Source organism: Hemitrygon akajei, chromosome 4 (assembly GCF_048418815.1).
Source record: "Hemitrygon akajei chromosome 4, sHemAka1.3, whole genome shotgun sequence".
NCBI lineage: Eukaryota > Metazoa > Chordata > Chondrichthyes > Myliobatiformes > Dasyatidae > Hemitrygon > Hemitrygon akajei.
This window is the reverse complement of record NC_133127.1, coordinates 92,300,776-92,444,954: the sequence shown is the minus strand read 5'-3', so window position 1 is coordinate 92,444,954 and position 144,179 is coordinate 92,300,776. Positions and strand designations below refer to the sequence as shown.

The 144,179-nt window shown below is 43.4% G+C and overlaps 1 protein-coding gene across 1 annotated transcript; it reads left to right on the top strand.

Annotated features, from left to right (window-relative positions):
• The first annotated feature begins 33,561 nt into the window (after positions 1-33,561).
• enpep (glutamyl aminopeptidase) lies at positions 33,562-117,927 on the top strand. Its single transcript, XM_073043055.1, has 20 exons — positions 33,562-34,400; positions 71,438-71,579; positions 75,531-75,662; positions 77,453-77,573; positions 80,950-81,104; positions 82,146-82,259; positions 85,021-85,155; positions 88,149-88,214; positions 91,263-91,328; positions 91,417-91,568; positions 96,557-96,639; positions 99,245-99,372; positions 100,573-100,628; positions 103,895-104,045; positions 104,138-104,211; positions 104,303-104,404; positions 104,947-105,117; positions 105,482-105,622; positions 108,170-108,251; positions 117,413-117,927. The coding sequence occupies exons 1-20, from the start codon at positions 33,703-33,705 to the stop codon at positions 117,554-117,556; spliced, it is 2,913 nt and encodes a 970-aa protein (XP_072899156.1). The 5' UTR covers positions 33,562-33,702; the 3' UTR covers positions 117,557-117,927.
• Positions 117,928-144,179: the final 26,252 nt, after the last annotated feature.

Sequence of the window (144,179 nt, the reverse complement as noted above, 5' to 3'; positions counted from 1 at the left end):
TTTCCTCTATCATCTGCTTATCCTTCCTCACAAACTCCGCGCAAGCTGCCTCTACTTGTGCTCCAACCACCCGTCCTCCGCCTCTTCACTTCGGTTCCCACCTCCTTGCAAATTTAGTTTAAACCCTCCCCAACAGCATTAGCAAACCTCCCTCCCAGGATATTGGTTCCCCTTCAATTCAGGTGCAACCAATTCCCACTTGTACAGGTCATCCCTTCCCCAGAAAAGGTTCCAATGATCCAAGAACTTGAAACCCTACTCTATGCACCACCCCTTCAGCCACTCATTCATCTGTGCTACCTTCCTGTTCTGGCCTTCACTAGCTCGTGGCACTGGGAGTAATCTGAAGATGACCACCTTGGAGGTCCTGCTCTTCAGCCTCCTTCCTAACTCCCTCCCCTGCCTGTGATATTGGTGCCACCATGTTCCAAGACTTCTGGCTGCTCACCCTCCTCTTCTGTAACCGCTCAGAGACATCTTGGACCCTAACACCCAGGAGGCAACATACTATCCTGGTGTCTCCTCTGCTGCCTCAGAATCTCCTATCTGTCCCCCAACTATCAAGTTTCCTATGACTGTTGTTTTGCCTGACTTCCCCCTACCCTTCCGAGGATCAGAGTCGACCACAGTGCTATTGGTCTGGGTGCTGCTGCCTTGCCCAGATAGGTCATTCCCCTCAGCAGTATCCAAAGGGGTTCGCCTGTTGCTGAGGGGAATGGCCACAGGGGGACCCTCACTGACTTCCTTCTCCATTTACCTCTCCCGGTGTTCACCCATCTCCTCCCCGAATTCTGCACTCCGGGTGCAACCACCTGTTCAAATGTCTTATCTATCAATCGCTCTGCCTCCTGGATGATCCCAAGTTCATCCAACTCCAGCTCCAGCTCCTCAATGGGGTCTTTCAGGGGCTGGAGTTGGCTGCACTTCCCACAAGTGTAGTCATCAGGTTCCATGAATTCCCATATCCTGCAGGAGGAGCATTCCACTGCCATATCTCCATCCTGCCTGCACCAAGACCAAATCTGGAAAACCTGTATCTTTGGCTCAGCCTTTTCTCATCGAAGCCTCTTAAAGTACTGTTACGTACCCCGTATCTGGGTCACTTACCAGCAAAGATAGAGAGTGATAGATAGTGATCTTGCGATTCTCACAAAGGAGGGGGCTACCCCGCACCCTTCGGCCCCTCAGAGCTGTGGCACATTCGTAACAGTACAAACATAGAAGCAAAGCCTGACGCCCCTGCTCTCACTGCTGGCCTACTCCCAACAATGGCTGCCCCGCTTAATTCGCAGTGCTCTGCTCCTGCCACTGATTGGGCCTCTGGAAGGTCTGAATACCTTTTATACTACCCTCGCCGACCTGCGAGTAACCTCTTCAAAGTGCTCTGCTCCCGACACTGATTGGGCCTCCAGAAGCTTTGCCAGAAGCTCCTCTTTCCAGGTCATGTGGTTTAAATACAAGCACTTACATCTCTCTGATAACAGTGCACTCACTGGCTGAGAAAATCCATCAGGCTGTTGGTAGCCATGCATAATCAGAGGCTGGCTATGTAATTTCTTTTCTCTCTAATAAACTAATTTGTTTTCTTTCTTTTCCAGTTCTGACAAGGAGCTTTAGACTGAAATATTAACCCTGCTTCTTGTGTCAGGGATGCAACAAGATCTAAAGATGGTTTCCAACAGTTTCTGTTTTTATTCCAGATTTCAATAGGCAAAGATTTAGAGAGGCACACAGATGACCAAAAATTGGAGGGCTACACGGAAAGGAAGGGTAGCTTGATCTTGGAGTAGGTTGAAGGGTCGGCACAATGTTGTGGGCTGAATGGCCTGCACTGCACTGTACTGCTCTGTGATTCAGTCTCTGCATTTTGTCACCATTTATACGTTGTGAACATCACCGTGCTCCTTGAGGATTTGTTTCTGCCCTCTGGAACTTGAAATTACCACTGAACACACAATGCAACAATCTTCCTGGTAGGAATCCTGGCCCTACATGAACTTAACCCTTGCCAAAGACCTCGCCAGCCAACAGAATCTAGTTGCAGCCTGTTTCAGCATTATGGATTTATATAGCATGGAACGAGGCCCTTTGATCCGTCAAGTGTGAACTGACCATTAAGCACCCATTTATACCAACCCTTTTCACTAGTCTCAACCAATTCTCCTTACATTCACATCAGCCCCTGTCCCTCAGAGCCTATTACTTACCCACACACAGTGGCCAATTCACCTCCTGATCTGCAGGTCTTTGGGATGGCCTTACTGAGGGCGCACGATACTTTCAGGGAATTAGCTTGTGCAAACAAGCCAAGCATTGGATCAGAGAGATGGACCCAGTGCAGGATTGGAAACATGGAACATTTCATCTTCATTTCAGTGAGGGCCACAAAGAGAGTTAAACTTTTACAAAATACCCCTCAAAATAACCCCCACTATCCACCTCAGCTGTGAAAACTAGGTGAGCCACTGCAATGTGGCATCCAAGGCTGAGACAGCGCTGAAGCCTCGTTGCCAACTCCAGGGCTCAGAAGGGCCAGCAAGAACCTATCCCGGCGAGTATGGATGGTTGGGTGACTACAGGTAATGGTCCGTTTCTGGGGAGTCATGGCAACTCTGTCATAACCCTTTGCACATAAATGCACCACAGCAGGAATGGGCGGATGTGAATGGAGTGTATTCCAGGACCTGCTGCTGTGTAACACCTAGATTCACACAGATGACTCCTCAACACACGCCGACACATTCAGTAACAATCTACCAGTCGAGAGCATTCATGACCAGGGAGCACTCCACTTTAAGTGTTAGGAGACAAGGAATACTGCAGTCAAACGTGGCTCATTTTATCAATGATGAGGTACAGACGTGACACAAAGAAAGCTGCTTACAGGAAGAGCCGCTGGAACATTGAGGATGTGCTTATGTTGGTATGGAGCTGCCCTTCGTACTCAGACTCTGAGAACGATAGCTGTGTGCTGCATCCTGCACGCTAGCTTTTCCATTTCCGGTCCAGTGGCGTGGATTTTATCTGGATCTTCAACGCTGCTTACACATGTTCTCACTGTGACCATGTGGCATTCCCTAGACTGCCCTGCTTTCCTCCCAGATTTCTAAAGGTAAATTGACTTAGTGAAGGTGATCGGCCGGAAATATGGGGAAAGTGATTGGCTGGGATGCAAACTGACAAACTGGAATTAATGTAGGTGGGGTAGTTAATAACCCAAGTTCAAGTTCAAGTCATTTGTTTGTTTATTAATGGAAATACAACACGGACTGGGTCCTTCCAGCCCTTTGAGCCACACCTCCCAGTAATCCCGATTTACAGCGCCTATAAAAAGAAGCTACCCCTCTTGGAAGTTTTCATATTTTATTGTTTTACAACAGTAAATCACAGCAGATTTAATTTGGCTTTTTTGATACTAATCAACAGAAAAAGTCTCTCTCGTATCAAAATGAAAACAGATCTCTACAAATTGATCTAACTTAATTACAAAAATTAAACATGAAGTAATTGATTGCATCTGGCACCTGTTTCACTGTTCCTGATATTCTGTGTTACCTGTGGGTGCTTAGTCAGTGGCACCAGCATAGAATCGGCCCGACCCCAGGGCTGCAATGCCTCGGAACAGGAAGACGCACTCATCTTCTAGGCTGCGTCCTTGAGGTATCAAAAAATAGCCAGTGAGCCCCAGAAGCAGGTCCCACCACCACAAAGAAACAAAGTTTGAGTATAGCTCGAGGTCAGGGTCTTCGACAGAACCCCATTCAACCTGAGACATTAAAGGTAGAAGTTAAGCTGTTTCCACAAATAAGCTTGAGGAGGTTGCTGTCGAGCACCCTCGGAGCCCTGCCTCGAGGAACCTCTCAGTAGTCCTCACAATCCTGACATGAGGTCGGATGCCTTGCACTTCCCTTACCAGGCAGTCTGAACACTCCTGTAAAAGCTGGTTAGAATGTGGTGGGGGTGCCTCACTCACCTCAGGAAGTGGAGATGTTGCTGTGCTTTTTTAAATAAAGAGGTAGTGTTGGAGAAGCAGGTGAGATCATCTGTTATGCACACTCCCAGAAACTTAGCACTGCTAACTTTCCATGGAGAAACAGTTTACGTGCACTGAGGAGGGGTCAGCCTGCACCTTCCTAAAGTCCACAATCATCTCTTTAGTCCTGTCCACACTGAGACTCCAGTTGCTGTGCTCACACCATTCTGTCAGCCACTCTACTTCCTCTCCGTACGCCACCTCATCGTCATTACTGATGAAGCCAGCCACTGTTGTGTCATCAGCGAACTCGATGATTTGGCTTAAGCTGGATCTGGTTGTACAATCAGAAGGATTGAATACGAGGAAGCTGAGAGGTAGTATTTAGATTGGGGATTCAGAGGGTAGAATTGGACTAGAAATTGGGAGATCTGAGAAAAGTATGGAGATTGGGAAAGTTGGAGAGGGACTAGAGTTTGGGAGGACTGAGGAAACTGCAACACTGTCTGCACCTCACAAGGTGCAGCTATGCTTCCCAACTTTCAGTGGAATAACCTACCGACAATGCTACCGGGATCGTGGGTGGAGAGTCATTTGGGAAAGAACATGCCATGCCACATGTTCTAGTACTTTATTCTGCTCAATAGGAACAGTGGGCAAGATATTATAGTCACTTCAGAAAGTCAATTGTATCTTTTGATTGAATATTTCATGGGAGTTTAAGGTCTCTAGTAAATCCACTACTTATTGTATGTTACCAATTTCTCTGACCAGTTGAGAGTTAATCACATTGGTGGGTCCAGAATTACATGCCAGGGAAAGGCAGCACATTATGGTCTTATTGCCTTTCTTGAAGACATGAGTCAACTAAATAAGACTTTATTGGCGATAGGTGGTTGGAACATAGAGCAGTACAGTGCAGGGATCGGTCCTCTGTCTCACAATGTTGTGCTAAACCAATTAAATTAGCAATCAAATGCCCAATCCTTCCACCTACACAATGCCCAGATCCTTCCAGTTTCCTCACAGTTATACACCCATCTAAATGTTTTTTAAAAGTCTCTCATGTACCCGCCTCTACCGTCACCCCAGGCATCGCATTCTGGGCACCTGCTACTCTCTGTCCAAAACCTAACCCTCACATCTCCTTTCAACTTATTGCCTCACGTTAAATGCACGCCCTCTGGTATTAGACATTTCAACCCTGGGAGGGAAAAGGACACTCTGTCTACTCTATCTGCAGGTATGCATCTCATAATCTTATAAAACTCTATCAGATCTTCCCTCAGCCTCTGCTCGTCCGGAGAAAACAACCCAGGTTTGTCCAACCTTTCATTGTATCATGTCCTCTAATCCAGGCAAGGTGGTTGCATAGTTACTGATACCTAGGTGGCATTTCTTGTAGATCTACATTTAAATTATTTTAGATGTGATATTGGGTTATAAACTGATGAATCATTATCAATGATTCTTTTATCTATTCCTTTGCCAGGCCGCGGAAGTCACTGTGGTCAGGCATTTATTGCCCTTAAGTGTGAGGCGCCTTCATGTCCAATACCATTGACTCTATTACTAAGCCAGTTCAGAGAGCAGTTAGGGGTCAATCACACAGCTGAGGGTCTGGAATGACTGATAAGTTTGCTGTCATAAGATCTCGTTCCCTGGCAGTAATAAAACAATAGCCGGTTGAGTTGAGTTGTTTTCTGATGGTGGTCATTTTCTTGCAAACTCTTCGTCACCAAGAGAGGAGACTATCATTGGTGTGTGGTTGGTTGATCCACAATCAACAGTGCACTGACAATGTTGCCTCACATGGTGACAAAACATTTGCAAGAAAATTGCCAAGATGGGAGAACAACTCTCAACCCAGCTGTCGACCACCCGAGCTACACATCTTCCAAACTGATAGGTCTTTGAGACAATCCAGCAGCTTCGGGACTGGAAGTACTTAATTAATTGGAATGAAGTTCTACAAATGCTTTGATGGCACTTGAACTCAAAACACTGGATTGTCAGTCCAGGTTTCTGTTTGACTGTTCTAGTAGTTCAGCACTACCCTATCAAATATCCCCAAGTCACTCACCGGACTTCAACATTAGTTCTGTTTGTTTATGAGACGCTGCTCCACAATTATCCACAGTGGTAATGTCCTTGCAAGCATTTTGAACAACATTGTTAATCTCAGAAGGGAGAGAGAAAGAAGAGGGATGGAGGGGCAGAGAGGAAGGGAGACAGTAGAAAATAGACAGAAGGGTGGAATTAGCAAAGTACAGAGAGAAAGAAACCACATTAGCAGTGGAAAGAGAGAGAGAGAGATAAAAACACAAAATGCTGGCAGAACTCAGCAGGATAGACACCATCTACCGGAGGAGGTAGAAACCCTCCTGATGAAGGGTTTCGGTCCGAAACGTCGTCACTACCTCCTCCCATAGATGCTGTCTGGCCTGCTGAGTTCTGCCGGCATTTTGTGTTTTTATTTATTTCCAGCATCTGCAGATTCACTCGTGCTGCATTTGCTTGAGAGAGAGAAAGAATGTAGCAGGGAAAGGAATTGGAATATTAATATTACGTGTCACTGAAGTACAGGTACTCTCCCAATATACTTCTATCTTGTTTTTTTCCCCTATAGTCACAGTCTATTTTCTGAAGGGTTAAAAACAATGCTTAATGATTTGAAACTCTTTGCATACAAGCTTGGCTCAAAGCAGATTGACACGTATGATTTAGTGCTAAATGAAAAAAATCAGAGACAAGGAACATTTTCACACACATACACCGTAGTTGTTTTAGGAAATACTCAAAATAAAAACAGATCCAATAGTAACTTTAAAAAGAGTTGGCATTCCAGCTTTCAGATCCATTGATAATGGGAGATACATTTCCAAGTCAGGTTGGTAGAGTGATGTGGAAAGAACAAGAGATTAATTGTTCGATGGCACAGTAGACAGTATCTTCTCACTTACTGTTGGTCCATGTCATTTCTTTAGTTTTACATACTGATAACCCAGTCCTCCAGCTAGTAACTGAGCAACTTCCCTGAAATAGTGAGCAGATTCTCTCTAGTCCATTTACCGTAGATCTTCAAGACAGCCAAGTAGCTTTAGTGAGAGAGAAACTCTGTATCGCTTTTTATTCAATTCAATTCAAATTTAATTGTCATTTAATCATATATGAATACAGCCAAACGAGACAGCGTTACTATGGGGTCGAGGTGCAAAGACACATTACCAACTGTCACACACAGTAAGCGCACACAAGATCACAATCTTGTGTTGGAGTCCCAAGGCCCACGTTCACCCTTCCTGCAATTTCATAAATTAAAGTCAATAAACCCACGTAGAATATCAGTAAAAATACAATGATGTAGAATATGCAGGTACTTATAGTCCAGAATCCCACCCCCCCACCCACCGATATCATCTGCCAACTGGTCCTGATGCCTTTTAAGCGACATTGTGGCTTTGAGGCCCAGTCCACGTCCCGATGCCCGACTCCCGCTCGGTGAATCCATGGCTTTGAGGCCCAGTCCACATCCCGATGCCCGACTCCCACTCGGTGAATCCATGGCTTTGAGGCCCAGTCCACGTCCCGATGCCCGACTCCCGCTCAGTGAATCCGTGGCTTTGAGGCCCAGTCCACGTCCCGATGCCCGACTCCTGCCCGGTCCTCACATGTACAAGCACATATGAAATATTAGGAAAAACACAAGCAGACAAATGTATACGCATGTAGTCCAGACCCCTTGGTCCATTTTAGAACTTCCGTCGCCACTACTGCACTACACTGCCCCCGATCAAGTGTGATGTCTCAGACGCCTCGCTTGCAGCAGCTGAAAAGCACGTGACCCCGCAGCTTGAGGCCTGAGTCCACTGAGTTCCACTAAAACATCCACATTCAGCCATGACAGAGCTTACCTTCTGCCAAGCAAAACCCTGGGAGGGCAGCTCCGGCTCTGTTTGGTCACCTCGCCGCGCCGTCCTGGTGAAGCACATCAGCTTCATACCCTCACTCTGAGCAGCTGCAAATAGGCGACACTGTGGTTTCAGGCCTAGTCCTCACTACGACCGGGGTGTAGCCACTCGCCTCTGCTCCTATCCGATAAATCGGCAAATCGAACTTGCGGTGTACCAGATTAACAATGTCCAAAGGGGTTTGCGATAACAAGAAAAGTGACCGTGATGGCCACTGGCTTTTTGACCTAGAGTCCTTTGCATTCTTAATGTACAGCAGGATCTTACGGTCATTAGACATACGTTTACGTAGAACAGCGGGACCTTTTGTTCACCCTGTAGAAGCCGCTGCGACCAGTCGCGCCGCCATCTCGCCGGAATTTTTGAAGAAGGCAATCATTGTTTGATTCTTGTTGGGTAATTCTTTAGTTGTTTGATCCCTGTTAAAAGTCTTTGCACCTTAAGGCTTTACTATCAAACCTTAAACCAAGCTAATTACTGGAACAAATCCTGGTTATTATTCAGCTGCATTGTTTAAAGTTTAATCTTTCTACAGTGTTTAACAGATCTTCTGCTATACAGCTGAAATCAATTCACTTTTGTTCTGGTTAACTTAACGTACCTGAGACATTGGCCTTTTTCTCTTAGATCTGTACTCGAGGCTTGCAAGCTTTGTTGTGAGAGCAATGCTGAAAATGTGATAGCATGCCTTATACCTTATAATGAGACATAGGAATGTGCCCACCTACAGTTTGCAATTCCATTGGAAACTTTCCAAAGCAATCAACTAGAATAGAGCATTCTCCTCCCATTCGAGACCCACAAAAACTGCAAACTGGGGCTCATGATCTATAACTGATGGTTCCTAGACTTTTATTTTTTGTGCCCTTCTTCAAAGGGATTTGGATCTTTTTCAGTCCATTCCCATTGTAAATATACTGTAAACAATGAATAAAAATTGTCCATCTTTATAAAATTGCATCACCCTGTTCCTGCAGTTTCATTTCTAACTTCGGCTACACCTTGAAAACTTCAAACATTTCAATGGTCTGCTTCGATTTTAGAGCTTGCTCTCTTAAACAGAACTGTATTTTAACACAGTCTGTAACCTCATGACTCTGTACACCCCTTGCTCAGTCTTTCCAATCAGGGCAGTCTGCTTTCTTACATTCAAACGCCTCCTCAATCCGGTCTTCCCAAGGAACTGTCAGTTCTATCATGACCACTTGCTCTGAGGTTTCTGACAGATCAACCATGTCAGGCTTTGGGGATGATGATCCAATGAAGTAGGGAACTTTAATTGCCTACTTAGATCGACTTTCAGTTGTCAGTCAGACGATGTGGCAAGCAAGCCTGCTGGTGATCTGGGCTGAGGCTGTAGTTGGTCTCCAGCTTTGACAAAGGCTATGGGCTTTATGGGTTGACAGATTTTGGCCAAGGAGATTTGTTCTGCCACTGCCTTCAGCACCTGGTCATGGCACCAGCAGAAACAGCCTTCTCCCAGGGCTTTTGAGCAGTTACTGAGGATATGGTCTAGGATCCCTCTGCCCGGGAAGAGAGGACATGATGGTGTCTCACTTTTCCCCCCCAAGCAAAAAGGTTCACTGGATGTCATACAGAGCTTGGATCATGAACTTGATGTGCTGGGGAACTTCCTGCCAGATGTTGGACCAGGAGTTCTTTCTCTTCAGTACACCTTCCCACCTTGTCCAAGCTCCCTGCTGCCCCATTCCTGCCATTACAGTGGTAAAAAATGTGTCAACCTGGGGAAGCTGCAAACTGCAAAAGCAGATGCATGCTAAACAAAATCAGAATCAGACTTAGATTTATTATCACAGACGTAAATTATGTGAAATCTGCATTTTGCAAAAAATTATAATGCAAAGATATAAAATTACAATAAATTACAAAATAAATAAATAAAGGGTACTTAAAAAAAAGGTTATGAAGTAGTGTTCATTGGTTCATAGACCATTCAGAAATCTGATGGCAGAGGGGAAGAAGCTGATCCTAAACCATTGAGAGTGGGTCTTCAGGCTCCTGTATCTTTTCCTGATAATAATAACAAGAAGGCACGTGTCCCGAACGGTGAGGGTCCTTAGCGATGGTATGCCTCTTGAAGGTGTCGTCGATGGTGAGGATGTTTATGTTTGCAATGGAGCTAGCTGAATCTATGACCCTCTGCAGCCTTTTGGCCATCCTATGCATTGGAGCCTCCATCCCAGGCTGTGAGGCCACCAGACATGTCTCCACCGTAGCTCTGTAGAAATGTTCCAACAGCAAACTCGTCATGCGATAGACAGTGACATCACAAGCAACTGATCAGATCAAAGATCTATGTACTTCCCTGCTGCTTCTAGTTCTGAATAGTGCAGGACAAGTTAACAGCACTATTGAGGATGAGGCTCCAAGAATAACCCCATTCTCAGTGTTGGCTGTGCTCGAAACAAAACTGAAGTGCTTGCAACCATCTTCAACTAGAACAGCCAAGCAGATGCCTCATTTGGTCACAGTAACACTTCTATGAGGAGGCAAACGCAGGAAGGGATTAGCAAGCAAATAGCAGGGCTGATAACTCATTACTGGCCTTGGCGGTGAGAGATTTCATAATTTCACACGTGTGATTAAGGTCAGTGCAAACGGCAACAAAGCATAACAAAGACTCCTACACTCATGCACTGCTCTGTGCAGCACACTTAGCTAACAATGATCTTCAGTAAATACTCTCCTATCTACAATTACACAACTTAAGTTATATTTCCATTCATACCTGGACTCCAGTAGAGATAACCACACTCAAACACATCACCCCAAAGGGGCATGTAAATACTAGCCACAGCAACTGTTGTAGAATGTTTAAATCTTATCCACTTTGAACAGAGGATGTTGATTACCTCTATCTGGTACCTTATCACTGACCTCCCCTATATCTTACTCTCCTCTCCTCCCTTTCTCTGTATCTAAAAGCACGCTTAGATGAAAGCTCGTGAACCTGAGCTGACAATGAACTTCTCTCTTCTTTGGTGCCATGCAAGATGATAAGTGACTAAAACATTTGTTGTTTTTAAGACTTAAAACAGCATGTAAAACATTTTGCCCTGATTTGAATTTGTATTTATTTAAGTCTTACAACCATCCCACAATGTGAGGGAGTTTTCTTATGGCATCAAATTTTCTTAAGGCATAAACAAGGCCATTCAGTCTATTGAGTCTATTCTGGCACACAGAGAAATCCCGTTGTTATATTACACAGACCACAGAATGTAGAGGACAGGCCAGAGAACTTAAGACAGAGACCATAGACCACCCTCTGCAGAGTTTATGCCAGAGACCATGGACCACAGGCTGTAGAGTTTAGTCCAGAGACAATAGACCATAGAGCTTAGGCCAGGGACCACAGACCACACACCATACAGTATAGACCATAGAGCTTAGGCCAGTGACCACAGACCACACACCATACAGTATAGACCATAGAGCTTAGGCCAGAGATCACAGACCACACACCATACAGTATAGACCATAGAGCTTAGGCCAGAGACCACAGACCACACACCATACATTATAGACCATAGAGCTTAGGCCAGGGACCACAGACCACACACCATACAGTATAGACCATAGAGCTTAGGCCAGAGATCATAGACTACACACCATACAGTATAGACTATAGAGCTTAGGCCAGAGATCACAGACCACACACCATACAGTATAGACCATAGAGCTTAGGCCAGTGACCACAGACCACACACCATACAGTATAGACCATAGAGCTTAGGCCAGTGACCACAGACCACATACCATACAGTATAGACCATAGAGCTTAGGCCAGAGACCACAGACCACACACCATACAAGTATAGACCATAGAGCTTAGGCCAGAGACCACAGACCACACACCATACAGTATAGACCATAGAGCTTAGGCCAGTGACCACAGACCACATACCATACAGTATAGACCATAGAGCTTAGGCCAGAGACCACAGACCACACACCATACAGTATAGACCATAGAGCTTAGGCCAGTGACCACAGACCACACACCATACAGTATAGACCATAGAGCTTAGGCTAGAGATCACAGACCACACACCATACAGTATAGACCATAGAGCTTAGGCCAGTGACCACAGACCACACACCATACAGTATAGACCATAGAGCTTAGGCCAGGGACCACAGACCACACACCATACAGTATAGACCATAGAGCTTAGGCCAGAGATCATAGACTACAGACCATACAGTATAGACCATAGAGCTTAGGCCAGTGACCACAGACCACACACCATACAGTATAGACCATAGAGCTTAGGCCAGTGACCACAGACCACACACCATACAGTATAGACCATAGAGCTTAGGCCAGAGACCACAGACCACACACCATACAGTTTAGACCATAGAGTTTAGGCCAGAGATCATAGACTACAGACCGTAATGCCGAGGTCAGAGACCATAGAACACAGACCATAGAGGTTAGGTCAGAGACCACAGACATCAGAAAAGTCCCATTGTTTTATTAATTTTACCTGTAGGCAATTCTCCCCTTACACTAATCAACCCTGATTCTACCACCCACCTCCATAACAAATAAATTATGGAGGCTAATTAATCTACCAAACCCTACTTGTTCAGTATGTGGGAGGAATCCAGAGCATTTGAAGGAAGTGCAAATGATCATAGAAAACAAGTACAAACTCCACTTGAGCCAGACACTTTGGTCAGGATTGAACTTGAAGCAGCAGCTCTACTACAGTGCCAACATTGTTTCACTATAGGAACTTGTGTTCATTCCAATATCTCAGGTTGCTCCAAGCCCCAGTCTCTCTTCCTGTCTTTGCTTGCTGACCAACTCCCATTTCAGTAATAGCTCAGAGATCTGCATCCTTATTTCCAAGTCTCTCCAAGCACCTTCTAGATTGTTGTGCTTATTCAATTATGATATCTTCTTGCACATTGTTGATTACAATTGATGCATTATCTGCTATTGTGCATTCAGTTGCATTGGTCCTAAGCTCTTGATCCTCAGGAACTCTCTAAAACATTATACCTCCCTCACTTTTCCTTCCGGACTTTCCTTTTACTCTTAGGTCAAATTTTTATCATTGAAAATAAGAACAGAAAATGATAGGAAATTGCAGGAATCTGAGAAATTGCTCTCAGGAGGTCAGGCAGCATTTGTGAAGAGAGAAATGAAGTTAGTCAATTCTTTTATTGATTTAGTGAGACCTTTCTGTCTCTTATAGCCATGCTGTCCAGTTAGCCCTAGCCAAATCACGGGGCAATTTACAATGTCCAATTAACCTTCTAACCGGTATGTCTGTGGACAGTCGGCAGAAACCCATGTGATCACGAGGAGAACGTACAAACTCCTTACAGGCAGCGGTGGGAATTGAACCCAGGTCACTGGTACTGTAAAGTATTGTACTAACCATTATGCTCCAATGCCATACTGGGAGAGTGTAAAAATATGTTTCAGGGAGGGGGAGGGTGCAGAGAATAAAGGGAATGTCTTATATGGGGTGGCATAGGTTAGAGGCAACCATTGTCCAGGTGGCATAAATGCATAATAGATGAATGTGAGTAGTTAGATAAAACCATAGCAGAAGCACAAAGATGCAGGACACAGTGGCTGGTGGGTTAGCAAAAGAATGTGCAGGAAATACCCAGCAGATCAGACAGCATCAGTGGAGAGAGACCAATTACACTATTATTGCAAATGGATGATCTTTATCAGGACTGGCCCAAGATCATCTGAAACTTTATTTTAATTATTTATTGAGATACAGAGTGGAGAGGGCCTTTCTGGCCCTTTGAGTTGTGCAGCCCAGCAATCTCCCAATTTAGTCCCAGCCTCATCAGGGGAAAATTTACAAGGACCAATTAACCTACTAACTGGTACGTCTTGGGAGGAATCCCACGCTGTCAAGGGGAGATCATACAAACTCCTTACAGGCAGCAGCATTAAATGAAGCCGAGTTGCTGGTACTGTAAAGCGTTGAGCTACCCATGAGTTTGTAGAGGGTTGTTGAATTCTACATTGAACACAAGAACAGCAGTGTTTCCAAAGGATAATGAGGTGATCTTCCTTACACTTGAATTGGAACAGTATAGGAGATGAAAGACAGGAAGATCAGAGTAGGAGTGAGATGAAGAACTGCACAGTGACATTCTCCACTGTGATGTAGGAGGACATCACATCATGAACACAGAATAAAATACACTTGATTCGAAGAAGTGAGCTGTTGCTTCACATGAAACGACCGAGACTCTGGATGGTGAGAGGGGACAAGGCAAAAGGTTAGGTGTTGTACTTCCTGTCATTGCATGAGAAAGCGCTCTCACCATTGGTCTGACTTCTGGGCCCTATAATCCAAACTTTATTTAGTTTTTATTTTATAATATTCCCAATTGCTTCAAGAAGTTTCATTATAGTAATGCACTTTAGATAAGATATTGTTTACATATCACAATCGTTCCTTTTGGATGTTTGAAATTTCAGCCACTGTAAAATGAAACAACATCTGATAAACTCCTACAAGATTCAACTGGCACCTGAATTTTCCAGGTAATTTCCCTCAATTAATATTATTTCCTTATTTCAAGTCATGTCCAGTTTATGGGGTTCCAGACTGCTGACTATTAAAATGTATCTCGTGTTTATATTTAAACATTGGTTTCTGCTTTTAACAAAAATGATGATAAAGATAATTTCCTGAAACCATAATGCTTTACAAAATAATTTCTATGGCCTAGCATAGATAAAAAACATATTGAAAAAGAAGTTTTATTTGTATTGTAGATAACAGCTAAAAGCTTTGCTGCTTGCATGCAAATAAGTTTATTGGGTTTCTGTTTAGTTATAGTTACAGACATCATTGTTTTCATTGGCAATTAAGCTGCAAGAAGGATTCTGCACATTGCACTCTGTAACATGCAAAGCAATCACGGTCAATATCAATCCAATTTAAAAAGTTATGGTTAATGCCTTAAACTACATACATATAGTATTTACAATTACTAGCATTGAATATCCAGTGTTAGCTCATAAACGAAAGCAGAATGAAGCTAACACCAGCTGGTCAACCATTTACTATCCAAATACTGATGAACACACCAGGCCAGCATGGATTTCAAAACATTATCATCCAATGCAACATGTTCTTGCACTAAGTGGCACCGAGCCGGCATGAGACTTTTCCACTCAATATATCTCACTGCTCTCAGGTTGTAATAAATCAGTTGCTGCTTCATTTGGCTTTAAAGCCATTCGTTAAGTATTTTTTTTATTATGGGTGGGATTTAAAGAATCAAGGGGTGGCACTGCACAGCACGTGCCAACAGAGTCTTTCTGCATACTAACCTGGGCACGTGTGCCTTAGGTTCGCCACCCCAGTAAACAAGAATGCTTAGGGCAGGGTTTCTTAGCTGGGAGTCCGTGAACCTGGAAGAGAAAATAATTCACATCTTCATTTTCACTAACCTCTAACTGAAATTAGGCATTTCCTTGAGTGATGAATGTAGGCAACAAACCACAGTAGCATTAGCAGTACCAGTGACTTTGTCATCAGCAATATTCACACTGACAGGTCTTTAAAAAATAGAATTTAATTTTAATTTGCCTATATCTTAAATGTATAGTCTTGTTATTTAATGCATTAATAAAGAAACACATATATTACTGTATCACATTTTTAATGATATTTTGATAACTGTATTTCAATATAATTAGTTTATTTTGTAATCTTATGTATTTTATTGTATATATTTAAATACATTATTCTGAAAAAGGGTCCATAGTCTTCAATGGACTGCCAAAGTTGTCCATGGTGTAAAAAAGGTTAAGAATCCCTGGCGTAGGGTTACCTTTTTTGTTTACCTCCCTTTCTGAAAAATAGGATTACATTTGTGGTTTTCATTCAGCTGGTATCTTCCCTTAACTCAGTGAGCTTTGGAAACTTCAACCATAGGTCCCATCATCTCTGTAGTTGCTTTCTTTTATAACTCAATGGGACCTAGCAATTTGCCTGTCTTTAGTCCCATTAGTTTAACCTAACCCCCTCATGAAAATGATTGTTACCAGTTCTTCCATCCTGCATGAAACTAGCTCAGACTGATTTAATGTATATGCCTTTTCCTTGTAATCCCCCGATCTGAATTCCCTAGTCTGGCTCTCTAGCTACCTTCTTCTTTTCCTATATATTCATAGAAGTCCGAACAGTCTGTTTTAATATTAATAATCAGTATTCTCTCATAGTCAAACTTATTCCCCTTATTAATCTTTGAGGCTCTCATTGCTGGCTCTTGAGAAATCCCAGTCCACTGGGCTACCACTTTTCCATGCCACTTCATATACTCTCATCTTTGATTTAATATTTTTCTAGTCCTCCTTTGTTAATCACATATTTCCTCTGGGAGATTTCAAATTTGAATATATTTCTGCTGAGTACTATGAACTAGCTGCTTGAATATCGGCCACTACTTAACCATTGATCTATCCGTTAGCCAATTTACCCAGTCCTCGCCAGAGAACTCTAGTCTCATACTGTAGTAATTACCCTTATTTAAGTTGAGGACATTGGTTAAAGACCTAAGTGTTTGTCTTCACACTTTACTCAGAATTCTACCACATCATGATCAATACTTCCTGGGGGATCATTAACTGAAGCATTGTTTTATTAATCTTAACTCATCACACATCGCCAGTTTGAAAGTAGCCAGTTCCCAGACAGGTCCTTTAATATACTTGTCTATAAATAATCCCTGACACACCCTACAAATTCACCTACCATGGTACCTCTGTTAGTTAGATTAACCCCATCAAGAGGCAAATGAGAGTGACCCATAATTCAATATATGAATATTGCACCCGAAGTGGGATCCTTGCAGGCTCTCCTGTGAAAGATCAAAGTGTATTGTCTCATGGGCAATTTTGTTTCTCAGCTCACCATCTAATTCTCGTACTTCAATTATAAACTTTCTTATCTCGCTATAATATTATTATTTTCTTGTTATGATTTATTTCAGTTGTTGCACTTTTCTCAGTAATTCTAAATATGGATTTGTGATAAACTCTCTGCATTCATAGCACTGACACAGAATTGGAATCAAGGTGAAATTAAAATCAAAACCCACTTCTTTCTGGACACCAGACCCAACCAGTTCCCCTCCACCACCACTCTCCTCCGTCTGGCAGAACTGGTCCTCGCTCTCAATAATTTCTCATTTGGATCCTCCCACTTCCTTCAAGCAAAAGGTGTAGCCATGGGCACTCGCATGGGTCCCAGCTATGCCTGCATTTTTGTCGGCTACGTGGAACAGTCTATGTTCCAAGCATCACTCCCCAACTTTTCCTACGCCACGTTGACGACTGCATTGGTGCTGCTTCCTGCACCCATGCCGAGCTCATCAACTTCATCAGCTTCCAGTCTGCCCTCAAATACACCTGGTCCAATTCCACCAACTCCCTCCACTTTCTCGATTTCTCTGTGTCTATCGCTGGAGGCAATTTATCTACTGGATGCCATTTATAAACCCACTGATTCTTACAGCTACCTGGACTACACACACAAAATGCTGGTGGAACGCAGCAGGCCAGGCAGCATCTATAAGGAGAAGCAGAGACAGAGCTCTCTGCCTCTGCTTCTCCCTATAGATGCTGCCTGGCCTGCTGTGTTCCACCAGCACTTCGTGTGTGTTGTTTGAATTTCCAGCATCTGCAGATTTCCTCGTGTTTGCTACCTGGATTATACCTCTTCCCACTCTGTCACACGTAAAATTGCCATCCCCTTCTCTCAATTCCTCCGTCTCCATCACATCTGCTCTCAGGATAAGGCTTTTCATTCCAGAACAAAGTAGATAACCATATAACAATTACAGCATGGAAACAGGCCATCTCGGCCCTTCTAGTCCGTGCCGAACATTTACTCTCACCTAGTCCCACCGACCTGCACTCAGCTCATAACCGTCCATTCCTTTCCTGTCCATATATCTATCCAATTTTACTTTAAATGACAATACTGAACCTGCCTTTACCACTTCTACTGGAGGCTCGTCCCACACAGCTACCACTCTCTGAGTAAAGAAGTTCCTCCTCGTGTTACCCTTAAACTTTTGCCCCCTAACTCTCAACTCATGTCCTCTTGTTTGAATCTCCCCCACACTCAATGGAAAAAACCTATCCACACCAACTCTATCTATCCCCCTCATATTTTTAAATACCACTATCAAGTCCCCCCCCCCAACCTTCTATGCTTCGAAGAATAAAGACCTAACTTATTCAAGCTTTCTCTGTAACTTAGGTGCTGAAACCCAGGTAGATGCCCTCCTTCAAAGAAAGGGGCTTTTCTTACGCCACGATTGATGCTGTCCTCATCTGCATCACTTCCATTTTACGCATGTCTGCCCTCACCCCATCCACCCGCCACCCCACCAGGGTTAGGGTTCCTCTTGACCTCACCAAACAGTGCACCAGACTCCACATCCAGCACATAATTCTCTGTAACTTCCACCATCTCCAACGGGATTCCATCGCCAAGCAAATCTTTCCCTCCCTCCGCACTTTCCGCAGGGATCGCTCCCTACGCGACTTCCTTGTCCATTTGTCACTCCCCACTGATCTCCCTCCTGGCACTTACCCTTGCAAGTGGAACAAGTGCTATACCTACCCCTGCACCTCCTCCCTCACTACCATTCAGGACTCCAAACTGTCCTTCCAGGCGAGGCAACACTTCACCTGTGAGTCTCTAGGGATCATCTGCTGTATCCAGTGCTCCCGGTGTGACCTCGTGTATATTGGTGAGACCCGATGTAGATTGGGAGACCGCTTCACCAAGCACCCACACTCCGTTCACCAGAAAAAGTGGGATCTCCCAGTGGCCACCCATTTCAATTCTACTTCCCATTCCAACATGTCAATCCATGGCTTCCTCGACCACTGCGATGAGGCTACGCTCAGATTGGAGAAGCAACACCTCATTTTCCATTTCATTTTAAAATCTTTTTATTAATTACTATTGAAGATTAACAAAAAAATACATTAAGTCACTATATCATTATTGTTACGAATGTGCCACAGCTCTGAGGGGCTGAAGGGTGCGGGGTAGCCCCCTCCTTTGTGAGAATCGCAAGATCACTATTAAGTCAGTTCAGGGGATACAGGAAATGAGAGAAAGACATGCAGAATCCACAAAGAGTTAGAATGTGTCCTGGTCTCCGAAAGGCGGAACCATTGATACCGGCTATTGTCTCTTGGAGACGGACTTGTGTATTGCATCCTGCACGATGCATCAGAGCCCCCCCAGGCAATGAATCGAGGGGGGAGATTGGTGGAGGGATTGCATCATCCCAACCTGATCGACATCTGCGACCCTGTGAGTCAGGATAAAAAGAGGGTCTGGGGGAACAGCCCCTCAGACGCACCAGAAGAAACGCTAGCGATCCCGTAATAGCAAAAGCCGGTGGAAGGCCATGTACGTCCGCTTCCATTTGCCCGGAATCGGTGGCCTTTGCCACGGAAAAATGGTTTTTAGCTAACAACGGGGAACTCAACTCCCAACGACTCTCGAAGGATTGACATCATAAAAGGAATCGGCAAGTTTTTCTCTAAATCTCTCTCTCCCCAACGGCTGCAGCCTGTATGAACTGAACGAACTATATATTTCCATCGGACAATTCATTATCCCCTAGACAGCGATAGAGCTTATTTCTTATTGATTATTATTATACCCGCACCTTTAGATTTAGTATTGACGACATATAGTATCTGTATATTTGCATTGATATTATTTTTGTGTCTTTTTACTAATAAATACTGTTTAAAAATAGTATCATCAGACTTCAACGGACCTCTCTATCTTTGCTGGTAAGTAATCCAGTTACGGGGTACATAACGTTATATACAATAAGGAATTAAATTAGCAAATAACTGATTAACAAAGCTAAGCAATATATCAATAATAATAAGAGAAAATAAAGTGTTAATGCTTTTTTGAAAGAAAAAGAAGGAAAAAAAGAACCCCTACTAACTGAAAAAAGACCAAAAAAAAAACCCATTGGGAGCACAATCCTGGAGCTATACATCATACAAAGCTTCCAAAAATAAACATCAATCTGCCAACTCAAATCCATTTAAAGAAAAATCAGAAGGAAACCATATTAATTAACTCAAATCAGATGATAGTAGCGGGTGAATGAACCCCACCTTCTCTCAAAATCAAATCGAGGCTCGAAAGTTCGACTTCTGATTTTCTCCAAACTAAGGCATAACATCACCTGAGAGAACCATTGTATCAAAGTAGGAGCAGAAGCATCTTTCCATTTCAACAAAATAGCCCTTCTGGCCAATAATGTAACAAATGCAATTACATGTTGGTCTGATGGAGAAATACCATGAATATATTGAGGGATTATACCAAATAAAACTGTCAATTTATTAGGTTGTAAATTAATTTTTAAAACTTTAGAAATTGTAGAGAAAATAGACTTCCAAAAATGTTTCAGTATAGAACACGACCAAAACATATATGTCAATGTGGCTGTCTGGGTTTTACATCTGTCACACTATCAACATTAGAAAACATTTTAGACAGTCTCTCCTTTGTCAAATAGTAACAATTTTAAATTGAATTAAACAGTGATTGGCACAGATCGAAGAAGAGTTAACCAACTTCAAATCCGCAACCAATCTTCTGTTATCAGGGTGACACCTCATTTTCCGTCTGGGTAGCCCGAACCTGATGGCATGAACACAGATTTCTCAAACTTCCGGTAATTGCCCCACCCCACTTCAACATTCCCATTCACATTTCCCTCTCTCACCTTATCTCCTTACTTTCCTATCATCTCCCTCTGGTGCTCCTCCCCCTTCCCTTTCTTCCATAGCCTTCTGTCCTCTCCTATCAGATTCACCCTTCTTCATCCTTTCACCAATCGACTTCCCAGCTCTTCTCTTCACTCCTCCCCCCTCCTGGTTTCACCTATCACCTACCACCTCGTACTTCTTCCTCCACCCCCCCCCCCCCACCACCTTCTTACTCTGACTTCTCCTCTTCTTTTACAGTCCTGAAGAAGGGTTTAGGTGCAAAATGTTAACTGTTCACTCCTTTCCATGGATGCTGCTTGGCCTGCTGAGTTCCTCCAGCATTTTGTGTGTGTTGCTTGGATTTCCAGCATCTGCAGAGTTTCTCTTGCTCAAATGGCTCAATCCCATTCTAACACTTTCATACTCAGGACTTAAAATTGGAAATAACACTGACTGGCAATAGACTGTCTTAAGCTGGTGGAGGTCAGAGTAACGATAAATTTAGCCTCAGCAAGTAGTGCATCCCCACAAAGCCATTCAGAGTCTTCCCGAACCAGAAATCCTAGGTGAACCAATGATACACAATCTGACAAATCAGAGGCATTCAAGCCTGCTGACCAAGAAAGCTGCAAGCGATCCGGGTATGATTTCTGGGAAACCTTCTCACGGACAAAGTGGCAGTTCCAGGCTAAGCTTGAATCACAGAAGGATGCTTGACAGTTGTGGCAGGGCTTGAATGCTATCACCTCTTACAAAGTAAAATCAAGCGACAGAGGTGACAACCGTGCTTTGGTTCCAGATGAGCTCAATGCTTTCTGTGCTCACTTTGAGCATCAAAACATGGAAAAACCATCACAAACTTCAGCATCCTGTAACTTGTGGTCAACGTGCAAGCAGCCTTCAGGAGGGGAAAGGTACGAAAAGCATCCAGTTCAGACAGGACAATTGGCCAAGTGCTAACGACCTGTGCTGATCAGCTGGCAGGAGTGTTCACTGAGGTATTTAACCTCCTGCTTCAAGCAGGCTTCAATTATACTTGTGCCCAAGAAGAACGTGATAAGCTGCCTCAATGTATACCATCCAGTAGCATCAACATGCATTGTGATGAAGTGTTCTCAGAAGCCGGTGATGAAATATATCATCTCCTGCCTGAGAAGCAACATGAATCTGCTCCAATTTGTCTACTAGAGTCACAGGTCCACAGCAGATGTCATTTCATGGCTTTTGACTCAACTTAGGAACATCAGACTGCTGTTTATCAACTACAGCTCAGCATTCAGTACCATCACCATCTGAAAACTAATCAATAAGCTTCAAGACCTGGGTCTCAATACCCCCTTGGGCAATTGGATCCTGGATTTCTTCACTTACAGACCCCAGTCAGTTCTGATTGACAACAACATCTCCTCCACGATCTCTATCAGCTCAGGTGGACCACAAGGCTATGTGCTTAGCCCTCTGCTCTACTTACTTTGCACTTATGACTGTGCGGCTAAGCACAACTTCAATGCTATATTTTAGTTTGCTGATGACACCACTGTCATAGGCCAATCGAAGATGGTGATGCAGCAGCATATAGGAGGTAGATTGCAAAACTGTCTGAGTGGTGCCAAAACAACAACCTATTACTCACTGTCAGCAAGACCAAGGAGCTGATTATTGACTTTAGGAGAAGGAAACCAGAGGTCCACGAGCCAGTCCTCGTCGGAGGATCAGAGGTGGAGAGGGTCAGCTAGTTTAAATTCCTTGGTACTATTATTTTGGAGGACATGTCCTGAGCCCAGCACGTAAGAGCAACATGAAGAAAGCACAGCAGCGTCTCTACTTACTTTGGAGCTTGCAAAAATTCGTCATGACATCTAAAACCATGCCAAACCTCTACAGATGCATAGTAGAGACCATATTGACTGGCTGCATCACAGCCTGCTATGGAAACACCAATGCCCTTGAATGGAAAATCTTACTAAAGTAATGGATACTGTCCAGTCCATTACAGCTAAAGCCCTGCCCACCATTGAGCACATCTACACAAAGTGATGTCACAAGAAAGCATCCACCATCAGGGACCCACCAGCCAGGACATGCTCTTTTCTCACTGCTGCCATCAAGAAGGTGGTACAGGAGCCTCAGGTCTCACACCACCAGATTCAGGAAAAGTTGTTACCCCTCAGTCATCAGGCTCTTCACCTCATGTTCTCGATATTTATTTATTATTTATATTTCTTTCTTTTTACGTTAGCACAGTTTGTTACCTTTTGCACATTGGCTGAATGCCCCAGCGGATTCTATTTTGGTTATTATCCTATCTGGAGTATGCCTGCAAGTAAATAGAGCTCAGAGTTGTGCATGGTGACATACACGTACTTGGATAATAAAGTGACTTTTTGAACTTTGAACATTGATCCTTAGAGAATTTTCTGGACTAAATTTCAGATGAATCAGACTTTATCCATTTAAACTCCAATGAATCATGCAAGCAAAATTGGGACTTTTTTTCTACGTCAGACAGAGATAATTTCAGTGCAGGGAACCCTCCTTAGATAAGACCTATTGATGAAATCTTTTGCTCTAGGGCAATGGAAAATCTGAATCTACAGAACTCTGGTTCCAGCAGCAATTGAACATAGTATTAAGAACTACAAAGAACGAAATAATTCTGGATTATCATCACCAGGATATAGAAAAGTAATAGTACATAGCGTTGAACGGAACATCTTTGAAATAAAACTAGAGAATTGATCGTATAGAAACAGGAATTGATAATTAGTTAAGTGTAAAACAGACAGTAACAGTGAGTGACAGCAGATAGATGGCTCTGATCAGGAGTGTGGGACAGTGGATCAGAAAATCTACCTGAGAGAGTGAGAGCCAGATAAACTACAAAGTGTTATTGTGGATTCTCCAGTTTATTGTATAACTGCAGATTCCAGATCTCATATCTCCAATAGGGAGAATTCATTTCCGGCAGACAGGCCTTGTGCAGTCATGACAAGAAATTCCCTGGTAATAAGATACTAGTCCATTTCTAATCAGAATCAGGTTTAATATCACCAGCATATGTCGTGAAATTTGTTGTCTTTGTGGCAGCAGTACAATGCAATATGTAATAACAGAAAAAACTGAATTACATCAAAAATATATTGTAGCGGTGTGCTACACACAGTTTCATTCAAACTTCGCAGCGCTGGCATTTAATCCTTAGCGCCCGTCCTCTCCGGGAAATGACGTCAGGGGTGCATTACCAAAGTCTCCCCCCGCACACTGGCTATTTGTGAGCCGGTTCGCCTGCGCAGAAAGTGGGTCGCCACATAACACCCCCCCCCCCCCCAATGTCCACAGTCTGGATTAGCCTCTGTTTGGGAGGTCTGCCTCTGTGCTGCGGAGCCTGAACCTCGACCAGTTGCGCCAAGTCCACATGGGCTGGTTTGAGTCAGTCCACTGTGAAAACCTCCTCTTTCCCCCCAATGTCCAGAACGTACGTGGACCCGTTGTTGTTGATCACCTTGAACGGCCTCTCGTACAGCCGCTGTAGCAGTGCCCGATGTCCGCCCCTTTGTACAAACACAAACTTACAGTTCTGCAAGTCTTTGGGTACATGGGTCGGGGTCTGTCCGTGCTGTGAAGTCAGTACAGGGGCCAGGTTGCCGAGCCTTTCGCGTAGTCTGTCCAGGACTGCTGCGGGTTCTTCCTCTTGCCCGTTGGGGCTGGTATGAACTCTCCTGGGACAGCCAGGGGTGTGCCGTACATCAACTTGGCCGACGAGGCATGCAGATCCTCTTTGGGTGCTGTGCGAATTCCAAGCAGGACCCAGGGAAGCTCGTCCACCCAGTTAGGTTCTCTCAGGCGGGCCATGAGAGCCGACTCCAAGTGATGGTGGAAGCGTTCCACTAGTCCATTTGACTGTGGGTGGTAGGCAGTTGTGAGGTGTAGCTGCGTTCCCAACAGGCTGGTGTTACGAACCCCGTAACTGGGTATCTTACCAGCAAAGATAGAAGTGTCTGTTGGAGTCTGGTGATACTATTTTCAACAGTATTTATTAGTAAAAATATACAAAAATAATATCAATGCAAATATACAAATAATATACGTCAGCAATACTAAACCTAAAAGTGCGGGTATAATAATAATCAATAAGAAACAAGCTCTATCGTTGTCTAGGGGATAATGAATTGTCAGATGGAAATATAAAGTTCAGTTCAGTTCATGCAGGCTGCGGTAGTTGTTGGTCGCTGTGTTTCAATTGTTGGAGAGAGAGAGAAAACGTGTAAGCAGTAACAGCTATTGTCTTGCCAACCTTCCTTTATGATTTTGATCCATCGATGCGTTGTTGTTGCGGCCAATCACGTATGACCCCGCCGTCCTTTAGCTAGACCGTTCTTCCGTGGTGGACTCGTCACCCAGGCAAGGGTGGACGGACACACACACAAGCCCCCACCGGCCTCGCTATAAAACACTGTGAGTTAAAATTTACTGACCCTTCGTTTGGTCTCCGATCTCCCACCCTGTCTCATGGGGGTTCTGATGCTCGCTAGCATTTCTCCTGGTGCATCTGAGGGGTGTTACCCCAGACCTCACTTTTATCCCCACTCACGGGGTCTCAGGTGTCAATCAGGTTGGGATGATGTAACCCATCAAACCAGCCCACTCTGGTTGCCCCCTGAGGGGTTTCAATGAATAGAACGGTACCAAGTAAACAATCCTTCTCCAAAAGACAATAGCAGTAAATCAATGGCTTTTGTCAGTAGGAGACATTCCACCTTAGCTGTCTCTCTCTCTCATTCTCTTTCATGAGCTGTTATCAATAACAACTGCCCTGGCAGATTTCCTTTTGTCTCTCTTACTTCCTTGGTAGCAGCATCGAAATAGTAGTGATTTGCGATTCTACAAAGGGGGGGGGCAGGGGCCACTCTGCACCCTTCTGCCCATCAGAGTTGTTCATCCTTTGTAACTCTGGCCACAGCCGACCACAGGCTGGAGGTGAACTGGGCGCCTCTGTCGGAGGTAATGTGGGCCAGTACCCCGAAGCGTGCTACCCAGTTGCGATCAATGCTCGGAATTGGCAGATGTGTTGGCTCGTGAACCGGTCTACCATAGTTAGGAGGTACCGCGTTCCTCGGGACACTGGTAGGGGGCCCATGATATCCTCATGAATGTGGTCGAACCTCCGGCGGGTGGGTTCGAACTGCTGCGGCGGGGCTTTAGTGTGCCGCTGCACCTTGGCTGTTTAGCACTGCGCGCACATTCTGGCCCATTCACTGACCTGCTTGCGAAGTCCATGCCACGCGAACTTGCTGGAGACCAGCCGGACGGTTGTCCTGATAGATGGGTGTGCCAAATCGTGTATGGAGTTGAAAACTCGCCGCCTCCAGGCTGCCGGGACGATGGGGCGAGGTTGGCCGGTAGCCATGTCGCACAGGAGGGTCCTCTCACCTGGGCCTACGAGAGAGTCCTGCAGCTGCAAACCCAAGACTGTGGTCCTGTAGCTGGGCATCTCGTCGTCTGCCTGCTGTGCCTCCGCCAGTGCTGCATAGTCCACCCCCAGGGAGAGGGCCCAGATAGCTGGTCTGGAGAGTGCATCCGCCACAACGTTGTCCTTTCCTGAGACATGCTGGATGTCCATCGTGTACTCGGAGATGTAGGACAGATGTCGCTGCTGGCGAGCCGACCAGGGATTGGACACCTTTGTGAATGCGAAGGTCAACGGTTTGTGGTCCGTGAATGCGGTGAACGGCCTGCCTTCTAAGAAGTACCTGAAATGCCGGATTGCCAGATACAGTGCCAACAGCTCCCGGTCGAAAGCACTGTACTTGAGTTCGGGTGGTTGTAGGTGCTTGCTGAAGAACGCCAGGGGTTGCCAGCGCCCCTCGATGAGCTGCTCCAGCACCCCACTGACTGCTATGTTGGATGCATCCACTGTGAGGGCGGTTGGACCGTCCGTTCTGGGGTGCACCAGCATCGCGGCATCTGCCAAGGCTTCCTTGGCTTTAACAAAAGCGGCCGCAGCCTCCTCGTCTCAAGTAATGTCCTTGCCTTTACCCGACATCAGGGTGTACAAAGGGCGCATGATACGGGCTGCTGAGGGGAGGAAACGGTGGTAGAAGTTCACCATACCAACAAACTCCTGCAGGTCTTTGACTGTGTTGGGCCGGGTAAAGTGGCGGATCGCGTCTACCTTGGTGGGCAGAGGTGTTGCCCCGTCTTTGGTAATCCTGTGGCCCAGGAACTCGATGGTATCGAGATCGAACTGGCATTTGGCCGGGTTGATCGTGAGGCCAAAATCACTCAGGCGGGAGTAGAGCTGGCGGAGGTGGGACAGATGCTCCTGGTGACTACTGCTGGCTATAAGGATGTCGTCCAAATAGATGAACGCAAAGTCCAGGTCGCGTCCCACCGCATCCATTAGCCGCTGGAACATCTGTGCGGCATTCTTCAGGCCGAACGGCATTCGGAGGAACTCGAACAGGCCAAACGGGGTGATGAGTGCTCTTTTGGGGATGTCTTCAGGGTGCACTAGGATTTGATAATATCCCTGGACGAGGTCTACTTTGGAAAATATTCTTGCCTCGTGCAGGTTTGCTGCAAAGTCCTGTATGTGCGGCACGGGGTAGCAGTCTGGAGTTGTAGCCTCGTTCAGTCTGCGGTAGTCACCGCATGGTATCCAACCCCCAGCTGCTTTGGGCACCATGTGCAGGGGGGAGGCCCATGGGCTGTCGGACCTCCGTACGATCCCCAAATCCTCCATCCTCTTGAACTCCTCCTTCGCCAGGCGGAGCTTTTCCGGGGGGAGCCTTCGGGCGCGGGCGTGGAGGGGTGGTCCCTGGGTCGGGATGTGGTGCTGAACCCTGTGTCTGGGCATGGCTGCCGTGAACTGCGGTGCCAGAATCGATGGAAAGTCCACCAGGATTCTGGTGAATTCGTTGTCCGACAGGGTGATGGAGTCCAGGTGTGGGGCCGGCAACTTGGCTTCACCCAGGGAGAACGTCTGGAAAGTCTCGGCATGTACCAGTCTTTTCCCTTGCAAGTCGACCAGCAGGCTGTGAGCTCGCAAGAAGTCCGCCCCCAGGAGTGGTTGGGCCACCGCGGCCAGTGTGAAGTCCCACGTGAACAGGCTGGTGCCGAACTGCAGCTACACTGTGTGGTGCTGTAGGTCCGTATCGTGCTGCCGTTTGCGGCCCTCAGGGTGGGTCCTGGCTTCCTGTTGTGGGTGTCGTACCCCGTCGGGGGCAAGACGCTGATTTCCGCTCCGGTGTCAACCAAAAAGCGGCGTCCCGACTGTTTGTCCCAGACGTACAAGAGGCTGTCCTGGTGGCCAGCCGCCATAGTCATTAGCGGCAGCTGGCCCTGGCCCTTGCAGGGCGGGTGACAATGGCGGGCTTTTGTGCCCCACCGCTGGTGGTAGAAACACCACTGTTCACTGGCCTCCTCACTCCTGCCTCTGTGTTGTGTGCGCCCCCTGCCGGGCCTGGTCTGGTCTGCTGTTGGGCACGTGGCCTGGTAACCTGACCGACGGACACCACGCTCTCCCTCTTGGCTTTCCACAGCACGTCTGCCCGGGCCGCCACCTTCCAGGGGTGGCTGAAATATGAGTCGGCCAGCAGCAGATGTATGTCCTCAGGCAGTTACTCTAGGAACGCTTGCTCGAACATGAGGTAGGGCTTGTGTCTGTCAGCCAGGGCCAGCATCTCGTTCATCAATGCTGACGGCAGTCTGTCTCCCAAACCGTCCAGGTGAAGCAGGCGGGCACCCCGCTCATGCCATGAGAGGCCAAAGGTCCCAATGAGCAGCGCTTTGAATGCTACATATTTGCCTTCTTCCGGGGGCAACTGTATGAAATCCGCAACCTGGGTGGCCGTCTGCTGGTCAAGGGCGCTCACCACGTGGTAGTAACGCGTGGAATCAGAAGATAACTGCCGAATCTGGAACTGAGCTTCTGCTTGGCTAAACCACACGCGTGGTCGCAGCATCCAGAAAGTCGGCAGTTTTAGCGAAACTGCGTGAACAGATGAAGAGTCGGTCATCTTTGGTCCAAATCCCGTTTGGACCGTCGGGGTCACCAACGTATAGCAGAAAAAATTGAATTTGTGAGAGCCCAATATATTACGGTAAAAGTTACAAGTGATTTAAAGAATAAACAAGTAAACAAGGAAAAGCAGTATTGTTGACATTCTAAAAAGTGTAACTGTAACTCTAAGTGTATGCATGTAGATAGATAGATAGATAGATAGATACTTTATTCATCCCCATGGGGAAATTCAACTTTTTTTTCCAATGTCCCATACACTTGTTGTAGCAAAACTAATTACATACAATACTTGACTCAGTAAAAAAAACATATGATATGCATCTAAATCACTATCTCAAAAAGCATTAATAATAGCTTTTAAAAAGTTCTTAAGTCCTGGCGGTAGAATTGTAAAGCCTAATGGCATTGGGGAGTATTGACCTCTTCATCCTGTCTGAGGAGCATTGCATCGATAGTAACCTGTCGCTGAAACTGCTTCTCTGTCTCTGGATGGTGCTATGTAGAGGATGTTCAGAGTTATCCATAATTGACCGTAGCCTACTCAGCGCCCTTCGCTCAGCTACCGATGTTAAACTCTCCAGTACTTTGCCCACGACAGAGCCCGCCTTCCTTACCAGCTTATTAAGACGTGAGGCGTCCCTCTTCTTAATGCTTCCTCCCCAACACGCCACCACAAAGAAGAGGGCGCTCTCCACAACTGACCTATAGAACATCTTCAGCATCTCACTACAGACATTGAATGACGCCAACCTTCTTAGGAAGTACAGTCGACTCTGTGCCTTCCTGCACAAGGCATCTGTGTTGGCAGTCCAGTCTAGCTTCTCGTCTAACTGTACTCCTAGATACTTGTAGGTCTTAACCTGCTCCACACATTCTCCATTAATGATCACTGGCTCCATATGAGGCCTAGATCTCCTAAAGTCCACCACCATCTCCTTGGTCTTGGTGATATTGAGACGCAGGTAGTTTGAGTTGCACCATATCACAAAGTCCTGTATCAGTTTCCTATACTCCTCCTCCTGTCCATTCCTAACACACCCCACTATGGCCGTATCATCAGCGAACTTCTGCACATGGCAGGACTCCGAGTTATATTGGAAGTCTGATGTGTACAGGGTGAACAGGACCAGAGAGAGTACGGTTCCCTGTGGCGCTCCTGTGCTGCTGACCACTGTGTCAGACCTACAGTCTCCCAGCCGCACATACTGAGGTCTATCTGTCAAGTAGTCCACTATCCAATCCACCATGTGAGAGTCTACTCCCATCTCCGTTAGTTTGTGCCTTAAGATCTTGGGCTGGATGGTGTTAAAGGCACTAGAGAAGTCAAGGAATGTAATCCTCACAGCACAACTGACCCCATCTAGGTGAGAGAGTGATTTGTGCAGCAAATACGTGATAGCATCCTCCACTCCCACCTTCTCCTTATACGCAAACTGAAGAGGATCCTGGGCGTGCCTGGTTTGTGGCCTCAGATTCTGTATTATCAGCCGCTCCATGGTCTTCATCACGTGCGACGTCAAGGCAACAGGTCTGAAGTCATTCAACTCCTTTGGTTGTGGTTTCTTCGGTACCGGGACAATACAGGATGTTTTCCACTGTCTGGGTACTCTTCTCTGCTCCAGGCTCATGTTGAAGATGCGCTGTAGTGGTTCTCCCAGCTCAGTCGCACAGGCCCTCAGTAATCGTGGGGAAACTCCATCCGGTCCAGCCGCCTTGCTGGTACAGATCTTCCTCAGTTGACCTTCCACCTGTGCAGCATACAAAAAATCAATACTTAATTCAAGAGTTACAATGTAGGTACAATAAAACTATTAGTCTGGATTTGCAATTTCCTGCTGCTATTTTATGAATGCTCCAGCACAATTTTAATTATTTTTCACATTGTTGGTGCACAGTAACTCCGCTGAGTTTTAGGGAAACCTGCCAAACAAAATTGGGCAAGTTTCGAAATAGTGTGGCCATCAAAACCAGGAAATTTTTAACAAAGAAGGTATACAGGGCTCCTGGTAATTGGGTGGGGAGCATGAGAACCCAAGACATGGTGAGTGGGTGGAGACAGGTAACTTCGGCTCCACCAAGTAATTGAGAATACAGCAAAGTGAGGCCCCAGCAAGTGTATGAGGAACACGGTAAACATCGCCAGGTGAGCCAGATCCCAAAACATCGGGATTTCTAAATGGCCAAAGAGCGAATTTTAAAGTTTGACCGAACCTACAAATGAAAAAGTATGGGGATTTACTGAAAGTTATTTACTGGAACTAATACACAAAGTTCTTTACTTCTGTCTTGAAGAAATACTTATCTGTCAAGCAACCCTGCATGCCTCCTGCTATAGCATTCCTCATCCCGATCATGTGCACTACCATAGGTTAGATGAATCATTTCATGTGATTGTTTCATTGTCCTAACAATCATATAAAGTGATTTCAACTATCTCCTGGTTATGCACATGTTTAAGATGTGGAATGTTTCTCAGGCTGCTTCTTTGTGAAATGTATCACTGGACTAACTAGGAAAGAAGCAGGTAGAATTAGTTCTGGTAAGTAAGTACTAAAAGTGAAAAATGAGGAATTGTCACCACAACATCATTAGTTGAAAAGAATTGACAGCCTAAAGTATGGATGCATGCTTGCAAAAGGGAACGTTCGGTAAGTACAATACACAGGTCAACAGAAAAATGATCTAATGAAGTACAACAGTATCACTCCAAAGAGCCTTTAAGGTGATAAAGATGGAACAGTTTTCATTAATATTAGAAAGGCAGTAGGTTATTGGACATAACGGCACATTTTAAGACCAAAAGACATCAGCTCTGCATCTTGATCATGCCTAATTTTTCTTCCCTCTGCATCTAACACAGCAGCAGAAACAGGCCATTCAGCCCATCAAGTCTGCCCTGTCATGGCTGATTTATTTTCTATCTCGACCCCATTCTCCTCCCTTCTCTCCGTAACCTTTGATGCTCTTCGAAGAACCAACCTATCAACCTTTGCTTTCAATATACCCAATTACTAAGCCCCTACGGCTATCTGTGATGATTAATTCCACTGATTTCCCACCTCCTGACTGCAGAAATCCCCCCCCAGCTCTGTTCTGAATGGACAGCCTTCAGTTCTGAGGCTGTGCCCTTTGATCCGACTCTCATGCTATTGGAAACATCCTCTCTCTGTCCACACTAGGTATTTCAATATTCAGTAGGTTTAATTGGCATCTCCCCCCCATGATTCTTCTACTGAGTACAGACCCAGAGCCATCAACTGCTCCTCATACATTAACCCTTTCATTCCTGGGATCATTCTTGTAAACCTCTTCTGCATCTCTCCAATGCTAGGTCAGCACATACTTTCTTTGAAATAGGGCGCACTACTCACAATCCATCAAATGCAGCCTGACCAAAAGCTCAGCATATTCTAGTCCTTTGGAAATGAATGCTAGTATTACACTTTCTTTCCTTCATACCAACTCAACCTGCAGGTTTTGTTTTTATTGATATACAGCGTGGAGTAGGCCCTTGTGGCCCTTCAAGTCGCACTGCCTAGCAACCCCCAATTAACCCTAGCTTAATCATAGGACAATTTACATTGACCAATTAACCGATCAACTGGTATATCGTTGGACAATGGGAGAAAACCGACATGGTCACCGGGAGAATGGACAAACTCCTTACAGGCAGTAATGTGAGTTAACCTTTAGAGAATCCTACACTAGGACTTCCAAGTCTCTTCGCACCCGTGCTTTCTCAATTCGTGCCCCATTTAAAACAAATGATGATGATGATGACGTCGACTCAGGCCTAAGAGGCCAACGTCGGGCATTTTCGTGCCTAACAAGGAGCAGAACGAAAGACTGTGTGACGCACCACTCCTCACACGGACAAAGATCTACTTCTGTATTCCTTCTACCAAAGTGCATGGCCAAAAACCTCCCTACAATGCATTGTGTCTGCTACTTTTTCGCCCATTCTCCTAATCTGTCCAAATCATTAGGCATAGGAGTAGAGTGAGGCCATTTGGCCCATCGAGACTGTTCCACCAGCTCATCATATCTGATCCATTTCCCTCTCAACCCCATTCTCCCATTTTCTCCTGGTAACTTTTCAAGCCCTGACTGATCATGAATCTGTCAATCTCTGCCTTAAATACACGCAATGACCTGGGCTCCACAGCCACCTGTGGCAATGAATTCCACAGATTCACCACCCTCCGCCTAAAGAAATTCCTCCTCATCTTCATAAAGCAGAACAACGGAACTATTGGAAACTGGATCAAATAAAGTATGTTGTTCGGTGGCGTGAATGCAAGGCTTAACCCGAGAATCAAGCAATGAACCCCATCCCTTTGAAAAATAAGATTGACTATTATTAGAATCTATTAAAATTATCGTCAGACGATCCATTTTTACTTCGGGCTCTTACCCCAGGAGGTGCCAAGTTCCTATTTAGATATTCTAAATGAAGCAATTCAAATCACTCTGCTGGACGCCCCCCGGGGCTATGTTGCTAGAAAGAACGCACGGAAGGTGAAAAAAACACCGCAATGTTCCGCCACGAGCGAGTTAAAAAAAACCATAAAATTAGCAGAATAATTTGCACTGATAGTGAAACTAAAGTAAAATCGTTATAAGAAATCGCAGTGAACTCCCCGGTTGATGAAGGTGAAGAGAGACTGCGAAAAGTTAAGCTTGCACTTTGCATCTCTGGAGCCGAGGCTGTATGACGGCTGGGTGTTGGCTGGCCACCGACCTCTGCCTGCGAGAGGAACTCCTCAGTAATTAACGCAGCGCTCATATTTAAGCCGCGCGGGACGTCCCAAGCCAGGCAGTAAGAGCTGGGACGTTGTTCCTTCTGCTGGCTAAACTTTCGTTCCCGCACAGCGCAAACTGCGGTGCGAGGGACTGGTTGGCATAACACACTTTGCCGCCGTGCCAACTGGTAAAAGACAGCGAGCAAATGCAGCCCATGGATTACGACAAGGGGGAGCGGAAAGAAAAGTTTTTTCGATGCAAGTACATCGCCATCGTCCTGTGTGGGCTGCTAGTCGCCGTGGGCCTGGCTGTGGGTCTGGGAGTGGGGCTGAGCAATCGCAAACAGTCGCAAGCCTGCGACGAGAGCTTGAAGACGACCACCGCCAGCCCGACCGGCGGCAGCCAGCCCCCGGCCCCGACCGGCAGCAGCCAGCCCCCGGCTCCGACCGGTAGCAGCCAGCCGCCGATCCCCAGCTTCTGCCCCCCCATCACGGACTCGAGCGGGCCGTGGAGCAACTTTCGGCTGCCTGACTACATCAACCCAGAGCACTACCAGTTGCACCTCACGCCGTTTATGGAGGAAGGCTACTACACCGGTGTGGTGGAGATCTACATCCGCACCAACCGATCCTCCAAGTACATTTGGCTGCACACTAAGGAGAGCTACCTGACTCAGCAGCCCACCCTCGGGCTGAAGGCAGGCTTGGGGAAACCCAGCCCGCTCACCCTGAGCCGCTGCTTCCAGTACAAAACCCACCAGTACTTGGTGCTGGAAGCCGAGAAGGCACTGCCCGCCACTTCTGCGGATCAGCAGTATGTGCTAACGCTGCACTTCAACAACAGCCTCCTGGGCTCGCTGGTCGGCTTCTACAAAACCACCTACGTGGATAACGGTGTTACCAAGTGAGTTACGCTCTCTTTTTTTCATCATGTCGTGTTAAAGTTTTGCATGGAAACATGTATTCGGGGGAGAGGCTTCCAGCCTTGACATTTCTATCAGGTTATTCTTGTAAATTGTCTATTCTCGGCGATTTGAACTGGCAGGTGGATGGTGCTCTCTGTAAACGAGAGCTTCAAGTGAGGGGATCTCCCCATTGAACGACAACGCCACAGTATCCCTCCTGGAAATCCGTGAACGCGGCGTCGCACAGTTTTCCTCTGAACGACCGTGATGCAGGAGACTTGTCCAGTTGAGCGAACCCGAACGCCTGGATTATTTTGTGGTACTCAATCCTTCGCCACGTGACCAGCGACACTTGCAGAATAAATCGGGACCGGCAGAGGATTAAGCGCCATGAGTGTGCCCTGATGAAGGGTCTCGGTCCGAAACGTCCACGGGTGTGTGTGTGTGTGTGTGTGTGTGTGTGTGTGTGTGTGTGTGTGTGTGTGTGTGTGTGTGTGTGTGTGTGTGTGTGTGTGTGTGTGTGTGTGTGTGTGTGTGTGTGTGTGTGTGTGTGTGTGTGTGTAAGAGCCAGCACTTGCTGAACCAACACTTGCCCGTGGGCATTCTAGACCAAGGAAGCAACATGTTTTAGTTAGAGACAAAGCGTACCACAGCCTGCAGAGCAGTTCAGAGCTCCGCAGTATATCACAGTAGCGGCGATGTTGGTGGGCCACCTAACCAAAGAAAGGAGGAGAAAATGCAGGAATGACCCCAAGTGCTTGAAGGTAGGCTGAAGCTACTAGTCGATTTGCTGCTCTGACATGAAGGAACGCCTAGAAAGACATCCTTTGGTCTGCCTGAAACAGCACAGTAAGAGAAAACTCCTGATTGGATGTGAAGACCATGAATGCACAAGTGTTTTCTCGGTTTCTTTCTTTGTATAATTTTTATTGTAAATAACATTTATTTTTTAAATAAAAGAGCTCTGACAAAATGTACTGGATAAAAAGCAAAGTGAGATTTGCATTTATATAGTACCTTACAAATGTCCCAAAGCACTTCACAACCAATTTAACCATTTGTGTTCCACTGGAACTGTGGTCACATGAACAGCAATAACCGATCTTTGTTGGGTAATGGATATATGCTGTCTAGGACACAAGTCTCCTCGTTTTCCTGTGGAGACCTTTGTTCAAACCTGAGAATGCAGACATGTCTTCGGCTTAGCGTCCAAACATGCACCTGTTGGTATTGTACTGGTGAGTCAGCTGGGATCCTGTAACAAGAAATACAACATGGATCGAGGCTAAGGCTGGCTTCACCAAGTTATTCCGCTGCAGCAATGAAATTACATCCACCTGTCAAAGAAAATACTTACCATTTATAATCTTATGAAACCCTCATTAGACTATGTTTGTCATTAAGTGGATAATCACCAACTCATTTCCATAATATTAACTAGGTAATTCCTGATAGAGTAGGACCGGGCTTTGTGTGGTAATAAATCTGGTGGGCTGGCTGGTGGTGTAGTGGCATTAGCACTGGACTTGGGGGCAGATGGTCCTGAGTTCAAACCCAGCTGGGTCCCAACCTGGGTAGCAGCGGTATCTGCGCGGAAGAAAAGCCTGCAATCTACTTCTGTATCTCACCATGAAAACCCTATGGGCCTTTTGTTCATGAGGTCACAAAGAGTCGGACTCAACTGAACAGCAGCAACAATCTGATTAATAGATTAAAATTAAACTCACTTGTTTTCTTCCTTTCCCAATTCTGATGAAAAGTCTTCAATCTGAAACATTAATTTTATTTCACTTTTCACAACTGTTGTCTGACCTACTGAGTACTTAACAAGAGTTTCTGGTTTTAGCCCTGTGTTGTTGCACACACTTTTCTTAATTTACACCTTGGGAGCAGACGTGTATTCCGTATGGGGCAAATTGCCTTGCCAGTAGGTCTGATCTTCTGGTAGAATATTGTACATGTTTAAGTGCTGGGACTGAAGTGTATGTGAAAATCCTCCTGTTGTCCAGCAAAAGCTTACTAGACTCCAAATTGTGATTTCATTCTTCTGCCTTTTTGGAGTTTTTTTTCTTAAGAATGGACCAAAGTCACCTACCGTCTCTGCCAATAGAAAGAATAGACACGTTGAAATTCAGTGGCATTAGAAAAGCCCAGTGACACGGTAGTGTAGTGGTTAGTACAGGTGACCAGGGTTCAATTCCTGCCACTGTCTGTAGGGAGTTTGTAGATTGTCCCTATGACTGTGTGAGTTTCCTTTGGTTGCCTCCCGCAGCCCAAAGGTATATCGGGTAGATGAATTGTCCTGTGATTAGGTGAGCATTAAATTGGCAGATTGTTAGGCGGTGTGGCTTGAATGGCCTACTCTGCACTGAAACGCTAAATAAATACATTTTTACATTTAAAGTGTCAGCTGACAACTCATGTTTAACTGATTTGAAATGAAATATAAATACAGTAGATATGGGTGTAATTCTAATATATGAATTCTTTATCCACATAATGTTTATTGGAAAGGTCACTTAGTCCAAGATTGAATCTTCAGTTTGGATTATTGCGACTGAGTTTTTTAATTGTTTTCATGTTAAAAGAGCAAGAAGAAATTACTGGCTTACTAAAGGAGTATTCTCTCCATTTATGAGTAGTAAACTCATTAACTTTTAATGTGCACTATTTAAGGGAGGCAAATACATGTACTGAGACTTGGGTACTTGTATTAAGTAGTATGTGGAGCATATATTTATGTTCTGGCCCCTGAGTCATAACATTATTTAACTATCACTTTGTTTATCACACAAATGGCTTTGGATCCACTTGGGATTAAACATAAAACGTGGCAAAAATTAAGATAAAACCTAGAAAAGCATGGGATAATTAAGAAGGCATTATCATGAATCGTGATGTTTAATACATTTTAGTAGGTCTTTGATACATAGAGTTTTGTATAGAATTTCAAGAGGTAAATGATTATTATGTTCATATGTACCAGCATACAGGAAGAAGCTGCGATTTGCATGCCATCCAAACTGACCATTCCATAAGTACATGAAGGTAGTACGTGGAGAAACAATACCAGCATGCTGTATATAATGTGGAGTTACAGAGAAAGTGCAGTGCAGGTAGATGAATAATATGCAAAGGCCATGATGAGGTAGAAAGAGGTGCTAAATAACATGGTTATAAAACTGACACCAGTCGTGTGGATGTCAGGCTGGAAAAACAGTGAATGAAATGGGTGATACAATTTGAACCTTAAATGCAGTCCTGACTTGCCTCACTTGTGTTTACTGGTGTGAAAATGATTTATTTCTTTACCCTAGGGTTTGTACTGCATTTTTTAAGAGGTGAAACACTGTTAATAACTTAAAAATATCCCAGTACAATTAGGAAGCAGATTTACATGTAATAGATGCCAGATGTACTTGCCAAGATTTGGGAAGTTGGCAGCAACGGGAGGGACAAGTGAAGCTTGATGTGGATAATGCCACATTACACTCACTTGCAACAAAAGGTGCTGCAAGTCACCTGCTGTACCTGAAGTCCCACCTGCGCTTGGTGTCAGCCTCGCTGCTTGTGTCCGCAGACACAAGATCCAGCAGCCTCGCTCGGGTGGCTTCTCATCCGGCAGCCAGCCAGCTGGTCAATTTGGTCAGTTGCTAGAGAGAACAAGGAAAAAACAGCTGATTAAAGCTCGATCAAAGCTCATTTTCTCAGCTTTGCCAGATTTCTCTATTGCATTCTGTTCTATAAATTCTCATTAGTTGTTTCGCTGAAGAAAACAATGTTAACAGCCATAAGATCAACCCTGGCCATTTTGCTTTTCTCAAATGATCTGAGTAACCGGTCTGGAATTGACTATAAAGACTTATTTAAAAACAATTTTAGAAAAAAACATTGACGAGTACTGCAAGTAACTGTGTGCCTTCGGAAGGCTGCCAAAGAAATGGAACAAATTTATTTATCATAAATAATTCATTATAATTTGGAAGGACTCAAACTAAACTGCAAGAATGGCAGTAGCTCCGAGACAGATGCTGGCAGATGTTTATATAAACTGATATGAATTGTTGTGTCTTTCCAATGTCTTTGCTCTATCAATAGATAAACCTCTTCCATTTGATTTGCTCTCTTTATCAAGCAAGTATTGGCCACATTGTATCTGTTATCACAAAGGATTTAATAGATAGGATAAGACTTAAAATAAGACTTGAGTAAGATCCTCATGGAGAAGAAACATCTGCCACTGTATTAAAGGGATAAATATGGGAGTAGGCCTGTTAGTAAGTGAGGAATCTAACAAGACCACAAACATTGTCGTGTCAAGATGAATCTGGGGATCCATTAAAATATGTGTGTTTGGGGGGCAGATCTGTAGAGGAGAGGACATCAGTGACCGTCTGCCCACCGATGATCTAATGCTTGATTATGTAGTTATCAATCCTCAAAGGGAGGAGGAGATGACAGAATTGATGTTCAGCATCTGCAAGATAAAGATCTGTTCACCAGATGAAAGGAAACTACCCTTGTCAGCCTACTGAGTAACAAAATATAGGACTTGACCTTGGAGAACAAAACTGGGGGGAGGGGGGACATTGACACTAGCATAGGGGAAGGACGGAGCTGTTGGATGGGCTCCACCTGAGTCAAGCTGGGACCAGGGTCCTGGCGAATTGTGTTAGGTAAATAGTGTGCATTGGGTTCAATAGCTTGGAATGGTATGGATAAAGTAAGAGGGAAGGACTGTGCCAAAGAGGGTTACTGATGTCTCCAGAATAAAGATTAAGATAAAAAGTTTATCTTTAGAAAGGAATAAGACCACTTCAGGCAGCTTAGAGACAAAATTCAAAAGAAGGGTGTTGAATACAAGACGAAGGTGTTGTATTGAAATGCATTCATTATACAAAATAAGGCAGATAATCTTGAAGTGCAGTTAGAAGTTGGTAGGTATGCCATTGTGGGCACCACAGAGTCATGGTTGAAAGGAGATCACAGCTGGGAGCTCGACATCCAAGGATGTACATTGTATTGAAAGGACAGGCAGGTAGACAGAGGGGATGGGGTAGCTTTGTTGTTTTCATTTTTTAACCAATCATTAGAAAAATGGTTCATAGGTTCTGAAGATGTAGATTCCTTGAGAGTGGGGGCAAGAAACTGCAGTGGTAAGGACACCCAGGTGGGAGTCATATCTAGGCTGTCAGATAGACAGGATGTGGAGCACAAATTACAATAGGAGATAGAGAAAGCATGTATAAACGCCAATGTAACATTAGTCAAGGGAGATTTAATTGAGAAGGTGAGATTAGGAACATTAGGTTGGTGCTGGATCCCAAGAGGGGAAATTTGTAGAATGCTTACAAGATGGCTTTTTAGAGCAGCTTGTGGTTGAGTGCACTAGGAGAAAAGGCAAGTCTGGATTGGCTGTTGTGTAATAAATTAGATGTAATTAGGGAGCTTAAGGTAAAGGGATGCTTGGAAGGTAATGATCATAATATGGTAGAGTCCACCCTAAAAGTTTGAGAGGGAGAAAATAAAATTGAATGCATTGGTATTACCCTGTAGTAAAAGGAACTACAGAGGCATGAGAGAGGAACTGGCCAAAGTTGACTGAAAAGGGACACTAGCAGAGGTGATGTCAGGGCAGTAATGGCTGGAGTTGGTTAGTAATTCAGAAGATACAGGATCGGTTCATCTCGAAGAAACATTCTAAAAGGATGTTGAGGCAACTGTGGCTAACAAGGCAAGTCAAAGGTGGCATAAAAACGAGGGGCATACAGTATAGCAAGAAAACAACTAGAGGGAAGCTAGAGGATTGGGAAACTTTCAAAACCATCAGAATGCAACTAAAATTCAATGAGTAGAGAAAAAGTGAAGTATAAAGGTAAGCTAGCCAAGAGGATATCAAGAGTTGTTTTCAGATATGTAAGGAGTAAAAAGGAAGCAAAAGTGGATGTTAGGCCACTGTAAATTACTCTGGAGAGGTATAACTGGGAGATGAAGCAGCAGATGAACTAAATAATTATTTTGCACCAAACTTCATTGTAGAAAACTCCAGCAGCATGCTAGTAATTCAAGAGTGTCAAGTAACATTTGGGATTGGGCAGGGGGTGTTAAGCAGGTGCTACACCTTGCCCATGGGTGACGTGCAGGATAGTGGAGGGAAGGAGCACCTCCTACCTCCTTTGGTAGGATCATATCTGCAGCCCATCACCCGCTGAAAGAGGTAGCTGAAGGGACTGTGGCGGCACTAGTAATGACCTTTCAGGAATCACTAGATTCTGAAATGGTTCTGGAGGACTGGAAAATCACAAATGTCACTCCAGTTTTTAAGAAGGGAAGGAGGCAAACAGAAGAAATTATTGGCCGGTTAGCATGACTTCAGTGATTGGAAAGATGTTAGTCCATTGTTAAGGATGAGGTTTCAGGGTATTTGGAGGCACATGATAAAATAGGCTAAAGTCAGGATGTTTCTTTGAGGGGAAATCTTGCCTGACAATCTGTTGGAATTCTTTGAGGAAATAACAAACCGGTTAGACTAAGGAGAATCAGTGAATATTGTTCACTTGGATTTTCTGAAGGCTTTTGACAAGGTACAACACATGTGGCTCATTAACAACGTAATGGCCTGTGGTATTCCAGGAAACATTCTAGCATGGACAGAACATTGACTGACTGACAGGAAGCAAAGTGTTCAGTGAATGGAGCCTTTACTTGTTTGCTCGTGACTGGTTTTCCACAGAGATCCATGGTGGAGCTACAAATTTTCATGTTACGTTTTAATGATCTGGACAACAGAACTGATGGCATTGTGACCAAGCTGGCAGATCATACAAAGATAGGTGGAGGGGCAGGTAATATTGAGGAAGCTGTGAATTTTGCCTTTTATAGAAGGCATATATAGAAGTTTTGTTGAAGTTTTAGATGACATGCAGAATCTGTACAAACTTCTGAGCAGAGACATTGTCATGCCTTCTTGTGCCTTGTTGTAACCTACTGAATATTGGAAGGCCTAGCTAGACTGGATGTGGAGAGGACATTTCCAGTAGTGGGAGAATTTAGCACTGGAGGGCGCAGCCACAGAATAAAAGGGCATCACTCAAAGTTTGGATGAAACTGTACTGCAAACCAGGACAGATCTGAGGTAGTTTTGGAAATTCTGAAGGTTGCTGATGTAGCTTTGCTTGTCATTGAGGGGGAGGCCTCTGGTTCATTTGGAAGGAATGTAAAGAAACAGTGAATGTCTTGAATAAATGAATATCTCCATTCTTGTAACTGGGAGGTTGCCAAAGGGAGGTTGCCAAATGGTGGGTGCAGGGTGGAAAAATTGCAGAGTTTGGTTAGTTGCAGAGATTGGTGTGGAGAAGGAGTTCACTTGGACATGCTTGGAAGCGAGTGGGTCTGGGGGAAGGTGATGTTATTTTGCTTTGCCTGATTTTTGCTTGCATTGGCAGTTCACAATCAAGGGTTTGTGCCCCCTGTAGTTGTCTGTTAAACCAAATGTCAGTGTTCCTTGGGCAACACTACTATTTTTCCAATATATTTGTAGATAGCACACACTCAGATTTCAGATGGGAATTATTCCATTTGGCAATTGGTGCTGAGATTCATTTGTTCTTTCTAGTTTTTGTGACTGATTAGAGGTGGTTGATTGTAGTTTCCCTATTCACTTTAAACAAAAATACATTTTCTAACGAGGGGAAGTAGATGTGGCCATTAGAAACTGCATTTGACAAGATGGGGGATCTTATTGAAACGTATAAAATTCTAAAGGGATTGGACAGGCTAGATGCAGGAAGATTGTTTCCGATGTTGGGGAAGTCCAGAACGAGGGGTCACAGTTTAAGGATAAAGGGGAAGCCTTTTAGGACCGAGATGAGGAAAAACTTCTTCACACAGAGAGTGGTGAATCTGTGGAATTCTCTGCCACAGGAAACAGTTGAGGCCGGTTCATTGGCTATATTTAAGAGGAAGTTAGATATGGCCCTTGTGGCTAAAGGGATCAGGGGGTATGGAGAGAAAGCAGGTACAGGGTTCTGAATTGGATGATCAGCCATGATCATACTGAATGGCAGTGCAGGCTCAAAGGGCCAAATGGCCTACTCCTGCACCTATTTTCTGTGTTTCTAAGATCATGTTTTGTGTTCTTCCTATATGATCACCTTTTTTCTTGGTTCTATTAAAATCAGCCATGGCCTTGAGTGTGTGGTGATCCACAATCCTTTGCAATAAAGATTCACAGCCTACTGGGGAAATAAAAAAAAATCTCCTGAATTCGGTTTTGCATGTTGATTCCTTAATCCTGAGATCACACCCTTCATTTTCCTTCTCAGTCTAGGGGAATGATCTTATTAAGTTCTTCTGTTTCAGGTAAGATTGCATCTCCCTTTTAAAAAATGTAAGGACTCTGTTGTATTGTTATTTATTTCTATTTAGTTATATCTGCATTTGCACAGTTTGTTTACAGTTAACAATTCCGTGAGTTTGCAGCTTGGTTGCTATTCTATAGACTTGCTATAGAAAAAGAATCTCAGGGTTGTATGTGGTGCCATGTATGTACTTTGATCATAAAATTTACTTTGAACTTTAAACTTCAAACTTCACATTGTACTCCATTCAATATTTCCTCTAGTTCCAGGAATGAATCTTGTAAACTTTGGTCACACTTGCATCAGTTTTCCCTCTTTTAATAAGTACAAAACTGTAAATGTTTCTCTCGCTGTTCCCAATTGCTGCAAGACTTTCATATATTAGTACTTTATCCACCTTGCACTGAGAAACATGCTGTGTTTCTCATTGCTTGGTATATTTGTGTAATAACTTTGCACAACTCATAACTGAGGGCAACTAAGTCTTGCTGAACTCCAGCATTCGTCCTGTCAAAGTGGACACTCACATTTACCTACGTCATTTCTGTGCGCCAGTCACCATGTCCAGCCATTTAATTGTGTGCAAACTCTACGTTCTTTTTGGCATACATCATTGGCAAATCTGGGTAAATTACATTCACATATGCCACATGACAGTGCTTGCCCATGTGCAAGTGAGCCTCTGCTTTCTGTTTTCTGTCCATTAGCCAACAACTCTACCTGTGCAAATATATCACTGTCAACTCCAAGGGACTCTTTATTTAAATAGACTTTTGTGTCATTTCTTAAATGATTTTGAACATTTAAATATACCACATCTACTTATTCCCTGATTCCACCCCTCCTAGATTCTCAATGTACCAATGCATCAAACATAATTTCTTCATAAAATAATCTGCTTCATAATGATGTTTTTATCAGTGTCCTTTTATAATCCCCATAATATTGGATTCTGGCATTTTTTCAGACAATTTTGGTTGGAGATTAAAAAGGCAGTGTTTTGCGGCAGTTTTTCCAGAGTTGGACTGCACCTAATTAGTGAACAGGATTCATTAGAAAGGGCAGCTGTGGATGCAAAGTGATTGGGCATATTTAAGGCAGAGGCTGATAGTCTTAATTAGCCAGAGTACGAAGGGATACAGGGAGAAGGCAGGAAATTGGGGCTGAATGGGAAATAGATCAGCTGGAGTTGATTCAATGGGCTGAATGGCCTAATTCTGCTCCTATGTCTTGTGGTCTTAATTGATATCATACCAGCTGATTAGTAGTTCTCTTTTCTCTATTGCTCCTCACCTGAAAATAGTGTTTACTTGTGTTGCTTTATTAGTCTGCTTTCTTCTAGAAATGAAGGAAATTTTGTGTATTTCAACCAATCCATCACCCCTCTCTGCAGCCATTTCTTTTAGAACTCTATGATGTAGGCCATTAGATACATTGACTTCTCCAGTCCATGAATGAAATTCTTTGACATTACTCCTACCTATTTATCCCTGGGCTGCCTGCTGTGCCTGGGTTTTTGTTTTCCACAGATATGAAGTACTTGTTTAACGTCTCTGTCAATTCTTTATACCCTCCCACTCTGTCCTGCTTTAGCCTTTTAAGGATCTGTGATTACCTTCATTACACACTCACTTTTTTAGTTGATATTTTATTGAATCTGTAAATAGCTTTTGTTTTACTAATTTACAGCATCTTAAGTTTATTTTTATATGGGAATTTTGTGAATTGCTCTGTGTTACTGAGGTAGAAGTGGAACTGAAATGTACTGCTCCAGAGTTAGCAAGTCAAACGACGTTAATGGAATGTGGTGATTAGCTCCCAGGAGAAGCTGTTGAAATAGTAATGGTGTTTAATCTGGGGCTGAATCCAAATAGCCACAGGAAAAAGAAAGAAAGATTATTAGGAGTAGACAATTACAACATTGTAGAATGGCGACTTTTGTAAAACAAACTCTGATCTTGATTTAATACAAGTATTGTTGGGCGAATAAAAATGTCAGCATTCTATTTATATCTTAAACAATTCTAAAGCATCTTTTAGTTACATTTCCAGAGATTTAATGCTTGTACATTAAATTTACAGCATTCATAAGAACTTTCTTTGTGAATAATAATTTGCAGAATACTAAATATACTTATTGTATTTTAGCATCTGATACAACAATGTGAAGTTTAAAATAAGTGTAAGGTGAAGTAGAAATAGCTGTAGTTAAGCACATCACCATTATTGACAGGTAAAATCAATAATGTACCCGGGAGCCTTGAGGTCTCTCGGAGTTCCCACATCTCACACAAAGAACATTTCTATTAACTCTGAATCTCTTCTCAACACTCTAGCTTTGTACAAATAGGCAAAGAAAGAGGGGCGGGGGGAGACTTTATGGAAACTTACTTGGAGCCTCTGCCTGTTCTTGCTGAAGGCTGTTGAGCAGAAGCCTGGCCACTGTAACCCAGGCCCATTCACACAATAGCTGCTCCTGCAGTGGTGACTCCGCTGATATCTCCCACACAGTCGAGATCAAGAGATTCAGTTGTTTAGACCAAACATCAGAACGGGGAAGAAATGTAATCTAATGGTATTATTGTTGGTGCCAGACAGGGTGGTTTGAGTATCTCAGAAAATGCTCGTCTCCTGGGATTTTTCATGCACAACAGTCTCTAGAGTTTACAGACAACAATGTTAAAGACTTTTTTGAAAAAACAGTTGTTGGCAGTTCTGTGGGTGAAAACTTCTTGTTATTGAGAGAGGTCGGAGGAGAATGGCCAGACCGGTTTAAGCTGACAGAAAGACACCGGTAACTTAAATAACCATGTGCTATAACAGTGGTGTGCAGAAGAGCAACTCTGAATGCACAACATGTTCAACCTTGAAGTGGACGGGCTCCAGCAGCAGAAGATCAGTACTGTACCTAATAGTGGCCATAGAGTGGACGCTGTAAACTATGCTTGCAACATTGAACAAATGGAAATCTAGAAGCAAATCTGTACAGACCTCTGCAGAAAATTTACTTCTCAGAATGGGAACAGTGTTCAACAATTATTTAGCTGTTGAAACCTAATGATAGCACAATGTCTAGCTTCCAGTACTGCTGTGATAGAAGCATCCAATATGTGAGGCATCTATTCAGAGGTATCCCAGACATTTGTTATGAACTCAGTTGCTATGTTGATGGTTCTAGGATGTCAATAGTGAAGGCAATATCCAGCAGATTTATAGGATTGTTGGGGCACTGCTCCCAGAGAGAGGCCATAATTGTTTATTGAATCTTGGCAACTGGGTACTGCCAGCAAGACCAAAATATACTGTCAATTCCTAGTTGCCTTTGCGAAGGTGATAGTGAGCTGCTGCCTTCTTGAACAACTATAGACCTTCTAGAGAAGGTGCTCCTACAGTGTTGAGAAAGCTCCAGAATGTGATCTCTGTCCTGGGGACTAGTGATATACCTCCATTTATGTATTCATTAAGTACCTCCACTACCTGCTCCAGCTCCATGCACATGCTTCCACTATCACTCCTGATTGGTCCTATTCTCACATGGCTCATCCTCTTGCTTTTCACATACTTGTAGAATGCCTTGAGGTTTTTCTTAATCCTGCTCACCAAGGCCTTCTCGTGGCCCCTTCGAGCTCTCCTCATTTCATTCCTGAGCTCCTTCCTGGCACCCTTGTCATTTTCTAGACCTCTAACAGTACCTAGTTTCTTGAACCTTTCATAAACTTTTCTTTCCTTCTTAACTAGATTTTTCTACATCCTTTGTACACCATGGTTCTTTTACCCTACCATCCTTTCTGTTCCTCAACAGAACATACCTATGCAGAACACCATGCAGATGTTCCCTGAAGATTAGCTACATTTCTGCCATGAGTTTCCCTGAGAACATCTGCTCCCAATTTATGTTCCCAAGTTCCTACCTAATAGCATCATATTTCCCCCTACCCCAATTAAATGTTTTCCCAAGTTGTCTGCTCCTTTCCTTCTCCGGCATTATAGTAAAGGAGATGGAGTTGTGATCACTACCTCCAAAATGCTCTCCCAGAAACGATCTGACACCTGATCAGGTTCATTTCCCAATACCAGATCAAGTACAGCCTCTCCTCTAGTTGGCTTATCTACATATTGTATGAAGAAACCTTCCTGAACACACCTAACAAACACCACCCCATCCAAACCCCTTGTGCTAAGGAGATGCCAATCAATATTAGGAAAGTTAAAATCACCCATCACAACATCCAGAATCTGCCTCCCTATCTAGTCCTCGATGTCTCTGTTACCTTTGGAGCGGGGGGGGGGGGGGGGGGGTGGATGTTGTTGTCCCCTTCCTCTTTCTGACTTCCACCCACAATGACTCAGTAGACAATCCCACCATGGCTTCCTACATTTCTACAGCCATAATACTATCCCTGAGTAGCAGTGCCACTCCCCCACCTCTTTTGCCTCTCTCCCTGTCCTTTTTGAAATGTCTAAAGGCCGGCACACTCAGCAGCCATTCTTGCCCCTGAGATATCCAAGTCTCTGTAATGGCCTCAACATCATAGCTCCACGTATTGATCCATGTTCTAAGTTCATCCACCTTGCTTATGATACTCCTTGCATTAAAATATCAAACCAGCTGACTGAATGCATCTTTGTTCTATCATTTGCCTATTCTTCCTCACAAACTCCCTACAAGCTGTCTATACTTGTGTGCCATCCTATGCCTCTTTTCGGATCCCCCCCCCACCCCCCCCCCCCCGGCAAATCTAATTTAAACTCTCTACAATAGCATTAGCAAACCTCCCTCCCACGACATTGGTTCCCCTCCAGTTCAGGTGCAACCCGTCCCACTTGTACAGGTCATCCCTTCCCCAGAAAAGGGTCCAATGATCCAAGAACTTGAAACCTTGCCCCCTGCACAGTCTCCTCAGTCACTAATTCATCTGTGTTATCTTCCTGTTCTGGCCTTCACTAACTCATGCACTGGGAGTAATCTGGAAATTAACACCTTGGAGGTCCTACTCTTCGGTGTCCTTCCTAGCTCCCTAAACTGTGTAGGACCTCTACCCCTCTCCTGCCTATGTCATTGGTACCAACATGTACCACAACCTTTGGCTGCTTACCCTCACCTTCAAAAATGTTTTTCAACCGCTTGGAGATATCCTGGACCCTAGCACCCAGGAGGCAACACACTACCCTGGTGTCTCTTCTGCTGCCTCAGAATCTCCTATCTGTCTCCCTAACTATCAATCCCTATGACCTTTGCTCCACCTGACTTCACTCTACCCTTCTGAGGCTCAGAGCCGACCACAGTGCTATTGGTCTGGCTGCTGCTGCCTTGCCCAAAATGGGTCATCCACCATAGCAGTATCCAAAGGGCTATACCTGTTGCTGAGGGGAATGGCCACAGGGAGACCCTGCACTGACTTCCTTCTCCCTTTACCTCTCTCGGTGTTCACCCATCTACTCCCCGAATTCTGCATTCTAGGTGTAACCACCTGCTCAAAAGTCATATCTATCAATTGCTCTGCCTCCTGGATGATCCTAAGTTCACTCAACTCCAGCTCCAGCTCCTTAATGCAGTCGTTCAGGAGCTGGAGTTGGCTGCACTTCCCACAGGTAGGTATCAGGGACTCTATCAGGTTCCATGAATTCCCACATCCTACAGGAAGAGCATTCCACTACCATAAGTGCCATTTTGCCTGCACTTTACTATGGGTAACCAAGACCAGATCTTCTAACCTGTGACCTTGGCCTGTTGAGTCAAAGCCTGACGCTCCTACTCTCACTGCTAGCCTGCTCCCAACAAGGCTGCTGCGTTTACCCCTTCTGTACTTTTATTTAATTCTCAGTGCTCTGCTCGCGATTCTGATTGGGCCTCTGGAATGTCTGAACGCCTGTGAAGCTCTCCTTTTATACTAGCCGCCAACCTGCGAGTAACCACTACTTCAGGCTACTGGCTAGCCTAGCACATCAGGCATTGCCTGCCCTGTCCGTTAAATTTTGCAATTGTGGTTTAGATAGATCATTAACTGATGACATGCTTAACTGATATAGAAGAAAATGTTCCTTGATTCAAAGGATTGATTAAGATGAAAGCAGTACAATTGTTTAAGCCATTTACTCCTCCTGCAATAAACACCAATATACAAATTGCTGTACTAACTGCTTGCTGCATTAACATGTTGGTTTCAGTGACTTGTGCCACAAAGATCCTCCCGAACATCAACCTTTCTCAGTCTGTCACATTTTTAAAAAAACTGCATTTCTGCCTTGTGCATTACTTTTTTATTCTACATTCTGATGCTGCGTTCATGCTCACTCGCTCAACTTGTATGTCACATTCTTTACAGCCTCTTCACACTTCAAAATCCTGCCCAATTCTGTTTTATGTGCTAACTATTGCATTTGGCCCCTTGAGCCAAATTAGAGATGTAGATTTTGAATATCTCGGGCTGATTCCTTCAGTACCACATGAGTCAAAGTTTTCCATCCTAAGAGACATTTTTCCCCATGTTTTGCTTCCTGTCTGTTAACCAATTCACAATGCATCCAATTGTTTTTTTTGTGTTGTAACCTTGTGTGCAGAACTTTATGGACAACCTTCTAAACCTCATTGGTTGACTATAATGGCTATGTACTAAAATAAATTGGTCAAACACAATTTCCTTTCTAAAAGTTTATGAAGAATTTGTTGTATCATGTCTCCTGGTGTTAAGTTATGTATTATACACTTCAGCATCACCCCACCTGCTGGCATTTACCCACAGGTCAATAATTCCCATTTTTTCCTTCCTTAAATAGTGGGATAACATTTGCTACTCTTCCATATGTAGAATTTTGAAAGATGATAACCAAAGCATGTATCTCAAGATATAACTTCTGGGAGTGGTCACTGGGGGGGGGGGGGGGGGGGAGCAGGGCAGAATTGATCACTAAAGTGCATTGTTGAAAAGAGGCTCTTGCTCATCCCCTCTTCTGTCAAGTCTCTGTATGCTGGATGTTCTCCCACCTTTCTCTCTATCGTGCTATGCTTGCAGAAGATTGGCAAGTAATCATCTGTGGTTAGGAGAAGATGGGTATGCTGATGCCTTGAAATGAACATGTACAATCCTTCCAAATGCCACTCAATCATCTGCAATTTCAAGCTCCAAAAACATAGTAGTTTTATCCAGTCAGTCTGTATAGCAGCAAAGAATTGCTGCAATTTATTTTTAAGTGTAATTGGTGAGAAGTGCTGGCTAGGGTGGATATCTTTGTGTAGAACATTAGTGTATCTACAGAATTTGCTGCATCCTTTGAGGTTTATTTTAGCTGTCTCTGTGTCTCATTACAAACGTGGGCATAGAATGACCCCTATATTAGGACCAAAATGGCATTCGTATCATCCAAGTAGTGAGACCATGCAATTAAATTTTGCAATCGTGATTTAGATAGATCTTGGAATGCTCCATAATGAACTTGAGCAGTGACTTGCTGTTTGCTGACAAATATTATCGTTGGATCTAGAATTCTGAAAACCACTTTGGTGCAAATATCCATCCACCTTATTTTAATGGTATGTCCATTAATGACCGATTGTGGACTTCAGGAAGGGTAAGATGAGGGAACACAGACCGTCCTCAGAGGGATCAGAAGTAGAGAGAGTGAGCAATTTCAGGTTGCTGGATGTCAGTATCTCTGATGATCTAACCTGGACCCAACATATTGATGCAGCTACAAAGAAGGCAAGACTGTGGCTGTATTTCATTAGGGGTTTGAGGAGATTTGATATGTCATCAAAGACACTTACAAATTTCTACATATGTACAGTGGAGAGCAACTTAACTGACTGCATCACCGTCTGGTATGGGTGGGGCGGGGGTGCTACTGCACAGGATCGAAGTAAGCTGCAAAGACTTGTAAATGTAATCAGCTCTGTAATGAGCACTAGCCTCCATAGTATCTAGGACATCTTCAAGGAGCGATGCCTCAAAAAGGCAGAGTCCATTAAGGACCCCCATTGCCCATTTCGTGCCTTGTTCTCATTACGATCAGGAAGGAGAGACCGAAGAGACTGAACAACTCGGGAACAGCTTCTTCCCTTCTAACATCCGATTCCTGAATGGAGATTGAACCCATGAACATGACCTCACTACTTGTTATTCCTATATTTGCACTATATATTTAATTTAACAATTTAATATATACTCGCCATAATTCTGTTTTCTCTCTATTATGTATTGCATTGTACTGTTGCCACAAAGACGACAAATTTCATGATGTATACTGGTGATATTATATCTGATTCTGACTAATAGTACATAAAACTAGCAGCAAGATCTAATCAAAAATAATTATTTTTATATCAAAGTGGTCCAGCATTGTCTGTTGCTTAATTGAATAACTTTAACAAAATTGAGATAATTTGAAAATAATTTGATTTTCTACTATACAAAAGTTCTATTTAATGAGAGTGGCTATCCAGGAATGTCAGGAAAAAGAAAGTAAATGCTTCATGTCAGCTATTTCATTATATAACTGATAGATTAATCATAATAGCCTAGATAATACTAATAATAAAAGTTCTTGATAGGTGATAATCAGGAGTCAATTGACCTTGAAAGATCTGAGTTGAAAGTATTTTTGTATGTAGAATGATTATAGCCCATAACAACTTTGCACAGATTTGTTGCATAGTCATCTTCACTTAACCAGCAAATTTTAATAGTTTGAAAGAATTTATTTAAGAACTGAGCTTTATTAACCATGTGAACTGCTGAATGAGCAGATTTAGTCTATTAGCATAATTCTGCATTGAATAGTACTTTTAATTTGGTAATGTGTCTGCCAGTTCATATTATATGCATAGAACTATTTATCTCTCAGATTATTGTTCGATCAAGACTTGCAACAGAATTTATTTTCACAGGGAACCTGTGCTTTATTTAGGTTATGATTTTGCCACCTTGAACTGCTACAGTCCTTTTGACCTCTAGGGTGCTGTTGAAAAGTGAGATTAAGACAGACAGACAGACATACTTTATTGATCCCAAGAGAAATTGGGTTTCATTACAGCTCCACCAAGAATAGTGAAGAAATATAGCAATATAAAACCATAAATAATAATAAGTTAATCATGCCAAGTGGAAATAAGCCCAGGACCAGCCTATTGGCTCAGGGTGTCTGACACTCTGAGGGAGGAGTTGTAAAGTTTAATGGCCATGGGTAGGAATGACTTCCTATGCCGCTCAGTGTTACATCTCGGGGGAATGAGTCTCTGGCTGAATGTACTCCTGTGCCTAACCAGTACATTATGGAGTGGATGGGAGACATTGTCCAAGATGGCATGCAACTTGGACAGCATCTTCTTTTCAGACACCACTGTCGGAGAGTCCAGTTCCACCCCCACAACATCACTGGCCTTACGAATGAGTTTGTTGATTCTGTTGGTGTCTGCTACCCTCAGCCTGCTGCCCCAGCACACAACAGCAAACATGATAGCACTGGCCACCACAGACTCGTAGAACATCCTTAGCATCGTCTGGCAGATGTTAAAGGGCCTCAGTCACCTCAGGAAATAGAGACTGCTCTGCCCCTTGTAGACAGCCTCAGTGTTCTTTGGCCAGTCCAGTTTATTGTCAATTCGTATTGCCAGGTATCTGTAATTCTGCACCATGTCCACACTGACCCCTTGAATGGAAATAGGGGTCACTGGTGCCTTAGCCCTCCTCAGGTCCACCACCAGCTCCTTAGTCTTTTTCACATTAAGCTGCAGATGATTCTGCTCACACCATGTGACAGAGTTTCCCACCGTAGCCCTGTACTCAGCCTCATCTCCCTTGCTGATGCATCCAACTATGGCAGAGTCATCAAAAAATCAGAAATGATTTGTGTCCAAAGATAATTAAAGAATACAGTGTACTTCTGAGTCCAGTTTTGTGTAGATTTGGAGAGGAACATGTATATGGTGGTATTCACGATGCCTGACTCTAGTGCTTGATCGTTTATAGAAGTCTTGGCTTTGTCAAAAGTTATTGGAACAGTGCTTTGTGTGGATGGTGCACACTGTACCAGTGGAGGAGTGAATGGGGGTTAGGGAGATGACTTGGGTACCCAAAAACTCAGCTGCTTTGGCTGGAGGGTGTCAACCATTGTGTTGGACTCAATCAAGCAAGTGCAGAATACTTCTTCAAAATCCTGCTTTGATCTTGATGGTGGTGGAAAGGGTGTGAGAAGGGTGAGTGTCTCCCCATGGGATACCCAGACTTTGAGATACTCTTGTACATGGCTGGAGCAGCTGGTTTTCTTGTTACATATCAGCATGCTGATGGTGTGGAGCAAGATGATAGTAGTGCCAGTGAAAAGCTTGGTGAAAGTGAACATTGCTGGGAACTTGTCTAGTGTGAATGTTATCTACCACAAATCTCCCTGTGCTGTGAGTTTTCAAGTGTTTTCAGCTGCTTCATCTGCTGATTTTTGGGCTGTCATTATCAAAAATTCCATGATCTGGCCTTGTCGTAGAAGGTAGATTATTGATCAAGATAGTTAGGCGTTGGGAAATGCCCTGATGAACTCCTGGGATGATTAACTCTCAACAATCCTAATCAGCTTCCTTTCTGTGAGGTTTAACTCCAGCTATTAAAATGCTGTATCAAAGGTGGTGATGAATCAGCGTACAGGAGGGAGTTTGAAAATTTGGCTGAGTGGTGTAATAACAACCTCTCACATAATATCAAAAAGACCAAGGAACTGATTGTAGATTTCAGGAGAGGGAAACCAGGGGTCCATGAGCAAGTAATCATCTGAGTTGGAGGGATACGATAACTTTAAATTCCTGGATGTCACTATCTTAGAGAACTTGTTCTGGACGCATCATATAAATAAAATTATGAAGAAAGTATGACAGTGCCTCTACTTCCTCAGGAGTCTGCAGAGATTCGACATGCCATCAAAAACCTTGGCAAACTTCTCTAGGTATGTGGCGGGAAGTGTACTGACTGGCTGCATTATGGTCTAGTATGGGAACGCTAATGCCTGCTGTACAGTTTTCCACTCAAACGGTAGTAGATTTGGCCCAGAAAATTGTAGGTAAGACCCTGTCAACTATTTGAGTACATCTACATGAAAAATTGCTGTAGGAAAGCAATTTTTATCATCAAAGGTTCTCACCACCCAAATCATGCTCTTTTAGATAGATAGATAGATAGATAGATACTTTATTCATCCCCAAGGGGAAATTCAATGTTCCTCCAGTATGATATCACATAAACACAAGACAGACCAAGACTAACTGACCAAAAAACCACATAATTATAACATACAGTTACAACAGTGCAAAGCAATACCATAATTTGATAAGAGCAGACCATGGGCACGGTAAAAAAAAGTCTCAAAGTCCCAGATAGCCCATCATCTCACGCAGATGGCAGAAGGAAGAAACCTCCAACGTGGCAAAACTTCCCGATGCAGCCTCTGGAAGCACCCGAGCACAGCCAACTGTGAGTCCGTCCGAAAACTTCCGACAACTTCGTGCCTCCGACCAGCCCTCCGACACCGAGCACCGAGCACCATCTCTGCCGAGTGCTTCAACCCCGGCTCCGGCCACCAAGCAACAGGCAAAGCCGAGGATTCGGGGCCTTCCTCTCTTGAGATCTCTCCGATCGCTCAGTAGCAGCGTCAGCAGCACAGGCATGTCAGAAGTTTCGCCAGATGTTCCTCCGTGCTTCACACATCCGTCTCAATCAAATCAGGATTGTGCACGGCCCCTACTTACAGATAACGGATATCTGCAGATGTTAGAAACACACACAAAATGCTGGAGGAACTCAGCAGGCCAGGCAGCATCTATGGAAAAGAGTAAACAGTTGACGTTTCGGGCTGAAACCCTTCATCAGGACTTTAAGTACAGTTACAACTCCTCAATCATCAGGCTCTTGAACAAAAGGGGATAACTACACTCATTCTACTTCTAGTAATCCCACAACCAATGGTCTCACTTTAAAGACTCTTACTTCATGCTCGTCATTTATTGCTATTTATTTATATCTGCATTTCCACAGTTTATTATCCATTGGTTCTGTTTACAGTTGCTGTTTTATAGATTTGCTAAGTATGCCCACAGGAAAAAGAATCTCAGGATTGTATCTGGTGGCAAGTATGTACTCTGATAATAAATTTTACTTTGAACTTTGCTTTGTGTTTTAACCTGCTTGCCTTGAAGTCGAGATAGGTTGCTCCCACCACAATGTCAGTCCAGAATTGGACAGCAGTTGCATGAGATTCATCTCCTTGCAGGCAACCACTAAACAAAGAAACCCAATAGAACCCATTGGGAAATACAGACATCAGTGTGCAGAGAGAGGGCATAGAAAACAAATTAAGCAAGCAGCATTCAGAGCTGGAGTTCACAACACACTGCAGCCGATCCAGAAGTCTACTTGTTGCAGGTCACAGCCTCAGTCGAGCACAGAGATGAGCAAACCCTGTAGGTCAGTGAGTTGAACTGACCCACTTCTTGCCTCTGACACTGACCCCAACCATTTCAATCTGGCCCGGTGCTTAAGTTGTCCAAACTTCGGGTCATTCCTTGCCCACAGGTTCAGGTTCTGCTGCTTTGATATGGCCAGTACCCGATCTTTCCAGCTCAGCTTGATTCTTAAATCGATCAAATCTCTCATCTATCCTCACCTCAGCCCTGTCGCATCGAGTTGCTTCCAAGTCCATTCCAGCCCGGATATGCTGCAACCATCCTGTCCCAGCGAGACTCCATCAACACGGCAGAAGCGTCAGAACGTACTGGTGATTCAGCTCAACTTCACCAGGGAAGCCACAGGTCACCACTTACCAGAAAAAAATGTGACTAGCAGTATTTAGTTGCTTTTTTTGTTCCATTGGCCACCAGCAAGTAGTCACTTAAACCAGTCAGCCATGCCATTGTAAACAGGGACACAGTGAACAGATTACTGGAAATTAATGGTAACTTAATAGCACCTTCCATCATTTTTCTAATTATTGTGGTTAGACTGATAGGGTGTTAGTTAGCTGGATTTGATTTGTCAATAGGTGAACATTAGCTAGGCAGTTTTCAGATAGATGCTGGAGTTGTATCTGTACTGGAAGAACATAGCTACTGTAGTCAGGTTGATGTCTGGATTCATGGCCTTTCATGTCCCAGTGCTCTTAGCCATTTCTTGATATTACATGGCTGAAGACTGGCTTTGGTGATGGTGAGGATTGCAGAAGGAAGCAAGGGGAAATCAACCATGTGGCACTTGTGCTCAATTGTACCATCTTCAGGACTTGGAATATCTTGCAATCTTCCACGTCCTGTTTGCTCTTTTCAAAGGGGGTGGTATTCATTTTCACATCAGACTGGATAGGTGATGATGGGGGAAATTTGTTTCTGATGTAGTTGTGATTGTATGATGAGACCCTCCTATCAATGATATCAATATAGATAACAGTGGAGCTGCATTTAGCATCAGTTGCTGTTGCCTGCACAGATCAAAATGGGGCTCTTTACTGAAACTTTGTAAATGAGAAAAACAAAAAACAGTGCTCCCACAACCATTGATCTCTCTTTTTAGAACTCTTTATCTTGTTATTTCATGTTCCTGTTATTTATTTATATTTGCACTTGCATAGTTTGTTGTCTTCTGCACTCTAGTTGGTCTCTCATTGATCCTGTTATTGTAACTATTCTATAGATTTGCTGATTATGCCTGCAGGAAAATGAATCTTGGTTGTATATGGTGACACGCAGGTACTCTGATAATAAAATTTACTTTAAACTTTGAGAGCATCAGAAACCTGTGAGATGTGAACAAGGAATGGTGTATCGCTTTAATATTTAAAATGAGATTCTGTTGAGGAGTGATACTAAGTTTGAATTTCATTAATGATTAACAAGCAGATTGTGTACAGACACAAAATTAACTGATGTTTTGATTAATTAAAATGGAGACAGAGGAAAATGAAATGAATTCCATGAGAATTTCAAATCTGAAAGCACAAACTCCATACATGTAAAAGCTGATCTTTAATGCCAGAAGTTGGAAATTGTGAATTAAAGTCAGGGTAGAACAGGCTGATGTGCTGGAATATCTTGAGATGAAGAAAGGAGATGTGCTGGAAGTTTGGAAAAACATCAAAATAGTTAAGTTTCAGAGCTGGATGCGATAAACTGCAGGTTACTATGGGAAGTGAGGGAAGAGATTTGCTGCATCCTTGATCTTTGTAGCCTCACTGACCACAGGAGTCGCAACAGAAGAATGGAGGTGGCAAATGTTCAAGAAAAGTAATAAGGGTAACCCTGGGAATTATTGACATGTGAGTCTTGTGTCAGTAGTGGGCAAACATTTGGACAGGATTGTTAGAGATGGGATTTATGAGCGTTTGGAGAAGGAGAGTCTGATTAGGGATAGTCAGCATGACTTTGTGCAGGGCAGGTCATGTCTCCCGAGCCTGGTTTGAACTCTTTGAGGAAATGTCAAAGCAAATTAATGGGAGAGCAGTGGATGTAGTGTATGTGCATTTTAGTAAAGTATTTGACAAGGTTCCCCATAGGAGACTTGTTCAGAAAGTCAGCAGGGATGGGATCCAGGGAAACTTGGCTGTGTGGATTCAAAACTGGCTTGCCCACAGAAGCCAGAAGGTGGTTGCCAATGGGAGGGTGTTCAGTCGTATTCCACAGGGATCATTTCTGGGACTTCTGCTCTTTGACATTTATAAATGACTCTGAGGAAGTGGAAGTAAGTTTGCAGATGATATGAAGGTTGGTAGTGTTATGGATAGTGGAGCAGGTTATCGTAGGTTACAAAGGGGCAATGATAGAATGCAGAACTGAGCTGAGTAATACCAAGCGGTGTTCAATGTGGTAAAGTGTGAAGCAATTCACTTTGGAAGGTTGGCAAGTCAAACTTGAAGACAGCATACAGGATTAATGGCAGGGTTCTTAACAGTGGAGGAATGGACGGATATTATGGTCCACGTCATAGATCACTTAAAGCTGCAGCAGAAGATGATAAAGTGTTTACGAAGGCACCGGTGTATTGGCCTTCATTAGTGGGGAGATTGAGTTCAAGGGCCATATGCAGTAATGTTACAGCTCTATAAAACTGGATAGACCACACTTGGAGTATTGAGTTCTGTTCAGGTCACCTCATTATAAGGCGGATGTAGCAGCTTTGGAGGGGGGTTGCAGAGGAGATTTACCAAAATGCTGCTTGGATTAAAGAGCGAGTCTTGTGAGGATTGGTTGAGAAGCAAGGGCTTTTCTCTTTGGAATGAAGGAGGTTGAGGGCGAACTTGTTCGTGTGAAAGATCATGAGAAGCCTATAGAGTGGACAGAGAGAGACTTTTTCCTGAGGTGGAGATGCTAATATGAGGGCACATAACTTTAAGGTGTTTGGAGGAAAGATTAGGAGGAATGCCAGAGGCAATGTTTTCACAACGAGATGCAAGTTTGTGGGATATGCCTCTGGAACGGTGGTAGAGGCAGATACGTTAAGGACATTTAAGACATTCTTAGATAAGTACATGAATGAGAGATAAATGGAAGACTATTTCAGAGGGAAGGTTTAGAGTGGTCTTAAAGGAAGTTGAAAGATTCACACAACATCGTGGGCTGGAGGATCCATACTGTGTTGCACTGTTCTCTGTTCTAACACTGTGCCACTTGACGGTACTCTCCAAACCTTCATTATGTTTAAAAGTGAGTCGGATGCTGTTTGGGATTCATTAAATGTCCTGTTGCCAATAATTTCCAAGTGGCCCTGTTCATCCATCCCTGCTGATAAGATTGATGAAGTTGCTCTCTGATGTCCAGAAATGAGTGCAACTAGCTTTGTATTGTGTTCCAATCTGATATCTGTAGATACAACCAAGTGCCCTTGAAAATGTTGGGAACATCTTATTCTAGTTTGATAAAAGAGAACTGGAGGAACTACTGTTACAGGGACTTCCTTATCATCTTTATTAGTCTAGAGCACTTACAACATTCATGGAATCACAGTACAAGGTAACAGTAGACTAAAATGGTTTTCTATTTGCTAGGTTTTGTTTGTCATGCTTCCCTGAGGATCAAGTAATTAACCTGCTGGCATCAGTCGATTAAGGGCCCCTGTATAGAAACAACTGTATTAGAACAGCAGATGGCACTGTAGGCTAAAATTCCTTCAGGCTTTGCCTGAGCTGTGAACTTTCTAAGGTGGCTTTTACCTGAAAAATTTGTAAAAGGACAAGGCCTCAGCAGCAGACAATATCCCTGCTGAAGTTCTAAAACTTGACAGTAACAAACTTAGGTCACAAATCCACGGGCACCTATACTACACTGGAGAAAGAAAACAGTCAGTTTCTTGTAATTTATTTAACACATAACAGCAAAGGCAGATATTGATGATCAAATTCAACACCGCCTTCAGTGTATCAGCTGAGGAAAACTGAAGATCAAGACCAGGTGCAAGGCATGAGTACCAATGATCCTTGCTTCCTCAGAAATTCTGGCATCGATCTACCTATAACAGACACCTCAAAGCACCAGAGGGGGACTGCAAATGCTGTTTGCACAAAATCCTCCAGATCCGCTGTCAGGATAAGCAAAAAAAAAACTGTTGGGCCAATATCCACAGGAGTGTAGTCCTAGTTACATGCATTGGGCTGGCAACATTCTCGTGCCTCCAAGGGATTCTCTATTCCAACAATAGAATAGGAAGTAGAAGATGATGAAAAGATGTTTCTCAGACTGAAAACCCATGATTAGTTGTGTGCCCTAGGCCCATCACTCTTTGTCAACCATTGGATGAGAATGTACAAGGCATAATTTTTAAGTTAGCAGATGACAATAAAATGGCCAATTATCATAGGCAGAGAAGTTGATTATCAGGAATTACAAGGGGATCTTGATCAGCTGATAAAATGGGCTGAGGAGCAGCAAATACTGTACAGCACCCTGGGGTGTTGACCACAGAGGGGCTGAGGAGAGCAAGTATATGGCTCCATGAAAGTGGTGTCACAGATGGACGGGATGGTGAAGGCTTTCAGCACACTGCTCCTTATTGGTCAGGGAATTGAGGAGGAACGTTATGTTGCAATTGAGCAAGATATAGGTGTACAAGCATTTGGAATATTTTGTCAGCTTTGGTTGCGTGTGGTAGGGAGGTTGCTATTAAACTGGAAAGGGTGCAAAAAAATTGAATGAAAGGCTGAGTAATGAGGGAGGTTGAAGAGGCTGCCGACTGAATTCATTGGAGCATAAGAGAATGAAGGTGATCTTATAGAAGTGTACTAGGCCATGATGAGCATCAATGGGGTGTGGGTGAGTGCACTCAGTCCTTTTGTCCCCATTCAGAATGCTGGAGCAACTCAGTAAGACAGGCAGCATCTTTAGATTGGGGGGGAAGTGGGGGAAGAGCCAATGCTTCGGGCCGGGACCCTTCATCAGGACTGAAAAGGAAGTCAGCAGTGTAAGAAGGTGGGGGAGGGGAAGGAGTTGATAGGAGAGGCTGGGTAGGGGAGGGAGGGGATGAAGTGAGAAGCTGCAAGGTGATTGGTGTAAAATATAAAGGGTTAAAGAAGGCATCGGATCATGGGAGACGGGGAAGGAGGAAGGTCACCAGAGGGAGGTGCTGTCAGGTAAGGAGAAGCAGGGTAAGAGGGGAGCTGGAATGGGGAATGGAAAAGTTTAAAAGGTGGATGGGGAGAAATAACTGGCAAGTTGGAGAAAGTGATGTGCATACCATCAGGTCGGAGGCTACTCAGACAGAATGACGTGTTGCTTCCCCAGCCTGAGCGTGGTCTCATCATGGCTGTAGAGCATTCTGCGCGCATGCAGTGGGCCTCAAAGTGTTTTGTCTGCCACGTGCATGAAGGATCTGGAATGCATTTTCAAAGTCTGGTGAGTACTTAATGGTAGTGGGGTCTCAGATTAATTCCTTGGAGTAGTGAATAGAAGTGTTTTAGAAGAGGAAAGACCACGTAGCTATGTGTCCGCGGTTGTAGTGAAAACAAGGCCTGAAGCCATGCTGTCGCCTGTCTACAGCCACTGGGAGAGCAGCGTCATAGCCAGCAAACACCACTGGGGGCAGTATGGAGCAGAGTCCAGCCTGTGTTGGCATTGCCCGCACGTTTGCTCGGCAGAACAACGGACTCGGTGCGGACTGTATGCATACGTGATTTGCGTGAATGTATTTCACTGATATCCTATGTTCTTGCTATCTTGTATGTGCCAGGATGAGGCCTCAAGCTGTAGAGTTGCCTTACGGCTGCCAGAAAGGTATTGAGACTGGTGACATTGGGGGCAGTGTGCACGGTGTCCAGGCTGGAATCGGTGCTGCACCCCCCCCCCCACCCCCAGTGTTTGTTTGGCCAGAAGACAAGCACTGTTGTGAAAATGAAGCGGTCGGGACTGGGCGGGGAGTCCTGATGAAGGGTTTCAGCCCGAAACGTTGACTGCTCCTTTCAATGGATTCTACCCGACCTGCTGAGTTCATCCAGCCTTTTTGTACATCTTGATTTGACCACAGCATCTGCAGCGTACTTTGTGTTTGCTAAGCACTGTTGTGGTTGTCTGCAGATTTCGGCAGTATTGGATGACTTGGGTTTAGACTTTTTTTAAATTGTGTGGCTGTATCTTTCTGCCCTGTACGTGCTATGTGTGCTTTGTGCTGTGCGTGACTTCTGGTACTGTGTTTTGCACCTTGACCCCGGCTGGAGTAATGTTCTCTCATTTGGCTGTTTTCCTGAGCATTCATGTGTGGTTGAATGGTAATTTAACTGAGTTATCGCCTTTGCTTATTTCTGTAGTTATGGAATCGGAGTTCTGATTTCTGTGCAAAGGAAGTGAAAGGACAAGGGGGTGTGATCTTGCCCTTATTTCTGCTCTTAATATCAGCAATATTAAGATGCATTGATATAAGGAATATTCAACAAGTGTTACAGTGCCTATTAAAAGTATTCACCCCTCCCCCCCCCCTCAGTTTTCATGGTGTGTTGTTTTACAACACTGAACCACAGTGGATTTAATTTGGCTTTTTTTGGCACTGATCAACAGAAAAGACACTTTTGTGCCAAAGTGAAAGCAAATTTCTACAAGTTGGTCTAAATTTATTACAATTACTTTGTGTTTAATAATTTCATAATTACTCACCCCTTTCAAGTCAGTATTGTGTATATGCACCTTTGGCAGCAATTACAGCTTTGAGTCTGTGTGTATCAACTTTGCACATCTGGACACTGCAAATTTTCCCCATTCTTTATAAAATTGCTCAAGCTCTGTCAGATTGCATGGAGATCATGAGTGAACAGCCCTTTTCAATTCCAGCCACAAATTCTCAGGTCTAGACTCTGACTTGGCCACTCCAGGACATTAACTTTGCTTTTAAGCCATTCCTGTTTGGCTTTGGTTTTATGCTTGGTGTCATTGTCTTGCTGGAAAACAAATCTTCTCCCATGTTGCAGTTCTCTTGCAGACTGCATCAGGTTTTCCTCCAGGATTTCCCTGTATTTTGCTGCATTAATTTTACCCTCTTCTTTCACAAGCCTTCCAGGTCCTGCTGCAGTGAAGCATCCCCACAGCATGATGCAGTCACCAAAAATGCTTCACGGTAGGAATGATGAGTTTTTGATGACATGTGGTGTTTGGCTTATGCCAAACACTGCGCTTAGTCTGATGGCTAAAAAGCTCAGTTTTGGTTTCATCACGCTATAGGACCTTCCAGTTGACTTTTGAGTCTCCCACATGCTGTCTGGCAAACTCCAGCTGAGATTTCATTTGAGTGTTTTTCAGCAGTGACTCTCTCTTTGTCACTCTCCGATAGAGCTGTGACTGGTGAAGCACCTGGGCAACAGTTGTTGTATGCGCAGTCTCTCCCATCTCAGCCACTGAAGCTTGTAACTCCTTCAGAGTTGTCATAGGTATCTTGGTGGCCTCCCTCACTGGTCCCCTTCTTTCACAGTCACTCAGTTTTTGAGGATGGCCTGCTGTAGGTAGATTTACAGCTGTGCAATATTCTTTCCATTTCTTGGTGATTGACTTAACTGTACTCCAAGGGATATTCAGTGACTTGGAAATTTTCATGTATCCATCTCCTGACTTGTGCTTTTCAAAAACCTTTTCACAGAGTTGCTTGGAGTGTTTTTTTGTCTCCATGGTGTAGTTTTTGCCAGGATACTGACTCACTAGTGGTTGGACCTTCCAGATACAGGTGTATTTTTACTCCAATCAATTGAAACACCTTGACTGCACACAGATCTCCAAAAGCGGATCTCCATTTAATTAATTATGTGACTTCAAAAACCAATTGGTTGCACCAGTGATTTTGTGTGTCGTATTAAATGAGGGTGAATACTTGTGCAATAAATTATTTTGTGTGTTATATTTGTAATCAATTTAGATCACTGTAGAGATCTGGTTTCACTTTGACACAAAAGAGTCTTTTTCTGTTTATCAGTGTCAGAAAAAGCCAAATTAAATCCACAGTGATACTCAAGTTGTAAAACAATAAACCATGGAAACTTCTGGGGTGGGGGGGGAGGGAGGGGTGAGTCCTTTTCTAAGCACTGTATGTACTTTGCTTCGTGATCTTTGCACAGTTCCATTATTCATCACTTGAAAATGAGGTCCCTACCACAAAATTAGCCATATTTCAAATTGAATTTGCCAGGTTCTGCTCTGTGTATTGGCTGAAAGTTTTCCAAATTGCGCATTTCAAAGTTGAAGGCAAATTTATTATCAAAATACATGTATATTACCATATATACTACCTTGAGATTCATTTTCTTGCAGGCATTTACTGGGAAAACGAAATACAATAGAATTTTATGGACAAATTGTATATAAACAAAAATTGACAATCAATGTGCAAAAGAAGAGAAACGGTGCAAATAAAGAGTACAGAGAGCGTTAGTTGTAAGAGTCCTTGAAAGGGAGTGTGTAGGTTGTGAAATCAGTTCAGAGTAGTGGTGAATGATGTTAATCACACTGGTGCAGGAGTCTGACGGGTGCAGGATGATGACTGTTCCTGAACCTGATGGTATGGAACCTAAGGCTTCTGTGCCTCCTGCCTGAAGGTAGTAATGAGATGAGGCATGGCCTGGATGGTGGCTCTTTGATGATTGAAGCTGCTTTCTTGAGACAGTGCACCATGTAAAAGCATCCAATACTTTGCCTGTGATGGATTGGACCAGATTCTGTAGCCTTCTCCATCCTGGGCATTGGTGTATTCATTACCCAGCCACTGTGTAGCCAGTTTGGCTTCTCTTCATTGAGTATCTATAGAAGTTGCTTAGTTGTGGCCTATAAAGTTTTTCCTTATCATAAATATTTAATTTATTATGCTGCTAACTACTGATGACCAATGAAACTGTTATAGTTTTTAATTATTTTCTCTGGTCATAAATATTGTTACTTGCACTTGAGTATCTCAATACCCATGTATAGCTTACTAAAGTAAGCATTGTAATAAACCTCTATTAATACAACAAGGGTTAGTCTTAAATACAGCATTGATTCAGGCTCTTTGGGCCACTATGCTTATGCCAGCCATGATGCCAATTTAATCCTATTTGCCTTGTACATGCACTGTGTCCCTCTATTCCTGCCTGTCTGTGTGTCTGTCTAAATATTGCTGTTGCATCCAGCCCCTTATCTCTCTCCACTTAAAAACAATAAACAAAAAAGCAACTTGCCATACAAATCTCCTTAATTTTCTTCCCCCTTCTCTTGCTAAACCTATGATCTCGAAGTATTTAAAATTTCTGTTTGGGGGGAGGGTGCAGATAAAAGGCTGACTGTCTACCCTGTCTAATCCCCTGATATTTTTGCAGCATCTCTCTCCCTCTGATGCTTTACAGAAACCAATCCAAGACTGCCCTACCTCTTGTGCCTAATACACTCCAATCCAGGCAACAACCTGGAGAACCTCTTCAGATCCTCAGCTTCCTTTCTACAATGTGACAACCTACATAGAACTGCAAACAATACTTAATATGACCGAAGCAAAACATTTATACGCCTGAAACACAACTTCCAGACTTTAATACTGAGTGAGGCTGCCGATGAAGGCAAACATATTACATGCCGACTTTCCCACCCTCTACATTTCTGCTGCCAAGCTTCAGGGAGTTATAGATTTCTAGCCCAGAATCCCTCTGTACAGCAATACTCCTGATGGTCCACTCACAAATTTAGTATACATTTTCCTTGTACTTGATATTCCAAAATTGAAAACTCCATCTACCATTTCTCCATGCAGCTTTTCAACCGATCTGTATCCTGCTTGCCTATTTATTTGACAACCTTCTGCCCCATCCACAACTCCACTTTTGGTTCTGCTGTCAGCAAGCTTGCTGTTATACTCTATAATTAGTGGGCCATCAGTTAATCGGTGCAGTTGCTTATTTGGGCCAACTCTTAAAGAGCAAAAACTAATTGAAAACAACCAAGATGCCGTTCATTCATTTGGGATTAATTGGAGCAGCAGACTGTTACTGAACAGATTCTGACTCGTCATTTGTGTGCACTTGCATAGCTATTGCATGGTGAAACTACACCGTACTTAGAATGAGCAGTTTTTAATTAGCATCAGTTGCATGTGTTTGTTTTCAAAAGGCTGTGATTTTTTTGTCACTGATCATTGGTGAGAAATAAGAAGTAAGGCAATTCAAAACTGTTTTGCTCACTGTGATTTCAAGCATTCAGGCTTGGAGATGCCAGAAACGGCTGAGAGTGAAAACTGGATTATTTCACTACTTCAAGTTAGGAACTGCCAAGATATTGTCAATCACTTTGAATGTTGCAATGAAATAAAGATTTAGAATTTACAGGCATTGAAAGGATTGTATGAAGGCAGTTCATTATCTTCATTAGGTATCTGTGCTGATTGTGTTCGTCAAAAGAACATGGCAGCGTACAGGTACACGAAATGAGTTCCATCTTTGATAGCACTTGGGAATGAATACAGTTTTATAGTTTTGTAGTAGTATTGATAGTGTGCTAATATGTTCTGTTTCATTTAAGTATGTAATTGGTGACTCATTTGAGTAGTAGTGTGTCTTTTTAATACCTTTTTAACTATTTCCATGAAACTGGCTAATTGTTGTAGTCACATCATTGAGCAAAAATGTACTGGTCCCATCGTGTCCCAATTATCTGGAATTCGCTGTAATTGCTTCAATTTGAATGGTAAGATCTAAGAATTTGATATTATGATCTATTATCAAGCAGAAACCTGAGTGAGATTGAAATTTCAAGCCAGCAGTTTAAGTAATTTGTTACAATGCAGTTTGGCAATTAAATTAATCTGTCAAAATTGCATCATTGTTTGAATAGTAGTTTCAAATGGGATGCAGATTAAATCTTTCATCTTAATGCAGTAAACATGACTGCTTTCTTCCTCCTTTCCTTAGTAACAGTAATCTGCTGGCTGAATGTGTGTAGGCAATAGCCACAGAAGTACAATAAAAATATATTCAAATAAAAATGTATGAAATAAAAGAGAATTACGGAAATTAATTTATCTCAGTTTCAACTACGTATCATGTAGACCTTTTAGTGTTTGTGGCTCTGTATCTAGTGATTCTAGTTATCTCATGAGACCAGGGATGTTAAAAATGCTTTTATAGAGCTAATCTAATCTCTCAACAGTTGCTTTCATGGTAAAATGCTGCAAGAGGTAAATAAGGATGTAGACTGACTGGACGAACCCATATGTTGCTAACCATGAGCGTTAGTTCAATATTCTAGTGATTGTTCAAAATATTTGCTGTTGTGATGAATCTTTTCCAGTTGTGCATGCCATCTTTCTGGCAGTGGTTGGATTTGTAGTACAGACAATTTCCAAGGGGCCTTATTTTGGTTGTACCTTACCAATTCTCATATTTGCCTTTGTTCAAATGAAGACCAAAGCATTTCGTATCTACTGTTGAAGTGTTGCCTGCCATTCCCTTGCACTTCCAGTTGCGGGTCCGATACTGCTTTATTGCCCACCTGTACTGTACCGCAGAACTATGTGTAGTAGAGTACAGGGAGACCAGAATGTGCACATTTTCTCGAAGTGGTTGCTCTGGTAGAGAAAGTGGTGAAGAAGGCCTCTGGACTACTTTTGTCATCACTAGCTGTAGTATTGAGTATGAAAATGGGGTGTCAAGTTACAGGTGTATGGGACTGCTGCTGGAATATTGTGCCATTCTGACCGTCGGACTGTAGGAAGGCAACATGAGCTAGAGAAGGTGCAGAGCAGATTCAGAAGGAGTTTGGTGGAACTGGAGGGCTTGAGTTAGGAGGAAAGGTGGGATAGACAGTGACTGTTTTCTCTACAATCAAGGAGGCTGAGTGTGGCCTTAGAGTGGTTTATAAAATCATGAGGCTTGTAGGTTTGGGGGGGGGGGCAGTCACATTTATTTTCACAAGGCAAGGAAGTCTAAAACTAGAGAAGAGGTTTCAGGGCTGACGGGAAAGATTTAAGAAAGGGTGACGAGTATGTGGATTGAAGTGGTAGAGGCAGGCACTATTATCTCATTCAAAAGACTTGGACAGGAACTAGGATAGGAAATGTGTTTTGGGTTACTGGCCAAACACCGGCAAATAGGACTGGCTCAGGCGGGCACCTTGATCAGCATGGACGGGTGGGCCGTAGGGCCTGTTTCCATACACTGTGACATTATTGCTCGATAAATGGCACACAGTGAGGATGTTTGAGGAGTCTAAAGCCAGGATCATAACCTCAGAATTGGGAATGAGAAGGGTGAACATTTTTATTTTTTACTCAGGATGTGGTGAATCTACCCTGAGACTCAGAGACTGAGCTCGTGTTGCACGCTGAGAGGCCGCCTGTACAGCTGCTTGTTAATGCTGCTATCGAATCAGCCAATCGTGTCACAGCAACTTGATGCATACAAGCGTGGTCAAGGTATTCTATTGTTGTCCGGACCAAACATCAGAATGGGAAAGAAATGTGTTCTAAATGACTTTGGCCATGGAATGACTTGGTGCCAGATGGGGTGGCTTGAGTATTTCAGAAACTGCTGATCTCCGAAGATTTTCATGCACAGTTCTCTAAAGTTCTGGACAGAATGGTGTGAAAACCAAAAAAACATCAAGTGATTGGCAGCCTTGCTGGCAAAAATGCCTTGTTAATGAGGGAGGTCGGAGGAAAATGATCAGTTCAAGCTGACAGGAAGACACCAGTAAGTCAAATAACCGTGCGTTACAACAGTGGTGTGCAGAAGAGCATCTCTGAATGCACAACGCATTGAACCTTGAAGTAGATGGGCTACAGCGGAAGACCGCACTTGTATTCTCAGGGCCATTTTATTTGGTATAGGAGCTAGCTAATAAAGTGGCCACTGTGTGCAGATTACTAGACTTCTAAATATTAAGGTATTTGAGGGATATCAGGATACTGCTGGAAAATGGCATTGAGATAGTAGATCAGTCATAATCTTGATGAATGGCAGCTGCTTCTATTCCATGTTCTTGTATTGTATGCCCCAGATCAATTCACTTCCATTGGGTGGGGGGTTATCAGATATAGTGGATGTTGTTTTTGCTATGAAGAACATGGCAGGCCTTGTTGTTAACCAATGCTGGAAATCCAAGCAACACACACAAAATGCTGGAGGAGCTCAGCATCAATGGAAATGAGGAAGGAGTTGGTGTTTCAGGCTGAGATCTTTCATCAGAAGCCCTGAAGGGTCTCAGCCCGAAACGCGGGCTGGTTACTCTTTTCCATAGATGCTGCCTGGCATTGGTTTGTGTGAAGTTTGACACAAGTCAGGTTGATTGTAAAGTGAATGATGGAGCCGTGACTGTGGTTCAGGAATTTGAGAGCAGAGGGTGTTCCCTATGCTATATTGCAATGCCAAATCTGTTTCTCAGTGAGGTGAGCTTTTGTTGGCCATGCTTTACAAGGGGAATATTTAATACGCAGTTTGCTACAGCTATAGCTCCTGAATGAGAAGAATCAATATGCAAGAGAAACGAGTTTACCACAGTTCTTTGTTCATGAGCATGTTCCAGACTGGACCAATTGCCCAGGAGTTTCAATCATTCCATGCTGTAATCTGGCAAAAGTTTGGCAGGAGTACAAGTGAAATTATAGTGATAGAACTAAATGAATCTGTTATAACTGTTCTTCACAAGCAAAAGAAAATCTGCAGGTGCTGTAATTCCAAGCAATTCGTTCAAAATGCTGGAGGAACTCTGCAGGCCAGGCAGCATCTACGGAAAAGAGTGAGCAGTCAAGGTTTCGGGCTGAGACCCTTCATCAGGACTGGATAACAAGATGAGGAGTCAGAGTAAGGAGGGGGAAGGGGAGGATGAAACACAAGGTGAGAGGTAAAACCGGCAGGTGGGGGTGAGGGGGTGAAGCAAAGAGCTGGGAAGTTGATTGGTGAAAGAAATGCAGGGCTGCAGAAGGGGGAATCAGATAGGAGAGCAAAGAAGGCCATGGAAGAAATGAAAGGTGAAGGAACACCAGAGAGAGGTGAATGGTAAGGAGATGAGGTGAGAGATGGGAATAATGGCAATACCAGAAGTTTGAGAAATTGATGTTCCTGGAATGCCCCCCTCACCATTTCCCATGTCTATTTCCCCCCTCACCTCTCCTTATCTGCCCATCGCCTCCCTCTGCTCCTCCCCCTTTTCTTTCTTCCATGGCCTTCTATTCTCTGCTATTAGACTCCCCTTTTCCATCCCTGTATCTCTTTCACCAATCAACTTCCCTGCTCTTTGCTTCACACCTCCCCACCCCCCCAGTTTCACCTCTCACCTTGTGTTTCTCAATCCCCTCCCCCACCTTCTTACTCTGACTCCTCATGTTTTTCTCCAGTCCTGCTGAAGGGTCTCGGCCCAAAATGTCGACTGTACTCTTTTCCATAGATGCTGCCTGACCTGCTGAATTATAACCGTTCTTCCCTACGTTTTGTGCGCAGCATAATAACTTAACGATTTCACCTGAGACTTTCTTCATGAGATTTGCTTCACTGGTTTTAGAGAGATTGAAAAAGTACATGTAAAATGAAAAACTCACAAGCAGTTCTGGTTTCGATTGAATGCCCTTCTTGCAACCATTACGAACTGCAAATATTAAAAAATATGTACAGAAGTGACTGACTGAAGAGTTATTTCCAGCAGTTTTGTATAAACTAATCTCTAAGGATTTAATACACGTTTTGGATTATTAAATTTCTTTAACATGGCAAAAAAAGGGGAAAAAACTCAAAACAATTATGCTGAGCAGAAGTTGGCTTGTGAAACTAATATCATCTGTTTGTTTACAATTCAATCAGTATATTATTAACAAAGCAAGTAAAATATATGAATGAAACACTATGTTCTCGTCGGATTATGCGTAGGGTTATCCTTTTCTGTGTTTTTGTGCTTGCTTCTAAATAACCAAATATAATAAGGTTTCATTATAATAAAGATGACTTTCATTTCGAGGCACCAAAAAATGGTATGTTGTGATTTGGATCAGCCAAATAGAGAAACAGATTGCTTAAAATCATGTATGCTCTTTTAGTGCCCCCCCACCCCTTTTTATTTTAAATTCAACTACCTTGTGAGCAAATATTTCCTTAATTTAATAGAAACTTTGTAAGTATATCTCCCCCATGAAACAATGCTGTAGGTGACATTAGAAAGCTTCTAAGTGTTATTTTCAATTATTGTCTGGAGATGAAGTTTCTATCTCATTGCTATTAGACTCCTGAGTGGACCTGTTCCGTAACAAGAATGAACTCTGATCTCTCGTCATGAGCCATGCACTCTACTTGTCTACCTGCACTGCATTTTCTCTGTAACTGTAACTCCCTATGCTGCATTCTGTTGCTGCTTTTCTCTTTGTAGAACTTCAGTGTACTCTGCATGGAATGGTCTGTTTGGCTGGCACACAAACAAAAGCCTTTCACTATATCATGGTGCATGTGACAATAATAAACAAGATGCCAGTAATCAATTACCTTTAGTCTTTGGAAACTAATATTGGTTCAATATTATCACATGGGGGCTTGGCTTATTTGCCGGTCGAAGGCCATTTGACTGGCCTACTAAAAAGTTGCTGCTGCTCTTTCCCATCAGTTGGCTTGCGCGCCACGGCACTATTTTCTGGTTCTGGGCGCCTCGGGGGTGTAGAAATGGCATCTACAGCAAGCTTGGCGTCTCCTTTCATTGTCCCCGGGGCACACTTCACAGAACTATCAGAGAAGTGTGCTTCAACTTTGTACGCACTCTTACCTAAGTATGTTTGTTGAATATCTAGCTTTGTAGAACTTGTGGGGAGTTAAAAGTTTGGGCAAATCTTTTACTATTTCTTAAAAAAAAAATTGATAAGCTTATCCGTAGTCAGTATTTTCTGTTTCTCACCAAACCCATGATACTGGTTCCATGTTACAAACTTTTTCAACTGATAAAGTATCAATGTTTTTGGGAAAAGCATTATGTATTTATTGGATTCATTGTTTATAGTGTATACAGTGAAAGGATAGTTATCTGTAGAGAGTTATTTGATACAGGAGAAATTATTTACACTAGTAAGAGGGATTTAATTTGTATTGGCTATTTCTTCTCAGTTTCCCTTATGACATGCATTTTATTATGACAGGGCACGATTATATTAACTTGTGAAGAACAAATTACCAGAGGGATCGTGTTATTTTGTATTATTCTGGTGATGTTTGGTTATATAGATTTAATGATCTGTAAAGTTGTACTGTTGTGCCAACAGGAGTATTGCAGCTACTGACCATGAACCAACAGACGCACGAAAATCATTCCCGTGTTTCGACGAACCTAATAAGAAGGCTACATACACTATCTCTATAACACACAGTCCGCCTTATGAAGTGCTTTCAAACATGCCAGTTGAGGTAATTATGTGGCACTCCAAAATGAAAACAGACTCTTGCTGAAATGGATGGGTGGTAGTGTGGGAGGGATAGGAGCCTGTGGTATTACAGGAAAGGGTTAGCATGGGTTGAAGACTAGCTGGCAGAAGGCAAAGGATGAAATAAACTTGCCTTCTCTGGTTGGCTGCAGATAACCAGCAGGGTCAGTGTTAGGTCCTGTTGAATCTGGTGATATTGATCCAGGGGTTCCTTTGGAAATCAAAGAGGCATAAATATTGTTGCTAACAAGAGAAAATCTTCAGTTGCTGGAAATCCAGAGCAACACACAAAATGCTGGAGGAACTCAGCAGGTCTGGCAGCATCTATGGGGGGAAGCACAATCAACGGTTAGGGCTGAAGGGTCTCAGATCAGAGGATGATGTATTTTCTTTCTTGAGGTAGAGAGGGTGGATAAATCCCCAGGGCCTGACAAGAGGTTCCCTTGGACCTTGTGGGAGGCAAGTGTAGAAATTGCAGGCTTTTTAGCAGAGATACTTACAATGTCCTTAACTATAGGTAGGTACGGGAGATTTCAAAAATAGTTAATGTTGCTCCATTGTTTAAGAAAGTCTATAAGAATAAGCTGGGAAATTGTTGTTGCTGAGCCTGATGACAGTACTGGGTAAGTTATTGGAAAGTATTCTAAGGGACCAGGTATAGAAATATTTGGATAGTCAGCCTGGTTTATACATGATAGATCGTGTGTTATCAGGAAAGTCAATGAAGGAAAGGCAGTAGATGTTGTCTACATGGAATTTAGCAAGGCCTTTGACAAGGTCCAGCATTGGAGATTGGTCAAGAAGGTTCAGTCACTAGACATTCATGATGAAATAATAAATAGGATTGGATATTGGCATTGTGGGAGAAGACAGAGTGGTAGCAGATGGTTGCCTCTCTGACTGGAGGCCTGTAACTAGTGGTGTGCGCAGAAATCGGTGCTGGGTCCTTTGCCGTTTCACATCTATATCAATGATCTGGATCATCAAATATGCAGATGACACCAGGATCAGGGGTGTAGTGGACAGCAAGGAAGGCTATCAAGGCTCGTAGCAGGACCTGGACCAGCTGGAAAAATAGCTGAAAGATGGTAGATGGAATTTAATAAAATGTGAAGGATTGCAATTTGGGAGGACAAACCAGGATAGGTCTTAAACTGTGAGTGGTAGGACACTGAAGAATGCAGTGGAGTAGAGCGATCTGAGAAAACGGATCATAATTCTTTGAAAGTGGCATCACAAGTAGATAGGGTTGTAAAGAGAGCTGTTGCACATTGACCTTCATAAATCAATGTATTGAGTACAGGAGTTGGGATGCTATGCTGAAGATGTATCAGATGTTGTGACTAAATCTGCGAGTATTGTGTACAGTTCTGCTCGCCTACCTGCAGGAAAGATATGAATATTAAGAGTGCAGAAAAGAAATACTAACAGTCCTTCCAGGTGAGGCAGTGTGTCACCTGTGGATCAGCTGGTATTGTCTACTGTATTTGGTGCTCCCAATGTGGCCTCCTCTACATTGGTGAGACCCAGCTTAGACTGGGGGAATCACTCTGAGCACCTTTGCTCCATCTGTAACAGGCCAGATTTCCTGGTGGCCAACCATTTTAATTGCAATCCCCATTCCATTCTGACATGTCGGTCAGTGGCCACCTCTTCTGCCATGAGGCCACTCTCAGGTTGGGGGCGGAGCGCCTCGTATGTCTTCTAGTTGCCCTCCAACCTGATGGCATGAACATTGATTTCCCCAACCTCCAATAAGTCTTTCCTTCTCCCTCCCCCTCCCCCTTCAATTCCTCTCTCTGGTCCCCCCTTGCCTCTTCTCCTCAACTGCCTATCACCTTCCCTGGTGCTCCTCCTCCTTCCCTTTCTCCCATGGTCCACTCTACTTTCCTGTCAGATTCTTTCATCTCCAGCCCTTTACATTTTCTACCTATCACCCCCCAGCTTCTTACTTTACTCCCCCCCCACCCACCTGCCTTCGCCCATCACCTTCTAGCTTGTACTCCTTCCCCACCCCATTGCCTCCTTTCCCATTCATCATCCACTATCTATCCCATTCCTTTCCAGTCCCGATGAAAGGTCTCGCTTCAAAACATCAACTATTCATTTCTATGGAAGCTGCCTGACCTGCTGAATTCTTCCAGCATTTTGTATTTCTCTGGATTTCCCGATCTGAAAAATCTCTTGTGTGTACAAGGATGTTGCCAGGACTTGAGGATCTGAGTTATAGGGAATGTTTGAGTGGCTCAGGTCTTTATTCCCTGGAACGTCAGAAAATGAGGGGAGACTTGATAGAGGTATACAATATTATGAGGGGTATAGATGGGGTAAATGTAAGCAGGCTTTTTCCACTGATTGGGAGAGACTAGAACTAGAGCCTATGGGTTAAGGGTGAAAGGTGAAATGTTTTAAGGAGAATGTGAGAGGGGGAACCTCTTTCACTCAGAGGGTGGTCTGAGCGTGGAACGAGCTACTGGTGAAAGTGGTAGATTTGGGATTTGATTAAACGTTTAACTGAAATTTGGATAGGTACGTGGGTGGGAGGGGTATAGATTGGTTCGGGTGTAGGTCATTGGAACTAGGCAGTTTAAATGGTTCAACCAGGCCTAAATGGGCCAAAGGGCCTGTTGTGCTCAGTGACTCTATTTAAAGTGCATGACACCTACTGTAGGAAAGCTGAAACTTCCAGAAAAATATAGAAGCATCTATTCTATTACTGAGAATTCATGGAACAATTGTGGATATATACTGTAGATTAAATAGAAATACAAGCAAGCATAGGGAAGATTAGGCTGTGAGTTTTACGTTCTAATCCAAAAGTCCGCTACTTTTCACATAATGCTGTTAATTATCTGGGTAACAGAACTGATGGCTCGGTGGGCAAGTTTGTGGACGATTCAGAAATAATAGGTGTAGGGGCAGGGAGTGTTGAAACGGAGTCTGTGATGACTTGTACAGGTTTGGAGAATGGGCGAAGGATTGCCAACAGAACACAGTGTAAGGGAATGTATGACCGTGCACTTTGGTAGAAGGAATAGACTATTTTCTAAATGGGGAGAATATTCAGAATTCAAAGATGCAAAACATTTGGAAATCCTAGTGTAAGATGTCCCAAAGTTGATTTTGCAGGTTCAGTTAGTAGAGAGGAAGGCAAGATGTTAGAGCCCATTATTAAGGATGAAGTTTCAGAGTACTTGGAGGTGCATGATAAAATAGCCAAGGTCAGCATGGTTTCCTTAAGGCGAAATCTTGCCTGACAAATCTATTGGAATTCTTTGAGGAAACAACAGGTGGAATAGACAAAGGAGAGACAGTGAATGTTGCTTACTTGGATTTTCTGAAGGCCCTTTGACAAGTTGCCACAGATGAGGCTCCTAACAAGATGAGAGCTTGTGGTATTACAGGAAAGATACCAGCATGGACAAAAGATTGACATAAAATGTAAAAAGCAGTGGGCAAAATACTGATGCACTGCTAGTCATCAACAGCCAATTGAAAATGGGCCCTGTTATTTCCACGTTTTGTCCTCTGACCATCAGCCAATGATCTGGATGATGGAATTGATGGCCTTGTGACCATGTCTGCAGACAATACAAAACTAGGAGGGGCAAGTAGTGTTGAGGAAGCAGAGTCTGTAAAGGTCTTGCACATACAAGGAGAATGGGCACAGAAGGTGGAGTAGAGTGTAGGGAATCATATGGTGATGCAAAGTGGTAGAAAGAATTAAGTTATAGAATAAAAGAAAGGAGAATTGTGGTTGACAATGGGGAAAATAAATGGTGGAGCAAACTCAATCGGCCAAATGGCCTATTTCAACTGCTATGTCTTATTGTCTAATTAGATATATAAAGCACAATAAAGCATGTAAAGATATATTTCAGCCACGTGTTGATGGTACAATAGAAACTGGTTTCATTAACCTTTAATCTTACAGAAAGAGGAAGATGTTGGCGAAGGCAAAAAAAAAACAACATTTCAAAAATCTGTTAAGATGAGTACTTACCTGGTTTGTTTTGCTGTTCATCAATTTACTTACATGGAAAGAAGGTCATCAAGCGGTATCCCTGTGAGTAATTTAATATCTTGGGACTCAAGTACATTTTTATTCCAGAATGTTTATTGCTTTGCAAAGAAAGTATGATCTTTGTAGTCCCCCCCCCCCCACTGCTTGTTGGTTTAATATCATTGTTGCTGCAAAGCAGAAAATAAAAAATAATCATGACTAGTCTTGTGTTAAAGCTGCAATAACTGCAATTAGAAGTAATGTTGACTATGCATGTTCATATTGGATGCATAAGGTTTAAATAATTCCCATTGCTAAATTGCTGGTGCCTGGTGTTATGGGTAATGGTGCCCAAGCAGACTTGGTGCTAAGAGATCAAGTAAAGTCATTTTTATTGTCATTTCAACCATAACTGCTGGTACAGTACATAGTAAAAATGAGACAAAGTTTTTCAGGACCATGGTGTTACATGACACAGTACAAAAACTAGACTGAACTACATTAAAAAAAAAACAGAGAAAACTACACTAGACTACAGACCTACACAGGACTGCATATAGTGCACAAAAACAGTACCGGCATTACAATAAATAATAAATAGGGCAAGGTGTCAGTCCAGGCTCTGGGTATTGAGGAGTCTGATAACTTGGGGGAAGAAACTGTTACATAGTCTGGTCGTGAGAGCCCGAATGCTTCGGAGCCTTTTCCCAGACGGCAGGAGGGAGAAGAGATTGTACGAGGGATGCATGGGGTCCTTCATAATGCTGTTTCCTTTGCGGATGCAGTGTGTAGTGTAAATGTCCATGATGGCAGGAAGAGAGACCCCGATGATCTTCTCAGCTGACCTCACTATCCGCTGCAGGGTCTTGCGATCTGAGTTGGTGCAATTTCCGAACCAGGCAGTGATGCAGCTGCTCAGGATGTTCTCAATACAACCCCTGTAGAATGTGATGAGGATGGGGGGTGGGAGATGGATTTTCCTCAGCCTTTGCAAAAAGTAGAGACGCTGTTGGGCTTTCTTTGCTATGGCCTGGTGTTGAGGGACCAGGTGAGATTCTCCGTCAGGTGAACACCAAGAAATTTGATGCCGTTTACGATCTCTACCGAGGAGCCGTCGATATTAAGTGGGGAGTGGTCGCTCTGTGTCCTCCTGAAATCAACAACCATCTCTTTTGTTTTGTTCACATTAAGAAACAGGTTGTTGGCTCTGCACCAGTCCGTTAGCTGCTGCACCTCCTCTTGTAAGCTGACTCGTCGTTCTTGCTGATGAGACCCACCACAGTCATGTCATCGGCGAACTTGATGATGCGTTTCGAGCTGTGTGTTGCAGTACAGTCATGGGTCAGCAGAGTGAACAGCAGTGGACTGAGCACACAGCCCTGGGGGGCCCCGTGCTCAGTAATCAACTTTATTGGTCTACCTAATGACTTGCTAAACATCGGCAGAGCTCAGTCATACAGATTAAAGGCTACGAGTTTGATCTACAGTTGAAGCAAACTTGCATAATTGGGATGATAGAAACAGCAATAATGCTTGTAAGATAATCTGCTGAGATTCCTACATATATATTGGTACCGATCAGTGTTGGGATCAAACATTGCTGATCCCATGGTAGAATAATCTTCCTGAACTCAGTTCAACAGCCTATTTGTGAAGTGGAACAAATGGGTGGAATTTCTGAAAGTGTCTAGCAATTGTGAGCTGACATCTCAATAGGAAGATTCAGGAGAAGGGGGAAAAGGTAGATGAAATTTAAAAGCAAATCTGTAATAAATGATAGAAGATTTTCTTTCAGAATAAACTGAATTCTGTAATACTGTATTTATTTAATTCCACTGTTTTACATTTTTCAGCTTAGAATATACGTCCAGCCTCAACAGAACCATACAGCCGTCTTTGCAGCAGATACCATGAAGACAATCTTTGACTACTTTGAAACGTATTTTAACATTAGTTATTCTCTTCCTAAACTAGGTAATGTTAGTGTAATTTTGACTGTTTTGTTATATAATTACAGCATGACAATGAAAATGAGTAAAAAACATGAAAATACATTTTATATCCGAAGTCTTGGATGAGTGAACTATTGCAATCAAATCTAATTACCTTTCAGGTCTCTTAAAATCCATCCCTCTTACTGCTGTTAGAAGGGTATTTGGTTTTAATATTCTTCCATTGAAGGATATTATGGAATGCTAGAAACATACACAAAGTAACTACTAATCATACAGACTGCTCTGATGCTGCCTGCAAACACGCGAGCTAGTTAGACGTGTACCTAGTTGTTAATAGTGGGTGGCTTTCATGGGTGGACATGACTGAAATATCAAAACATTGAATTGATGTTAGCACCAGTGTCAGGTGAATGCAGAGTTCTAGAATGGAGCTCCAGTCCTGTTCTTGAGAGGATCTAAGCCCTGCGTCTTCCATATAGGAGATGGGAGCTACTTTATTGTGCTGGGAGTAAAAAACAATCACATCAGGATTATCATGATCACTTTTTTTAAAAAAAAGTAAAGTTATGATTTAGTGTACTGTCCAGCTCAAAGAATTCCAAAGTAATCAAGCATCAGGAAACTTACTTGACATCTTTTCATTTTATCATTCATGTACTGTATATTACAGATTTGACCCTGTGATAGACATCAGATGGCCATTCATTTATGGAGTACAGAATACTTGGTTCTCTGGAATATCAGCCTTCAAAGCCAAGAGGAAAGAGATATGGGGGAATAAAAGAGAAAATGCAGGATTACTACCTCCTACAGCAGCATTTTCCAGTGGTCCAATTTACACTACTGCATCTCTTTTACTCTTTAGCTATCTGAAAAAGCTTTTTCTATCCTCTGTTATATTATTGTCTAGTTTCCCTTCATATTTAATCTTTTCTCTCCTCGTGGCTTTTTATATTTGCTTTCCAAATCTCTAGCTTCCCGCTAATTAATGCTCTATTATATGCCTTCCTTTACAATTATCATCCTGTTCAATACTACACCTTCAAGATGCATCAGTCTTGTGCCTTCCAATTTTCTTCCAGCTCCTCCAGCCATTGCTGTTCTGCTAGTGTCCCAGTCAACTTCGGCCAGCTCCTCTCTCATGCCTCTGATTCACTGTGACATCTGGCTTTAGCTTCTGCTGAAACTACAGGGTAAATTATGATCACTACCTCCAAAGGGCTTGTACCTCAGGCTCGGTAATAAAATTTGGTTCATTACACATTCAAAATTGCCTGTTTCCCTAGTGGGCTCAACCGCAAGCTGCTCTTAAAAAAAAAAACAACAAAAAAAACAACTCATCGGCCTTCTACAAATTCCTTCCCTTTAGATCCAGCACCAAGCTGATCTTTCCCGATCTTCCTGCATATTGAAATCCCCCATGACTATCATAACATTGCCCTTATTATCTTCTAATGTAATTTGTGCCCCACATCCTGGCCATCCTACAAAGACCTAAATGTAATTCCCATCAGGGTCTTTTTACCTTTGCAGTTCCCTAACTCTACCTATAAGGAGCCTACATCTTCCAATCCTATGCCTCCTCTTGCTAAGCATTTTATTTTTATTTAACCCAAAGAGCCACTGCACCCCCACTGCCTCCCAGGTTGTCTTTTCTGTACAATGTGTATTCTTGGACGTTAAGCTCACAGCTATGATCTTTCAGCCACGACTCAGCTCGCAATGCCATATCTGTCGGTGTCGACTTGTGCTACAGAGTCGTCTACAGTATCATTTTCCATCTATTGTGTGCATTCAAATGTAACACCTTCCGTGCTGTTTTTGTCACCCTTTCTGATTTCCCCCCGCCCACACTACACTTCCTGTTGACTGCAATTTTGCCCTATCATCTACCTGTCCTTCCTCACAGTCTCACTACACACTGTGCCTACTTGTATACTAACTGTCCTCAGCCCTATCATCTGCCTGTCCTTCCTCACAGTCTCACTACACACCATGTCTACTTGTATACCAACTTCCCCATCCTCAGCCCTATCACTCTGGTTTCTAACCCCCTGCCATATTAGTGTAAACCCTCCCAAACAGCTCTGGCAAACCTGCGGGCAGGGATGATGGAACCCCCTCCCCCCCCCCCCCACCCCCGAGTTCAGCTGTACTCTGTCCTTTTTGTACAGGTCATTCTTTTCGCAGAAGAGATCCCATTGATACAGAAATCTGGAACCTGTTCACTGCATCAATTCCTCAGCCACCCATTCATCTGCAAAATTATCCTCACTGGTCTGTGGGACAGGCTAGAACTTCAGCTTTTCACCTCTCCCTATATTCATCTTCAGGACCTCATCCCTCTTCCTACCTATGTCGTTGGTACTAATATGCACCATGACTTTCAGCTATTCACCCCCTGCCCCAGAACACTGTGAGTCCCATCTCTGACATCCCTGGCACCTAGGAGGCAACATGCCACACTGGTGTGTCTTTTACATCTCCTGTCTGTCTTCTAACTATGGAATCCCCTATCACTTCAGCAGTCCTCTTCTTCTCCCCTTCCATCCTGAGCCATAAAGCCAGACTGGGTGCCTGCTGTAGCTAATAGGTTATTTCACCCACCACCCCAACATTATCCAAAGAGGTACACTTGTCATTGAGGACAACAGCCATAGGGGTCACTCTGCACTGGCTGTCTATTCCCTTCTGCTAGTCGCCCAGTTACCTGCGTCCTGCAATTTGGAGATGACCACCTCCTTGTAACTCCTATCTATCACCTCCTCGTTCTCCTGTATGAGCCGAAGGTCATCGAGCTGCTGCTCCGGTTCCTTAATACACTAGCTAAGAAGCTGCGGGTCAATGCACTTTGTGGCTACCAGGGAGCTGGAGGTCTCTTGGAGCTCCCACGTATCACACAAAGGACATTCACTAACTCTGGATCCATTCTCAACGCACTAGCTATGCACCAAAGACAAACAAAGAGGGGAAAATAATACTTGCTAGGAACTCAGAGCCTCTGCATGTTCTTGCCAAAGCCTCTCACTCTAACTCTGGTCACCCACACTATAGCTGCCCCAACAGGTTATGGATTAATAATGTACACTTTACCCCTCAAACAAGGGGGTTATTTTAAGAATGTTTGTGGGTGTAGTGGTACCATTCTCTGACATTGAGAATGTATGCAGAACACCTCTCCATTTCTCACAATCACCGATCAGCTGAACACAGCAAAATATTGCTACTCGCAGTTGATAGTAGCTCCAAAGTCCAGGAATCCATTTGTGCATTTGGTTTATTTTGAGCACTTTCACATATATTGATGTGCATTTTGCATTCCTAAATTGAAATGAATATAGTTCATGCATTTTTGTTCCACGTACATATTTTTGACACTCCCTCCTATCTTGCAGATATGATTGCTATCCCTGACTTTGGGACAGGTGCAATGGAAAACTGGGGCCTGATCACCTACCGAGAAACGAACCTGCTGTATGATGATAAAGAATCATCCTCATCCAATAAGCAACGGGTTGCCGCAGTCGTGGCCCATGAGCTTGTTCATCAGGTATGGTAGTAATGCAAATTTCTTTTTCCAAGAATGTTCAGTTTTTGCATGTTATGAATTTATAATCAACCACTGATATTCAAATCTCTTTTAAGGCTCATGCTTCATAAGTGTTTTCTCTGCCTTCACTAAAGTGTTTTGTCTCACCTATTTAGTGGTGAGTCTGGAGTTGTTGTATTCCCACTGATTATGAACAGCATCTCCAAAGTTAGTCACTATTCTTAAAGCAAAAGGGCTCTGCCATCATTTCAGAGAAATTTAAAGCATAGGTCAGTTAACAGACGAAAAACTGAGGGAACTAAGTATTCTTCGAACAGCAAAGTTTAAGGTAGAGATAATCTTAAACGTTTGAAGATGGTTGATACAGAAAATTGCTGAGATTGAGATGTTTAAGCATTTTATTGAAGCTGATGATCTGAGCATGTAATATGGAAAGCACAAACAAGCTGAGTAACAGAACAATCATTAATCAGATACAATTAGTAATTTGCTGACCAGCCCCACACCAAAGGCATAACATATGAATGAAGTGCACACAGTAGAATGATTCCACTGAAATTAACAAATGCAGTCTTGGCTCTGTTAAATGGAAGGATTGTATGAGGAATGGAAAGGTCTTGAATATAGCATAAATCATAAGGTGACTTGATCATAGATTATTTGTTCTTGAGGAAGTTCTGAAAAGTTGCTTATCTAAATCCTCATCTTGTTTTAATGATTTTTATTTAATCATGCTTATCTAACAGTCTTAAAAAAAGCTAAGAAATAATAATGGTTCAGTCAAGTTCACACTATGTAAAGTAGTATTGACCAATGTTTATATATTTATATCTGTTACATAAACAATGAATACATTGTTTTCTGCATCCAAAATCATGAAAGCCATCAGAGACACAATGAGATTCAAACTGTGATGTAGTTGTTTACGACTTACGAGTTGTTAATTTTGTGATTATTTTTTTTTCTCTTTTAAATTTTGCTGAAGCCGAATGTATTGAAATGAAACTCATTGATATGTTAAGTGTGTATTTATATCTGCAGTGGTTTGGCAATCTCGTCACTATGAACTGGTGGGATGATTTGTGGCTGAATGAAGGATTTGCTAGTTTCTTTGAGTATATTGGAGTACATAAAGCTCAAGCTGATTGGTTAATGGTAAGTTAATTTTCTCACAGCCATTGTGAAATCACATTGTGGGATATATGCCTAATGTGTTCTGAACATTTCTGATTCCGCTGTTTTAGTGGGGAAATCAATGATGTGTGAATCTGGTTAAAGTTGTGTTTGTACAACAAAGCACCCTTTCAGCTAGAGGACCATGAAGAAAGTCCAACATGGTCATTGGACAGGAAATTTAAAGCTCATAGAATTCATTTGAGTGAGGCAGGAGATGGGATGCTCCCTCTGGATTGTAGAAAGAACGTTGTCATCAGCACATTGCATTGGTGTGACCTGTATTCTGATCCTGAGCTCTAGCATTCACCCGAACAATGTTTCAGTAAAGATTGGCAGTGAATTGTGTCTGTGGAGATGTGATGCACAGATCTCCAGAAAAAACCAAAAGAATGGATCCTATGATGAGTCCTATGGTAAGGACTGAACTGCTGGAGTGGAATCGAGACACAATTTCGAGACTGAGATGGGAACGGGGTTCCTGACTAGATGGTAGATGAGAACCTGATGAGACCAGATGAGAATCCAAATGAGTCAGAAATTCTAAACACAATTGTATACTGAACCGAAGCTGAGCCGAGGACTGAGTGCCGAACCTGAGTCCAGGTGCTCGTTCAATATCCAAATCTCGGCAGCAAAACATGGCTGCCAATTGGTCAGAATCTTTAAAGGGATGGTGCCAGCTTTTTATACCCCAGAGAATCAGAGTGTCTAAACCCTGGGGCAGTCGGATGCATGCCATGACAGTATCTGACATGTTCTTTGTCTTGGTAATAGCTTTGTGTGGCTGTCCATGCATGGACAATGCACACACAAGCATGAAGTATTGCTACATGGTGAGTTTCTGCCTGGAACTGGTGTTGTGCAGGATGGGCCTGGCTGTGATACTGTGGAAAGTAGTCTGATTTGGTCTGTGCTATGCACATTTAACCACACTTGGATTAGCCAGTAAAGTGTCCACAACCCCTACAGAAAATGATCATGAATCCTGCTGTTCTTTTCCCCAAGCAGAAGGGTAAAATCATCTCATTGTCATATAGTCAATTTGGCCCATTGAGTCCTCGCTATCAGCATTAATCCCATATTTGATTCTCCTCACATTCTCATCACCCCCAACCTCTAGGATTGTACCTCTTGTCTATGGTGTCCAGCAACCTGCATGAATTTGGAATATGTGAGGAAACCAGATATCCTATTTGGTCACAGGGAGAACATACATACATACTCCATTCAGTCAGGATGCACCAGTGCACTGCCCCAGTTGAAGTATTTGGCCCCATGCCTCCTCACCAGAACTTCCAAGAAGCAGTAATAACTTGCTCGGTTGGTGGTGAGAAGGTCCTGCTCTGTCTTTTTCATTTATAGTGCACAGCCAGGGGCTCAGCATTACCACACACTATCTTCAAGGTGACTTTGAAAGGAATGATACTGTCATCTATCTATCTCTGGAATATCCGTTTATCAAGGAGACCTGGAAGGGAATGCAGTGGCAAGGTTCATTCTGGGCAGCTGAGTAACACACTGTCATTCCTTTGGCCATTGCCATAAATAGAGTTAAATGTCATCTGCTATGGGAAGAGTATGAACAGTGTCTTTCCAGAGCAAGGACTTGTCCCAAACCAGATAGTGAGGACCAGCATATTCCAAGGTCCAGAAGTTCATTCTTAGGACATACTGAACCTCAATACAGCTATCACAAAGGCAAAACAAGGCAAAAGCACAATTTTGGCCATGTCTGTATGGTAAAATAAGGGACAAGAAACAATGTAAAAACCCCTCAGAATTTTCTGCTCAAAAATGTAAAGGAAAATTGATGGAATACTAATGAAACCATTTGGGTTGTACTGAGACTGGCCACTGTGCCGTATATTTGCAAATTTTGTGAATAAGGCTTATCTTTGGAAAAAGGAGTAATTGCTGTATGAAGCAAATTAGTTGAACTTTTAATTTTTTTCCCCCAAAGGGTGAAGTAATGGATTAGTCCAACTAAAACTTAGCTGAGGCATACTGGTACACTGGGTGGAGTTGTTCTCCGATCTTGGCAATGTACTTGCAAAGGTTACGCACCATGCGAGGAGACATCGCCAGTGTCCTGCTGATTGTGGAGTGCCCTCTGAATGCTTGGCTTTCATATAATTTTTCAATCCACTGATTTTTCAATCAATAATTGGACTTCACTTTGGAAAGTCGATTGTGTTGTGGGGCAGAAATCTCGCCGCTGAATGGCTGTGTGATGAACTTTGTGCGTTTTCATTCAGCTAATTGAAAAGTATATAAAGGCCAAGCATTCAGAGGACACCACAATCGACAGCACACTGATGATGTCTCCTCAAATAGTAAATTGCCAAGATCAGAGAACTACCATCATCAACCATCTTTGGAATTATCTTCAATGATGATGGTCTTTAAACGTTACCAGCTTGAATGGTGAGAAGTTATTAAGCAACAGAACTAAACATTTACCCACTTTTTATAAAGTAATAGATACGTTCATTGAATTGAAAATCAGGAATTTAATTTTTATATCAGTAAAGCTACTATTGTTATTTAAATTCTGATTGCTGTTCATCAAAGTTAACATGCTGGTAAGTTATGGGCATCATTTAATACAATCTTAAAGTGCAATTGTTGGCATGGGCACAATAAGTGAAATTCTGTGCTGTGTATTTCTGTAATTCTCTGATAAAGTAACTTGCAAATGATTGACTTTGATCAATGACATCCCTGACACTATCTTTCACAGTTGGATCAGATTCTCATAGATGATGTTTTGCCTGTAATGGGTGAAGATGCTTTGTTATCATCCCATCCAATCATTGTTGATGTGTCAACCCCAGCAGAAATTACCTCTGTCTTTGATGGCATTTCGTATAGCAAGGTAAGAGCTGCCGTTAATTACTCTTCAGGCTCTTGCATGGTTTTGTGAGGCATTCAGAAGTGTGCCTGTTTTTTAATGTATTTTCAATTACTGAATGATTTAGAAGATGCTGTTGAGTGGCGATTGCAAGGTCTTATTAACGAATTAGAACTGTTCTATTTTGATGACTCCATTTAAAATGTGCAACAAATTAATATTCTTCACAGTGATGTAGTACAGCGACACTTCAAGCACCGTTCAAACCGTGAATTTATTCATTGGCTCTACTGAGCTGACTTGCCATTTTAAACAAGCAACATTCATTGTTCTGCACCTTCAAAGAAGCAAAAAAGAGGCTTCACTGGCTCCTGATCAAACAATAAATTGATGCTGAGCCACATGAAGAGATTTTCTAATAAATGACAAAAAGGTTACCCAAAGAGCTTGGGTCTTCAGCTGCCAGATCAGATCATTGCAGACAGGCTGATTTCAAGGAGTATGAGTATATGGCAGATCTCAATGTTCATGCATTTAGTTCTCTGATTGGAGTAGATTTCTCCTCATCTTGTCTTCGATATTGGCAGACTGCGAAAGTCAGGTGATAGAGATGAAGCTCTGTCGCAGGAAAGCAGCATCCATTATCAGGGGCCCCACCACACAGGCCACGCTGCTGCCATCAGGAAAGAGCTACAGAAGCCTCAGGTCCCACACCACCAGGTTGAGAAACAGTTACTACCCCTCAACCATCGGGCTCCTGAATCAGAGTAGATAACTTCACTCACCCCAACACTAAGCTGATTCCACAATCTATGGACTCGCTTTCAAGAACACTACAACTCGCCTTCTCGGTGTTATTTATTACTTATTTATCTAGCATTATTTTGCTTTTCATTTTGTATTTGCACAGTTTGTCTTTTGCACATTGCTTTATGTGTAGTTTTTAATTGGCTGTTTCTTTGTACTTTGAATGCCTGTAAGAAAATTAATCTTAAGGTGGTATATATGTACTTTTGATGTATTACTAAGAAATAGGAGGGCATTATTGGAGCACTAACAACTCCATAGTCCCTGCTTTCACATAATGTTAGCTTTGTAGTATTTTTAAATGATATGCATGTAAAGCATCAAATTAATGGATATGGTGACAAAAAATTCTCCCATTTGTATTTCAGGTAATTATTATTTCCATGAATTTCCTAGCTATTTAAAAAGGTCAAGAGATGGTCTTGACAGCAAAGGTAAAGGAGAATCTGAAGAGATTCAACAGGTGTCTTAAGAGCAAAAGGGTAACAGAAGAGGGAATAGGTTCTGTTAACCATCAATGTAGTCATTGATCTGTGGACCCACAGAAGATGGACAAGGTCTTTTTAAATGAATCTTTCTCATCTGTGTATATATTGTGAAGGAAGTCATGAAAGTTAAGGAATTAAAAGAAATGAAAAGTGGTGTCTTGGAGCATATCTACATTACAAACGTGTTGGTGATAGTGGTCTGAAAGCATATTAACCCCTGGATTCCCAAGTGCATCTGGGAATTTGTGGGAAGCGAGGGAATTAATTATCTTTGATATCTGGCAAAGAGATTTGCACCATCTATAGCTGTGGGTGAGGTAATAGAAGATTGCAGGGTGGCTAATGTCCTTTCATTTAAGTGAGGGAATGACAGGCCGCTGAACCTAGCAGCATTAGTGGGAAAGTTACTGGAAAGGATTGTGAGAGACAGGATCCACCAGCATTTGAGAAGCGAGGACTAATTAAGAATGGTCAGCATAGCTTTGTGCATGTGAAACCATGCCTCACAAACTTGCCTGAACCTTTTTGAAGAGATGGCTAGGAGGATTGACAAGGACAGGGGCAGTGGACATTCCTGCAGGATCTTTAGCAAGGCTGTTGACCATATCCTGCATGGTTAGCTAGTCCAGAAGGTTAGAATGCATGAGATTCAAAGTGAGCTAGCCAACTGTATACAAAATTGGCTTTCTGGAAGGAGTCAAAGGGTGTTAGTGGAGGGTTGTTTTTGAAATTGGAGGTCAGTGACCAGTAGTGGGCTATGGGGTTGAATGCTGGGTCTGCTCATGCTTATCTTCCATATAAGTGACTTGAATAAGAATATAGTTAGCACGGTTATTAAGTCTGCAGATGACACCAAAATTGATGGCATAGTTTACAGTGATGAGGGTTATCTAAGATCTGACCTGGGGCAACTGAGATTCAAAGAATGGCAGGTGGAATTTAATTCAGATCAATATGTGTAGCACTTTGGCAAGTTAAACCAAAGCAGGAGTTGTACAGTGAATGGCAGGGTCCTGGGGCCTGTATCATAACGAGACCTAGGGGTGCTGGCACAGAACCTGGACGTGGAGACACTGATGAACAGGGTGGTGAAGAACACGGCCTGCATGGCTGCCCTCATCAGTCAAGACACTGAGTTCAAGAGCGAGGTCTTGTTACAACTGTACAATTCCTTGGTGAGAGTACTTTTGGAGTATTGTATCTGCCCAACTGCAAGAAGGATGCCATTAAGATGAAAAGGCTGCAGGAAGGAATCACAGGAATGTTTTCCAGACGAGAGGGCTTGAATTGTAAAGAGAGGCTGAATAGGCTGGAAATGCATGCCTTGATTTGTAATTTGTTTAAGGTTTCTGGAATAGCATTAGTACTAACATCCTATTGGTTAATTTTCTTCATGGCATTAGTGGTAATCTGGCATAACAAATCACTCAAAAGAGTCACATACTTGAATTGGTAGTTTGGTTTCTCTTTCCACAGATACTGTTTGACTGGCTGACTTCAAACTTTTCTCTTTCAGTTTATAAAGTTTACCCAATTTTCATTCCTATACAATGAAAACTAGATAGGACTTGCTAGAATTATGCTACATTCTCCCCTAGTAAATGTATTGAGAAATCAAGATGTTACCAATACAAGCATGGGTTCCTCTGTATTTTGGGCAAGATGTCAGGAACATACACATACATACATATACATATACATATTTTCTGCTTCCTCTTGCAGGGTGCCTCAATTCTACGGATGTTGCGTGACTGGATAACTCCGGACCATTTTCAGGAGGGATGCCAGGTACAAGATTTTTTTGTTGTTTTTAAAATTTTTTATAAATAAGTAGGCATTGCATCATCCCTAAGACCTTATGACCATAAGACACAGGAGAAGAATGGGGCCCATTGAATTTGCTCAGTTATTTAATCATGGCTGATCCATTTTTCCCACTCAAACTCATTCTCCTGCCTTCCACCCCTCGCCCCCCCCCCAAGAACCTTTCAACCTCCACCTTAAGTACACCCGCTGACCTGACGTCCACAGCCTCCTGTGGCCATGAATCACGTAGGTTCACCACTCTGGTTAAAGAAATGCCTCTTGGATGGATATTGCTCTATTCTGAGGCTGTGCCTTCTGGTCCTAGACTCCTCCTCTATAGCAAACATCCCCTCCATATCCAATCTATCTAGGCCTTTCAACAATCAATAGATTTCAATGAGATACCACCCCCCCCCCATTCTTCTAAATTTCAGTGAGCACAGGCCAGAAGCCAAAAAGCGCTCCTCATATGGTAACCTCTCGTTCCCAGAATCACTCTCATGAACCTCTTCTGAACACTCTCCAATACCGGCACATCCTTTCTAAGATGAGGGGCCCTAACCTGCTCACAGTACTCCGTGACACTTTGCCAGTGCCTTATAAAGCCTCAGCATTATATACTTTTATATTCTTGGTCTTGGAAATGAATGCAAACATTGCATGTTCTTTCCTCACCACCAACTCAAGCTGCAGAGTAATGTTCAGGGAATCCTACACAATGTCTCCAAGTCCCTTTGCACCTTGGATTTTTTAATCCTCCCCATTCAGAAAATTATTTACACTCTTATTCCTTCTACCAAAGTACGTGGGCATACACCTCCCAACACCATAATCCATTTGTCCTTTCTCCTAATCTGCCCAAATCCTTCTGCAGAGTCCCTGCTTCCTCAACACTACCTGTCCCTCCAGCTATTTTCATATCATCCACAGACTTGACCATCAATTCCTTCTTGCATTGCCATACAAGGTAAAGAGTTGTAGAACCAGCACTGACACTAACAGAACACAATTAGGTACTGGCAGCCAGATGGAAAAGGCTCCCTTTATTCTCATTCTTTGTCTCCTGCCAATCCTCAATCCATGTAGATTTCTTTCCTGTAATACCATGGACTCTTACCTTATTAAGCAACCTCATGTACAGCCCCTTGTCAAAGGCCTTCTGAAAATCCAAGTACATAACTTGGATTTTTTGTTTAGTCGCCTTCTATTGGTTTTTAAAAGCTTCCAAATCCTCTAACTTCCCACTAATTTTTGCAGTATTATAATGTCTTCTCTTTTGCTTTTATGTTGTCGTAGACTTTGCTTGTCATCCATGGTTGTATCATCCTGCCTTTAGAATACTACTTCATCTTTGGGATGTATCTAACCTGTACCTTCCAAATTAGTCCCAGAAACTCCAGCCATTGCTGTTCTGCTGTCATGTCTGCAAGTGTCCCCTTGCACTCAACTTTGGCCAGCTCCTCACTCATGCCTCTGTAATTCAATAGACAATAGACAGTAGGTGCAGGAGTAGGCCGTTCGGCCCTTCTAGCCAGCACCGCCATTCACTGTGATCATGGCTGATCATACACAATCAGTACCCTGTTCCTGCCCTCTCCCCATATCCCTTGACCATGCTATCTATAAGAGCTCTATCTAATTCTCTCTTGAATGCATCCAGAGACTTGGCCTCCACTGCCTTCTGGGGCAGAGCATTCCACATATCCACCACTCTCTGGGTGAAAAAGTTTTTCCGCATCTCAGTTCTAAATGGCCTACCCCTTATGCTTAAACTGTGGCCTCTAGTTCTGGACTCACTCATCAGCAGGAACATGCTTCCTGCCTCCAGCGTGTCCAATCCCTTAATAATCTTATATGTTTCAATCAGATCCCCTCTCATCCTTCTAAGTTCCAGTGTATTTTCTTTTACTACACTGTAATACTGATACATCTGACTTTAGCTTCTCCTTCTCAAATTGCAGGACGAATTCTGTCATATTATGCTCACTGTCTCTTAAGGGTTCCGTTATCTTGGGTTGCCTAATCAATTCCAGTTCATCACGCAACACCCAGTCCTGAATAGAGTGCCTCTAGCTGGCTTAACCATAAGATGCTCTTTTAAAAAGCCATCTTGTAGGCATTCTACAAATTCTTCTGGGATCTAGCAGCAATCTAAGTTTCCAAATCTGCCTGCATATTGAAGTACTCCATGACTATTGTAACATTGCCCTTTTGACATGTCTTTTCTATCTCCTGTTAAAAGATTGTGCAGGTTTTCAAGTAGCAAGTCCTCATTACCGGTCTTGCTCTCTTTGGGAGCACCTACACTTTGTTTAAAAAAAGCATTGGTGAGATTGCACTTGGGGTATTGTGTACGGTTTTGGATGCCCATTTGTATTGAAGACATCATTAAACTGGAGAGAGTGCAGTCAAGATGTTGCCAGGACTGAATTATAGGGAGACATTGGAAAAGCTAGGACTTTATAGAGGTATCTAAAATCATGAGGGGTCTAAATTGTGTGAACGCACATAGTCATTTTCCCAAGAAGGAGGACATAAAACTACAGGACATGGTTCTGAAGTGAGAGGTGAAAGATTTGAGTGTCTTGAGGGACACCCCTTCATGCTTCATGCACAGGGTGATATGTATGGAATGATCTGCCAGAGAAAATGGTTGAAGCAGATACAGTAGCAACGTTCAAATGATTATTGGTAAGTGCATGGATAGAAGGGGTTTAGATGCTTATTAGCCAGATAGGACTAGTTGTGTGTGCGTGCGGGCGGTGTTAGAATAGATGAGTTAGGCCAAATGGTATCTTTCCATTGCTGCAGTGGACTATGACCAGCTGCATGCTAAAAAGCAGCAGTAGAAGTAGACAAGGGTTATTCATGTGTCCTTGGCAAAGGTCTCCTCATTTGCTGGTATTTGGGTGGCCAATGTTTTTGAAGATGAAGGAACCAAAAAAATAAATAGTATTTTCCATAGTGAAGAAGAGTTCTTTGATCATAATAACCGAATAAGGTGAATTAAGTGTTGCATTCTATCTTCAGAAATACCTCCATGATCATCAGTTTAAAAATGCAAAAACGGATGACTTCTGGGAAGCCTTGGCTCAGGTAGGTGAGCTTCGAGTCCCTCGTTTTGGGTTTTGTTTCTTCATGTGCCCATTGCACCAAATAGAGCTAACTTCATTTTTGTTCTCAGGTCAGTGGTAAACCAGTGAAAGAAGTGATGGATACATGGACACGACAAATGGGCTTCCCCGTGCTGAACGTTACTTCAGATGGTGTAGTCTCGCAGAAACGTTTCCTGTTGGACCCAAAGGCAAATCCAATGGAGCCTCCTTCAATCCTGAAGTAAGATGACTTTCCATAATTTAAAACATATTTGCTTTAACTATTTTGACTACAACATTTTATATTTTATTCTCACTGCCTTTCAAATGTATATTAGTGTCATTAACATAATGAAAATCAACAGGAACATACTTCATACTGAAAGTAATTTGCTTTTCTCTTTTTTCCCCCCCAGATCTGACATTTGGTTTTAAATCTTAGACTTATTTTCCTTTCTCTTTTCACAGATGCTGCCTGACCTGCAGCATGCTTTCAGCATTTTTTTAGAACATAGAAAGCCTACAGCACAATACAGGCCCTTCGGCCCACAATGCTGTGCTGAACATTTACTTGCTTTAGAAATTACCTAGGGTTACCCATAGCCCTCTATTTTCCTGAGCTCCATGTACCTGTCTAGGAGTCTCTGAAAAGACCTATCGTATCCGCCTCCACCAGCACCGCCAGCAGCCCATTCCACAGACTCACCACTCCCTGGGTAAAAAATCTTACCCCTGACAGCTCCTCTGTACCTACTTCCAAGCACCTTAAAACTGTGCCCTCTCATGCTAGCCATTTCAGCCCTGGGAAAAAGTCTCTGACTATCCACACGATCAATGCCTCTCATCATCTTATACACCTCTATCAGGTTACTGCTCAAGCTCCATCACTCCAAGGAGAAAAGGCCAAGTTTACTCCACCTATTCTCATAGGCATGTTCCCCAATCCAGGCAACATCCTTGTAAATCTTCCCTGCACCCTCTCTATAGTTTCCACATCCTTCCTGTAGTGAGGTGACCAGAAATTAGCACAGTACTCCAAATGGAATCTCACCAAGGTCCTGTACAGCTGTAACATTACCTCTTGGCTCTTAAACTCAATCCCACAGTTGATGAAGGCCAACGCACCATATGCCTTCTTTACCACACAGTTAAACCTGCACAGCATTTTTAAACTGATGATCTTGGAGGTATTTCTGAAGATAGAATGCAACACTTAATTCACCTTATTCAGTTATTATGATCAAAGAACTCTCCTTCACTATGGACTCAGATCCCAAAATCCCTCTGATCCTCCACATTGCCAAGAGTCTTACATTAATACTATATTCTGCCATCATATTTGACCTACCAAAATGAACCACCTCTCACTTCTCAGAGTTGAACTCCATCTGCCACTTCTCAGAGTTGAACTCCATCTGCCACTTCTCAGCCCAGTTTTGCATCTTATCGATGTCCCGCTGTAACATCTGACAGCCCTCCACACTATCCACAACACTCCCAACCTTTGTGTCGTCAGCAAATTTGCTAACCCATCCATCCACTTCCTCATCCAGGTCATTTGTAAAAACCACAGAGTCCCAGAACAGATCCCTGAGGCACACCACTGGTCACTGACCTCTGTGCAGAATATGACCCATCTACAACCACTCTTTGCCTTCTGTGGGCAAGCCAGTTCTGGATCCACAAAGCAAGGTCCCCTTGGATCCCATGCTTCCTTACTTTTTCAATAAGCCTTGCATGGGGTACCTTTGTTTTTATTTTACGTTTTCTCTGCTGTTGATTATGACCGTGCGAAAGTGACGTTGTCAGTGAAGTGGCTGTTTTAATCTTGGCCTGTTGATCAACCATGTACAGAATTTAAAACTGGCTGAACCACCTATTAGAGAAAAGATGAGAATCATCTATATAGTTCTGCTTTGTTTATTGCATGCTCAATTTGCTGTTATTCTCATTAAAATGAACAGTCCATTGAATTTTTATGTTTCAAATGGTGAGTTGACCTTTTTCATGGACAATTTGCACCGTGAATGATGTAGATGGACGTTCATCAATGTTGACCTCAAATCCATTGGGATTCTGTAGCTTTGGTGCATCCTACAGCTTGCCTCATTAAAGTTATATTCATTTAATACTCTAAAAACAATACCTGTTTGATGTTGCAGCACTCACCGAGCTTGGCAATTAGCTTGCAGACGTTTCATCAGTCAATGTGACATCCTCAGGGTGTAGTTCTTGGTATTTCTCTCTAGGAGTGCTCACATTTATAGAGGCCCTCCCGTTCACTTGCCTCGATTCTGGTTGGCTAACCCTTCAGTTGGCCTTTGAATTCTACTGGCTCGTGTTTCTTTGGTTCTTTGGGGTTCATAGATGGCGTCTATTTTGATATGTTTGTTTATGGAGTTGTCAGAAGAGAGCCATGCTTCTAAAAAATATTCATGCCTGCTTCATGCTTGCCTGCACCAGAACCTCTGTGGTGTCTGTCTCGGTCTTCGTGTACTGAGATCACCGACGGTCACCCTATCTGTATGTGCCATTCATCTCCCTTTTTCTCTTTGTTAATGTTTTTTGTGCTTGTTGACTCGTTCAGAATAGTTAGTTTATTCCTGAAATGGTTGCTGATCTATTTAATTCACTGGGAAAATGGCATTTTGTTTCTTGACCTAATGCAGAGTTCTTGAGGTCTAGTAGAGAATATGGGCTAGTTGGGAACTTGACCATGAATGTAATTGAGGGAAAAGACCATAAGATTCAATCATGGGCTGAATTTATGAAGATACTGTGTGAGTAAGAGAACTTGGAAGATGATTATGCTTTTACGATCTTGCTGCCTCAGTGACAGAAGTGCCATCCCAGTAGCAATTTCTGGTTGATACTGGGAATTGAAGTCTATGCTTGTACCAGGCCCTGAGCTGAGTCTTGTTCTTTGCTCCCACGTCGGTACAGTGCAGCACTTCCTGTTGTTTGGACTGGAAAGGGTGGGTGTGGTGTGGCTTTAAGGCCAGTGTCTTTAACACCGGGGTTTGGTCCCCTCCATAAAACAGGATGCCCCCTATTTCATCAGTCATCTGCCTGGCAATCAGCCTTTGGAATAGTTCATGCAATCAATTTTGAGTAAGCAATCTTTACACTTGTACGCCCAAAACAATGAAAATCATCCAAATCTCTTGACAGCTAATTCGGTTTGTTTCAGGTCTTGTGTCATGGGAACTACTTCACAATAGACCCGGGGTTCCCAACTGCTTTTATACAGTGGAGCCTTGCCAGTAACTGAGGGCCCAGCGGACCCCAGGTTGGGAACAGCTGCAGCAGAGCACCCGTGTCTGTGCAGAGTTGTCGATTTCAGGCATAACCTGCAGATTGCAATCTTGCACACAGCCACAGTAATGCTTGTGTATAGATTTAGAATGCAGATTCACCTGGTTTATCCACATCTATCTAGTTGCGGAGTTGCCTTGCTCCAGTTGCTGCATGATCTCCACATGTTTGGCACTAAATTTTGTGACATACTGTTCATCCAGGAGCCTATTCTGCCACCATCTTGGACAAATAAGCACAAAATCGTAATGCTAAAATGGCAACCAAACTGTGTACTTTACAGTGGAGTTTGCACAAGTAAAATGCTAGATTGTTGACTTCAGGTGGCCGCCGGGCCAAGTCCACTTGCCCATCTTGACATTTTGCACATTCTGGCAAAAATAAGGCAGGATTGATAGCAGCTGGTAAAGGGTGTGTGGGCTTTCTCAAACACACCACCTACCTGGCAGATGTTGAAACTAGTCTTAATACAACTATTGACCCTCAAACCCTAAATCAGTGGTCCCCAACCACTGGACCACAGTCTACTTTGGTGCATTAGTCAGTGGTAAAAGAATATTAACAAAGGGGATAGTACTAACTTTCATCTTCAGAAGGCTTTCTGTTGTACAATACAGTCCTTCTGTGTTAGTTCACAGTGTGACCAGTTCACACAGACTTGGGTCTCTGAGAAGTGAAATTTAACCAAGTGTTTCACTTCGTCGCCATGAATTTTTCTCCCTGGTTTTGAGAGATTTAGGATGCCTGCTGAAGCAGAGGATTGGGAATAAGGTAGGTGCCCATGATGTATATAAGATGCCTTGTGGATCTCTGATCTCTTCCTGCCTGTGCATACAGTTGCTCTCAATCCCATTTGGATTTGCTGTTTCTTTGAAAATCTCGTTTTTATCTCGGACATAGAATCTGGTTTATTATCACTGGTATAGGAAGTGAAATTTATTGTTTTATGGCAGGAATACAGTGAAAGACATTTAAAAACTTCCTATAAATTAAAAATAAATAAAATAGTGCAAAAAGAGAATAATAAGGTAAGCTGACAGAAAACGACATTCCACGGCCTCTTTTATTCCTGCGCATTAAAGCCTCTGCACGGGCAGTGATGCAATCAGTCAGAATACTCTCCACCATACATCTGTAAAAATTGTCTTTGGGGACAAATGAAATCTTCCTCAAACTCCCAAGGAGCTACTTGCAACTGGCATGCTGCTTTCATGATTGCTTTGAGCCCAGGATAGATCCTCCGAGATGGTGATGCCTAGGTACTTGAAACTGTTCACTCTTTTCACTGTTGACCCCTTGATGTGTTCTCCCAGCTTCCCCTTTCTGAAGTCCACAATCAATTCCCTGGTCTTGCTGGTGTTGTTATTGGAATGCCACTTAACCAGCTGGTCTGTCTCACTCCTGTACACCTCCTTGGCACCATCTGAGATTCCGCCAACAAAAGAGGCACCATCGCCAGATTTATAGGTGGCACTTGAGTTGTACCCAGCCACAGAGTCATGCTTGTAGAGAAGCGGGCTCAGCACGCGTCCCTGAGGTGATTGCTGATTGCAGTGAGAAGGAGATGTCCCTGATCTATATTGACTGTGGTCACCTGATGAGAAAGCCAGAATTTAGTTGCAGATCAAGTGTTAAAGGACCAGGTTTTGAGGCTTGTTGGATTTTAGTGAGGTGTTGATGGAGTCAATTGCTAAGATGTAATCGATAAACAGCTTCTTGTTTGTATTGCCGATGTCTGGGTACTCTGAAGCTGAATGAAGAGCCGGTAAAGTAGTATCTGCTGTGTACATATTGTAGCTTGTAACGGAATGAGAAAGAATGGAGCGGGTTGCTGGGTAATGGAAACCTGGAAGAACAAAAGAGAAAACTTTAGACCATGCATCTTGTCATTATATGATTTTCTTTCAATTTTAGATACAAGTGGAACATTCCCATTCAGTGGCATACACTTGGAGGAGTAAATGACACTTTACTGTTCAACATGTCAAGTGCAACAGGTAGGAATGAGATGTACAAGGGTCGGATTCTGGGTTGTGGGCTTCTGATAAAATTTCAAATGGTGGAAAGTTTGAAAGAAAAACTGAACCTGCAGATGATAGTTTGGAATAATTGTCAGGTGGCTCTACAAAGTACACCCATCCTCAATAGGTGGGAAAATGAAATTCTCTCCCAGCAACTCTAAACATACTGCCAGCCCAGAGTCATAGCAAACAGAACCCTCTACTGTAAGTGCAAACTCAAAACCTGACCATTAATGCATTAGATCAGTGCATGAGATGATTTCAGTTCTCAGCCCTCACACAGAACATGGTTATCTTGTATCGGTCTATTTAAATGAAAATTATCTGAGATGATGTCCCAAAGTTCACCGGAAGAAATAATTTCTATCGGTAATCTCTGTAAATTGTGAAATCCTGCACAGACAATGGAAGCTGAATAGGATGAAACTCAGATCATTACAGATCTTCTTGCCCTTCATCTGGAATATCATTTGACTAATTTGGGGAACTTGGTAGGATTCAATACCGGTATATTTATGTGTCTGTAATACTTTGAGAGTAATGTTAATCTTCAAGGCCTTCATCACTATTGAACACCATTTCTAGACAGCTTTCAGCATTTCTCAATAGTTTTGTAGAGCACATGCACTGTCCAAAGTTGCCATCTCAGACTTTATGGCTGCATGTCATTTTAACTTTCTTTCTACTTTGCCTAATTTGTTTACCTTCTCCATTCCTATTGAGAGGTCAAATTCCAATTTGGAAGAATATCTCTTAATCCACTTGCAACCCAGTGGTGTGAACGTAGAATTGTCCAATTTCAGAGAACCGAGACCCCTGATGTTCTTCTCACACGTGCACGTGCCTGTCCACTTAGTGTCCTTCCTGCTCTGTTTACTTTCCCCATTCTGCTTCTCCCACTTCCCCACCTGGTTTCATTGGCCTATCGGCTCCTTCCCATCTGGTTCCACATATCATTCTCTGCCTCCTTCCCACCCTTCCCTCCTACAGACAATCTTGCACATCCTGAGTGTGTTGGACATCAACACTAGCGATGCTTTTAATATACATGTGACAAATAAAGCTAATCTTTGATATTTAAAGCAATATTTTATTCTCTTCCATCCTAGTCATCATGCACGGTCTCAATCTAAAACCTCAGCTTACAACTTTTGCCTCAAATGCTGCTTGACCCCCGAGTCCTTCCAGTATTCTGATTTTAGACCACAAGACATAGAATTAAGCCTTTCAGCCTATCGAGTCTGCTCCACCAAATCACCATGGCTCATCCATTCCCCTCTCAGCCCCATTCTCCTGACTTTTCCCTGAAATCTTATGTGCCTTGACTAACCAAGAACTTAACAACCCCAGCATTAAATACACCCAATGATTTGACCTCCACAGCCACCTGTGGCAACAAATTCTACAGATTCACCACCTTCTGGCTAAATAAATTTTTCCTCATTTCCATTTTAAATGGATGCCCTCCTATTCTGAGGCTGTGCCCTCTGGTCCTAAACTCAACTACTATAGGAAGCATACTCTCCATATCCACTCTACCTAGGCCTCTCAATATTCGATAGGTTTTAATGAGATCCCCCTTCATTCTTCTAAATTCCAGCAAGTACTGGCCCAGAGCTGTCAATTGCTCCACATATGATAAGCCTGTCATTCTTGGAATCATTCTCGCAAACCTCCTTTGCACCCTCTCCAATATCAGCATATTCATTCTTAGATACGGGGCCTATAACTACTCACAATGCTCCAAGTGAGGCTTCACCAATGCCTTATAAAGCTTCAGCATTACATCCTGGTCCTCCTCGAAATGAATGCTAACATTGCAATTTCCTTCCTCGCCTCTGACTCAAGCTGCAAATTAATCTTTAGGGAATCCTGTACAAGGACTCCCAAGTCCTTCTGCACCTCATATTTTTGAATTTTTTTTCTCCATTTAGAAAATAGTCTATGGTTTTATTTCTGCTATTAAAAGTGCATGACCATACATTTCCCTCCACTTCTTACGCCCGTTTTCGTAATCTGTCCAGCCTCCCTGCTTCCTCAGCACTACCTGTCCCTACACCTATCTTCATATCGTCCGCAAACTTGGCCACGAAGCTATCACTTCTGTCATCCAAATAAAAAAGGCAAAAAAAAAGACGTGGTTGCAACACTGACCCCTGCTGAACACCACTAGTCATCGGTAGCCAAGCGGAAGTCATGTCAGCACTCAAAAGAATTTTCAATTTCGAAGTGTTTCAGATCTAGGGATTTCAGATAATGGGTGCCTAGCCTATATTTTAAAGATTGATGCAGTCATTTGGGAAGGTGAGAAAACAAGTCTACAGGAACCATTAGATAACGAGGGGGAAGAAAAAAAAACAATTTTAAAAAGATGCAATGGGGAAAATGTTAGAATAATTGCATTAATGTCTCTTCAGAATAAATGAATCCTCAGCAGCTTAAGACAAGGAAATGCTGACAAAATATAGAGCATGCAAGAAGTATTTTCAATAATAGACTTTTACTTTATAAATAATATTGGCCCTCATAGTCATGTTCTTAACAATAGCTTGTTTGCAATGTTTTTTCCATAAATGCTCAGTGAAAATTCCCAATAATTCGCCCACCCACATCTTGAAAGTGAACACAAAGCATGTTGGGTTCTATCGTGTGCAGTATGAAGACTCGGCCTGGGAGAGCATTATCCAGAAACTGATAAGCAACCATACAGTAAGAATAATTGCATTGTCCTTATTTTGATTTTAACCTGCAAAGCCTAAGCAACAAGACTTGTAGCAGCTGATTGTCTGTGAAGTGAGAGTGTCACAGAAATTTCAGAGCAATTCTCAGCCAAGTCACTCGCTAATTTCCTGCTCATCCAAGGGGTGCATTGTTAATGGACTCCTCCCATATAATCAACAGAATTACTCACAAATTACACTCTTAACGAACGCCGCCTTCTGTCCACAGGATCACCCAGCGGCTACTTATTTCAATCTGACTTCCTATTCTCATTCCGACATTCCTGTCCTTGGCCTCCTCGCTCTCGCGATGAGACCAAACTCGGAATGGAAGAGCAATACTTCATATTCCTCATATCCACCTAATGTGATGCATGAACATCAATTTCTCTAACTTCCAGTAATTTCAGCCCTCCCTTTCCCTTTTCCAGTTACCTGTCAGCACCTCTCTTCTCACTTGCCCATCGCCTTCCTCTGGTTCTCCTAATCCTTCCTTTTCTCCCTTGGTCCACTGTCCTCTTCATTGGTTCAGTTTAATATTGGAGAAGGTATAACCTGAGATTCTTGCTCTTTGCTGACATCAACAAAATAGAGGGGGGAAAAACGGAGTAAATCACAGAAAACATTGGAACACCAAAGCCCCCCTCCTGCCCCCCCAGGCACAAGCAGCAGCAAAGCATCAATACCCCCCCCCCCCCACCCACACCATGCAAGCAATAGCAAAGCCCCAGAGACTGTGATCTAGAGTCCATCGGAAACTACTGTCCACCCCAACATTTTGCCATCTCAGAACGGCTCTCTCTCTCTCTCTCTCTCTCTCTGGCCAAGTGGGGGGAGGGAGGATAGAGAGATATTGCTCCTTCAACAAGAAGGGAGACTAGCAGCTTGCTGTTTTGAAGTTACAATCTGCTGCATCACCTCCTCCTTCAGCTCCTTGCCTCTTCTACCTATCATCTCTCAAATAAAGAGAGCCGGAAAAAAATAGTGACGTTTCTTATCTGCTTTGTTGTCTGTGGCAACTTTCCAATGCGATTAGATGACAAGAGGAAAAGCAGGGTAAGGGGAAGTCTGTGCCAAAGGGTTTGCTGACAGCTTTAGAGTTGGCATGTTGCAGCTGCCATTTTGCAGAACACAACTTGAAAGAAAGCCTAATGCTTACTAAACTTGGCATAATATCTGCTCTGTTTAGGAATTTTCAAACAGCGATCGCACTGGGTTCATCGATGACACGTTTTCACTGGCGAAGTAAGTATCTGAGCAACAATCTGAATGTTGACAATTTTTCCCCGTTTTGATGCAGTAAGTTAGCACCCTACCCTTCAACAGGTACATTTAATGTCAGGGAAATGTATACAATATACATCTTGAAATTCTCTTTCTTTGCAAGCATCCACAAAAACAGAGAGGTGCCCCAAAGAATGAATGACAGTAAAATGTTAGAACCCCAAAGCCCCCCCAACTCCCCTCTCCCACACATAAGCAGCAGCAAAGCAATGACCCACCCCCAACCCCACCAGCAAAAAAGCATTGGCACTCCCCACTGAGCACTCAAGTGTGCAGTAAAGCATTAATAAAGACACAGACTTGCAGTACCCCAAAGATTACTGTACTTGTTCACCCAGTATTTGACATACCACAGGCTCTCTCTGTCCCTAATAATGGAAAAAGAGGTGTCCCTGTTTCATAGCGAGAGGGGAGACATAACAAACAACTTGTTGGAAAAAGTCTGTTGCATTGCTTTTTCTAAGCTCTGTGCCCAGAGAGTCGGCCCCGGAGAGGCGCAGCTCTCTGAACACATAACCCACAGCAGCTCACCCATTCCCAATGTTCCGTGTTCCCCCACAACACACCAGGCCACAGTATTGGCTGAGAATCAGCCCATTCCCAAAGCCACGAAATTCCAGCACCCTGATGGTGCACTCGTCTTCCAGGCCGCGTTCTTGGGGTATTAAAAAGCGGCTGGTCTTGAGGCCCTGAGAACGGTTCCCATTCCCGCAAAGAACCGAAGTCAGCGTGTAACTCCAGGCAGGGGCTTCAAAAGAATCCTGAAAAGGAAAAAGAAAAGATATTAAAGATAAAATGGAGCTGTTTCCGAAGATGCAAGGAAAGAAGACGCTGTTTAGCACCATCATCACTTCGCTCTGCCCCTCTGAATACCATTGCCAGTACTCTGAAACACTCAGGACATAAATGAAAAAGGCTGTTTGTTGGTTTTCTCATCTTTAGAAGCATAATAGGATATTTTCAGGTTGGATGAAAGTTCAGTGGTGCCTACCCAATGACCCTGAAAGGAGGCCTGGGTTACTACTTGGTTTCAGCCTCATTAACATTTCATGCAAACTGGTCATAGGGGGTTCCAGGAAATAACAAATGTCTTTTGCTGAACCTTCAGGAAAACCCCAATACCCAAAATAAAAGCTGTACAAATGCCTTGGCCTTCACAAGAGGCTTTTAGAACTCCTCAAAGGACAGACAGTTAAGTTTACTTTTTGCCCTCCACTGCCCATCTGAAAGGTGGTATGCATTGCAGTCATAGTGTGCCAGTGGGAGAGGGATGAATGTGTTGGTGACAGAAGGCTGCAGATTAAGAAAGCTGCTTTGTTCAATGTAGCATTCTTTTTGAGTGATGGAGGAGCCTGCAGAGGAACACAAAAAAGAAATGAGACCATTTTCATCAGAGAAGATCTAGGCCACCATTGTGGATAACACAGGCAACTGGGCATGAACAATACTCACTCTGGTGTTAGCAGAATGGGGAAAAAAGTAAGATTTAGAGGGAAGATTTGTGGATTGTTCAGGTGTATAAAAACAATAGACTGGGGGGGCGGATGGAGAGAAGAAGAGAATAATTAATTTTAAATGAATTGTATTGTGATCAGGAATGGATGCAGATTCAAGAGAAATGACCATATGTTAATTGGATAAAAGAGGACTTTGGGAAAAGAGAAGGCAGTGGTACAAGCCAGAGGTCTGTCCTGGCAACAAGCTGAACAGTTCAGTTAGTCCTGACGAAGGGTCTCGGCCCGAAACGTCGACTGTACTTCTTCCTATAGATGCTGCCTGGCCTGCTGCATTCCACCAGCATTTTGTGTGTGTTGCTTGAATTTCCAGCATCTGCAGATTTCCTCATATGGACAGTTCATTATCAGGTTGGCCCAAATAGCCATACAAATCATAAACTTCTCATGATTCTACCATTGCTCTGCTAATACAGGAGACTGATTTTGTAGTCATTTAAAGAACGGTCTCCATCTCTTCAGAGTTTAAATTGTCAGTCATTGTCTGACATCCAGTGGTGGAAGAGCAGAAATTCTTACAACTAAATATTCAGAAAGGCAAAGACATTGCTTTCTAGTTTCTAGTACATATTGCATTCCCTGGATACTGCCCATCCCTGTACCCAGCAAGAACTGGATGGTTTAAGGGAAATGGCTGTTCTTGAACCTGGTGATGTGTGATTCAGGTTTCTGCCCGATGGTAGCTGTGACAAAATGGTGTGGCCTGATGGTGGGGATCTTTGATCAATGTTGCCTTCTTGAGGGAATACTACCCATGATGTGGAGTAATTTGCCTACCAGTGAATCCACTACTCTCTGCAGCTTCTTGCATTCTTGTGCATTCAAGTGGCCATACCAGAGCTTGATGTAGCATGTCAGGAAACTGTCAACAGCACATCTGGAGATGTCTGTTAGAGTGTATGGTGACAAGCTGAAGCTCCTTGGCCTCCTAAGAAGAATAGGCACTTGAAATGTGCTGGCCTCACAATTTGCCATCTAGTATATTAATACCCAGAAATTTAAAGCTGTTGATGTTTTCCACCACCAATCCCCCAATGTTTGCCTTCCTTCCCCTTCTCAAAGTCAGCAACCTGTTCTTGTTTGACTGACATTGAACAAGAGATTATTTATGCAGCACCACTTAGCCAGGTGACCTATCTTGCTCCAGTAAAGTGACTCGTCACCCCCTGCAATTTGTCCAACAACAGCAGTGTTGTCAGCGAATTTGAAGATGGCACTGTTTGGTCACAGTGTGTTTAGGAAGTAGAGCAGGCAGCTGATCACGCAGTCCTAAGGTGCAGATGGTCAATGAGGAGGAGATGTTACCACTCCTCCTCGCTGAGATCTGCCAAAGAGGAAGTCAAGTATCCAGCTGCAGAAGGAGGTACAGAGGCTTGAAGCTTGATGAGTTTTGGATGGGATCTCAGTGGTGAACACTGAGCTGTAGCCTGACACATCAGTTCTCATTGTCTAGATGGTCCACAGCAAAAATCTCATCCGCTGATGACCTACTCTGACGGTGAGCAAACTGTGTGATCTCTGAGGCAGGAGTTGATTTGTTCCATGACTGGCCTACCAAGGTACCTGGTTGATGCAAGGGCCACTGGACAGTGATCATTGAGACAGGTCACCGCACTCGTCTTGGGCAGTAGAAGTTACCATCTCTGCGGGGCAGGAATAAAATCCCACAGGAAGCTGAACTCTAATTACTTGTAATGTTGACCTCCTTTGCAGAGCAGCCCTCCTACAGTACTCTGTGGCTTTAAACGTGACAAAGTACTTGAAGAATGAAACAGATTATTTACCTTGGTCAGTAACTGTTTCATCCATTGCATATATTCGGCGCATGCTACAGGACGATTACAGTCTTTACCCAAAGTTCCAGGTGAGCTATGCTTAATATCTTGAAAGACTGAACAAAAATAGAAATTAAAGCATTTGACTTTCACCTTTTCTTTGGTATTTTTGCTTTTGTAGGCCTATTGGAAAGAGCAGGTGAAGCCTATTGCTAGTATGCTTGGCTGGACTGACACAGGCACCCATTTGGAAAGGTTCACTATTTTTACATAGTATAATTATGAATCACGCCATCCATTTGAATTGCATGAACTAACCTACGGGTTGATTTTGCTGTATTTGTAGGTTACTGAGGAGTGAAGTTCTGGACCTTGCATGCCGCATGGGAGATACAGAAGCATTAAGAAACGCCCGCAACTTATTCACAGAATGGTTAGCAGGCAAAAGGTAAACCTATTGGCTGTAAAGCTTATGGGAAAGGTCTAGTGAGTGCAGTAATGGTGGAGGACTACAAACTGCAGTCAGGGAAAGAGTCTGTCAAGTTTATTGAGAATTCCTCCCTGCACCATGGATGGACATGTTGGAATGGGAACAGGAATCCCATTTCAGCAATTATTGTGGAGGAATATTTATTTGAGGTTTGAGGGAACATTCTGGCCTGAGCCAGATTGCAAAAGACATATGCCTACTTGATCCAGCTGCTCTGTTTTCTATTTGAATGTTGTGTTACAGACTCCTGGGCATTAAAACAAGCTAGCAAATTCGTGTTTGAGTCCAATTAAAAGCAAGCTGAACACAAACCATGCAACCTTCAAGAAAGTGTGGTGGGGCCGACTTGTTTCAGTCATGTCACAGAATGTTCTACTTTGAACCCTATCATATCCAGTTCAAATCGACTCCTGCCCCCATTTCACATACCATTATTATTAATTTAGTAAACGTAAAATATGAAAATTTGGAAATAATTTCAAATCATTCTTTTACTCCAGTGTAGTACCTAATCTGCGGCTGCTTGTGTACCAGTACGGAATGCAACAGATTGGAAACGAGACTTCATGGGAATTTATGTTTAAAAAGTACCAGGAAACCACACTTGCCCAGGAGAAGGACAAGCTTCTGTACGGGTTGGCTTCAGTGGAGGTTGTTCAACTTTTGGACAGGTAGATACAATGCTACTGCTGACCTTGTGCATCTGTTGCAATAGTTCGGCCACTTCAGAAACTGAAGGGATTTTCCAATCAATTTCTGTTTGCATAACTTTAAATTTTCTTTAGATCTATTTTCAATGCTGCCCTTCGTTAGCAGTGCGCGGTTTGAAGTCACTGGAGAATGCTGCCTGAAGAAGCACAGAATTTATAAATATTCTTTCCTTTGTAGCTTCACGACCCTAGACCGAGCTGAAGGCCAACTCACAAAAATAGTGGCCGGTACCCAAAATCTCATGTACTTTTAAGTTTCAGAGGTACAAATCGGTAGTTATAAACTTGAAAATCAAGCTACTAAGATTTTTCTTTTTTAATGTAGGTTCTTAAAACATATTAAAAATGAAAGTCTCATAAAGACTCAGGACGTGTTTACAGTTCTCAGCTACATTTCGTACAACAAGTATGGGAAAACAATGGTGTGGGATTGGACACGACTCAACTGGGAATACTTGGTGCAAAGGTAGTAACATAACTTCTTTCCTTTTCTCTGCACAGATTTACTAACTAGATAAAGTCTTACTCAGTTCCATGTTTCTTGTTGTTTGTTAGTAATCACAGCTTTTTGTTCTGTTGAATCTCAATTTTAATCGTAATCAGCATTTAAGATTTTTATGCACGAAGAATTTAACACCCCTGTGAAAATGGTGTGCTTCAGTAAATGGTATCATGGGTCAAAGGTTCATTTATTATCAAAGAATGTTTGTGGTATACAACCCTGAACTGACTTCCATGGGTTTTCTTTGTTTTGTGGCATCTGCAGAAGAATCTCAAAGAGAAACAGCAAACCCTTCGCCTCCCCCACCCCACCAAACAACAGAATGGCAACACAATCATCAATTAACCCCCATCCTTACACAAAAACATGAGAAAGAATGGGCGAAGCACAGCATATGAGAACCATAAGTCTGAAAAAGCCGACAGTGCAAATCTACAAACGCAACATCCCCCAAACGTCATCGAAAGAGAGAGAGAACACACACAAAATGCTGGTGGAACGCAGCAGGCCAGGCAGCATCTATAGAAAGAAGTACATTCGACGTTTTGGGCCGAGGCCCTTCGTCAGGACTAACTGAAAGAAGAGATAGTAAGAGATTTGAAAGTTGGAGGGGGAGGGGGAAATCCGAAATGATAGGAGAAGACAGGAGGGGGAGGGATGAAGCTAAGAGCTGGAAAGGTGATTGGCAAAAGGGATACAGAGCTGGAGAAGGGAGAGGATTATGGGACGGGAAGCCTAGGGAGAAAGAAAGGGGGAGGGCAGCAGCAGAGGGAGATGGGGAGCAGGCAGAGTGATTGTGACAGGGATAGAGAGACAAAAAGAGAGAAAAGAAAAAGGTGGGGGGGGGAGAGAAATAAATAAATAAGGGATGGGGTAAGAAGGGGAGGAGGGGTATTAATGGAAGTTAGAGAAATCAATGTTCATGCCATCAGGTTGGAGGCTACCTAGATGGAATATAAGGTGTTGTTCCTCCAACCTGAGTGTGGCTTCATCTTGACAGTAGAGGAGGCCATGGATAGACATATCAGAATGGGAATGGGACATGGAACAGTTCAGCTTTTCTTTCAGTTAGTCCTGATGAAGGGTCTCGGCCCGAAACGTCGACTGTACTTCTTCCTATAGATGCTGCCTGGCCTGCTGCGTTCCATCAGCAGTTTGTGTGTGTGTGTGTGTGTGTTGCTTGAATTTCCAGCATCTGCAGATTTCCTTGTGGAAGAGGGAGAGACCCCGCTCGAACCCAGAGGCCGGCCCTCCAGCTGCAAGTGAAAAGCTTGCAGGGAATGGGTGCTGGGCGTGCAGCTGTGGCATGCACCATTCCTGGTTGAAGTTGTTGCCCAGTATTCTAGCACAGATGGAGATGTAGGAGCAGGGTGAACATTGACTACTGAAACATGAGGGGCTGTTCCAGCCCATTAAAGGACCCATTCTTACCTGTTGAAACGTTCATCAATGAAACAAGGTCTGGTATCACAGGTGACACCAATATTTTCAACATCGATAAGGCTCTTTACATGTGTAGTGTGGACAAAAGTAGTAAATCCCATCCCAATCCCTCATGTTGAACATTACAATGTTCTTTTAACCTTTAGAAATGTGCTGTGCCCAAATCTATTCACACCCCACAATGGCAAGCTGACCCAAGCAAGCAGCACTGCTTCTTCAGCTCCCAGCATTGTAGTGGATCACACTTTGAATTTTACATCCGGTTTTCATTCAGTTATTCACAAGCTGGTTTGTTAGAATGTGGGACCTGCCCTTCCTTGCATGAAACTGCCATTGAGTGCTCCCATTGCACCATCTTGGCCATGTACCTTAGCTGCTCCAAAATATTTCTGGCCCAACTTCTTCAAAAGTCTATGGCAGGGAATGATGACAACAGCACAGTCTCCTATTGGATGGTAGTTCTAATGCAACTTTTTAAATATAATAATTTCTTTTGCTAGCTTGAGAAAGGTAGACTTGTCTATATAGCCCAGGTCTATGCAACCCTTTCATGAGGAAGTGGTAGTGGTTACGATGATGTGTAACACTGGATATACAGCAGTCAATACGTACACATCAGAGAGCATTGGGGAGTATTACAAACGTGGCCAGCCACTGCTTTTTTTTTTGGCGTTGGTAAACAAGATTAAGTTTTTTGAGCAACACACACAAAATGCTGGTGGAACGCAGCAGGGACCCTTTGGGGCCCCAAAACGTCGACTGTACTTCTCCCTATAGATGCTGCCTGGCCTGCTGTGTTCCACCAGCATTTTGTGTTCGTTGCTTGAATTTCCAGCATCTGCAGATTTCCTCGTGTTTAAGTTTTCTGAGACCATGTTGCCAGTCAATTGCCTTGATGATCAATGTACCTGCAGATTCCTAATAAAGTAGCTTTGGGTGGGCTGATACTCAGTGCTTAGAAACTGTCTTTTAAGTTTTGTGTTTGGGATGAACCCATCATGGTGGAGTGTTGTGCAATCTTGCTTTGAAGAAGCATTTGGCAAACCTACATTTTGTGTACCTTTTCAGATACACAATTAACGATAGAAATCTAGGACGACTAGTTTTGAAAATAACAAGATCATTTAACACTGAACTCAGTTTGTGGCAGGTAAGTAGCAAGAAATAACTTTTAGAAAGCTTTGCATTATTGTATATAGTTCATGATGAGTGGTTTGAGTCAGACAAAATCATAAGCTTTCTCTAATAGATACACTGAAGTAAAATGTTAAAGATAGCTTTGCAATGTTGGTCATCCACTTTGGAAAGAAAAATGGAAAATCATGAATATTATTTAAATAGTGAAGAATTGCAGTGTATGTTGTGCAGAGAGTCTTGGGTGTGCTTGTGAATGAATTGCAAAAGGTTAGTTTGCAGAAGCAACATCTTAACAAGAAGACAAAAGGAATTACAGCCCTCATTTCTAGCAGGATTGAATTTATGAGCAGGGAAGTTGTGCTGCAACTATACAAGGGACTAGTGAGGCCACAACTGGAGGATTTCATGCAATTCTGACCTCCCTACTTGAAGAAAGGATTTACTAACTTTGGAGGCAGTGCACTGGAGGTTCATGAGGTTGTTTACGAAGACTCGGGGTTGACCAATGAAGAGAGATTGAGCCACTTACTGGAATTCAGGAGAATGAGAGGGGATATTGTAGAAACATATAAAATTATCAAAGGGATAGATAAGATAGAGGCAGGAAAGGTACTTCTACTGTAAGTGAGACTGGGGCTCGGGATATAAGGAGTTCATACGCTCTCCCCTTGATGGTTTGTGTTTCTTCCGGGTGCCCTGGTTTCCTCCCAGAGTCCAAAGACATGCCGGTTGGTAGGTTAATCAGTCATTGTAAATTGTCTCATGATTAGGCTAGGGTGAAATGGGGTTTGCTGAGTGGTGTGGCGTACTCCATAATGTATCTCAGTAAATATATAAATAAAGTTCCAAGATTTGGGAGAATAGATTTAGAATGGAGATGAGGAGAAACTGCTTTTCCCTGAGTAGTGAACTTTGTCCCAGGGGAAAAAGTAGAAGCCACCTCATTAAATATATTTAAGGACACAGTTAGATTTTTGATCAGCAGGGGAACTGAGGGTTACAGGGGAAAGGTATCTAGATGGCATTGAGTCCATGGCCACATCACCCATGATCTCATTGAATAGTGGAGCAGAGTCAGCAGGCTAATCACAAGACATCGGAGCAGAATTAGGCCATTCAGCCCATCGAGTCTGCTCCGCCATTTTATCATGGCTGATCCTGGCTCCCATCCACCCCATACACCTGCCTTCTCTCCATATCCTTTAATGCCCCGACCAATCAGGAAACAATCAGCCTCTGCCTTACGTATGTCCAGTCCTATCGCTTGTGTTCTTATCTGCTGTTTCTGAGCAGCTCTCATAGGCTGGGTCAGTTATTAAAGTTTGTAAACTGAAGAGGGAGCCGGAAGGTTAGATTAGGATGGATTATTTGAAAGTGAGATGTAGGCCCTAGAACAAATTTTTGGAATAGAATAGAGGTTAAAATGGTGGTGCATGAGCAACCAAAGTTTTGACTCAGTGGTGTCTGTAAAACGATTAACAAGAGAATCCAACACTATCGCAATTTAAGTGGGGTCTAAGGACTTTTAGTAGCTTTCAAACTTGTTCTATCTGGCCAGTGGTCCAAATATATACGTGGCTGGTAGAAAAACCTGCAGTATACATCTGTTCTTGGTAATTGGAAGAACCAGAGAAATCTCAAACATTTTGATTGCCAAGGTAACATATTAAAAAAGTGATAAATCTGAAGTAAGAACATGATGAAAAGAAGAAGACAGAGTTAGAGAACACTACTGAACAGAAATAGGCCCTTTTAGCCATTTAGTGTGTGCTAAGCTATCAATCTGCTGGTCACATTGGCCTGTACCCAATCCATACCCCTCCCATCCATGTACCTATCCAAATTTCTCTTAAATGTTGCAATTAAACCTGCATCTACCAGTTCTGCCAGCACTCTCACAAGCCTCTGAGTAAAGAAGCTTCCCTTCATATTCCCCTTAAACATTTCACCTTTCACCCTTAACCCATGACCTCTACCCTACCACAGTGTAAAAACCCTATCTATACCCCCTCATAATTCTGTATATCGCTATCAAATCTCCTCTCATTCTCCTATGCTCTAGGGAATAGCCATAACCTATTCAACCTTTCTCTGTAACTTAGGTCTTCAAGAACTGACAGCATCTTTGTAAATTTGTTCTGCATTCTTTCAATCTTATTGATATCTTTCCTGCAGGTAGGTGATCAACACAGTACTCCAAATTAGCCCTCACCAATGTATGCTACAAATTCTATATAGCACCCCAACTCCTGGACTCAGTACTTTGGATTATGGAGGCCAATGTGCCAGAAGTTCTCTTTGCAGTCTTTCTGTGATGCCGCGTTCAAGGAATTATGGATCAGTATTCGAAGGTCACTCTGTTCTACTGCACACTTCAGTGCCCTACTGCTCACTGTGTAAGGCCTACCCTAGTTTATTCTCCCAAAGTGCAACACCTCACACTTGCCTGTATTAAATTCCACCTAGTTTCCCAGCTGGTCCAAATCCTGCTGCAAGCTTTTGATCCTCACTGTCCACTACACACCCTCTGTTGGTATCATCTGCAGATTTGCCGATCCCTATTACCGCATTTCCATTCCATATCATTCATTTAGATGAAAAGCAAAAATGGACCCAGCACTCATCCCTGTGGTACACCACAAGTCAGTGGCCGTGAGATGCAACAACCTGTAGCCGCTCTCTGCTTCTCCAGTTTACTACCTCATCCTGAATGCAAGTAACTGAACCTTCTTGATTAATCTTCCATGAGGAACCTTGTCAAATGCCCTGCTAAAATCTTTGTAGGAAACATCCACTGCCTCGCATTCATCAAACTTCCTAGTAACCTTCTCATAAAACTAGTAAGATTGGTTAGGCGTGACCTACCACGCACAAAGCCATGTTGACTATCCCTAATCAGCCCTGTCTATATATCTGGTCCCTAAACATGTGTTCCATTAACTGACATCAAGTTCACCGGCCTATAATTTCCTGGCTATTCTTGGAGCCATTCTTGAACAACTGAAAACATCTGCTATCTGCCAATCCTCAGGCACCTCATTCATGGCTAAGGATCTTTTAAATATCTCTGCTAGGGCCCTGGCAATTTCTATACTCGCCTTCCAGAGGGTCTAACGAAACACATTGTCAGGCCCTGGGAATTTATCCACCCTAATTTAACCTCAGGACTGCAAACACCTCCTCTTTAATCTGTATAGGGTCCATGAGCTCACTGCAGCATTGCCTCACATCAATAGACTTCTATGTCTGTTCCCAAGTAAATACAGATGCAAAACATCCATTTCCCCCATCTCATTCGGCACCATGCATAGATGACCACTCTGATCTTCAAGGGGAGTAACTTTGTCCCTTGCTGTCCCATTGTTCTTACTCAAGTATCTCAGTTCTTCCTTCGTACTTATACCTGCTCTGCACCTCCTTCTTAACCAGGAGCCCACTATCTCTCAAAAACCAAGGTTCCATAAACCTGTTATCCTTGCCTTTTATTCCAAAAGGGACATACAAACTCTGTACTCTCAGAATTTCTCCATTCATACAGTGGAGTAGGCCCTTCTGGCCACCAGTTTAACCCTAGCCAAATCGTGGGATCGTTTACAATGACCGATTAACCTACCAGCTGTGGGAGGAAACCGGAGCACCCAGAGGAAATCTATGTGGTCATGGGGAGATTGTGCAAACTCCTGACAGACAGACAGCGGCAGGAATTGAACATGGGTCACTGAGGCTGTAAAGCGTTGTGCTAGCTGATACGCTACTGTGATCCCCACTTGCCAAGGGCACCTTTGCCAGAAAACAACTTGCCCAATCCACACTATCCAGAGCAGAGCCGGATGCCATCAAATTGGTCTTTTTCCAGTTTAGGATCTCAGACCGAGGACCAGACCTATCCTTGACGATAATCTTGAAACTCATGGCATTAAGATCACTAGTTCACTCCTCGAGTCTGCTGAACTTTGTCACCTGCTCGGCCACAACTTTTAGTTATCTTGTGGACCAAAAATTTAGATTCTTGTTGGTTAGCTCAAAAAAACATTTCCTGATTATATAACGATCAATACCATGAGCTCTAAACTCGAAGTTAACTTTTATGTGACACCTTCTTGATATGGATGTCTACATTCAATGTCTGCTGGCTTCTCATTAACAACTCTGCACATTATATTTAATTTGTCAAATGCCAATTCCTTTTCATGAAACGTCTTGATTGTACTATGATTTCCTTAAGATCCTGTTGTTAATAATGGATGCCAGCATTTCCCCAATGATAGATGTGAAGTTAACAGCCCTCGAGTTCTCTGCATTCCCTCTCCCTCCCTCCTCGAATACAGGTGATACAGCTTCTGGCTTTTCCAAAAATGGGAGGGGGAGGAATTACAAAGCATTGCAGCTAGTTATCCACTGTCTGCAGCCACTGATTCCAACAATATAAATGGGGCAACTATCCGCCCTTGGGGTCTCATTAGTTTGCCAGGACCACCTTCTCTGGTAATCGTGATTTATTTTAAGTTATTTCTTCCATTTATCCATGGGTGGCACGGTAGCAGAGTGGCGAGCACAAGGCTTTGCAGTACCAGTGGCCTGGGTTCCATTCTCACCGCTGTCTGTACAGAGCCTTTACCTTCTCCCTGTGACCACCTGGGTTTCCTCTGGTTCCCTCCCACAGTCCAAAGACGTACCGGTTAATTGGTCAGTGTAATTGTCCTGGGATTAGGCTAGGGTTAAATTGGGGCTGGGTGGCACAAACCATGTTGTATCTCAATTTAAAAAAAAAAACAATTCTGCTGTTTTAGGAATGTTTTCCGTGTCTCCTACCATGATGCCAGATGCAAAACCTTTGTTTGAAGTCTTCCATTTCCTTAGACCATAGGTACAGCTCTGAAACGGGCACTTTGGCCCAAATGCAATGCTGAATTAAACTAAGCCTCTTCTGCCTGTACATGATTTGTATGCTTTTATTCCTTGCCTTTTTGTATGTCAACCTAACAGTCTCTTAAATGCCACTACCTGATCTGCTTCCACCACTACACCTGGAAACCTGTTCCAGCCACAGCCTAGTCTACGTATAAAAATAAACTTCCCCCACAATCTCTGATCAACAGGAGATTCTATGGATGACGGAGATCTTTAGAGAGAGAGAGTCTCTCTCTCCCTCTCTCCCCCCTCTCCCCCTCTCCCCCTCTCTCCCTCTCCCTCACACAATGCTGGATGAGCAGGTCAGGCCACATCTATGGAAGGGAATAAATGGTCTATATTTCAGGCTGAGATGCCTGTCATCTTAAATGCTGGAGGAGCTCAGCAAGTCAGGCAGCATATATGGAAGGGGATATTTCAAGCCATCTCTCATCTTAAACTATACTTCTCTCACCTTATTGTGGGTTCTCTAGAACTTGACCTCTCTACCCTGAGTATCTCCACATCCTGTGCCTCTCGTTATTTTATAAAGTTCTATCAGGTCTTCCCCCTGCCCAGTTTCTAAAACTCTCAAGGTTGGGGGGAGGGGGGAGTTTGTCTGGCCTCTCTTGATAACTCTGGAATGCAGATGTTTCTACCAAAGGAGGTATAAGATATCCCTTCCCTCTAGCCTGCAGGTCACACTGGGCAAGGTGTAGCATCTGCTCAGCCTCAGCCTCCCAGTCAGGGTCAGGGTCATGTGAAGCCATGGGAGCAGGTGGTGGATGGTCACGTGAGCATTGATGCTTATCCCAAGTCCTGTTTATGTAACCAGTCTCTGCAGAGTACTGACAATGGGTGGGGTCACCCATCTTGTAAAGACACTGCCCAGAAGAAGACGATGGCAAGCCACTTCTGTAGAAAAATTTGCCAAGAACAATTATGGTCATGGATAAGACCATGATCACCCATATCATACAACACGGCACATTAAAAAAGATGACCTGATAACCCCTGGTAAACCTTTACTGCACCCTTTTGACGGCCTCCCAATTATTTCTCTAATGGGATGACCAGAATTGCATTCATTTCCCTATTTTACAATCCTAATTGTTCAGTCCCTTTGTAAGGGGCTGGCACTTTGGCTGCTCTCTTCCTATTGATATAGCTATAAATGTCACCAACTTATTCTAATCTTTTGTTTCTTCCATCTTTACCCATCTTTTGCTGATTTCTAAAATGTTCCAGATCTCCTAGCTTATCTTCAATCTCCGCAACATTTCTACCTTTTCTTTCATTTAATACCATCCCTAACTTTCTTAGTTATGGACAGATCAGCCTTCTCTTTGAGAATTAATATTTACCTCCTTAAACATGGTTGTAGATGGGTCATATTCTGCATGAAGATCCTTCACCTGTGGTGTGCCTCAGGGATCCCTACTCTTTGGGATTTTTATAAATGAGGAAGTGGAGGGATAGGTTACTAAATTTGGTGATGACACAAAGGTTGGGGGTGTTGTGGATAGTGTAGAGGGCTGTCAGAGGTTACAACGGGACATTGATAGGATGCAAAACTGGGCTAAGAAGTTACAGATAGAGTTCACCCAGATAAGTGTGAGGTGGTTCATTTTGGTAGGTCAAATATGATGGCAGAATATAACATTAATGGTAAGACTCTTGGCAATGTGGAAGATCAGAGGGATGTTGGGGTCCAAGTCCATAGGACACTCAAAGCTGCTCTCGTTGACTCTGGTTAAGAAAGCATACAGTGCATTGGTCTTCATCAATAATGGAATTGAGTTTAAGAGCCAAGAGGTAATATAGGACTGTATTACCTATATAGGACCCTATATAGGACTATATTGCAGCTATATAGGCCCCTGGTCAGACCCTACTTGGAGTACTGTGGTCACCTCACTACAGGAAGGATGTGGAAGCCATAGAAAGGGTGCATTGGAGATTTACAAGGATGTTGTCTGGATTGGGGAGCAGCCTTACGAGAACAGGTTGAGTGGACTCGGCCTTTTCTTCTTAGAGCGAAAGAGGATGAGAGGTGACCTGATAGAGGTGTACAAGATGATGAGAGGCATTGATCGTGTGGATAGTCAGAGGCTTTTTCCCAGGGCTGAAATAGCTAGCACAAGAAGGTATAGTTTTAAGGTGCTTGGAAGTAGGTACAGAGGAGATGTCAGGGGTAAGTTTTTTTATTCGGAGAGTGAAGATTGTGTGGAATGGGCTGCCGGTGGCAGTATTGGAAGCAGAAACGATAGGGTCTTTTAAGAGACTCCTGGACAGCTACACGGTGCTTAGAAAAATAGAGGACTATGGGTAGCTCTAGGTAATTTCTCAGGCACAGCTTTGAGGGCCACAGGGCCTGTATTGTGCTGTAGGTTTTCTATGTTTCTATGGATCACTGCTCATCTATAATTTTAACTTTTAATGTATTTTCCCCAGTCTATTTCAGCCAACTCTCCCTTATATCTTTATAACTGCCCTTAGCTGTAGATCAAATTACTCTTATGAAATTCTGATATATTTTGATGATCTTCACTGGGGGGTTTTTTAGCTGGGGCCATTATCCTATCACGTTCCTATCTAAAATACCCATTACTTAGTGAGTTCCACAGTGTAAGAAACCCTCCAAGGCATGTTCACTCTCGAGGATGAGATTGATCCAATGTATATAGAGGTTACAGGTACCCATGGTTATTGTTATATTTATATCGGAGTGGAGAGCGAAATGGCTAAAATCTCAAGTCGATGATTTTTGCATTGGGACTGGTGTATTCTACAGATGTAAGTTTTTATGATGGGAAAACGGAAGCCTTGATAATGATTTGCTAGTGTTAAGTCAGAGGCTTTGAAATAGCAAACATAAAGGAGCTTCTTGTGTTGGACAGCAAGCACACAGAATGAGTTGGATTATTAACACAAGAAGTGCATAGAGGATCATGATGTCCAAAAAAAGTGATCACTTGTATGTAATAGGAAAATCGGTTTATTATTGTCACATGTACTGGGGTGGAGTGAACAACACATTGTTTTTCATGCCGTTCCTACAGTGCATTTCATCACAAAAGTGCATTGAGGTAACACAAGAGAAACCAATAACAGAATGCAAAATAAAGTGACTTACAGAAAATGTGCAGCAAGATGCTAAAGTGTAAGGTCTTAACAAGGTAGATTTATTTGAAGATGACTGCAGTTGCTGATTTTTACATAGCAAGGTGTGTTAGGGTACTGTATGTTAGGGATTTCCTGACATGAGTTCAAAGGATACTCAGGAAAATGATTCCAGGCTTGTAAGGCATATGAGGAGCGTTAGATGACTCTGGGCCTCTGCTCATAGGAATTATGATGAGTGGGTGGGAGGGAGTTGTTGTCATGTTTGTTCTTAATATAGACAAATTTGGTGTACATAAACACTAGCACATTTTATTTACAAAACTGCTTCAGCTCAGCACTGAGCACGTGCGACCAGCTTCACCATTATGACTTCCAGTTCAGTGGTGAACTGCCTGCATTGCCCACTGGGAATTAAGTTCTCTATTATGTACACACATAATAACACATCTTCCCCTTTAAAGAAAAATAAACACACAGTATGTTCCAATAAACCTGCAAGGAACCATAATCTTCTCCAACAAAGATATCTACATCAACTTCAATTGTAATAAGCAGATACAATCCCTATTCACTCAACAACTTTCTATCTGTTTCTGAGGTGGTTTAATGCTCCTTTTTTGATCTGCTATTTGTTTTCACAGATGTACTGCATCCATTTGACCATTTATTGGGTATATTTAAGGCAAAGGTTGATATTGATAGATTCTTGATTAGACAGGGCATGAAGAGATACAGGGAGAAGGCAGGAGATTAGGGCTAAGAGAGAAATGGATCACCCATGATGAAATAGTGGAGGAAACATGATGGGCCAAATGGCCTAATTCTGCTCCTATATCTTACAGTCTTAAATGGGAAGAAAGCAGTGAAAGCAACACTTCCACTTATTAGGAAGATGCCATCAGATTGGGGGAGTATTGGGGCTGTTTTGAGGTATAGTTCAGGATACACAGTAAGATCAGTCCCTCTGGAGTGCTAAGACAGAGAGGGAAGTTTTGATGGCTGGTGAGTATGCATTAGTAGATAATGATCTATTGAATATAGAGTTTGGAAGAGTGAACGAAGAAAGGGGAGCCTTTTATGTGGATTAGGGGGAAGGAGGTAATTATTTTGACTAGCAATTTTTCCCCAATTTATTTAATTCATATTTGTATATTTAAGATGAAAGACTTCTTTGCAAAGTATCCAGACGCTGGAGCAGGAGAAACTCCTCGTAAACAAGCTCTTGAAACTGTGCAGACAAATGTAGAGTGGTTAAACAAAAACTCGCGTGACATACTCCAATGGCTGGAAAGCAACGTCTGAAAACGTAAGGTTATTGCAAATTCCCAGTGGAAACAATTGTCACTGTTTAAATACAAAGTAAGGAAATCTACCGCAGTAGCGTTTGAGTCATGTACAATTTTGTTTTTTTTTGGAAGTTTTATGGAAATTACCATTTTAAAAAATCTATATTTTAATTATGGCCTGATAATCCAAAGTGGTTTTTGCAAATATTTAGGAGCTGCACTTTGTTCTCCTGATTGCAATTACTGTGCCTTATGATGACTTTGTTTACAATGCAAACAATTAAACTGGAATGAGCCATGTGTTGTCCTTACTGCAGAAAATACAAGCGGGACTGCTGTTATAGTGGAATCAAACAAAATAAATAATGTGAACATTTGATGAAATAACTTGCAAGCTGTTGGTTTTATTTGTATCTCTCAATTTACTTTAAATGGAAACAATGAATTCTGCAGTTTCAATAGCAACTTAATTGTTTGCTATTTTAAAAGTAAAATAACAATTGCTGAAAAAGTAAAATAATAAAGAACCTAAAATGTTGGGAATAATCAACAACAAAAGTAGCACCTGTGGAGAGGAAAACAGTGTTAATGTTGCCTGTAATCTCACCGTTTTATCCCTCTACATTTGCTGCGTATGAGCAAAATTTATTGTTTTGAAATTAGATAATTTAATTAATAATTTAAGTAGAGGGATTTCAAAGTGATTTAGGATTTTTAAGAGCTTTGAATACTTTCAATTGTTAAGCAAATTTTGAAGCAATGAAAATATTTTGGATAGTTCAAGAATTGTGCATCCAGTTCAAAGACGTGGAAGCTTTATTACTGAATGAGGCTTGCTTTTGACCTTTAACCTCCCCTCCCTCCCCTCCATTGCCTCACTTCGCCTCCCTGCCCTCCATTGCCTCACTTCCCCTCCCTGCCCCCAATCGCCTCACTTCTCCTCCCTGCCCCCCCAATCACCTCATTTCCCCTCCCTGCCTCCCCAATCACCTCAAAGTGATATTTGATTTATTTATTTAAAAACATTTTTGGAGCTTTGAATAGTTTCAGTATTCAAATACTGAAGCAAAGATCCCACCCTGCAAAAACTCATTTCAGGGAGGGAGCACCCCTACCCCCCCAACCCCATATCCCCCCTGCCAACAGTCGACCTCCATGGGTGTATGTAATACTTTGTTTAGTGATTTGTCTAATCTGTAAACCAAATTGGGTATATGCAGAAAATGTGACATTAAAATATGTACCTATATTATCATGGAGTCATGTTTTATTCTATTACAAGCCACAGTCATTTAACCCACTATGGGCAACAGAAAAGTCACTGTTGCAAACAGTGCAGCGAGCAACACTGTCATTATTTTTGACCCCTATTAGGCTGGGGTACAGTTTAGTGTAGTCTGGGGTGAAATACGTTTTATATTTTCTTTTTTTGGAACACTCTGCTATGGCGCTGCAGGACGCTAAACTGAACTGGTGGACAATGAAAAAGAGAGAGAGGTCGACTGTAAAGCCTGCTCACAGTGAAAACTGATAGGTCTACTTAGCACAGAGAGACCAATCTGGATGCTCCCTCTCCAAAAAAAATCGATTTCCGGGATATTGTACATAATTTGCGGGTGTCAGGGAGCCGCTATCAATATGCAGGAGACTTCTGGAACTTCCAGGAGAGGTGGGATGTCTGCTGAAGCCCTGGTCCTCTCCTCCCCCCCCCCCCCCCCCGTCCTTGCCCCCCATCTTGGCTTTTCATCTTTCAATAGGTTTCACTTCTAATTTCCAGCAGGCAGAGAACCAGAGCCATCAAATACTCCTCATACAATAACCCTTTCATTCCTGGGATCATTTTCTCGTGAACCTCCTCTGAAACCTCACCAATGTCAGCTTCTCCTTTCTTCGATAGGGTCCCAAAATTGCTCACAATTCTCTGAGTGAGGCCTCACCAGTTCCTTATAAAGCCTAGTTCTAGTTGTCTCATAATAAATGATAACATTACATTTGCCTTCCTCAGCAGCAATTTGTTTTGCAGGTTAACTTTTAGGGAATCCTACACAAGGAGTCCCAAGTCCCTTTGCATCTCAGGTAATTGAATTTTCTTAAACAATAGTCTATGTTTTTGATCCTTCTACTAATGAGCATGGCCATACACTTCCGGACTCTGTTTTCTGTCTGCCACTTCTTTGCCCATTCTCCTAAGCTAACTCCTGCTTCTCAACACTACCTGCCCCTCCACCTATCTTCATATTGTACACAGTCTTGGCCACAAAGCCATCAATTCCGTCATCCAAATCAGTGACATGTAATGTAAAATGAAGCAGTCCCAACAATGACCCCAGTAGAACTCCACTATTCACTGGCAGCCAATCAGAAAAGGCTCCCTTCATTCCCACTCTTTGCATTATCCATGCTAGAATAATTCCTGTAATACCACGGACTCTTATCTTGTTAAGCAGCCTCATGTGAGGCACCTTGTCAAAGGTTTTCTGAAAATACAACATCCACTATTCTCATTTGTCTATCCCGCTTGTTATTTCTTCAAAGAATTCCAACAGGTTTGTCAGACAAGATTTTCCCTGAAGTCAAGCATGCTGGCTTTGGCCTATTTTATCACATGCCTCTACATACCCTGAGGTGACAACCTTAATAATTGACTCCAACATCTTCCAACCTCTGAGGTCAGGATAACTGGCCAATAATTTCCTTTCTTCTGCCTCCCTCAGCTTCATTTTCTTTTGGGCATTCACAGTAGAGAGAAAGAAACACATAGAGTTAATGAAAAACTGCACCCAAACAAAGATGGACAAACAACTAACGTGCAAAAATCAACAAAATGTGCAAATTCACTAAGAAAAATTGGTAATAAATAATGAGAACATGAGTTGTAGAGTCATTGAAATTGAGTCTATGGGTTGTGGAATCAGTTCAGTTTGAAGTCAGTGAAGTTGCCCACTCTGGTTCAGGAGTCTGATGGTTGAGGGGTAATAACTGTACCCGAACTTGGTGCTTTGGGACCCAAGGAGCCTCTATCTCCTTCCTGATGGCAGCACTGAGAAGAGAGCATGACATGGATGCTGGGATCTTTGAGTATAGTTACAAGAAGTGTTAGCTCAGGAAAGCAATATCCATCATCAGTGGTGGGGATGGTTTTTCCTCTGGGCTGGGCTGTATCCATACTTCCTGTCGGCTTTTCTGTTCATGGTCATTGGTGTTTCCATACCAGGCCACTTTGTAACCAGACCGAATCCTCTCCACCGTGCATCTGCAGAAGTTCATCAAAGTTTCAGATGACATGCCAAATCTGTGCAAACTTATAAGAATGCAGAGGTGTTGCTGTCATTCCTTTGTAAAGGCACTTGTGATTTTAAAGTTGCTGACCCTGTCCAGAACGGACTTGTGGACCTCCCGTTTCTTCCTCCTGTGGTCAATCATCAGTCGTTTGGTTTTACTGATGTTCAGTGAGGGATTGAAAATCTGATTCAATGGTGCCACAATAACAATCTCCCCCCTCTTTGCCAATTTGTCACCGCATTTAATTTGGTCAACAACAGGGTTATCATCAGCAAACTGAAATATGGTAGTGGAGCTGTACTTGGCTTCACAGTATAAAGTGAGTAGAGAAAGCATACATGTACTTGTGCATCGGTCAATATTCTTCACTTCGACTGATGAGACACAACTGGTGGAGCTCCTGGGACAGAGTTCAATTCTAAGCTCTCGCACTGTGTGGAGAGTCTCCATTCTCTCACCCATGTACCACTCCATGTTAAGGCAAAAATGTTCCACTTTCCTTTGTTCTGACCACAATATCGCCTTCCACATCTTTACAGCTTCTTCTAAGTGACACTTTATGGGCAAGGATATACTTGCTTTTTTGTGTGGTGTAAATCTAATACTGCACATCAGTCAGATAATGTCATCTGTACTGTAAAGTATGGTGCAGGTACCATCATGCTATGCTGATGCTTTTCCGCAACACGGACTGGAAACCTGGCCAGGATTGATGGGAAGATGAATACTCCTAAATACAGAGGGATCCTGGATAAAAAGCTGCTAGCCTCCGCCACAAAGCTTAAACCAGTGACGAAGTTTGTCTTTCAGCAGGACAATGGCCCAAAGCACCCTGCCAGAGCAACCGTGGAGTGGCTTCAAATGAGAAAAATAGATGCCCTTGAGTGACCCTGTCAGAGTTCTGACACTAAAGCTCTACTTCTTCCTCTGCAAATGAGTTAGTGAGTGCAGTTGTAGATTTTTTTTTACCTCTCCCTGCTTTAATCTGAGGTGTACCCCTGAATTGAATTGACTTTATCACTTGAGTCCCTCGTATACATAAGTAAAAATCTTTGCGTTATGTCTCTGTCTAAATGCGTAATTTATAATAAATATCATGTACAACAGGACAGTCAATTTAACATAGAAATACCTGCTTGACCACTGGTGTGGAATAAAACAAGCTAGTGGGCAGCACGATAGTGTAACAGTGTGGCACCATAGCATGGCAGTTAGGATAATGCTTCACAGCGCCAGCAGTCACGGTTCAATTCCGGTCTCTGCTGTGAGGAGCTTGTACAATCTCCTGTGTCCACCTGGCTTTCCTCTGGGTGCTCCGGTTTCCTGGCGTGCACATGTTGTGTGCATGTGATGTTGGCGGCAGGAGCATGGCAACACTGCGGGCTGTTCCCAGCACATCCTCGGCCTGTATTGGTCACTGATGCATTTTGCTGTATGGTACGTTTCAATGTACAGGTAATTTCAGACTTTCCTTTAGTGATCACTGCTGAGTGGCTCTCTCATCACTATCCTAGGCTATATTAACTCCAGCCCCCCAGACAACCTCAACAACCGGTCTACAGCGGGCAGCATCTCACTGGCCGTACACTCATTGCTCGAGCATCCGAACAGTAAAGACACCTACATCAGCCTATTCTTTATTGACTTCAGTCATGAAATTCCAAGCAAGCTCATCTCTGAAGTCCTAGATCTGGGAGTCTACACCTCCCTTTGAGACCGGATCGGTGACATTCTGACCGACAGACTGCACTTTGTGCGAATCGGCAGCAACATCTCTGTCATTATTACTATCGACATTGACGCCCCACAGGGCTGCACCCTTACCCTTTTCGACTTCCTGTACCCTCCCGAACGTGACCAAATAGTTGTGCAGATGATAGCGCCATAGAACGTAGAACAGTACAACACGCCTTCAACCAACAACGTTGTGCTGAACCAGCAAAGCGGAAAAAACCCAAAATCTAACCCCTCCTACCCACCCAATGTCCATGTCCCTCCCTCTTCCTCATATCCATGTGCCTATCTAAACATCTCTTAAAAGCCTCTAATGTATTTGCCTCTACCACCGTACTAGCCAGCACATTCCAGGTACCTATCACTCTGAGTGAAAAAGCTTATCCCTTACATCCCCTTTGAACCGACCCCCACAACCCCCCCCCCCCCACCTTCAATGTGTGCCCTCTGATATTAGACATTTCTGCCCTGGGAAATAGGTACTCTATCTGTGCCTGTCGTAATCTATCAGATCTCCCCTCTGCCTCTACCGCTCCAGAGAAAACAACCCAAATTTATCCAGCCTCTCATGGTAGACGTACCCTCTAAAACAGACAGCAGCCTGGTAAACCTCTTTTGCACCCTCTCCAAAGCCTCAACATCCTTCCTCGAGTGGGGTGACCAGAACTATATGCAATACTCTAGGATTTTCCCTTGTTCCCTTCTTAAATAGATGTACAATATTAGGTACTCACAAGTCCTCCAGGACCTCGTGTGCCTAGAGAGGACACAAAGATACTGGTCAAGGCACTATCACCTCTTGCCTCCCGCAATATCCTGGGGTAAATCCTATCAGGCCCTGGAGACTTATCCACCTTAATACTCATTAGGAGGTCCAACACTTCCTCATTCTTGACCTCTAAATGCCCTAACATATTTATACAGTCAGCACAGATCTCCTGGTTTTCATGTCCTTGTCCTTGGTAACTACTGAACCAAAGTACTCATTAAGTACTTCACCCACATATTTCTCATCCAAGCAAATATTCTCCTCTTGATCCTTGAGGGGTCTCATCCTCTCCCTGATTATCATCTTGCTCTCGATGTGTCTACAGAATGCCTTCGGATTTGTCTTAACCCTACCTACCAAGGACTTTTCATGTTTCCTCCTGGATTTCCCAATTCCCTTCTTTAGTTCTTTTTGGCTTCTTTATACTCCTCATGGAAACATTGAAAACCTACAGCACAAACATGTCCCACTTTAGAAATTACTATGGTTACCCATAGCCCTCTATTTTTCTAAGCTCCATGTACCTATCCAAAAGACTCTTAAAAGACCCTATCGTATCCACCTCCACCACAGTTGCCATTAGCCCATTCCACACACTACCGCTCTCTGCATAAAAAACTTACCCGACATCTCCTCTGTACCTACTCCCAAGCACCTTAAACCTGTGTCCTCTTGTAGCAGCCATTTCAGCCCTGGGAAAAAGCCTCTGAATATCCACACAATCAATCCCTCTTATCATCTTATACACCTCTATCAGGTTACCTCTCATCCTCTGTTGCTCCAAGGAGAAAAGACCAATTTCACTCAACCTGTTTTCATAAGGCATGCTCCCCAATCCAGGCAACATCCCTGTAAATCTCCTCTGCACCCTTTCTATGATTTCCACATCCTTCCTGTAGTGAAGTGACCAGAACTGAGCACAATACTCCAAATGGGGTCTAATCAGGGTCCTAAACTGCTGCAACATTACCTCTCAGCTTCTAAATTCCATTCCACAATTCATGAAGGCGAATACACCATACTCCTTCTTAACCACAGAGTCAACCTGCGCAGCTGCTTTGAGCATCCTATGGACTCGGACCCCAAGATCCCTCTGGTCCTCCACACTGCCAAGAGTCTTACCATTAATACTATATTCTGCCATCATATTTGACCTACCAAAATGAATCACCTCACACTTATCTGGGTTGAACTCCATCTGCCACTTCTCAGCTGTCCTGCTGTAACCTCTCACACTATCCACAACACCCCCAACCTTCGTGTCATCAGCAAACTTACTAACCCATCCCTCCACTTCCTCATCCAGGTCAGTTCTCAAAATCACGAAGAGTAAGGGTTCCAGAACAGATCCCTGAGGCACACCACTTCAGGCAGAATATGATTCATCTACAACCACTCATTGCCTCCTGTGTGCAAGCCATTTCTGGATCCACAAAGCAATGTCCCCTTGGATTCCATGCCTCCTTACTTTTTCAATAAGCCTTGCATGGGGTACCTTATCAAATACCTTGCTGAAATCCATATACACTACATCTACTGCACTTCCTTCATTAATGTGTTTAGTCACATCCTCAAAATAATTCTATCAGGCTCGTAAGGCACACTCTGCCCTTGACAAAGCCATGCTGACTATTCCAAATTATATCATACCTCTCCAAATGTTCATAAATCCTGCCTCTCAGGATCTTCTCCATCAACTTACCAACCACTGATGTAAGACTCACTATAATTTCTTGGGCTATATCTACTCCCTTTCTTGAATAAGGGAACAACATCCGCAACCCTCCAATCCTCCAGAACCTCCCCCATCCCCATTACTGATGCAAAGATCATCACCAGAGGCTCAGCAATCTCCTACCTCACCTCCCACAGCAGCCTGGGGTACATCTCATCCAGTCCCAGTGACTTACCCAACTTGATGCTTTTCAAAAGCTCCAGCACGTCCTCTTTCTTAATATCTACATGCTCAAGCTTTTCAGTCTGCTGCAAGTCATCACTGCAATCACCAAGATCCTTTTCCTTAGTGAATACCGAAGTAAAGTGTTCGTTAAGTACCTTGCTATTTCCTCCGGTTCCATACACACTTTCCCACTGTCACTCTTGATAGGTCCTATACTTTCACGTCTTATCCTCTTGCTCTTGACCTACATGTAGAATGCCTTGGGGTTTTTCTTAATCTTGCCTGCCAAGGCCTTCTCATGGCCCCTTCTGGCTCTCCTAATTTCCTTCTTAAGCTCCTTCCTGTAGGCCTTATAATTTTCTAGATCTCTAACATTACCTAGCTCTCTGAACCTTTCGTAAGCTTTTCTTTTCTTCTTGACTAGATTTACTACAGCCTTTGTACACCACGGTTCCTGTACCCTACCATAACTTCCCTGTCTCATTGGAACATACCTATGCAGAACTCTACGCAAATACCCCTGAACATTTGCCACATTTCTTCCATACCTTTCCCTGAGAACATCTGTTCCCAATCTAAGCTTCCAATTTCCTACCCAATAGCCTCATAATTTCCCTTATTCCAATTAAACGCTTTTCTAACTTGTCTGTCCCTATCTTTCTCCAATGCTATTGTAAAGAAGATAGAATTATGATCACTATCTCCAAAATGCTCTCCCACTGAGAGAACTGACACCTGACCAGGTTCATTTCCCAATACCAAATCAAGTACCGCTTGTACCAAATCCGCTTGTAGGCTTATCTAAATATTGTGTCAAGAAACATTCCTGAACATACCTAATAAACTCTACCCCATCTAAACCCCTTGCTCTAGGGAGGTGGCAACTGATATTTGGGAAATTAAAATCTCCCATCACGACAACTCTGTTATTATTACACCTGTCCAGGAACTGTTTCCCTATCTGCTCCTCGATATCCCTGTTACTATCGGGTGGCCTATAAAAAACACCCAGTAGAGTTATTGACCCCTTCCTGTTCCTAACCTCCACCCACAGAGACTCCGTAGACAATCCCTCCATGACGTCCACCTTTTCTGTAGCTGTGACACTATCTCTGATCAACAGTGCTGCACCCCCACCTCTTTTGCCTCCCTCCCTGTCCTGTCTGAAACATCTAAAACTCTGCATTTGAAGTAACCATTCCTGTCCCTGAGCCATCCAAGTCTCTGTAATGGCCACCACACTATATCTCCAAGTACTGATCCACACTCTAAGCTCATCCACTTTGTTCATGATACTCCTTGCATTAAAATAGACACATCTCAAACCGTTGGTCTGAGTGCATCCCTTCTCTTTCACATGCCTATCCTCACTCACATACTGTTTCCAAGCTTTCTCTATTTGTGAGCCAACCGCCTCTTTCCCAGTCTCTTCAGTTCAGTTCCCACCCCTCAACAATTCCAGTTTAAACTCTCCTCAGTAGCCTTTGCAAACTCCCCACCAGGATATTGGTCCTCCTGGGATTCAAGTGCAACCTGTCCTTTTTGTACAGGTCACATTTGCCCCAAAAGAGGTCCCAATGATCCAGAAATCTGAATCTCTGGCCCCTGCTCCAATCCCTCAGCCATGCATTTATCCTCCACCTCATTCTATTCCTATACTCACTGTCGCATGGCACAGGCAGTAATCTTCCTTCCTAACTCCCTGTAGTCTTTTTTCAGGACCTCTTCCCTTTTCCTACCTATGTCATTGGTACCAATATGTACCACGATCTCTGACTGTTCTCCCTCCCACTGCAGGATATCATGGACATGATCTGAAACATCCCGGACTCTGGCACCTGGGAGGTAAACTACCATCTGAATTCCTTCCCTGCATCCACAGAGTGGTCTGTCTGACCCCCTAACTATCGAGTCCCCTATCACTACTGCCTTTCTCTTACTTTCTCTACCCTTCTGAGCCACAGGGATGGACTCTGTGCCGGAGGCACGGCCACTGTTGCTCCCCAGGAAGGCTGTCCCCCCCAACAGTATCCAAGCAGGAATACTTATTGTCAGGGGGTACAGTCACACTTCCCCATGCTCTGTTTGTTTCTAACTTCTGAGGCTTTGCATTCTTTTCCTTTCTCTTCTTGACTAAGTTCATCACCTCTCTGGACATCCAGGATTCCATCTTTCCATTTCTGTCCTTCCTTCTAACAGAAACATACCTTTCCTGTACTCTGCGCAATTGATCTTTAAACACCCTCTACATGTCTGATGTGGACTTGCAAGAAAAGAAGGTGCTCTTGATTTAACTCCCTTAGTTCTTGCCTAATGCCCTTGAAATTTGCCCTTCTCCAATTTAAGACTTTTCTGCAAGGACTATGCCTATTCTTATCTACAGCTATGCTGGAAGTTAAGGAGTTGTGGTCACTGTTCACCCAGTGAAAGGTCAGTCACCTGGCCAGGCTCATTACCCAGCAGTACAGCCCCTCCTCTCGTATCATTAATGACAATGAGTCAGAGTACTGGGGGAACGCAGAGAGCCTAGTGATGTGGTGACATAACAATAATCTGTCTCTCAATGTCTATACAACAAAAGAACTGGCCTTGACCTCAGGAAGGGGTTCCTGTTTACATCCATGATGCTGAGGTCAAAAGGGTTGAGAGTTTCTAGTTTTGAAGGAATGAACATCATTCAACTAAGGCCAAGGAAACTCACCAGTGCCCAGGCACCACCAGTATTCTCCTATCCCCTTTTACCCTCATCAGATTTTTATTGATGCACTGTAGAAAGCATCTTCTCCAGATGCATTATGACTTGGTATTGCACCCACGATCGCAAGAAAGTGACAGAGTTATTGACACAGCAAAGAAGATTATTAAACCAACCTCCCTTCCATGGATTCTGTCCACTTCTCCTGCTGCTTCAGAACGATCAAATACGTTCTCCTGAAAGTAAGTGCTAGCAGACTCGAGGACAGCTTGTATCCTGCTTCTATCCGGTTTCCTATGTGATGAGGTAGATTGTTCACCTTGCACCTTACTACCTCCCCTCACTGCACTTTCTCTATAACTGTAACACTTTATTCTGCACTCTGTTATTGTTCTACCTTGGACTACCTCAGTGCATTGTTAAACCATAAGACATAGGAGCAGAATGAGGCCATTCAGCCCATTGAGTGCGCTCCACCATTCCATCATGGCTGATCCCGAAACCCACTCAACCTCATACACTTGCCTTCTTGCCATAACCTTTGATGCCCTGGGACCAATCAGGAGACTACCAACGTTCACTTTAAATATATGCACAGACTTGGCCTCTACCGCAGTCCGTGGTAGAGAATTCCACAGATTCGCTACTCTCTGGATAAAAAAGTTCCTCTTTATCTCTGTTCTAAATGGTCACCCCTCAATCTTGAATCTGTGCCCCCTACTTCTGGATGCCCCACCAAAGGAAACATTCTCTCCACGTCCACCTTATGTAGTCCTTTTATCATTCGGAAACATTTCCACTACACTCTTCTAAATTCCAGTGAGTACAGGCCCAAAGCTGCAAATGCTCCTTGTATGTTAACCTCTTCATTCCCGGAATCATCCTTGTGAACCTCCTCTGGACTCTCTCAAATATGAGGCCCAAAGCTATTGACAATACTCCAATTGTGGTCTGACTAGTGTCTTATAAAGATTCAGCATTCTCTCCTTGCTTTTATATTCCATTTCCCTTGAACCAAATGCCAACATTGCATTTGCCTTCATTACCACAGACTCAACCTGTGAACTAACCTTCTGGGAGTCTTGCACAGGGACTCATAAGTCCCTTTGCACCTCTGATGTTTGAATTTTCTCTACATTTAGATAATTGTCTGCACTTTCTTTCCTTTTACAAAAATGCATTATTGTACATTTCCTGACATTGTATTCCATCTGCCACTTTGTTGCAATGAATTGTTTTGTATGAAGGTTCTACAGGAGAATATTTTCACAGTACCTCTGTACGTGTGACGAAAGAAACCAATGTACCATTTTACTTTTGGGTACTGGAGAAATACCAGTATGAGCTGACCTACCAATCAACACCTTCTTAAGGGCAAATAAGCAGAGCACATACTCATTGTATCCTTTGAATTAGGTAAGAGACTAGGTAGCAAAACATCATTATTCTGTCTGCAGGCTATAATGAGACCATATTTTTAAAAAAGGGGCATTCCTAAACTTTTTATAACTTCAAAACTCCCTCATCTAACTGAGATTTGTAGCTAATTTGCAATCTCAGTGCTAAGGCTAAGGCTTACCACATTTACCACTATGTAGTGGTAAATGTGTTATAGGTCAGTGGTCCCCAACCACCAGGCCACAGACCGGTACCGGGCCACAAAGCATGTACTACCAGGCTGCGAGGGAGTGATGTGATTTGGCGATATGAAACTATATGAGTCAGCTGCCCCTTTCCTCACTCCCTGTCACACCCTCTGTTGAACGCACGCAAGGTCATCAGTCGCCTAAGTGCAGTGATACCCTCGCGCCAGGGATCACTGGTTGGCCTCGGGTAATGGGGAACCCAGTGCTAAAATATTTGCAGAGGACCTAATTCGGGCTCAGGGTTTCGTAACCCTGACAGCAGCTACATCATTGCGATCTACTGAAAGTCATTCCTCAAGCCAAAGTTTTGTCGGCTGATAGATCCTACCTACCTACACGGGGAGCGGGCACGCGCCCTGTCGCATTCCTCCATGCTCTCTGGTCTGTGATCGCCACGGCCCCCGCACGGGGACCTCCGGCCCTGACCTTGTCCTCTCACCCCACCCACGACCAGCTGCACCTGGCCAAGGCGTCTGGCGGTGGGTGGGCGGGAGGGTGGAGTTCGGGCCCGGAGGCTGTCGAATGAGGCAATGAAGCCTTCAAAACTGCTTTGGCATCTTGAGTCCAAGCACCCTGCACTGAAAGACAAACCTGTTGAATATTTTTGAGTGAAAAAAACGTGAGCAAGCGGGACAGAATCAAGTGCCGAGAGCCACAAAAACTAAACTGTGGAATAGACTGAACATAAGGATCCCCTTCGAGTATCGCTGTCTCCCATCACCCTTCGGTGGGACCGTCTTGTCGCAGGGAAACAAGCCCAGGGCTCCCAATGATTCAACAATATTGGTGTGTTGCAATGATTTTATATGTTCATACGAGGAAAATATGCGCTGTGTGATTAATATTAAATTTGTTAGATAAACCCTTTTAGAAATAAAATTGAGTGTATTAGTCACTTATAAGTGACTCATAGTTGACTTATTACCTATATTCCAGTCGTGATTAACAAACATACCCCACCCCACCGGCCAGGTCGGCCAGTCCGCAAGAATACTGTCAATATTAAACCGGTCCACGGTGCATAAAAGGTTGGTGACCCCTGTTACAGATGGGTAACTGATAGACATAGTAGACCTGAGGTTCCCAGCCTGGGGCCCACAGACCCCTTGCTTAAGGCATAAAAAGGGCTGGGAACCCCTGTAGTAGACCAAAAATCCAGTTTTGTGCTGTACAACTTTCTACAAACTTAAGGAATCGGAGCACAAGTCTGCCATCTGGCCCATCAAGTCTGCTCCATCATTCAATAAGATCCTGGCTGATCTAGCCTTGGACTCAGCTCCACCTATTAGAAGAAGGCAGATAACCCTTAATTTCCTGCTATGTACAAATCTATCTAATTGTGCCTTAATTATATTTAATGAGGTGGCCTCCACTGCTCCCTTGTGCAGAGAATTCCACTGACTCACTGCTCTCTGGGAAAAGCAGTTTCTTCTCATCTCCATGACACTGGGAGTGGAAACTGGTGCAGCAATCCACTGAGCACCAGTTCTGATGTGGAGACGAACCTTGTTGGGGTAAATGAGGGGGGTTTCAATGTACCTCTCACCATACCATTTCTTAAGCGGGGTAGCGTGGCCCAATACAGATCCTTGAAACAGATTTATTTCATTCTTTAGTTCTAATATCCAATCATGAATAAATAACGGAGTGACTCGAATGGTGACCACCAGGAAAGCAGATCTCATTGAGCTCTGTGGATGAAACTTTGGCAGAAACAGGCCACGTACATCTCTGAGCATTTCCCGCTTGAAGTGTGACACCTCGTGTAATCTCCACGTTGAAAGCTGTTCCACATACAGCTTGGCTGGCTGTGACACTCCCTCTTCCTCTCATCCAGCATCTTTCCCCTGCTCTGTTAGTTCTCCCAATGAGAAACCCTGCTGATGCAGCCATTGGCGTTACTAATGCAGGCAGAAGGCTGAAGGCAAAATAAAGTTCTGCCCAATGTCAGCACAATCATTTCCATGGACATCAACAACCCTAATTCAGTCTGAGCAGCACTGATCTGTTAGCAACTAGCATGTAAATTGTAGATTATACCTGTAAACATATTCAGCTGTGCATGTTTGAAAGCATGCAATGGTTAGGTTCCACCATCGTGCACATCTTTCCCACCCCCCCCCCCGACTTTCTGCTCTCCACAGGGATCACTCCCTACGTGACTTCCTTGTCCATTTGTTCGTTCCCACTGATCTCCCTCCTGGCACCTACCCTTGCAAATGGAGCAAGTGCTACACCTCCTCCCTCACTACCATTCAGGGTCCCAAACAGTCCTTCCAGGTGAGGTGACACTTCACCTGTGAGTCTGTTGGTGTCACCTACTGTGTTCAGTGCTCCTGGTGTGGCCTCCTGTATATCAGTGAGACCCGACGTAGATTGGGAGACCGCTTCGCCGAGCATCTACGCTCTGTCTGCCAGAGCAAGTGGGATCTGGGCTCAGAGCTAATCGACAGAAATGTGTTATTTTCCAAAAAGGAAATCTCATACTGTGGGCATGTGATCAACAAGGATGGCTTACACATGTCTCAAGACAAGATAGAAACGGTGCTTAAGGCAACACCACTTGAAAATGTGTCTCAGCTGAGAGCATATCTTGGTCTAGTGAACTATTACCACAAGTCCTACACCCACTGGGCACTATTACAGACAGGGACACAACGGAAGTGGACTGACAGCTGTGAGAGAGCGTTTCAAGAAACTAAAAGACTCATAACTTCGGAAGGGGTGTTCATGCACTTTGACCCCTCCTTACCAATCTGACTGGCTTGTGATGCCTCGCCCCATGGGATAGGAGCTGTGTTATCACACAGGTTTCCAAATGGCTCAGAAAGACCATCTGGAAACTTTGCCTCAAGAATGCTAACTTCAGCTGAACGCAACCACGCACAGATTGACAGAGAGTCCCTAAGCCTCGTGTGTGGAGTCAAAAAATTCAGTCACTACCTGTATGGTCAAAAGTGTACCCTGTTGACTGACCATCAGCCTCTCGTGTCAATCTGCAACCCAAGGAAAGGTGTTCCAGTGATGACAGCACAAAGGCTGCAGCGATGGTCTCTTTTCTTGGGAGGTCACATGTATGACATTGAACACAAGGGGACCAAGCAACATCGCCACGCAGATGGTTTGTCACGTTTACCACTGCCGACTTCCGAGATAACTACACAAATGGATTCAGCAGAGGTCTTTCACACAACAATAGTTGAACAATTACCAGTGATAAACAGCCTCATTGAAAGAGCAATGACCCTACATTGTCAAAAGTGTATGACATCACGGTAAAGGGATGGCCAGCGCGTGGTCACACACTATTTCCAGCCTTCTCAGCAAGAAAGGAGCAGTTGTCAGTGTGTCGGGGAACACTAATGTGTGGTTCACGAGTTGTTCACGAGCTCCCAAGCTATACACCGGAGTGTTGCAGGAACTGCACGACGGGCACCTGGGTACCGTGAAGATGAAAGGTCTTGCCCATGCCTGTGTGTGGTGGTCAGGAATCGATAAACAGATTGAAGGCTTGACCAAGAACTGCTCTGGATGTCAGAAGATCCAGAACACACCACCACAAGCCCCTCTCCATCCATGGGAATGGCCCTCATCACCATGGCAACGAGTGCACATTGACTTTGCTGGACTCTATCTTTTTAATCGCCATTGATGCACATTTCAAATGGCCAGAGGTCATCAAAATGAAGACAGCCACATTGGAAAAGACCATTACAGTTCTGAGGGCCATGTTTGCCAGGAATGGCATACCAGAATAAATCTGCACAGACAATGGACGACAATTTGTCTCTGAAGAATTCTGAAGTTTTGTGAAGAACAATGGAATCAAGCACATTACATCTGCCCCTTACCATCCATCCACAAGTGGCTTGGCAGAAAGATTTGTGCAGACATTCAAGAAAGCCATCAAGGCAATGGACAGCGAAAATCCACCACTGCAACACAAGAGAGACAACCTCCTCCTTGCCTATTGTAACGCAGTACATGCAACCACTGACCAGACTCCAGTGATGATGGTTCTGAACAGGAACTGAGGTCCCACATGGATCTTCTCAAACCAGATGTACGGCGTGATGTGGAGAACAGACAGTTCAAACACTTGAATGCTAAGTCAACACGGAGCTTCAGTGTGGGACAGTCAGTTCTTGCACGTGATTACCGGACTGAAAAGTGGCAGCTGGGTACAATTTCCACCATAGACAAGCCACCAATGTATACAGTGGAGGTGGGAGAGAACGTATGGAGATGTCACATGGACCAAATCCTGGATTTTCAGGTGAAAAACACAACACCTTGTCCAGACTCCCCGGACATAGAAGCAAACACTCCTGATGTGACGACATCAGCCTCCTCTACAGATAAGCCTGTCATCAGTGCTGAGGACTCACCTGATGTAACTGTGGAGACTCATTCCCCAAAGCAAACGTTTCAGGACAGACGTTACCCGGAGGGGCAGAGAAGACCTCCCCAGAGACTTGAGTTATAAATAGGTCCTAAACCAGAAGTAAAAAGTAAAAAAAAGCTTGTTATAATTTGATATTATTAAGTTACTTTGTTATGATTTGTAAACAAATGGTAGGTGTTTGTATGTTAAGGGTAAACATATCTGTTTAGCATAATGCCCCAGTAAAAAAAACAGTTGATGCACTATTAAAATAAAAGGGGAGGAGTGTAGCCGATATTATAATAAGGGACTACTTTATGTTGTAGAAACACGTCATTGCATGTGCTATTACCTATGGATCTGTATGTGTGTGTGTGGTAAAGTTCAGACTCTACCAGTAAAGAACCATGAGAACTTAGTTCCCAGCTCCAGGGTTGTTATTAATAATATAGTTGTGTAAGCAGGACACATACACAACACCTACCAACACTTCTGTCTGGTACTTCTCCCCTTCCCTTTCTTCCATGGCTTTCTGTCCTCTCCTATCAGATTCCCCCTTCTCCAGCCCTTTATCTCTTTCACCAATCAACTTCCCAGCTCTTTACTTCATCCCTTCCGGTTTCTCTTATCACCACCTACCTTGTTCTGAATGATTTCTTCATTGCTTCCCCACCCCCCCCCCACCTTCTTACTTAGACTTCTCACCTTTTGTTTCTCCAGTCCTGATGAAGGGTCTCGGCCTAGAATGTCGACTGTACTTTTTCCCATAGATGCTGTCTGGCCTGCTGAGTCCCTCAGCATTTTGTGTGTGTTGCTTGGATTTCCAGCATCTACAGATTCTCTTTTCCTTGTCAGTGGTTAGATTGTGGAGTTATATTGCAATTGCATCATGGTTGATGTCTTAATCTGCTTATTCTGCATTCTTCTGTTAATATCCTCTCCAAAATGGTGGTTTGTGCCACAGATCTGTGTTGTTAACAGATTGGAACCAGTCCAACATCCTTAAAAGACAAACAGAGGGCATTCTAGAGTAGAATTCTATAGTTCTCAGATGTAAGGTTACTAATCTTCCTGAATTTGAAGAAATGCTTTATCTCTAGTTTGGAAGGTAAAGCTGAGGCATGCTGGTGGAACGAATGTAAGACTGCACAGTCTTACACTTCCAATAGTGAATGAATGTCAAAGTTCTTCAAACATACGTCCAGCTGAGAACAGTTGTTCTTGTCTTTTGGCCATGGATGCTAAAATTCCTTGAAGTACAAGGCCATTTGTTCCCATCCTCCTCAGCATTCATTCCACAGGTGCTTAGACCAACAGTTCCTTGTTCACTTGAACTAGCTAACTGAAAAACTTTCTCTACTTCAATAAGAGCTTTAAATAGGGTTAAGTACAAGGAAGTGGATTTTGTAGTTAAAAGTAATCATAAGGCCAACAGAACTCAGCAGTGACAAACCAGTAAACCTTTCAGCACATGCACAGTAGTCGGGTAGTTTCTGTTCAAGGTGATCTGCTCCTCCAGATCTTTCCTCTTCTGCTCTCTCATTTGACATTGATATTTGTGGAAGGAATCCACAAAAAGGGGAGGGATTAAACTAATTTGGCAGGGGGTGGGAACTGGAGTGAAGGGACTCAGGAAAGGACTGATGGTAAAAAAGTGAAGATAGCATGCAGTCCAATTATCAGGAAGGGCAGGCAGGTGATAGGACTTAGTTGCAGCCAACAGGCTGAGTATTAAAGCATGAGGGATGCAGAATCAGCAAATACGGTACTCAAGGTGTTGTATCTAAATGCAAGTAGTATAAAAAATAAGCTGGATGATCTTGTTGCACTATTACAGATTGCCAGGTATGATGTTGTGGCCATCACTGAATCATGGCTGAAGGATGATTGTAGTTGGGAGCTGAATGTCCAAGGTTACACATTACATCAGAGGGATAGGAAGTTAGGCAGAGGGGGTGGTGTGGCTCTACTGGTAAAGAATGGCATCAAATCAGTAGAAAGATGTGACATAGGATCAGAAGATGTTGAATCCTTGTGGTTTGAGTTAAGAAACTGCAAGGGTAAAAGGACCCTGATGGCAGTTATATACAGGCCTCCCAACAGTGGCTGGGAGATGGACCACAGATTACAACAGGAAATAGAAAAGGTGAGTCAAAAGGGCAATGTTATGGTAGTCATGGAAGATTTTAACATGCAGGTCAATTTGGAAAATCAGATTGGTAATGGATCTCAAGAAAATGAGTTTGTTGAATGCCTAACAGATAGCTTTTTAGAGCAGTTTGTCATTGAGCCTATTAGGGGATCAGATATACTGGATTGGGTGTTATGTAATGAACAGGAGGTGATTAGGGAGCTTAAGGTAAAAGAACCCTTAGGAACCAGTGATCACAATATGATTTTCCAACTTGAAATTTGATAGGGAGATAGTGAATTCTGATGTAGCCATATTTCAGTGGAGTGAGGGAAATTACAGTGGTATGACAGAGGAGTTGGCCCAATATAAATTGGAAGGAGCTGCTGGTAGAGATGTTAGCAGAGCAGCAATGGTATGTGTTTCTGAGGAAAATGAGGAAGGTGCAGGACATGTGTATTCCAAAAATGAAAAACATACTCAAATGGCAAAATAGTACAATGATGGCTGACAAGCGAAGTCAAAGCTATTGTGAAAGCAAAAGAAAGGGCATACAACAAAGCAAAGCAGAGGCTGAGGACGAGCTTGTTCCCAGTCAGGTAAGATCCTTTATTAACTCTAATTAACTTAGGAGTCGGTAATGGAGGCTGCAATTAGGGCAGTCGAGTGCTCCGTTTGCAGTATGTGGAAAGTCAGGGCGAGCACAATTGCCCCTGATGACTACACCTGTAAAAGGTGCATCCTGACAAACCGAGTTAGGGAACTGGAGCTGGAGCTGGATGAACTGCGGATCATTCGGGAGGCAGAAGCAGAAATAAAGAGGAGTTACAGGGAGATAGTCACCCCTAACAGTCAGGAGACAGGTAGCTGGGTGACTGTCAGGAGGGAAGGGGAATAGACAGAATGAGCAGAGCACCCCTGTGGCCGTTCCCATCAATAATAAGTATATCGTTTTGGATACTGTTGGTGGGGACAACCTACCAGGAACAAGTTGCAGTGGTTGCATCTCTGGCACCGAGACTGGACCCTCAGCTCAGAAGGGAAGGAGGGAAAAGAGGAGAGCAGTAGTGATAGGGGATTCGATAGTTAGGGGGACAGATAAAAGATTCTGTGGGAGAGATTGAGAATTCCGGTTGGTCTGTTGCCTCCCTGGTGCCAGGGTCCGCGATATCTCGGATCGAGTTCTAGGTATTCTCAAGAGGGAGGCTGAGCAGCCAGATGTCGTGGTCCATGTAGGGACCAATGACGTGGATAGGAAGAAGGAGGAGGTCCTGCGAAGAGAATTTCGGGAGTTAGGTGCAAAGTTGAAGGACAGGACTGCCAGGGTTGCAATCTCAGGATTGCTACCCGTGCCACGTGCTAGTGAGGCCAGAAATAGGAAGATAATGCAGCTAAATACGTGGCTCAGGAGTTGGTGCAAGAGGGAGGGCTTCATGTTTCTGGACAATTGGGCCTTGTTCCAGGGAAGGTGGGACCTGTTCCAATGGGACAGGTTGCACCTGAACTGAAGGGGAACTAACATCCTTGCGGGAAGGTTTGCTAGTGCTGCTCCGGGGGGGTTTAAACTAGATTTGCAGGGGAGGGGAACCAGAGTGTTAGAGCAGATAATGAGGTGGAGGAGGATAAAGGTCATACGAGAGCTGCAAGTATAGTGCATGGAGTAAAGCCAGATCTAACATATAGAGAGGCTTTGAGGAAAGAGAAGCAGAATAAAGGGTGTAAAGGTAGTAAGGAAGAAGGGCTAAAGTGTGTTTACTTCAATGCAAGAAGCATCAGGGACAAAGGTGATGAACTGAGAGCTTGGATACATACATGGAATTATGATGTAGTGGCCATTACGGAGTCTTGGCTGGCACCAGGGCAGGAATGGATTCTCAATATTCCCGGATTTCAGTGCTTTAAAAGGGATGGGGGTGGGGGGGAAGGGGAGGAGGGGTGGCATTACTGGTCAGGGATACTATTACAGCTACAGAAAGGGTGGGTAATGTAGCAGGATCCTCGTTTGAGTCAGTATGGGTAGAAGTCAGGAACAGGAAGGGAGCAATTACTATATTGAGAGTATTCTATAGGCCCCCTGGTAGCAGCAGAGATACCAAGGAGCAGATTGGGAGGCAGATTTTGGAAAGGTGCAAAAATAACAGGGTTGTTATCATGGGTGACTTTAACTTCCCTAATACTGATTGGCACCTGATTAGTTCCAATGGTTTAGATGGGGCAGAGTTTGTTAAGTGTGTCCAGGACGGATTTCTGTCACAGTATGTTGACAGGCCGACTAGGGGGAATGCCATACTAGATCTAGTATTAGGTAACGAACCGGGTCAGGTCACAGATCTGTCAGTGGGTGAGCATCTGGGGGACAGTGATCACTGCTCCCTGACCTTTAGCATTATCATGGAAAAGGATAGAATCAGAGAGGACAGGAACATTTTTAATTGGGGAAGGGCAAATTATGAGGCTGTAAGGCTAGAACTTGCGGGTGTGAATTGAGATGATGTTTTTGCAGGGAAATGCACTATGGACATGTGGTCAATATTTAGGGGTCTCTTGTAGGATGTTAGGGATAAATTTGTCCCAATGAGGAAGATAAAGAATGATAGGGTGAAGGAACCATGGGTGACAAGTGAGGTGGAGAATCTAGTCAGGTGGAAGAAGGCAGCATACACGAGGTTTAGGAAGCAAGGATCAGATGGGTCTATTGAGCAATATAGGGTATCAAGAAAGGAGCTTAAAAAGGGGCTGAGGAGAGCAAGAAGGGAGGCCTTGGCAAGTAGGGTAAAGGAAAACCTCAAGGCATTCTTTAATTATGTGAAGAACAAAAGGTTGACAGGAGTGAAGATAGGACCGATTAGAGATAAAAGTGGGAAGCTGTGCCTGGAGGCTGTGGAAGTGAGCGAGGTCCTCAATGAATACTCCTCTTCGATATTCACCAATGAGAGGGAACTTGATGACGGTGAGGACAATATGAGTGAGGTTGCTGTTCTGGAGCATGTTGATATTAAGGGAGAAGAGGTGTTGGAATTGTTAAAATACATTAGGATGGATAAGTCCCTGGGGCCTGACAGAATATTCCCCAGGCTGCTCCACAAGGCAAGGGAAGAGATTGCTGAGCCTCTGGCTAGGATCTTTATGTCCTTGTTGTCCACAGGAATGGTACTGGAGGATTGGAGGGAGGCAAGTTTTGTCCCCATGTTCAAAAAAGGTAGTAGGGATAGTCCAGATAATTATAGACCAGTGAGCCTTACATCTGTGGTGGGAAAGCTGTTGGAAAAGATTCTTAGAGATAGGATCTATGGGCATTTAGAGAATCATGGTCTGATCAGGGACAGTCAGCATGACTTTGTGAAGGGCAGATCATGTCTGACAAGCCTGATAGAGTTCTTTGAGGAGGTGACCAGGCATATAGATGAGGGTAGTGCAGTGGATGTGATCTACATGGATTTTAGTAAAGCATTTGACAAGGTACCACATAGTAGGCTTATTCAGAAAGTCAGAAGGCATGGGATCCAGGGAAGTTTGGCCAGGTGGATTCAGAATTGGCTTGCCTGTAGAAAGCAGAGGGTCGTGGTGGAGGGAGTATATTCAGATTGGAGGATTGTGACTAGTAGTGTCCCACAAGGATCGGTTCTGGGACCTCCACTTTTCGTGATTTTTATTAACGACCTGGATGTGGGGGTAGAAGGGTGGGTTGGCAAGTTTGCAGACGACACAAAGGTTGGTGGTGTTATGGATAGTGTTGAGGATTGTCAAAGATTGCAGAGAGACATTGCTAGAATGCAGAAGTGGGCTGAGAAGTGGCAGATGGAGTTCAACCCAGAGAAGTGTGAGGTGGTACACTTTGGAAGGACAAACTCCAAGGCAGAGTACAAAGTAAATGGTAGGATACTTGGGAGTGTGGAGGAGCAGAAGGATCTGGGAGTACATGTCCACAGATCCCTGAAAGTTGCCTCACAGGTAGATAGGGTAGTTAAGAAAGCTTATGGAGTGTTAGTTTTCATAAGTTGAGGGATAGAGTTTAAGAGTTGCGAGGTAATGATGCAGCTCTATAAAACTCTGGTTAGGCCACACTTGGAGTACTGTGTCCAGTTCTGGTCACCTCACTATAGGAAGGATATGGAAGCATTGGAAAGGGTACAGAGGAGATTTGCCAGGATGTTGCCTGGTTTAGAGAGTATGCATTATGGTCAGAGATTAAGGGAGCTAGGGCTTTACTCTTTGGAGAGAAGGAGGATGAGAGGAGACATGATAGAAGTGTACAAGATATTAAGAGGAATAAATAGAGTGGACAGCCAGCACCTCTTCCCCAGGGCACCACTGCTCAATACAAGAGGACATGACTTTAAGGTAAGGGGAGGGAAGTTCAAAGGGGATATTAGAGGAAGGTTTTTTACTCAGAGAGTGGAATGCACTGTCTGAGTCAGCAGTGGGAGCAGATACACTAGTGAAATTTAAGAGACTACTAGACAGGTATATGGAGGAACTTAAGGTGGGGGGGGGGTTATATGGGAGGCAGGGTTTAAGGGTCGGCACAACATTGTGGGCTGAAGGGCCTGGACTGTTCTGTATTGTTCTATATTCTATGTTGTAAAAATTAGTGGGAAGACAGAGGATAGGGAAATTTTTAAAAGCCAACAGAGAGCAACTAAAAAAATGAGGCAGAATGAGAAAAAATGAGAGAAAAGATGAAATATGAAAGCAAGCCAGCAAATAATATCTAAGAGGCTAGTAAAAGATTTTTCAAATATGTTAAAAATAAAAGAGAAATGAGAGTGGATTTAGGACCACTAGAAAATGAGGCAGGTGAAATAATAACGGGACAAGGAGATGGCTGATGAACAAAATGAGTATTTTGCATCAGTCTTCACTGTGGAAGACACCAGCAGTGTGCCTGATGTTGTAGTGTGCGAAGGAAGAGAAGTGGGTGCAGTTACAGTTACAAGAGAGAAGGTGCTCAAAAAGCTAAAAGATCTAAAGGTACATAAGTCACCCAGACCAGATGAACTGCACCCTAGGGTTCTGAAAGAGTGAGCATTAGAGATTGTGGTGGCATTTGAAATGATCTTTCTAAAATCATTGGAATCTGGCATGGTGCCAGAGGACCAGAAAATTACAAATGTCACTCCTCACTTTAAGAAGGGAGGAAGGCAGCTGAAAGGAAATTATAGACCAGTTAGCCTGACCCCAGTGGTTGGGAAGATGTTGGAGTCAATTGTTAAGGATGAGGTGATGGAGTACTTGGTGACACAGGACAAGATAGAGCAAAGTTAGCATGGTTTCCTTCAGGGAAAATCCTGCCTGATGAACCTGTTGGAATTCTTTGAGGAGATCACAAGTAGGATAAATAAATGGGATGCAGTGCTTGTTGTATATTTGGATTTTCAGAAGGCCTTTGACAAGGTTCTACACATGAGGCTGCTTACCAAGTTAAGAACCCATGGTATTACAGGGAAGTTACTAACATGGTTAGAGCATTGGCTGATCGGTAGGAGGCAGCGAGTGGGAATAAAAAGATCCTTTTCTGGTTGGCTGCCGGTGACTAGTGGTGTTCTGCAGGGTCCACTTTTTATGCTGTATATAAATGATTTAGATGATGGAATGGATGGTTTTGTTGCCAAGATTGCAGAGGATATGAAGGTTGGTGGAGGGGCATGTAGTGTTGAGGAAACAGATAGGATGCCGAAGGACTTAGACAGATTAGGAGAATGGGCAAGAAAGTGGCAAATGAAATACAATGTTGGAAAATGCATGGTCATGCACTTTGGTATTAGAAATAACTGTGCAGACTATTTTCTAAACAGGGAGAAATTCCAAAAATCTGAGATGCAAAGGAACTTGAGCGTCCTTGTGCAGAACACCCTAAAGGTTAACTTGCAGGTTGAGTCAGTGGTGAGGAAGGCAAATGCCATGTTAGCATTCATTTCAAGAGGTCTCGAATACAAGAGCACGGATGTGATGCTGAAGCTTTATAAGGCACTGGTGAGACCTCACCTTGAGTATTGTGAACAGTTTTGGGCCCCTCATCTTGGAAAAGATGTGCTGGCATTGGAGAGGGTCCAGAGGAGGTTCACAAGGATGATTCCAGGAATGAGAGGGTTATCATATGAGGAATGTTTGATGGCTCTGGGTCTGTACTCACTGAAATTCAGAAGGATAGGGGTGGGGCGGATCTCATTGAAACCTTTTGAATGTTGAAAGACCTAGACAGAGTAGATGCGGAAGGGATGTTTCCCATGTTAGGAGAGTCTAGGGCAAGAAGGCACAGACCCAGGATAGAGTGGCGCCTTTTTAAAACAGGTGCAGATAAATTTCTTTAGCCAAAGGGTGGTGAATATGTGGATTTTGTTGCCACGTGCAGCTGCAGAGGCCAGGTTGTTGGGTGTATTTAAGGCAGAGGTTGATAGGTTCTTGATTAAACATGGCATCAAAGGTTACGGGGAGAAGGCTGGAAACTAGGTTGAGCAGGAGATAGGAAAAAAGGATCAACCATGTTTGAATGGCGGAGCAGATTCAATAGGCCAGATGGCCTAATTCTGCTCCAATGTCTTATGGTCTAATCCAACCTGTATTTACTTATTCATTTAATATTTTATTTATTCAGGGATACAGCACCAAACAGGCTTTTCTGACCCATTGAGCTGAACCATCCAGCAATCCACCCATTTCTAAGGTCAAAGTTCAAAGTACATACATTTTGCAACCTTGAGATTCATCTCCTTACAACAGCCACAAAACAAAGAAACCCAAAAGGAACCATTAAAAAAGATCATCAAACACCCAATGCGCAGAGAGAAAAAAATCAAATCATGCAAACAGTATAAACATGCAAATAGCATTCAGAACAAAACATTGACACAAATCCCAGGGAACTGGAAGAGGCCACAGCCTCAACCCTATTTCAGCATAGAACCGGGTAAACGTCACAGAGCAGTGAGCAGAATCGGCCCGACTCTCACCTGTTGTCCCAATACCCTGCCTTTTCAATCCATCTGGCCTGGCATTTAAATCCTCCAAACATCGGGTCATTCCTCGCACTAGGACCTGGGCCCTGTCAAATCGATATGCTCTGGAGCTGGACCCAGTTGCCATGTTTCAGCCCACACCTCACCTTTCCAAATTGGCCTGGCACTTAGATTGATCAAACCTCGCCTACAGTTCAAGTGGATGGGCCTCAAATCTGTCTCTTTCGCTCCGCTCGCCCTGGCTTTGTCTCAAACATGCCTCAACCTATCTCCGACTTTGCCTCCAACATGCCTCGGCCTCTTACCAGCACACTTTGACCCTCGACTCAGCCTCACCTTCGCCCACCTCACTATTGTTTGCAAGAAAAAGTGTTATTAATAAAGTATTTAGCTGTATTCTTTTTAACCCCAGCCTAATTACAGGACAATTTACAATGAACAATTAACCTACTAACCAGCCCATCTTTAGACTGTGAGTAAAACCGGAGCACCCGGAGGAAACCCACATGACGACAGGGAAGATGCGCAAATTCCTTACAGATGACGGAACTGAACTCTGAGCTCCGACGCCCCCAGCTGTAATAGCGTTGTGATAAATGCTACTCTACTATAGTGCCTGGATCATTGTCATTCACATGATAATCGCTGACTATACACACTAGAGAAAAATAAGGGGTTATTTATTCTGAAGTTCATAAAACTTAGCAATGTGACAGGTCATAATAATGTTAAACAACGTCTCTGAGACAAGAAATTGTTATGTATGGAGTCAATTTTGCCAGAAATTCTCTGAAAAATTAATCTTCCTATCACATTTTCATTTCATTTCCCATATATGAAAGTTCAAAGTAAATTTTGTACCCTGAGATTCATTTCAATGTGGGCATAGTCAGCAAATCTATAGAATAGTAACTATAACAGGATCAGTGAAAGACCAACCAGGGTGCAGAAGACAACAATCTGCGCAAATGCAATGTAAATAAATAGCAATAAGTAATGAAAACAGAACAGGTTGCCAATGCCAATTCTCTTGCTAACCTTGCCCCTTTGCCCGGTTAGTCACTCCTCCTCGTTCTGCCCTGGTCTAGTTTCCCCAGTAGTTCACACACTTTGCCCTCCCATTCTGCAGTTCTTGGGAGTTC

Bases quoted from the DNA above. Each gene is read 5' to 3' on its own strand.
- enpep (XM_073043055.1), top strand. From the start codon at position 33,703: ATGCAGCCCATGGATTACGACAAGGGGGAGCGGAAAGAAAAGTTTTTT. The intron at 75,663-77,452 runs GTGAGTAATTTA...TACATTTTTCAG, and splicing joins GGTCATCAAGCGGTATCCCT to CTTAGAATATACGTCCAGCC. The intron at 104,212-104,302 runs GTTCACTATTTT...CTGTATTTGTAG, and splicing joins ACAGGCACCCATTTGGAAAG to GTTACTGAGGAGTGAAGTTC.